Genomic DNA, 121,896 nt, shown 5'->3' with positions numbered 1-121,896 from the left:
GATTTCGAACTGCAATCCTCAGATATCACCCACCTGAGTAGCTAGGATTACAGATGTGAGCCACCAGCACTGGGTGTGCATGTGTTTTAGTGAGAACTTCACTAAATGATTAAATTGTATTTGGTATAATTTATTTAAGAAAACAAATCTTTTTGACATTTTAGATTGTCATTAAAAAGAATATCATCACAAAAATCTCTGACATTAAAGAATTATCCTTCTGCGATCTAAAATGTAGTTACTTAGCAACTCAGTTTTGTTCTTTGTAGGTTTCAAATTCTTTGTTTTGGACTTCAGCTTAACCTCATTTATCTTGATGCAACATCGACTGAAAATTCGGTATAATATTTCCTTTTCAGGGGAGCTACACTTGTATATATCTTACATCTCTATGGCTACTGGTTTCTGTCTCAATAGACGTGATAAGGCAGTGTTTTAGTTAATGTGTAGTGAAGTTCTGAGAGCCCTCTAACAGACTTCCTTGTCTAACTCCCCCTCAGACAATCCGTCTATTAATTTTAGCTTCGTTTGCTTTTTAATTTAAATAGATACATGATAGGGATAGGTGTGTGTGGTTTCACAGCATTCTATTTTTTTTCTGTTGCTTTGTTTCATATCATTCTAATTTTTCATAACTTGTTATTGTAATACTATGACTGATTGACCAAGTATGGACAGTCAGAACCCAATTTCCTGCATAATTGAGCCAATCTCAAAGAAGTACAGTGGTGGATGGTCTACCAAAGCACTTAAGTTTCAGACAGTACAAGTGTTACGCTTGCTGAAATACAATTTGCATTTTCACTGTTTACTTTCCATGTGAAGTGCTCTTCTAGCATCTAAGCTTTAGTCAGTGAGTGACTTTAGGGGAGAAGAAAGGAAGTTACATTATGAAATAGCTGTTATATGAACATTACAAGCTATCTAGGATTCAAAGGTCTACGGTAGACAGTCTTGATATTATTTCAATGAGCAGAGACATTCCAACAGTGCAAAACAACACCAACAAAATTCATTAGTTACTCTTCCGATTGAAATGATGAAGTCTAAGGAATTCATCTAGCAGAATGAAGAAAATCAGAAGAGCAGTCATCTGAAAATCGACCCTTGATGAAGTGATGAAGAACATTCACTGGTTTATCCTGAAAATTGTCAACTTTACAACTCTTGGCTTCATATGGATTTCTGTGGTACAGTCCACAGTTTTAAACAACTGCCTTAAGTCCTGTGTAACTAACCTGGTAAGTCTCACGGTCTCCTATTTGCCTTTGCAGGAAGTAGAACATGAATTTCATTTGTAGCATAGACCATTGAACATTTTTCTTTTTGTGAGAACTCTTCTTGTGAGAGGGGTTCTCAGGAAGGGTAGCATGTTTTTTTTTCAGAAGTAAGGTAGAAAAATGAATAGTTTCAGAAGACAATGCAAGTTAATTTCCTTTGTTATTAAGTCATAGATTTTCCGGGGATGAGGGATGGTGGTGGAGGATGGTGGTATTATGAGGATCAGATAAGGGAGGATTAAGTGGAATCTATTCTTACACACTTCAAAATATTCTATCTTCCATAATTTATTACAGAGCCATTAATATTTGACTTGAAATAGAAAATAGGTCTGGCCACATGGTAAGCCTTCTAGTTTTAGAGTAACAGTGATATTTAAATTAAGTGGATTACCATAGGGAACTAGAGAACCAAGGAAGCAATGCAGATGCCACAAAGGAAGAATTTGTATGCAACTTTTTATTTCTACCAGGACATTTGTAATTTTAACTAATAAGTTTTTTGATATGCAAATTCGTGTTTTCTTTCTCGTTTCTGGTTGTCATTCTTTCTCTGTATGTATGTGTGTGTGTACATATATATATATATATATTAGTATCATATCTTTTTATTGTCCTTAAAACAGTCATTAACTCAACTTTGAAAAGAAAATACCCTAACCTAGGGAGCAATGTACTCTTCCCATTTAAAGACAAAGGAAGCAGAAATATATACATGCTAGGCCATAGTCACACATTTTAAAGTATCAATGAGATATGCTCATTATTACGCTAATATGTTGAAGATAGAATTCTGTGATATATTAAACAGAAATTTATATAACACATTATTGGTTCCTAGTATCATTTAAGAAATAGTTTATATCTTTTTTTTTTGCCAAAGATCTCATTGCCTTTGACACACAATAGTTTGCTTTAGTTTTTTTTTTTTTTTTTTTTTTTACAGTTGTAATCCAAACTTAAAAAGAAAGCATGGGATTACTAGATGTTTCCTTTCCTAAAATGTCTTGTTTTCTTGATTAGATAGAAAAGGAAAATACCCTATAATTCCATCACTATTAACCTTCAATTATATTATTATTTAGTATTTTTCTTAATTATCTCTTCAAATACTTTATGTAAAGTTGTATATCCAGTCTTTTCATTTTATTAATTTTTTATTATTATAAAGTTGATATACAGAGGTGTTATACTTACATAAGTCAGGTAAAGAGTATATTTCTTTTTTTATTAATAAGTTTTTTTATTGTGAGAATACTATACAGAGGGGTTAGAACTACATGAGCAAGGTAATGAGTACATTTCTTTTTTTAAAAAATTTTTATTGTGAAAATACCATACAGAGGGGTTACAATTACATGGGCAAGATAATGAGTACATTTCTTATCAAGCATTGTTGCCTCCTCCTTTGTTTCCCCTTCCCATCCCTTCCCATCTCCCCCACCCCCAAAGTTGTAAAGTTCGTTTTTCGACATAAGGATTTATAACGATTTGTACAACTCATTGTTGCAATGGGTCCACCTGTACCCCTATTTAAACGATTTGCTTTTTCCCTTCCCCTCCACAAATTATACCAACATCAAATACAGTGAAAGCAGGGGTTATACCATGGGGGAGGGACATACAAAGCAACAAAGATTTCCCTTATTTGCAATAACTAGTATATGTCTGAGACAAGCAGAAAAGGTCAGATAAGTTGATATTAGGTGAAATGAACCCCAAGATAAGTATTCAAATGTTTTTGCTTTCATGCAATTGTTTCTAACATATTTATAAGATGATTTCTTTGTTGCTTTAATGAGTACATTTCTTTTATTTTTTTTGTGAACATACTGTACAGAGGGGTTACAATTACATGGGCAAGATAATGCGTACATTTCTTATCAAGCATTGCAGCCTCCTCCTTTGTTTACCCTTCACATCCCTTCCCAGCCTCCCCCCATCTCCCCACTCAATCCTCCCACCCCCACCAAAGTTGTAAAGTTCGTTTTCGACATGACAACTTGTACTTCTAATGAGTACATTTCTTATCATGACAACTTGTACTTCTAATGAGTACATTTCTTATCAAGCATTGTTGCCTCCTCCTTTGTTTCCCCTTGCAATCCCTGCCCTCCCATCTCCCCCCCCCCCCCACCAAAGAAAGAGTATATTTCTTTGTGGACAATGTCACTCCTTTCTTCACTCTCTCCAAGTTTTTCTCTCCCATCCTCACTCACAAATTATATAGTTTATTTTCAAATAGTGTCTGGTGAGTATCACTGCTGCATTTGTTCACCCTTTGTCCTCAATTTCTATGCCTTCCCTAACATTCCCAATTACCGATAAATGAAATCTTCATTTCACAACATGTTTTCCTGTATACTTTGACACTTTCTGGAAACAGAATCTTTAATATATTTACTGTTTTATTATATGAGTGCAGCACTATAATCTGTTAATTTTTCTTCTAGTGAAATGTATTTTCCTTGATTTTAATAATTCAGTCTCAGCTGGGCACTGGTGGCTCACACCTGTAATCGTAGCTACTCAGAAGGCTGAGATCTGAGGATTCTGGTTCGAAGCCAGCTCAGGCAGAAAAGTCCGTGAGACTCTTATCTCCAATTAACCACCAAAAAACTGGAAGTGGCACTGTGGCTCAAGTGGTTGGGCACTCACCTTGAGCTGAAGAGCATAAGGACAGTGCCCAGGCCCAGAGTTCAAGCCCCACAACCAACAAAACATAAATAAATAAAAAATAAAAAATAAAAAAAATTCAGTCTCCATTTTAGCTTTTTTTTTTTTTCATTGCTTTTAATAATTCAGTTTGCATGTTAGTTTAGTTTTTTTTTTTTTTTTTGGCCAGTCCTGGGGGGGTTGAACTCAGGGCCTGGGCACTGTCCTTGAGCTCCTTTTGCTCAAGGCTAGCATTTTACCACTTGAGCCACAGAGCCATTTCCTGCTTTTTCTGTTTGTGTGGCACTGAGGAACGGAACCCAGGGTTTCATGCATGGTAGGCAAGCATTCTACCATTAAGCCACATTCCCAGCCCCAGGTTTTTTATTATTACTTCTTTTTCTCTTTTTGTGTGGGTTCTTTGATTTCAGGACAAGCAGACAGTGTGTTCCTTTGTGGAATTGCCTTCCACTGACCACCTACGGAGAAAGGGACAACTGATAAAATGGCAACTGCCTGCCAATCTGGAGATCAAATGTAATGAAAGTCTGTAATCTGGGCCTCTTATACAGGTTCTAGAGGGACAAAAATGAGGTGAATGACCCACTGAATGTAGGCATGGATCAAGACAGAAGCTTCACAGCTTACTGTATTTCCTTTGCCTTTCTTTCTAACATGGACATCAGCTGTGAAGGCCATTTTTTACTTCCCTGAGTGGTTCTTGATAGTGAAGCATTGTTCTTCATCAACAAAAGAATGTGAGGCTTACCGAACAAAAGCCTACCAGAGTTCTGTGCTTAAGTTTGAGTATTTTACTCTGTGGCACCTGTATGTATTAGTTGTACATTAACTAACCTATTTTGTTTGAATTCTAAGTGTTCATGTATGTTCATGAGGTTGGATAACTATCATGTTTCTTAACTTTTAATATTTCTTCTTTATAAAGTGGCTTTAGAAAAAAGTTTGTCTCATTGAAAGTATTAGAAAAAATAAGGTGAATATTTCTGTAATCGTAGAGTTAAAATGCCTTGAAAAGCCTGCTTAAAAAAAGAATTCAAGAGGGCTGGGAAGGTGGCTCAGTGGTAGAGTGCTTTCCTTGCATACATGAGGCCCTGGGTTCGATTCCTCAGCACCACATAAGCAGAAAAAAAAAGCCGGAAGTGGTGCTGTGGCTCAAGTGGCAGAGCGCTATCCTTGAGCTAAAGAGCTGAGGGACAGCGCCCAGGCCCAGAGTTCAGGCCCCACGACTGACAAAAAAAAAAAAAAAAAAAAAAAAATTCAAGGGGAAGGGTGAGTGATAGGGGGGGGGGGATTGGAATACATTATATACGTGAGTGGAGATATCACAATGAAATTTCTCTTGCACAACTTAATATATGCTGATAAACAGCAGCAACAAAGAATCCAGACTACTTAAATGACATTAATAAATCTAGATTCAAGTTTGAAGCCAGCTCAAACAGGAAAGTCCATGAGACTCTTTTCTCCAATAAACTACAAATAAAACCCCAAAAGCCAGAAGCAGAGCTGTGGCTCAAGTGATGAGTGCTAGCCTGAAGCTAAAACATCTCAGGGATGGCACCCAGGCCCAGGTGTTCAAGTCCCAGGACAGGCAAACAAATAAAACCAAAACAATAACAACTAAAAAGATAATATTTTACAAACCCTGATATACATAAAATCATGTAGTTTTAGAACTTTAATAATCACTTAAAAAGTCACTATACAAGAAGAAATCTTAAGAGTTTAAAATATATGATAGATATCTAACTTTACAAGAACCACAGAATTATTACAAATGAATAAAATTTTATTTCTCAAATTGGCAAAATTAAAACATCTATGGATGGCAGACATCTAAGTTGTCATTTGCATTTATTGTTGGTTGGGCTTCCATAGAGTTTTAGAAAACAATGGGTTACTAAATCTCAAAATTGAAAGAGAAGATAGATCTATACCCTGCACCTATTCCTGAGCTGATTATTGCATAGTTAGTCAGATATGTATGTAAATGGTTACGGAAAATATTAAGAGTAGATTCCTAAGGGCCAGCATTGTATTATAATAATTAATAATTATTTAATTAAGTCTTCAGGGAACTTTATAAAGAGCACTCTACTTGTGTTTAAGGTGAGAACACTAAGTTTAACTTTCTACAGTGGGAACAATCATAACATATGTGGTTAAATATGCAGATCATTTTGCTTTGTTCCTCTATTGGGGTAGGAAGAAAAGAATGGATTAGTTCCGGCTGATGTGGGTAGGATAGAAAAACTTGTGCCAAGGAGCAGGGATTAGATTAAGAGGGTCAGAGATGTGGAATGGGTCTTTTTCTGGGAGGTTGTTAATCAGAACAAAAGGAACTAAGATAAACTGTAGGGAGCCCCTAAGGTCTAAAGTGAAAATGAGGAATCTGGTGCAGGTTAACAGAGGCATTGCAAATTCACAAGAGCATTGACTCCAGAGATAATCTCCTTGCCCCTGTTTGGTTGCAAAATTAATCTGAATTATATATTCTTTCTAAAAACAAAATATTACCATTTGTAGTTTTTATTCAAAGTAAAAGCATAAAATGTAAATATAAATGGGAATGGAATTAGAAAACCTCATTTGAAAAGTAAATGAAGGCTTATGCCTGTAATCCTATCTACTCAGGTGGCTGAGATTCTAGGATCACGGTTTGAAGCCAGCATGGGCAGAAAAGTCCCTGTGACACTCTGGTCTCAATTAGCTACTCAAAAACCGGAAGGGGCACTATGGCTCAAAGTGGTAGAGCTCTAGTCTTGAGCAAAAGAGGTCAGGGACAGTGCCCAAGCCCTGAGTTCAAACCCCACAACTAACAAAAAAGAAAATTAAATAAAGGGAAACACAAGACTATGTTTGGCAGCTGGCACCTGTGTCTAATTACCTTTCAAGTTAATCTAAACAATGGTAGGCCATTGGGTTATACCTCCAAGGAACTTCTAGAACACTCTGAAGTGGGGGATCACTTTGAATTCAGCAAACAATTATTGAACTGTTTCCAATAGATTCTATTCTGGGCACTGGCGACAGAGTGAAGAGGGAAATGGATGGAAAGGAAAGATATTGTTTGAGCTCAGTGGTGGAATGTTCTCCCATTTTCTTTTGAAAGCACAGGTAGTTAAGAGGCCACATCACATGTTTAAACTACTTCCATAGCTCTCCTTGTTTTGTCACTTTTATAACATATCTTGCTTGCAGTATTGACTCAGCCAAGGACAGATACCTTATCTTTTGCTGGATTGCCTTTCCAATCCAGTGGTTCCTATCAGCAAACCTTGAAGCTTTGATCAGCACTAGCTAGAAGTACTAGGAGCTGCTAGTACTAGCTAGACGTACTTGGGATTTCTAATTTCTGTTTTAATGAACAATCATTAAAAAAGGAGAGCAAACTTCAGAACAATTCAATTCTAATTTAAGAGATGCTTGAGCTGACTAGCTGGCAGTCCACAGGTTTATTTAATTCTGTCTGAGACTCCTTCCATCATTCTTCCGTAGCCACACTTTCACTGTACCTTTGCAGTTTTTGCTGAATTTTAAGTGTACATTTTAAATTTATACCAGCATTTTGTCTGATTACAAGACAGATTTAATATCTATTTATTTATTCATTTTTTATGTATATGCTGGTACTAGGGCTTCAACTCAAGACCTTGCATTCTTGCTTGATTTTTTGGCTCAAGGCTGAAGCTCTGTTACGTAAGCCACACTTCCACTTCTGGCTTTTTGCTGGCTAATTGGAGACAGACTTTCTGTGTGGGCTGCATGAACTGCAATCATCAGATATTAGCCTCTTGAGTATCTAGGATTAGAGTTGTGAGCCAGGAACACTTGGCAAATTTAATGAGTTAAAAACATCTAGCTTTTATTTGACAGTTAAAGAACAAAAAGAGGCAACACTATTCCAGAAAGCTTTCCTTCCCCACATATACATTATGTAAAAAATGAATTATGTAACTTGTGGGCAGGGACAGGAGGGGGAAACAAGGGGAAAATGAAGGAAGTGGTGACATTGTCGAAGAAGAATTGCATTCATTATGTGACTTATGGAATTAGAACTCCTCTGTACAATTCCTTAATAATAACTATTTTTAAAAAGCTGTGGTAGTTTCACGGAGCCTAATATTGATAGCGGATGATTACCACTCTTTCTTCATTTCAGGGCAGGCAATTTGATATTGGGTCACCATCGAATCTCAGTGTACCAGTAAGTAATTGCTTCCATTGTCAAGAATTTCACAATGTATGTTGTGTTGCTCAGAGACAATGCTCAGGTTTTCTTTCTTTGTTTGTTTCATTTTCTGTCAGTTGTGGGGCTTGAACTCAGCACCCAGGTGCTGTCCCTCAGCATCTTTGTGCTCAAGGCTAGCACTCTACCATTTGAACCACAGCAGCACTTCCGGCTTGTGAGTGGTTCTTTGGAGATGAGTCTCACGGGGACTTTTTCTGCCTGGGATGGCATTGAACTGTGCTCCTCAAATCTCAGCCTTCTGAGTAGCTAGGATTATAGCCAGGATGGACTGGCTCCCGGCCAATACTCAAATTTTTATGAGAATGAAAATTGGCAAGTAAAAATCTCACTTACTCATCCTTGATGAAGCAATGTCAACTGAAAATAGTGAGAGGTCTGAATTATGGAATTCATTAAAAAATAAAGTATGTTCAAAGCGGAAAAAACATAAGGTGAATTCAAGTCTAAGAATTTGACTACATAGCTGAGATATGGGTTTGACAAATTGCTTAGTTTTATTGTAGTTTTATTTTTGAGAGCATTATGCTGTATAGTCTCCAGTGGGCAGCAGACTTTTCACATGATGTCCCCATTAGGTAGACATACCACCTTCTAGTTGTACCCTGCTTTTAGTGTTCTTGTGTGAGAACTGCCTGAGGACCCAAAATATACCTGTGCCATGCTGTGCTAGACTTTATCTGCTGCCAGCTACCCAGTGGACGATGTGTCCTGTGCTGTCTGTTTTCCAGGCCCACTGAAGGTATGTTGCCTCTTAGCAACCCAGCTGCCTTGAGGGGAACCACACCGTGTCTTGGGTCTGTCTGTAGATATGGCAGCCCAAAGATCTTGATTTCTAAATCATCGGGTGATACTGTGGTTATTAAGCATTTTCAGGTGACAAGAGAAAGTCACATTTCTTTAGTCCTCATTGTTTGCTTGTTTCTCTAAAGAGTTTATTATTAAATAGTTGCAAAAGAGGTTACAATTTCAAAAGTCATCTTATGGAGTATACTATATTTTGAGCAATGTGTTATTGTTTTCCTTAATTTTTATTACAAAGGTGAGTTGCATAATTCAGGTAAAGAGTACATCTCTTTTTGAACAATGTCACCCTTGCCTTGCTTTCTCTGTTATTAATTTTGCAGTGTATCCAAGGATGTCATTTTTGGAACTCTGTAAACCAGGAAAACTGCACTTTAATGTGTGTAAGTATTAACTATGTTTTAATTTTCTTTCTTTCTTTCTTTCCTCCTCCTCCTCCTCCTCCTCCTCCTCCTCCTCCTCCTCCTCCTCCTCCTCCTCCTCCTCCTCCTCCTCCTCCTCTTCCTCCTCTTCCTCCTCCTCCTCTTCCTCCTCCTCCTGTTTCTTCTGTTGGTTGTGGGGCTTGAACTCTGGGCCTGGACACTGTCCCTCAGCTCTTCAGCTCAAGGCTAGCACTATACAATTTGAACCACTTCCAGTTTTCTGGTGGTTAATTGGAGATAAGAGTCTCACAGACTTTCCTACTTGGGCTAGCTTTGAACCGTGATCTTCAGATCTCAGCTTCCTGAGTTGCTAGGATTACAGGTGTGAGCCACTGGCTCCCAGCTTGTTTTAATTTTCATATTGATATTTCCATCCAGAGAAAATTTGTCTAAGCTGATTCCTATTTTCATTTCTATTAATTCTCAACTTGAAAACCAAGCAGCCTGAGTGATATATAATAATGAGAAAAAAGAACAGCATTACTTTTTTTGTAGTTGTAAACAATAAGCTAGAACACGTTTATTAACAATCAATGGACAACCACTTGAGATTAACATTATTAACACATTAAGAGGCAAAGAAATGTTTAAGCAAGCTGAAGATGCCCAAATTATTCCCAAAGTATAAAGTTATTATTTTTGATAGCTATAGGGCTTGAGCTCAGGGCCTGGCACTGTTCCTGAGCTTCATTTGCTCAAGGCTAGCACTCTACCACTTGAGCCACAGTGCCACTTCCAGCCTTTTCTGTTTATGTGGTACTGAGGAATGGAACCCAGGGCTTTCAGGCATGCTAGGCAAGCACTCTACCATTGGGCCATATTCCCAGCCCCAACTATAAAGTTTTTGTAGTAGAACTTATTAGACGCTTTCTTAAGTTTCCTAGTTCTGCACTTCTCATGTTTTTATGTATGATTATCTAGGGTCTTGTTAAAATGCAGATTTTGACCAGTAGGCCTGGATGGGTCTTGAGATTCTGTGCATATAGTAAGCTCCCAGTGATGAGAGAGATGCTGGTGATCCTTAGACCAAAATTTGGGAAGGAAGCTGCAGGTTATGTTCATGTTCAATGTTTCTTTGTGGGGAACATGGTAATAATATAACCCTGAGATCATAAACACCTGGTTTTCTCTACATCATGTAAAATATGCATTATGCATTCCAGATACTCTATTTCTCATTTTTAATTTAGTCTGGCTTGGCCGCTTAATGTGTAACATAGTTACGGCATATCACTCATTGCTTTTTTTTTCCTACTCACTGCTTTTATTGCTTTCCTCAATAGTAACTTAGGGGCTGGGAAGGTGGCTCAGTGGTAGAGCACTTGCCTTGCATGCCTGAGGCCCTGGGTTCGATTCCCTAGCACCACATAAGCAAAAAAAAAAAGCTGGAAGTGGTGCTGTGGCTCAAGTGGTAGAGCACTAGCCTTGAGCTGAAGAGCTGAGGGACAGCACCCAGGCCCAGAGTTCAGGCCCCACGACTGGACCCAAAAAAACCAACCAAACAAAAAATAGTAACTTAGTATAATAATGGAACCTCATTCCTAAGGATAATGCTGGAAATATTATAAGTATTTTGACCTAATGGATGAAAATTTTATAATATGAAAGTGGGTTCCTCTAAATATTTCATCACATGTATGAGATGTGATTTATTTTGGCAAAAGCAAAAAGGATTGAAAGAATTAGAACATAAGAGTTTTTGCACTTATTTTTTAAAAATGTCTTTCTTATAGAGAAGGATGAGGGTTGAAGGTATGGCTAACGTGATAGAACACCTGCCTAGCAAGGGAATGGTGTTCAAACCCTACTATTGCCAAAAATAAAAAAAAATCAAAATAAATGAAATTCACAAAGAGCACACAGTGAGTGCACTTACATATGGTTCACAGATAGAAAAAAACCAATACAACCAGACTGTGTGTGCTATGCGGCTCAGGATATGGTCACTTGGGACAAGATGGAGTGAAAATAATAAGGAAGTGGGGAAAAGGGAGGCTGGAAAGTTCTGTTGACTAGGACCGTTATATGAAAATTTGACATCTGAATTAATATGATATGTGCACTTCCGTATATCTGCTATGTTTATATGTGCTCTGTTTCAATTAAGGATAGATTAAAAAAGTGAGTTCTTTTGTTTAGCTTGTTCATTGGAGGTTACGGAGACTTGAATCATAGTAATCCTAAGATGCTTCCTAATTATGAGTCAAATTATGATAGTGAACTTTAAATAAGGATATTTAACCCTCCTGGACAGAGTCTTCATAGTTTTTCTCATCTAATGTGTTTTTTAGGAACATGTGTAAGAGGAGTTACTTATGCTCACAAATTGATGCTGGACTTACTATCTACTATATAATTGTCACAAACTGCCACTTAATTAGTTATTTGTCTAGTTATTTGTCTCTCCAGTCTTTTTTCAGACTATATCTCCTGTACTGACCACAGAGTGGGGCACACATATCTCTGAGTGCAGAGTGTAGAGTGCAGAATACCATTTGTTGCTAAGCAACAATACAGGAAGAAATGTGAATGACAGACAAATAATCTGGGCAGAGGAGCCTGCTGGATTTTACTAGACAGAGCTACTAATGGTTTTCATTTCAATTAGTCTCTTCTAAGTCCATTCCTTAGTCTGGTCTGTTACAGATAACTCTTCCTTAGCTGATCAAAAATTTCTAGTATAGCTAGGAGGTGGTGACTCATACCTGTAATCCTAGCTACTCAGGAGGTTGAGATCTGAGGATGTGGTTCAAAGTCAGCATGGGCAGGAAAGTCTGTGAGACTTTTATCTCCAATTAAGCACCAGAACACCAGAAATAGCACTGGGGCTCAAGGTAGTAGAGCACTAGCCTAGAGCAAAAATCTCAAGGACAGAACCCAGACTCCATGGCCAACAAAAAACAAAACCAAACACAAAATTTCTAGTAGAAGGGGGAAGTGGGGTGGGGGGGGTGGGGGGGGGGTGGAGAAGATGGGAAGGGATGGGAAGGGGAAACAAAGGAGGAGGCAACAATGTTTTATAAGAAATGTACTCATTACCTTGCCTGTATAATTGTAACCCCTCTGTACGGTATTTTCACAATAAAATATAATTTCTAATAGACTTTTTTTCAGTGACGTAAACAACAATTTTTAGAGTTATTTGTACAAAAGCCTGAACACAGGTCTATACAACTCTGAGTTCCTTTTTAATTGTTGTTGCTAGCTTTTTTTTTTTTTTTTGTAAAACTCAATGGTGGGGAAAGAAGTTAATTTGGAGGAAATGTACAGCTAAGTATCATTAAAAGTATAACATTCAGAATTTTAAGTAAGTTTTACTTTCTTTTTTCTATGCAGAATGATACCTATGTTGCCATTTGCGAGGTGAGTTGATACAAAAAAGATGTTATCAAAACCAATGTATTTGCCTGTAATCCTTAAAAAATTATTAAGTTAAGAAGGATTGAAGGTGTGACTTAACTTGATAGAGCACTAACCAATGAGCAAAAACATCACATACTGAGTTGGACTCGGTGTCAGACAAAAGAAAAACGCAAAGAAAAAATTAAAAATGAAGAAATGGAAGTCAATCTAAGTACACAAAGGCCTTCCCTAGGTAATGTTATACTACTTTGGGCATAAAAACTGCATCATCCATTGTAGGTACAAATATTTGTTGTTTTATATAACTTTGTACATTAAATAGGTATAAATATATAATGAATAAATATAAAAATATATCGGGACATGCATGTGTATGCACATATTTACATATAGAAATATACATTCATTCTTTAGCTCTAGGAACCTCTGTGGATACCAAAATCATTGGATATTCAAGACCCTTATATAAAAAGTGCAGTAATTAGAATGAACCTGAGTACAACTCACTGTAGGTCATCTCTAGATTACTTCTAATCTAATACAATATGAATACTGTATTGTTTTGGAAGCATACAGAAAAGAAAAAAGTATGTGTACATGTTTAATCAAGATACAATTAAAACTACTTTTGACCATCAATTGGTTGAATCTACCTATGTAAACCCTGCTGCTGCATAGATTGACTGTGTATTACTCTAATCTGAGTTTTCTTTTCCCAAACCAAGAGTTTTCTATCATGAAATCTACTGTGTTAAGAGAACTCTTTAACTCAATTTCTTCATTATTCAACAAAATACATTTTGAAACACAGGTCCCTGCTCACTCCCCCTGGCTGGTTTGATACTAAGTGACTTTCTGATAGCGCTGGCTCTCCTCCAAGGTCCTCTCTGCCCTCTTTTCCTACACTTAAATTTCTCCTCTTCAGAAAGGCCTTGTGTAGAGGGGAGGTTGTAGGTGTGGCTCAGTTGGTAGAGTGCTAGGCAATGAGCAAAAGCAGCAGGTACTGAATTCGAGTTCTGATCTTGGATCCTCCTTCCTCCCCCCACAAAAGGGAAGAAAAGAAAAGCCTTGGAGTCTTTGATCTTTTTCTACTCAGTCATTATCACTAAAATGATCTGTCCTGGATTTCATCTCCTCAGAATTAAGTTTATTTGATAGTAGTTGATACGAAGAAGCCGTATTATTTCTCACTGTAACACTTCAGTTCTGTTTAAATGCCCCTGAAATAAAAACACAGAACTATCTTATTCTGCATGGGACAGAATATAAATAGCATCCATTACTAAAGAAGAAGAATTTCCACTTCATAGAGAACAAAATTATTGCATTGGAATATTTTCAACAGTCAGAGCAACTTCCTCTGCAGAGTGGAGAGATTCAAACCGAGGGGAAAACACATCCCTTATGCCAATAGGCAATTAAGCATCTCTTCTGGTTGAGATAACTATTTTTTCTTTATCTCTGGTGGTATACTGCTTGGCACCTTAAAGTACTTAATAAATATTAGTGATGGATTAAATGAATGAATGGATGATCTTTAGGAAAAAAATAATATAATTTATATGGAAAGTGATAGATATGTCTTCTGTGTCATGCACACTAGGAAAAAAAGGCTGTCAGCATCTATGCCAGTCTAGGAAACCCAGGGTAGAGCAGGGATAACACACAGAGTGTAATTCCTGTGGGGAAATGAATGAGGATGGATACAGAAGCATAGGCTGGAAAAGCCCCTGGGCAGGGGAATGCAGCTCAGCATCTGGAAGGCGCTGCACAAATGTCCCTTCCAGGGGCTTCTGGCTCCAATTCTATTCTTTTTTAAGATCTAACCACTTTGAAATTCTGTCCAGGCAACTCAAATTTGAGAAATACTGGGTAACCTCATGTGAAGTCAGGTGAGCAGAGCTGTGAGGCAGCCTCATTGCTACCTTTACCTCCACTTGAGATAATATTTAAGTGTCCAGATATGGAAATTTTACTGTGTTTTCCCTGAAAAAAATCCAGGAAAAGCAGCCACAATTTCCTCCATTTGTCTGAACTAGCTACATTTGCAAACAATCTGTATTTCCCAGTGTGTCTCCTTTTTCCTTTCTCAGTTTTCTTTCCAGAGGGGGGAAATCATGTTATATCGTACTTTCTAATTACCACTTGGTTTGCTTCCATTTGCAGTTAATAGATGTGTTAAATATGTGTTTACTAAAATGTCCAAAGAGAGTGTGAAAAGTACATTAAACCTTTCAGTTAAAAAATCCTGAGGCTAAATGAATGTATTTCAATTAATCCTCAACTAAGCAAACCTGAGCTTATCAGGCTCCATTTCTTTTTAGTGCACAAACATCGAAGTTTGTATTTGCCAGCTATACCCTTTGTTTTAAGAGAATACATACATAGTGTGTTTTCCAAGTTATTGCAATTATAAATTGAAGGAAAGCAGGGAAGTTGATCATAGTTTACAATGTGTGCTTTTGCTTCAAGTCTTTTTTTCCTTCCTTCCTTGTTTTCCTATCTTCTTTCCTTCCTTCCTTCTACCTTTTTTAAAAAAAACAACTGTGAAACATGGTCAAAAATAGGGAAATACTTTTTCAAATCCCATTAACAAGTAGGAACTCTTAAGTTTTAAAATTGATGTTTAGATATGAAGATACACGTGCATAAGAGACGTTCAAATGTCAAATTGTAGTTGGAAGCCTATCAGCAATGTTAGCACTAAGGCTACGTTGACTCACATGCTGTCTTTTCTTTCATAGCGAGAGTCATGTGATGTTGGCTGTAGCATTGCAGAAGGTGCCCACGAAGATCAAGTACTAGGTAAGGAAACACACTCAACCAGTAATGAAGCCTCCTCTTCAAATATTCTGGCTTCTACATTTCAGTAGAATAAAAAAAAAATTAATAGAGAGCTGAGCACCAGCGGCTCATGCCTGTTATCATAGATACTCAGGAGGCTGAGATCTGAGGATCACAGTTTGAAGCCAGCCCATGCAGGAAAGTCCCTGAGACAATTAGAGATAAGCTGGAAGTAAAGTTGTAGCTCAAAGTGATAGGGTGCTAGCCTTGACTGAAAGTACTAAGGGACAGTGCCCAGGCCCTAAGTTCAAGCCCTGTGACTGACAAAGAAAAATCAACAACCCTTCCCAGTAACTATGCAATATTAGGTGGATAGTGTAAAATTGTTTTAATGACTTGTTTATATAATTCTTTTAGAGTATGAGTATAATCAATGCTTTATTTTAATTTCTCATCAGCTATGGAATAATGTCTATGTACCACTAGCAAATGAGATGTGCTAAGTCTAGATATGAAAGCATTGGAGACAGATGCAAATGGCTCATGCCTGTAATCCTAGCTACTCAGGAGGCTGAGATATGAAGATCATGGTTTGAAACCAGCTTGGTCATGAAAGTCCATGAGCCTTATACCCAATTGACTACAAAAAAGTTGGAAGTGGTGCTGTGTTTCAAGTGGTAGAGTACTAGCCTTGAGCATAAAAGTTCATTGAGTTCAAACTCTAGGACCAGCACATTGGAGCATACAGACCCTATCTTTAGGGTTTAAAATCTTTATTGTCATTATAAAGGTGGTGTACAGGGGTATTAGAGTTACATAGGTCAGGTAAAGAGTAGATTTCTTTTTATTTTTTGTCAGTCATGGGCCTGGGTGCTGTCTCTCAGTTTTTCAGCTCAAGGCAAGCGCTCTACCACTTGAGCACAGAGCCACTTCTGATTTTCTGAGTGGTTTATTGGAGATAAGAGTCTCACAGCCTTTCCTGCTTGGGCTGCCTTTGAACTGTGATTCTCAGATCTCAGCCTCCTGAGTAGCTAGAATTACATGCATGAGCACCTGGCGCCCAGCTAAGAGTACATTTCTTTTTGGACAATGTCACCTTATCTTTAGGTTTTTATTTTTTTATTTTTATTTATTTTTTTAGTTTTTTTTTTATTGTGAACATACTGTACAGAGGGGTTACAATTACATGGGCAAGATAATGAGTACATTTCTTATCAAGCATTGCAGCCTCCTCTTTTGTTTACCCTTCACATCCCTTCCCAGCCTCCCCCCCCACCCAATCCCCCCCCCCCCCCAAAGTTGTAAAGTTCGTTTTCGACATGACAACTTGTACTTCTCATTGTTGCAATGGGTCTTTAGGTTTTTATAATGAATCATTTTGCACACGAGCTAAGACTTCATTTGTCACTAATGCATCTGTTACCTCACCCACTTACTTATGGCTCTGTTGTCTTATTACATATTAGATTTTAGATTGTTCATGTCCTTTTCCACATGGTAAGAAATGATAATAGCCAATAACATACTAAAATAACAAGAGATATTTTTATTAGGAATTTTTGTCAGATACTGTTCCCATTAATTTATAAGAAGCAGCTTTTATCTTCAGAGATATAAATCCTATTCAACAGAGAAGAAAATTGAATTGGGAGAAAAGAGGGAAGTAATGACACTGTTCAAAAAGTAATGTACTCATTACTTGACCTATGTAACTGTAACCCCTCAGTACATCACCTTTGCAATAAAAATAAATTTAAAAAATTGAAGCATAAAGTTTACATGTTTTCTTGGGGTCCGATAGATGATAAGAGATTCAGCTGCTATTGCCACCCAGCTGTTTGACTGCAGAACCTTTCTTTGTGTGTGTATGCTCTTGTTCTGGGGCTTGAACTCAGGGCCTATGTGCTGTCCCTGAGCTTTTTTTTTCTTTTCCCCTCAAGGCTAATGCTTTGCCACTTGAGCCACTGCTCTTCTTTCAGGTTTTCAGTGGTTGACTGGAGATAAGAGTCTCATGGACTTTACTGTCTTAGTTGACTTTGAAACCAAATCCTCACATTTCATTTTCCTGAGTAGTTTCCTGAGCCACAAGCACCTGGCTACAGAACCTTTCCATAAACATGCTGCCATGCCCCAAAAGTACCTTGTCCCTTTCAACTCATTCCATTTGACTATCTTATTTTAGAATAAATATACTTTTATCTCTGATTTTCCATATGTATCACCATAGCTTTGAAATGTATCTATGTTCAGCTATGAAATTTACATTTACTTATGCTTATAAAACTGGTTTTCTATTCTGCCTTCAATGTGTCTCATGGCTAATGCCTACAAGTTTCTTTCCTTATCTGTTGTCAACCTTATATTGAACCTCTCTTCCAGGGGTCTGTAGCATGCATCATAAAAAATGGAAAAAAGTAGAGGTGCTTTGTTTTATATAGTGGTCAGGGCCCCAAATGAACTGCTAATACAGAACTCAAAGGAGAAGGATTGTGTCAGGCTTTTTTTTTGGCAGGTTGAGCTCTCAGATAACAATGACTTTAGTTTTCCTGGATTTTAGAGTATAGACTTTAATTCACTATATGTAATGATGAGAATTGCATTCATTTTCATGTAAAAGAATGAATTCCTAGGGATTTGTATTTCACCATTCATTTCAATCTCCCTAACAAATCAACCACATTTTTCTCAATCTGTATAGTATTTTTTTCCTGTTAAATCTAAAAAAAAAAGTAAGAATTACATTAATCACATCTTTGGAAAAATAGAAAAGCTGAAATAAGATAAACTTTATTCCAGTGTATTTAATTAATACTGTATCCAGCAAATAGCACCCAATAAACATATACCACAAATTATCATGTCTCTAACGTTTAGAAGTCATGACATATTTTGTAATACAAAAGAGCAGAGTACAGAGTCTTTTGCATGAAGACAATAATGGTGTTTCTTTGGCTTTTGATGTTTGGAATTTGAAGACATTTTCAGGATAATTGCAGTGCTACAATAATTATTGCAGTCACTCTAAGCCTCAGCTTTCTTCAGCTGTCATTGTAGATGTACTGAATTTGATAACGCAGTAATTTGATAACGCAGTAGTTTTGTACATATACCAAATAAATTGTTGAAAAGAAGAGCAGTGATAGTAGAATTATAGTATAAAATTTCAAAAATACTTTTGGGATGATGGATGGTTCTTCTATGCCACAGACATGCTTTTGGCACCTGCTTCCCTTGCATGTAAAAAAGTGATGCCCTGTCAGCCAGGCGCTGGTGACTCACGCCTGTAATACTAGCTACTCAGGATTCTGGCTGAGATCTGAGGATCACCATTCAAAGCCAGCCGGGGCAGGAAAGTCTGTGAAACTCTTATCTCCAATAAACCACCAGAAAACCAAAAGTGGTGCTGTAGCACCAAGTGGTATAGGTCAGGCCCAGAGTTCAAGCCCTATGACCGACCAAAAAAAAAAAGAGAAAGTGGTGCCCTAAGATAAAACCGAACGGTCTCAGCACCTTCCACACTACCTGCCTATAAAAAGAAAAGAAAAAGTCTGCCTCTAATATGTGCTTCTGTTTACTATGCAGGTGGGTTACTACAGTAGGAGAATGAATGTACAGGGCTGGGGCAAGAGGGCACACTCCATCCTGTTCTGTTCAACAGGAGTGTGTGGTAAGTGAGATATTGTTTCCTCTCCAGAAGGCACAGAACTTCCTTCAGCCCCGTTTGCATCTTCCATTGGAAGCCATAGTGTGGCACTGCGATGGAAACCTGCTAACATCTCTGGAGTAAAATATATCATTCAGTGGAAATATGCACAACTTCCAGGCAGCTGGACTTACACAGAGGTATGCAAAGTTGCCTGCTTTTCCTTCCTTCCTTCCTTCCTTCCTTCCTTCCTTCCTTCCTTCCTTCCTTCCTTCCTTCCTTCCTTCCTTCCTTCCTTCCTTCCTTCCTTCCTTTCTTTTGTCATGGGGCCTGAACTCTGGGCCCGAGCATTGTCCCTGAGCTCTTCAGCTCAAGGCGAGCTCTCTTCCACTTGAGCCACAGCACCACTTCTGGTTTTTGGTGATTAATTGGAGCTAAGAGTCTCACAGACTTTCCTGCCAAGGCTAGCTTTGAACTGTGATCTTCAGATCTCAGCCTCCTGAGTAGCTAGGAGTATAGGCATGAGCCACCAGTGTCCGGCTAACAAAGTTGCCTTTCTATTTTAACAAAGACTGAATTATTTATATTACATATAACAGCAGTGTCCTCCCTTATAGAAGATTTAGATTTCTGAAGTTTCAATTAGCTGTAGTCAATTGTCAAATATTATTGGGAAAATATATTATTAGCCGCACCTCAATTCTTTCAGTACAAAATCACATGATCATTCATCTCATTCACCATTACCTGTCCCCCTTCCCATAGTGACTTTATGTGGATGGAGGGCAGGAAGAAGATTCTCACAGGGTTTTATTCTAGTTTAGAAGTACTGTGTTAAGGTAGTTTTTCCAGATTACCAGTTTTAGGAAAATATGAGCAAGATTAGAATTTAAAATAGTTCTAAGACACCAAGTATATTAGTGTGTCAAATTTTAAGTGCCAAATAATTGAATCCTTAATTTCACTAATTTGAGGAAGGAGAATTTCTGGGTGAGTTCTGCAGACTGATTTCTGGATAGTTCTGTATTACCTTGTGTGGTGAGATCTTGGTGGCTCAATCTTCAAAAGTCCACCCATCTTTTGCAACTTAATCTGTGCTCTTCTGTTCCAATGAGTTGGAGTGATTCAGTAAAAGCTGATAATTAATTTCTCATGGATCTAGACTGTGTCCAAGCTCTCATACATGGTGGAATCCCTACATCCCTTCACTGAGTACATTTTCCGAGTGGTTTGGATCTTCACAGCCCAGCTTCAGCTTTATTCTCCCCCAAGTCCCAGCTACAGGACTCATCCCTATGGAGGTATGGCATGCATACATTGTTTATGAAATAAGAACATTATGTCTCAGCTCTGGTTTAGTTTGTTCTTGTTTTAAATAAGGAAATAAATCTGCTGTGAGCCTCTTGGTAAGTTACAGGGTCATTCTGGCTGCTGTATAGAGAACGAACTCTGGGGTGTGGGCAGAAACAGGGAAATCTGGGAGGAGGCCATTGTAGTGACTCAGGTGCGTGGTGCCAAGAGGTGATAATGGATGATTTTATATTCATTTGTTGAGGCAAATTTTAGACTTTTTCTTACCCAGGCTATGAACTTCTTTGGCTGTGTAGCAATGAAATCTGTGAAAATATTTGGCTCCTTTCTTACCTTTTTCTTGGCAACTTGGTTATTTTCCTCACTTAATCTACAAGTATTTCTTAAGCAGCTATTGTAGACCAGATATTGTTCTAGAAACTAAATTCCTGACATTCTCGGAGCTTTATTTTGAGGGAAGATAGGCAGGCCAAAGATTAAGTACAAGTATTTGTTTGGGGTTGTGAGAGGTCCAATAAATAACATTTTTACTAGTCCAAGTTCAAAACTAATGAAAGAAAAAATTGTGAGAGCCTATAGATAAATGCAGACTACCACCATTATCTCTGATGAAGATTATGTTGGATAATATGACTTAGCTTGAACAAAACTGAGATGAATTTGCTAACTCCCTAATCCCCATTTTTGTCTTGAGAACAAGCAATGTTCTTTAGAGAAAGCTTACTTTTTTTTTTTTTTTTTGGTTTGCTGTGGGGCTTGAACTCTGGGTCTGAGAGTTTTCCCTGAGCTCTTCAGCTCAAGGCGAGCGCTCTACCACTTGAGCCACAGCACCACTTCTGGTTTTCTGGTGGTTTATTGGAAATAAAAATCTCACAGACTTTCCTACCTGGGCTGGCTTTGAACTGTGATACTCAGATCTCAGCCAGGATCCTGAGTAGCTAGGATTACAGGTGTGAGCCACCAGCACCTGGCTAAGAGAAAGCTTAATTCTGCTGATCAGACAGTGCTGGCTTCTTGTGGATTGGGAACTAACCTTTCTTTTAAGACATCTGATTTACCATTTCCCTTAGTAGAGAATCATGGTGCAAAAGCTACTGACAGCATAGGTAGCTAGTTACCTTTCTCTATGGGGAAATCTAGGGCTGGGTAAGACACACAATAGATTCATGGGGAGATATGGCATGATGAATAAGGAAAGATGTCATTAACCAATGAGGTATAATTTCATGTAGGTGTTGGTGCTAAGCAGGAAAAGTGATAAAGAATGCTTGAGGAGGAGACCTATCTCATATGGCAGACTGGTGGGAAAGGCCTCTGTGTTCAGAAAAGATGATATGCAAATATCTTTGGAAGGAGGTTTCCAGGAAGAAGGAAGTGAGCTAGCTGAAGAGGAGGAGTTGAGATATGACAATAGCCAGAGGCCCCGTAATGTATAGCCACAATGTTTGTGATGTCAAGGTGAAGATTTTATTCTAGGCATCGCAGCAAGAATTTGGAGAGTTATAATCAGGAAAAGGTCTGGCTCACTTTATTTTTTATTTTTCATAATCAACAAAATTATCTATTTAGAAATTACTGGCATAGGCAGAAACTTTTTTTTTTTTTTTTTTTTTTGCCAGTCTTGGGGCTTGAACTCAGGGCCTGGGCACTGTCCTTGAGCTTCTTTTGCTCAAGGCTAGCACTCTACCACTTGAACCACAGTGCCACTTCCAGCTTCTGTGTATGTAGTATAGAGGAATCGAACCTGGGGCTTCATGCATGCTAGGCAAGCACTCTACCACTGAGCCACATTCCCAGCCATAGGCAGAAACTTTTTGAAGATACTCCCAGGGGCACAGCAAATAGGAGAGACCTGACAAATGTGATTGAATCAAAGTAAAAAGTTTCTGTGCAACAGGGGACATGGTCACCAACCTAAAAAGGCAGCCAACAGACTGGGAAAAGATCTTCACCAGCCATACCTGCAACAATGGCCTAACATCTTAAGTAACAAGGTGGCTCAGATATTTTGAATTTTAGTGTAGTTGTTGAGTAGAGAACAGATAGTCTAGAACAGGGCCCAAGGCAAACATGGGGGCAGTTTAGGAGTCCAAGCAAGTGATAGCAGTAGCTCTGGTTATGATGATCATGGTGGAGGAGGTATAAAGATTTGATATGTATTTTGAGGACATGGCTAATGGGATTGCAGAATGGATTTGGTGAAGAGGATAAAAGATCTACCTTGATAACTTAAATTTTCAGTCTGAATATCTGAATGTTGGCATTTATTGAGATGTAGGCAGAAATTTGCTAGGCAGAAATTTTTTTAAAAAAGATCTATTTTAGCCAAGTAAAATTTGAGATGCTTTTCAGATAACCAAAGGTGCCAAGGACACAGTTAATTTATGAATTTCAAACTTAGGATCGATTAGAGAGATCTAAAATATAAATGTAGAAGTTACATTAGAGACATTTGGACAATTGTTGCATCTTGCCATGTAGGTGACAAGTTGTTTGAAGTGGAGCAGATCTTGTCTGAGTGTAATCTTAATGTGTATAGTGTTTTGTTTTTGTTTGTTTGTTTGCTTGTAGGGCTTGAACTCTGGGCCTGGACACTGTTGCTGAGCTCTTTCACTCAAGGCTAGTGATCTACCACTTTGGGCCATAGTGCCACTTCAGGTTTTCTGGTGGTTAATTGGAAGTAAGAGTCTCATGGACTTTCCTGCCCAGGTTGATTTCAAACCATGATCCTCAAATCTCAGCCTCCTGAGTAGCTAGGATTACAGGCATGAGACTCCAGTATCTTGCTTCTAATGTGTTTTTGATGACTTTCTAATTCAGTGGAATGTGGCTTCTCCTCTCCTGTTCCCAAAAGTGACTCAGTACACAGAGCTGAGTTGTAATGAAAAGATGTTTATATTTGTCACACATGAGAGTTTGGGAAAGACTGTATCAGAGAAAAGGGAGAGACTGATTAGGAGGCCTTTCTGAGGGGCTGGGAATGTGGCTCAGTGGTAGAGTGCTTGCATCACATGCATAAGGACCTGGGTTCGATTCCTCAGCACCACATGAGCAGAAAAAGCTGGAAGTGGCTCTGTGGCTCAATTGGTAGAGTGCTAGCCTTGGGACAGTGTGCAGGCCCAGAGTTCAAGCCCCATGACTGACCCTCCCCCCCAAAAAAGGCCTTTCTGAGACATCCAGTGTGAGGGCTGAACTGTCTTATTTCTGCCAGCTCCATGGCCAGCAGCAATATAGAACATTTGCCACAAGTATTCACTAGGAGAAAAGGCTAGTCAAGGACAGAGTGACATGAATGCCTTTCTTTTTTCTATGAAGAGAGAATTCAAGCATATGGTTTTAGGTGGCTGAGGTATGGAAAGTAGGTAGACGACCGCATAGAAGCCCAGCTGTTAGATCATTTGTTTGCCTTTTTATTCTGTGCCACTTTGGTGGCACGTAGCACATAGAATGAGTCAGTAAATGCTTCATCATTTAATTCATGCTCCTTTCAAACTTTCTGAGGGTCAAGTGCCACTGAAGTTCAGTCAAGGCTAGATTCCCAGGGACTTTAGTGGTGGGGCTAGTAAGAAAGGTCATCAGAGCTGGTGGTAACAGGAGGGAAGGAGATCTGTCTAGTCGAATTCCAGCTTATCTGAGCCCACATCTCCAGCCGCAACCAGTCAGGCCACTGCACAGTGAGTGAAAAGGCCCCAGGTCCTGCCTTTCTCAATTCATGTTAATTATTGACTCATTGCTCAGCTTCTCTTCTTCTCTACCTGCTTCCATCCCACGATCGAATTCATTTAGGTTTCTAGAGATTTCTGACAAGTCTGGGTGTAGAATATTTATTCTATTTGTCTGCCTTAACATTTCATTTCAGAAATTAATTTCATGAACTAGAAATGAGGAAAATAACATTTCAAAAAGTCTTTTGGATAATGTTAGTACATAAATGGAATATTTTAAGACTGGGCATATGCATTTTTACCACCTTATTGTTATTATAAAGTGGTATAAGTGACAGGTGTACAAAGTGGTACAGTTACATAAGTCAGGTAATGAGTACATTTCTTTTTGGATAATGTCACCCCCTCCCTTACTCTTTTCCCATCCCCATCCACACGTTGTATAAGTTCATTTCAACGTGATGTCTGGTGGGTACCGCTGCTGCTTTTGTTCATCCTTTGTCCCACCATTTTTGTGTAACCTTTACCTTTCCAAAGACAGATAAACAAAGAAGACAAAAAGCAAAGTAAAGAAAAACAGCAACAAAGAAAAACCTATCTTGTTTCCATTTCCTAGAGTTCATTTTGATAAATATTATTTTATATGACCAGATGTACATAAGCATTGCACTTTTGTGTTCCACTTCTGTTTTGGTCTCACTGTATGTAAATGCCTAGAGTCCTGTATAATTTATTGTGCCCCAGTGTATTTTCATATGTTTTAAATATTAATAGAAGTATTGTTGCTGCAGTTAGCTCTTTAAAAATCAGGTCCTTTTTTTCTATTCTGTTCTTGGATTGTAAAACATGTACATTTTTATGCTCACTATATCATCCTTGTCTCTTCCAGTTCCTGAAACGGCTCCTTTCATTTACAACATAGAAAGTTCAAGTCCTGACACTGTGGAAGTCAGTTGGGCTCCACCTCAATTCCCAGGTGGACCTATTTTGGGTTATAATTTAAGGCTGATTAGCAAAAATCAAAAATTAGACTCAGGGACACAGAGAACTAGTTTCCAGTTTTATTCTACTCTCCCAAACACCACATACAGGTAAGAATTTAAAGTGGCACACAGAGAATTGCAGTTAGCATGACTGAAGGCAAGTTAAGTGTTGAAGAAATGTAGCTGAAAGGTAGATTAAATATATCTTGATCAATGTCACTGACTGTGCTGTTGAGTCAAAGTTGAAGTTTATTTCAAGCTTCTATGTTTATTAGATCACACATGGCCAAACAAAATTATTCTCAACTGTTTCTATTATATTCAAGGATCCTTATAAATATGAGTTAATGAAGTCATAAATACCACAAATACCATTCTTATTTTAACTCAACATGAAAAAAAATTAAGGTGGTAAAACTTGGTTAACGGTATCTTTATTAACCACTAGAGATTATTTTATTATCATTAGCTTCTCTGGCATTAACTAAGGGCCACCTAAATTAGGGGAGAAATGGGGGTCATGCAGATAGCAGAGTTCAGTTTTTTGACCTCAGCGACCCTGAACTGTTCTGTGGGGAATGTAAACAAGGATGTGATGGATGGTCATTTTAGTGCTGAGCGGTGACACTCAGTAACTAGATATATGCATTACCACATCTTCCTTTAAATAGAAATGTCATTGCTCCATCTGTTTGTATCTCATGTTCACACTATGCCATGTGAAACACATCTCTGCAAATTGTTTTTGGAACAGGTTTTCTATTGCAGCAGTCAATGGAGTTGGTGAGGGGCCAGAAGCAGAATCTAATATTACCACTTCATCTCCAGCAGGTACTGCTCAGGGTTGCTCCTTTTGTGACACAGGAACAAAGGATAGCCAGGATAGGGTCAGATTTCAGTGGTCACCAATCAACTGGTAGACCTCAGATCCTCTCTTTTCTGTATTTGCATGATATATTTTTTAATAACTTGATAAATTTTCAATGCATTTATCTGTGATGGTCTTGGGATTGAACTCAGGGATTGGGTGCTGAGCTTTTCTGCACAAGACCAGCACTCTACCACTTGAGCCACAGCTCCACTTCTAGCTTTTCTTTGGTAGTTAATTAGAGATAAGAGTCTCACAGATTTTCCTGCCCCAGCTGGCTTTGAACCATGGTCTTCATATCTCAGCCTCCTGAATAGTTGGATTACATGCATGAGCCACCAGCACCTTGCTTGAGTTTTCAATATAAATATAAATATTTTAAAAATAAAAAGGAGGGCTGGGAATGTGGCTTAGTGGTAGAGGGCTTGCCTAGCATGCATGAAGCCCTAGGTTCATTTCCTCAGTACCACATAAACACAAAAAGCCACAAGTGGCACTGTGGCTGAAGTGGTAGAGTGCTACCTTGAACAAAAGAAGCTCAGGGACAGTGCTCAGGCCCTGAGTCAAACCCCAGGACTACAAAAAATAAATAAGTAAATAAATAAAAGATTATATTGAAAAATTTCACATTAGGATTTAGGTATGTAAAAAAAAAAACAGAAAAAAATTAAGGATATTAAAAAAGTGGCTCCAGCCGGGTGCTGGTGGCTCATGCCTCTAATCCTAGCTACTCAGAAGGTTGAGATCTGAGGATCTCGGTTCAAACCCTGCACAGGGAGGGAAAATCAGACTCTTATCTCCAATAAACTACCAGAAAATTGGAAGTGGTGCTTGGCTCAAGTGGTAGAGTGCTAACTTGAGCTGAAGAGCTTAGGGACAGCTCCCAGGTCCAGAGTTCAAGCCCCATGACTGACCCCACCACCACCAAAAAAAAAGTGGCTCCAAACCAATCCTAGTTTTCAGTTGAAATCATTGGCCTGTGGTTTGTAGTTACCCAGGAGTTATATAATCACCTGTCCTAACCCTTAATTTACATGATCAATTTCCATTTAAGTCATATCATATATGTTTTAAGTCTTCTTAATGGCTTTATATCTGATGAACTTTAATATTATACACTGCCACTTTGTTATATTTAATCTGCCAAATTATATTTTGGTATTTTTCTAAATAGTTTTTTTAGGGGGAGTCGATGACTTTTATTTTTTTTTCCTTTTTTCAATTTTTATTATAAAGTGATGTACAGAGGGGTGACAGTTACATAAGTCAGGTAATGAGTACATTTCTTTTTGAACAGCATCACCCCTTTCCTTTTTTATTTAGCTTTAGAATTTTAAAAATTGCCTTGATTGTTTGAGTGCTTATTGTATTCATGAAAGAAGAAATGAAAGTGCTTTCTAAGACAATTAGCTTTTTTTAATTGGTAAAGAATGTTGAGTACCATTCAAGGACTCAGAGTTCCAGGAGTCTGTTTTCTATTTTCATCAGAACTTCATTTGCTGATCTGACCATCTTTTTCCACACCTCTGCCAGTGGATATTGAATGTCATCTGTCACCAGTCTTTAGATTTTTTTGGCTGTTCCCAGACTCCAGGGAAGAAGAGGCATGCTTATTATGCAAGAAGCATGTCCAAAGAGCAAGTTAAATATAGAGACGTGTTAAAATTGTTAGGTGATTATTGCATATCAATTATCAATTGTCCCCAAAGTGTTTATCACCTATGGATTCTACATCAGTCCAGTTGAAAAGAGCTTTATGTAAGCCAGGCACTGGTGGCTCATACCTGTAATCCTAGCGAGTCAGGAAGCTGAGATTTGAGGATCACGGTTCAAAGCCAGCCCGGGCAAGAAAGTCCATGAGACTCTTATCCACCAGAAAACTGGAAGTGGCGCTGTGGTTCAAGTGGTAGAACGCTAGCCTTGAGCTGAAGAGCTGAGGGACAGCGCCCAGGTCCAGAGTTCATGCCCCACGACCGACAAAAAAAAAAAAAAAAAAAAAGAACATCATGTAGATTTCTGCAGCCCTTAAATTTCATTCCTAAGGACTTTCCTCTTGCCTCAAAGAAGTATAGAGGGCAAGACAGAGACAATCATTGTCTGTGTATATGTGAGAGTCCAACAAGCTACTCTGGTAGAGTCTGGACCTTTTCCACCAAGTAAATTCTCACAGCTAGGGATAATGAACTGAGCTCCTACAGGGGCATAGATACTGAGAATTGTTATTTTGGGGGTTCTTAAAAGCAGGACACATGGGTCTTACTTGAATGCTATTGTATTTCTTACTCTTCATCATGGATTATTATTAATAGTTACTAATGTGGACTGTACAACAGATAAATGTCTTATTATCTTCAGAGAAAACTTGCTCAGCAGTCTCTTTTAAGTTCCATTTTCTTTGATTTGAAGAATTGTTATATTTTTGGTGTTAGTGTGCATTTAATATGCCTGTTTATAACTTACATCATTTTGCAGTTCAAGAAGAGGAGCAATGGCTCTTTTTATCCAGAAAAACTTCATTAAGGAAGAGATCTTTAAAACACTTAGTAGATGAAGCACACTGCCTTTGGTCTGATATTATATACCATAATATTACAGGTCAGTATAATAGAGAAAAATGTTCTTTATTGTTAAAAGAAAGATGAAAAAAATTCTGCAAGAAATATTTCTAGAGTAGAAGGATATTAAAAAAATGGTTTTGGATCTGAGAAGGGATGTAGTTCAGTGCTAGAACATAGTTTAGCGTGTATGAGTCCTTGGGTTTAATCTCCACTACACACACACACACACACAAACACACACACACACACACACACACACACACACACACACACACACACACACCAACAACTCCCAACCCCTTACAAAACAAAATCCAAATCTTTTTTTCCTGATATTTAAAGAATATGCTCTTAAGAACATTTGTACAAAATACCATTTAAAGTGAATTTGGGGAATTTGGAAGAATATTTTCTGCAAAAAATACCACCTTTCTTTCTTTTTTTTAAATTTAATTTTATTTTATTTGTGAACATACTGTACAGAGGGGTTACAATTACATGGGTAGGATAATGCGTACATTTCTTACCAAGCATTGCAGCCTCCTCCTTTGGTTTACCCTTCACATCCCTCCCCAGCCTCCCCCCTCCCCCCCAATCCCAATCCTTCTCCTTCCCCCCCTCCCCCCTCTCCCCCTCCCCCGCACCAGCGTTGTAAACCACCTTTATTTCTATCTCATTATTTAATATTACATAAATAAAATCTCTTTAATATTAAGTTTTCTTCTGTATTGGTTTTTATTTAATAATATGTGTGTATTTTTGTGGTCTTCTAGGAATATCAGTTAATGTCCAGCAGGAAACTGTTTATTTCTCTGAAGGATTTCTCATATGGGTGAAGGAGGTTGCTAATATGTCTGATATGTCTGACCTGAGAATTTTCTACAGAGGTTCAGGATTAATTTCTTCCATCTCCATAGACTGGCTTTACCAGAGAATGTATTTCATCATGGATGAACTGGTGAGACTGAGAATTAAAATTGAATAACTAGCTATTACTGATATTGTGTCTTGGTATATTAACAACTAAACACAATTCTCATATTCAATACATACATACCTACTGAGTACTTTAGCCAGTAGAATAGCACTGAGTCCTAGATCGAGTCCACAGGGGGCCAAGCATTTATTGATGCTAATCCTCACTTCCCATAGTCAGTTGTTTGTTCTTTGTTTGTTTGTTTTGGTCAGTTGTGGAGCTTGAGCTCAGGGCCTGGATGCTGTCCCTGAACTCTTTTGCTTAAGGCTAATGTGCTACCACTTTGAGCTACAGCTCCACTTCCATTTTTCTGGTTGTTAATTGGAGATAAGAGTCTTACAGACTTTTCTGCCTGGGCTGGCTTTGAGCCAAGATCCTCAGATCTCAGCCTCCTGAGTAGCTAGGCTTTGTTTTATATTTTTATTTGTGATAATTAGTTGCATAAGGGAGTTTGATTTTGATATGTCTAGATGTGCTGACAATGGCCCTTAATTAGATCCATCCCCTCCACTACCCTCCCTCCTCTCTACTTCTCCCCTTTCCCACACCAACTTCAAGAAGATCATTGTTCTATTTTCACAGGTATGAAAATAGTTCACAGGTGTGAAAACAGTCATAGTTTCTGTTTGTGATACTTCATCTGTGTTATCATTGCTTGTCATAGGAAAAGTTGATTTGAATTATTCAAAAAGCAGGGTTACTTTAGTAACCAGTCCTGAGATATGTTTTATGTTCTATGTCTTTGAAAGGCGTAACTATAGCTGGAGGCCCATAAGCTTACAATATAGAATATTAACCTTCTTCATTTTAACTTTTGTAATTTTTATTTTTTGCGATACTGGGATTTGAATTTAAGGCCTAGCACTTGCTAGAGCGGTGTCCTGTTACCTAAGCCACATTCCCACACTGTTTTGCTTTTACTTATTTTTTTGTGCATTTTTTTGCCCAGGCTAGCTTTAGATCATTGTCCTTCTATCTATGTCTCCCTATAGCTGAGACCTCAGATGTTTGCCACCATGACTGGTTTATTGGTTAAGATGAGGGTGTTGCTACTTTCTCCCCAGGCTGGTCCAGAATTGCAGTCTTCCCAATCTCTGCTTTCCAAGTACCTGTAATTATAGATATGAGCTATTGCTCCAATCCTCTTCCTTCCCTTTTTAAGACAGAGTCTTGCTATGTCACCTGGCCTTGAACTCAGAATCTTCCAGCCCCCTGATTGCTGGGATTGTAGGTATATACTGATTTAACTAACTTTTTTTTTTTTTTTTTTGGTCATGGGGCCTGAACTCTGGGCCTGGGTGCTGTCCCTCAGCTCTTCAGCTCAAAGCTAGCGCTCTACCACTAGAGCCACAGTGCCACTTCCGGCTTTTTCTGCTTATGTGGTGCTGAGGAATCAAACCCAGGGCCTCATGCATGCAAGGCAAGCACTTTGCCACTGAGCCACCTTCCCAGCCCATGATTTCACTGACTTTAAATATTGTCTTCTTTTGTTTGATCTGAAAAGTATGATTATCACAGTTCCATGCACAGGACAGAGGCTCAGGAAAGTGTTGGTGAACAGAGAATGGACTTTGATCTTATTTATGTGTTTTTGTTTTCCTAGGTGTGTGTCTGTGATTTAGAAAACTGCTCAAATTTTGAGGAAATTACTCTGCCCTCTGTTATGGCACCTCAAAAAGTCGTAGCAGATTCCTACAATGGGTAAGAATAGCCTAGTAAATATGGGCTCTCTTTGTGAAAAGTGCTTTCTAATGAAACATTGGAAAACAAGATGTGCCAGTATCTAATTTCAGGAGAATTCAATTTCCAGGCAAAGCATTTAGTCTCTTATAAAGCCTAGATAAAATTACTTTCAAACTGGATAGTCTACTTCAAAGCAAAAACAACTATATGACAAAGATACTTTGCAAGGGCTCAGTTTTGGATTCTAGTCCTGGTCTCAGGGCTTGAACTCAGGGCCTAGGCACTGCCCTTGAGCTGTTTTTGCTCTCTACCACTTGAGCCAGAGCATTCTAGCACTTTGGTGGTTAATTAGAGATAAGAATCTTGTGAATTTTCATGCCTTGGCTGGCTTTGAACTGTGATTCTCAGGACTCACCCCCCTGAACAGTGAGGTTTACAGAAGTGAGCCACTAACACATGACCGAACTATTTTATATCGAACCGTTTTATGGTTTTCTTTTAACATTTTTAGGTTTGTTGTTTGTTATCCTTAGTAGTTCTATTAAGGGGTTTCAATTCATCATGTTGTTTGTGAGTATAATACACCATAATCAATGTCACCCCCTTCATTATACTCTCCCAGCTCTCCCAACCCCACCTATCCCCTCAATTTACCTAGTTCCAATTTCACCTATATATATTGAATATTATGACTACATCTGCTCACCTTTCATCCTTCCTTGGAAATCTTCAAAGATCCTTTCAATTATGAAATTCTATGATTTGTTCAAGAGCCATTAGTAGCTAGGCGCTAGTAGCTCACATCTATTGTTCCAGCAAATCAGAAGGCTGAGATCTGAGGATTATGGTTTGAAACCAGCCCAGGCAGGAAAGTCCATGAGATTATTTTGAGTTCAACACCAAAAAGACAGAAGTGGAGCTGTGGCTCAAATGGTAGAGCTCTAGCCTTTAGCCAAAAAGCTCTGGGACAGTGCCCAGACCTTGAGTTCCAGCCTCAGGATCAGCCAAAAAAAAAAAAAAAGAAAAAGCTATTGATAATAATTAAGTGACTAAACATTGTCATGACAGCTGGAAGTTTCCAACTTTCCAATCAATAATTTAAATGAGCAGACTATATCTCTTCAGTTATGACCCTTATGTTTTTGTACCTGGGAAGTTCTAGACTTATAAGGAGAGAGAGAAGGGGGGAGGAGGGAGAGAGAGGAGGGAGGGAGAGGGAGAGAGAGAGCTGGTTGCATGGCAAGGGAAAGCAATGCTGAGGAGGTTGTGCAGCTACACTTGCACTGAATCACACCGGGCTTCTTTGTTCCTGCATCAGGTATGTCTTTTATCTCCTGAGAGACGGCATTTACAGAGTTGACCTCCCTGCGCCATCTGGCAGGCCTGCTCCCGCGGTGCGCATTGTGGAGAGTTGGACATTAAAGGACTTTGCAATAAAGCCACAGTCCAAGAGAATCATTTACTTCAATAACACCGCCCAAGCCTTCATGTCCACATTTCTGGATGGCTCAGCTTCCCATCTCATCCTTCCTCATGTCCCCTTCGCTGCTGTGAAGAGCTTTGCTTGTGAAAACAATGACTTCCTTGTCACAGATGGCAAAGCTGTGTTCCAACAGGATTCTCAGTCTTTTAATGAGTTCATTGTGGGATGTGACCTCAGTCGCATAGAAGAATTTGGGTTTGGTAACTTGGTCATTTTCAGCTCATCTGTCCAGCCACACCCGCTGCCAGGCCGCCCACAGGAGCTGTCCGTGCTCTTTGGCTCTCACCAGGCCCTCGTTCAATGGAAGCCTCCCGCCCTTGCCATAGGAGCCAGTGAGTGTGCTGTGCCCAGGGTGGCTGCTGGCCTGCTGGAAGGAGAGGAGGCTGGAGCTGCTTGGCTCTGGGATGCAATTTCTAGAATGCACATATAGTTGTCCACTAGCAGCAGCTACTTAGATATGAACGAGTGTTTATCCAGGTGCTTTGCCTTTATTAGCTTTTCGGTAGGAGGATCTTTATACTTCCCAGTTAGCTTGTAGAGTTGGACATTTATCAGGACTGTACACTCTGACTTTCTAGTTAGAGTGAGTATTAGCAAGGAGGGTATCATACCAGCATTGGGATCTTACATACATTTCAGAAATACCCTGAAGCTCTATGAACTTGACTCTACGTTTTTAGAGAGTCAGTGTGTGAGGAAGTGCTCCAGAACTAGCCTTCAAGGATTCACATGCTGGTTTTGCAGGCAAAATGTCCCTGAACAAGTTACTTAGTCACTCTGTTCCTTGGCTATCATGCTCAAAAAAAGAGATCACTGGTTACATCTTTTCTTTGTGTATGGTAGTTTACCAACTTTGGTCCATCAGGGAGTACTGTTTAACAAATGACCATGTGTGCCTTTAAGACAAAGTTAAATTATTCCTATCCAGGCATGGTGGCACATTCCTGCAACCTCAACTCTTTAGGATGTGGAAGAAGGAAGATTATGAGTTCTAGGTTAGTCCTGGGTAAGCTAGTGAGACTATATCTCAAAAACAAAATAAAAACAAATGGGTTTGTGGCATGGCTTAAGTGGTAGAGTACATTCCTGACAAAAGCAAGATCTTGCATTTAATTTACCATATCATAAAAGGTAATTACTATTGCTTGTTGCATATATCAAAACTGGCTGAGGATGAATAGGAAGCTTTTTCTTTCTTTTCTTTTCTTTTTTTTTTGGTTGTGGGGCTTAAGCTCTGAGCCTGGGCACTGTCCCTCTGCTCTTTAGCTCAAGGCAAGTGCTCTACCACTTGAGCCATAGCACCACTTCTGGTTTGCTGGTGATATATTGGAGATAAGAGTCTCACATTTTCCTGCCCAGCCTGGCTTTGAACTGCAATCCTCAAATCTCCGCCTCCTGAGTTTTGAGTCAGGTTTGAGTCACCAGCACCTGACAGCTTTTTCTTCACATATGGATTTTTTTGAAATTACTGTCTAAACACTGAACAGACATTCATCATTAAGCATTTTTCTTAAGAGCCTGGTTATACTAGTATTATAGAGATATAATATTACAGTATATTTCTAGTATACCTGGTTTAATTTAATATTAAAGAGAACCCCTCCAACAGTCAATTGATGCTGATCACATAGCTTTGACTGAAGGGCAATACTAACTTGTTGGACATGAAGTCTCAGAAAGGGCATGTGTTTGTTTAGGTCACACTGACCCCGATGATTAGTGTGGTAATAGGCCTTACTGAACAATGAATCTGCCATTTGAGATAAGGCTGTTGATGAGCTTACTGGCAGTTCTTGGCTTGCTCTTGTCTTGGCCAATGACATGTTGAATTCTTTAGGCCCGTCTGCCTGGCAGAACTGGACTTATGAAGTGAAAGTGTCAACCCAAGATCATCCCGAAATCACTCAAGTTTTCTCCAATATAAGTGGGACTATGCTTAATGTACCTGAGCTGCAGAGTGCTACGAAGTACAAGGTGTCTGTGAGAGCAAGTTCTCCCAAGGGCCCAGGACCGTGGTCAGAGCCCTCTGTGGGGACTACCTTGGTGCCAGGTGAGACAATGTTTTGGATTTAAAGGAGTAATTCTGAGAAGAAGAAGATCAGCCAGTAAAATTCCTTCCTATGAGCGGTGGAGTGGTTCAAGCAGTAGAGCATCTGTCTAGCAAGTGCAAGGCTCTGAATTTAATCCTTAGAACTGTAAAACAAAACAAAACAAAACAAAAAAAATCCTTGCCTCAAATGTGATAAATAAATGAGAATGCAGTCCCTCCTTCCCTCCCTCCCTCCCTCCCTCCCTCCCTCCCTCCCTTTCTCCCTCCCTCCCTCCCTCCCTCCTTCCTTCCTTCCTTCCTTCTTTCCTTCCTTCCTTCCTTCCTTCTTTCCTTCTTTCCCTCCCTTTCTCCCCCCAGCCCCACCCCCCGTCAGTTGTGGTGCTTGAGCCTCAGTTGTGGTGCTTGAGCCATAGCTCCACTTCCAGTGTTTGAATGGTTAATTGGAGATAGGAGTCTCACAGGGACTTTTCTGCATGGACTGGCTTCAACCCACAATCCCTAGATCTCAGCCTCTGGAGTAGCTAGGATTAGCTACTGTAGCTAGCCATTGGCACCTGGCCCAAGAATGAGGTTCCTTAAGGATGTGTTTTGTAATTGAATTTGTAGAGCAAATAAACACTGCAACATCTATGTTTTTAACTTGCTCTTTAAAAAAACTTTCCAAGATATATTTGAAGTAACCAGATGACTTTCTTCCTCTTCATGGGCTTCCTGTTTTTTAGTTTATTAAGCTAAAGGCTTTCTGAACTCTGATGGTTTTGGAGACAGAAGTAGAGGTGCTCTTAATTCTGCTAAATTCCACCCTTCTCTGAAAGAAAAATGAAAGAATAACTCTGTTATTCATATGGCTGTTATAATTTATTCTGGAGGTGTCCAAAGGAACCATGGCAAGTAGTGATCACAAGAGTGGAGGTGTCTGCCATGACCAGGACATTGTGACAGTCATGTATAGTCATGAAACAAACAGTTATCTTCACCTTTTTTTTTTTTTGCTGGTCGTGGGGCCTGAACTCTGGGCCTAGGCGCTGTCCCTCAGCTCTTCAGCTCAATGCCAGTGCCCTACCACTTGAGCCACAGCACCACTTCCAGCTTTTTCTACTTATGTGGTGCTAAGGAATCAAACCCAGGGCCTCATGCATGCAAGACAAGCACTCTACCACTGAGCCACCTTCCCAGCCCCAGTTATCTTCACCTTCCACTTCAGATATTTATGCAAAAATCCGGAAATATGTTAAGTATGATAGATAATTCTCCTAAGGAGATACAATTATTCATATCCTTCCATGGTACTTTTCAAAATGCTGATATTCTTTTACGAAAAGAAAAGATATTCTAGAGCATAAGATATATGCTTAAAATGAGCTTTCTGTGATACTTTTTAAAATTTTATTTTCTTTTTACCAAATAGCTATTGAACCACCATTTATCATGGCTGTAAAGGAAGATGGACTTTGGAGCAAACCATTAAATAGCTTTGGCCCAGGAGAGTTCTTGTCCTCTGACATAGGGAATGTGTCAGGTAAGCACTATCATGTACTAAGATGACAGGTTTCTATTCCTGACTTTCAAGTTATTTAATAAATAGAAAACAAATTGGGTACTAGCTCTGAGATCTTTGCTTTTACTAGTGAAAGGAAAAAATGCTGACCGGACAATACTCGTAGTGCTATTGCTTGAAAATGTCAGTTCTCAAGTAGGGATGCTATTTATGAAGTCACACACTGTGAAGTTATTTATTGATTGATGTCCACTTTGGGAAGGCTTTGATATAATGTTCTGGTGTTGTAATTTATCAATGTCATGTTGGCAGCAAAGACAGATATTTTTTAAGTAATCCTTTTACCATGAGTTTTATTTATAAAACTGGAGTGAAAAATACATGATGGAGTTTTCAATAAAATGTAGGGAAAAAAACATGTTGATAAAGAGGATTATTAAATTTTTCTAGAAGAAGAAAAGTATTCTAAGGTGGCATGTGCATGACTTTGCCTGAAGATGACATCTTCCACAGTTATTTATCTTATTTACAAACTTAGCTATTAAAAGTGTGAAAGCAAAAAAGGCATTAGTGACTCATGTCTGTAATCCTAGCTACTCAGGAGGCTGAGATTTGAGGATCACAGTTCAAAGCCAGCCCAGGCAAGAAAGTTTGTAAAAATCTTATCTCCAACTAACTACTTAAATGCCAGAAATGACCCTGTATCTCAAAGTGGCAGAGCACTAGCCTTAAGCACAAAAGCTTAGGGACATACCAGGCCCTGAGTTCAAGCCCCTGGACAGGCACACACACACACAAAAGTAGCAAACCATTTCTAGTAAATAAAGGAGTTGGAATTAGCAAGTAACATGATACTGATAAGAAGAACATCATTTGGAGTAAGCCAGAATCTGGGCTTCCCTGCTTTTTGTTGGTAAGATTTCTGATAGAATGGACAATCTCACCAAATCTTAGGCTGTTATCTTAAAAATGATGATAATTACATATAGCTTTGTTTTAGGGGTTAAATTAGGCAAGTAAAGTTACTTGAGACAATGTTTGGCAGAGAGGAAATATTCAGTGTGCTCAGTTAGTTCCTCCAGTTTAAAGTTGCAACAATGAGAAGTACAAGTTGTCATGTCGAAAAACGAGCTTTACAACATTGGTGCGTGGGGGTGGGGGGGGAGGCTGGGAAGGGATGTGAAGGGTAAACAAAGGAGGAGGCTGCAATGCTTGATAAGAAATGTACACACTATCCTGCCCATGTAATTGTAACCCCTCTGTACAGTATGTTTACAAAATAAAATAAAATAAAATAAGAAAAAATTTTATATTTACATTAGTGTCATATTCTAGAGCAATCACTGGAGTTCTTATATATCAGAGGAGGCCTTAAAGTTATCTATGACTGTTTATCATTGGCTGGTACCTTTAATCCTAGTTCCTCAGGAGGCTGAGTTTCAGTACCATCCCTGGGAGGAAAGTCTATGAGACTCTTATCTGCAATTAACTACAAAAAGCCAGAAATGGAGCCTGTTGATCAAGTTGGTAGAGAGCTAGCCTTGAGCAAAAAGGCTAAGAGACAGGCCCAAGCCCTGAGTTTAAACCCCAGTACTGGCAAACACACACACACACACACACACACACACACACACACACACACACACCTCCCCACCATGATAGCTATATTGCTACTGATATATGTCTATATTATTCAGGCACTGTGATATATATATATATATGTGTGTGTGTACGTATATCAATTGATTTATTGATCTGTTGATAGATGTATCACAGTGCCTAAATGCTTTAAGTCATGATGTTTTTGTTGGCATACATGAAAAATAACTGCTAATTGGGTTTTGTGTTTGTTTTGAGACATGGATTGGTACAACAACAGCCTCTACTACAGTGACATGAACGGTGATGTTTATGTGTGGCCGCTAAATGGGACAGATACTTCAGAATATTATCACATCCCCAGCATCACAGGAGCAGGGGCGTTAGCTTTTGAGTGGCTGGGTCACTTCCTCTACTGGGCTGGGAAGACATATGTGGTAAGTCAAGCCCAGCACTCAGTGATCTAAAGCAATCCAGCTTCAGTGACTTGTACTACACTTTAGTTCATGAATACTTGTATACCACCTGAGATAAAATGGATAAAATATTGGTGGTATATACTACTCTCTACTAAAGTGAATTTATGTATACCACTATTGTTTTTATTCTTTATAGACTTTCATCACTATCTTAAAATAAATACATTAAAATGCTCAACTGAGAGTCAGAGGGTAAGTATGTGCTTGCAATCCCACAATATGGTCCAAGGCTAGCCTGGACAAAAAGCATGAGACCCTATCTGAGAAATAACTAAAGCAAAAAAATGGCTGAAGTGTCGCCCAAGTGCCTAGCTTGAGTTCAAATCCTGGCACCATACAAAACATGGTTTAGTTTAAAAATACTTTAAAGAAGTGGAAGGATAGCTGGGCGCTGGTGGCTCACGCTTGTAATCCTATCTACTCAGGAGGCTTAGATCTGAGGATCACAGTTCAAAGGCAGCCTGGGCAGGAAAGGCTGTGAGACTCTTATCTCCAAGTAACCACCAGAAAACCAGAAGTGGCTCTGTGGCTCAAGTGGTAGAGCGCTCGCCTTGAGCTGAAGAGCTGAGGGACAGTGCCCAGGTCCAAAGACCGCCAAAAAAAAAAAAAAAAAAAAAAAAAGTGGAAGGGTAAATATAAAGATGAGTTAAATATTTAACTTTAATTCCAGGACAAATTTGTTTAACACAGTTTACATGTGATGAAGAAAAAATACAACGAACAGAAATTATTTATACATTTACTATGAGGGTTGCAGGAGCTAATATTTTAAAGAATGGAAAACATACTATATTTGTCATATAATAGGTAGTATGGAACGGTAAAACTAGTATTGGGGAGATATATGATAGAGAGGAATAAATAGAGGAGTTTTTCTTTTTTGCCAGTTGTAGAGCTTGAACTCGGGGCCTGAGCACTGTTCCTGAGCTTCTTTTGCTCCAGGCTAGCACTCTACCAGTTGAGCCACAGCACCACTTCTGGCTTTTTCTGTGTATGTGGTACTGCGGAACTGAACCCAGAGCTTTATGCATGCCAGGCAAGCACTCTACCACTGAACCACATTCCCAGCCCAGTAGTCATCTTCTATGAGGACATGTGTGTATCTTTTAAGAATTCATTAAAACATTGTCATTAATGATGATTTTGATTGTCTGGATGTATTACTGGGAATTTTAAATGTTTTATCTCTAAATTAATTTATTTCCTTTCTGTTTGAAGATATGAAAAGAGGTAAGTTCCACAAAGGCAAGTGCCATGTTTGTTTGCTGTTATGTTTTCAAGGCTTAGCAAGTACTCAGCATATAGGGTTGATAAATAATTGTGATTGAAAGTAAATGAATGAATGGGTGCATGGATGGATGGATTGATGAATGGATGGATGGATGGAAGAATGCAACAGCTTACTAATAATTGCAACAAATTGTTGTGATAATGATGCCATTTGAGACTCATTAACTGACTACACTATTATGTTTTTCTAGATACAAAGGCAGTCTGTGTTGACTGGACACACTGACATTGTGACCCATGTGAAGCTACTGGTGAACGACATGGTGGTAGATTCAGTCGGTGGCTATCTCTATTGGACCACATTCTACTCAGTTGAAAGCACTAGGCTAAATGGGGAAAGTTCCCTTATACTACAGGCACAGCCCTGGTTTTCTGGGAAAAAGGTGACAAATTAAAAATAAGAGTTAAAAATAAGATCTGGTCATTCAATAATACCAAATAGTGATAGTCTATAGTTATGATTGTATCATATCTTCATATGGTGAGTAGTTGAGGTATAATCCTATAGGAAGTGTTATTACAGTGAAACCTTGTTATAACCTAAAAATTTCTAAGCATTATTTGATGGTCATAATTGATTATGCAGTTCAAATATGTAACATGGATATTTTAGTAGTTTGCTTTTATCTTGAGTAGACTCCTATTTGGCAGCTTTAAATTTTTCTGTTTTTATAGTCTTAAAAGCACTTCAGAACCTCTTAGTGGGTGTTGTTTATGTGTCTTATTATTTTTAATAAACTTTGGATGCTGACTTTTCTAAAAAGCATACAGCTTAGGTAACTTGTTCGACTTCTCTGTTTCATTACTGGAAAATGGACTGCTATGAAGACTGAGTAAGCTAATTCATGTGAAGTCCTGAGAATGTTTTCAGAAGTCTGACAAGTAGTCTGCATTAAACTATTAGTATGCAAAGGAACATTTGCTATAGGAATATTCCACAAATATTATTTTTCCTTCTTCAACTTCGTACCTTTTAAACTATCCTTTAGATATCTACATTTCTGGTTCTTATTTTTTTCTGACTGAAATAGTGATATATGCCCACTGTAGACAATTTGCAAATTACAGAAAAAATGCCATAAAGAACATAAAGAGGGAAGATATCATTTACTTTCTTTGTAACTAACATATTTTAAACATTTTCTTCTTCTTGAGTGTTTTTCTTTAGAGATAAAAGTATACAATACAAATAAACAATATCATATATATATATATATATATATATATATACTTAGGTCTCTCTATATGTGTGTATACATGTATGCATGTATATATATGCATCTAAAAATCATATGGTTTTCTCAATAGCAGGCTAACGTGTCAAAAGGTATTTTTAGTTCTATGACATTTTTAATTCTTATTGTACACTTTTTACATTTTCACTGACTCATCACTTTTGTTTAAATGCTCACAATATAGTCATCAGCTACTCCTTTCTGATACCTCTCAGGCTCCAGGTTGGTTACAGGAGGGACTCTCAGCTATGTGAAATATATTCATGAAGCCAAATAAGTTTCTTTGATAGTAGTTTTTATCTAATGTACTCCCTAGAAGCACTCTTTCTTTAGCCCTTTTAAATGAAAAGTTAATTTATTATTTAGATAACTTTAGCTAATCTCATTATAAATAATCAATCATTATTAACCCAACTTCACTTCAGGGTGATTTTACCTAGGCAACTTGAAGACAAAGAAAGAGTAGTATGAAGTGTTTTTTCACACGTCATCTGGAAATAGGACATCATATACACATAATTATCTGATGAAAATACATACACACGTTGAGTGTCAGGAATTTTTTGGTTGGGTTAATAAAAAAGTATAATTTAAAAGAGTTCAAATCATTGGCTTTCAAATTTGGTGGCACATGAAATACCTGAGGATTTTTTTAAGCATTCTGGAAACATGATTTCTTTCTTAGGGATAATAATTAAATATTATGTAGCCTGGTCATTGAAATGGAAAAAAAAACTGTTTGACAATCACTGGCTTGAACAGGAACAAGCATCATTGCCTCGTGTGTCTGAGGAACCCAAAGTTATGACTAACTTTAGGGAAGGCTTGATGCAGACTTAAAATTTCCCATGGGTCTGGAATTTGATCTAGAATTTGTATCTGTACTAAATTGCCAGGTGATGTTTTTTGTTGCTGATCTGAGAATTGCACATTGATAACCACTGGAGCTAAATATATAAAAGTGAGAAATGGGTATATTTCTACCTTTTAGGAAACTCGTAGTTATATACAAATGACATAATAAAGGCATCATCATATAATGTCGATATTCAGAAAAAAGGTTAAACTGACTAAGTTTATTATTTCACAAAAGATGTGAAGTGGGGGTTTGTAGTTGAAGTGTGACCTAATCAGAACATTTGATTAATTTTCTCACTTTATTCTCTGTTTAGGTTATTGCTCTAACTTTGGACCTCAGTGATCAGCTCCTCTATTGGTTGGTTCAGGACAATCAGTGTATTCACCTATACACATCTATTCTTCGAGGACAGAGGTAACAAATGTCTCTTAAAGGCAATTGGTTAAAAAGGGAATAACTTGCTCCACAGTGTGGATGATTTGTGTAGGGAGATGTAAGAGTAATGTGCTTCCACACTGGGATGGAATAGAGACCCTCCAAAGTGATTCAAAAAAATGAAGCTTGATGAGTAAATGAACTTATAAGGGATTTCCTCCAGAACCGTGAGTGACTACAGAGGGCTGCATCCACCTGATTGTGCCCAAGTGGCTAAAGTTGCCACTGCCCTGCCTATTTTATGTGATGCTAATCTGTAACAGAAAACTAGATGTAGAGCACCATCTAATGGTAGAACAGCGCAGAGGACTAATAAGTTTAAATACAAAGACACACACTTGGGGGAAGTTATTGTTGTTTTTAAATTTTATTTTATTGTAAAGATGCTGTACAGAGGGGTTGCAGTTACATGAGTAAGGTAATGAGTACATTTCTTGTCGAGCATTGTTATCCTCTTCCTTGTTGTTTTCCCACTAATCCTTCCCTCCCCCACCTCCCTCATGCCTCTTCCCACCCCCTAAGTTGTAAACTTCATTTCCAATATACTGTCTTGTGGGTGCCACTGTTGCAATGGGTCATCCTGTGTCCTTGTTTCAGCGTTTTTGTTATTCCCCTTCCCCTCCACAAATTAGACAAATGTATATACAAGATGCTGGCACCAAAATCAAGTAGAGTGACAACAGGGATTATCCCATAGGGGGAAGAACATACAAAGGAAATTTTAAAAAAATCACATAGTACATTAAAAACAACAACAAAGAAAGATCTCTTGTGTCCATATCTTGGGGTTCATTTCACTTAGCATCACCTTATATGGTAACCATCTGATATATTATCCTAGACGTAGTTATTTGTTTATGTATACTCTAGCCTAGCTCTTATCAAGAATTCTTTGGTCTTGGCAAACATGGTCTAATAGAAGGAAGTATGGTTTGTTTTGCTTCCTTTTTGTTTTTGCTTCCCTTTCTGCCTCTCTTCTCCATTTCTCCTCTACTCTCCCCTCCTCTTCCCTTCTTTCCCTTCCCCTTCCCTTCCTGTCCCTTCCTTCCTTCCTTCCTTCCTTCCTTTCTTCCTTCCTTCCTTCCTTCCTTCCTTCCTTCCTTCCTTCCTTCCTTCCTTCCTTCCTTCCTTCTTTCCTTCCTCCCTCCCTCCCTTCCTCCCTCCCTCCCTTCTTCCCTCCCTCCCTTCCTTCCTTCCAACAGGATGGCTCACTATGTATGCTGAGCTGCCCTTAAACACACAGGCCTCTAGTCTCTGTCTCCTGATTAGAATGAAAAGTCTGCACCACTATCCTCCAGTCCACATTTATTTATTTATTTATTTATATTTTGTGATACAAACACACATACGTGAGCACAAGCGTGTGTGTGTGTGTGATAGCTTGGGCACTATCTCTGAGCTTTTTTGCACAAGTCTAGTGCTCTACCACTTGAGTCACAGCTCCATTTCTGGTTTCTTGAAGTTAGTTGGAGATAGAGATTCAAGGACTTTTCTATCCAGGCTAGCTTTAAATTGTGATCCTTAGATCTCAGCCTCATGAGTAGCTAAGATTACAAGTGTGAGCCCCTGACACCAGGCCCAGCTCATGTTTTTATTTCTTGAGAAAGTCATGAGGAATTGAGATCAGCTTCATCCATATGTAGAATATCTGGCATTATGTCCACATTTTATAGATGGTTAAATAAGAAGTAAAGGGCTGGGAAGGTGGCTCAGTGGTAGAGTGCTTGCCTTGCGTGTATGAGGCCCTGGGTTCGATTCCTCAGCACCACATAAACTAAAAACGCTGGAAGTGGAGCTGTGGCTCAAGTGGTAGAGCACTAGCCTTGAGCTGAAGAGCTGAGGGACAGTGTCCAGGCCCAGAGTTCAAGCCCCATGATTGACAAAAAAAAAAAAAAAACGAGGTAAAATTACTTGCCTAAAGTTCCATGTTTATAAATTGGCTAGGTAGGAATTCCATGCAATTCTGTTTACTTTTTTTGTTGTTGTTGGTTGTGGGTCTTGAATTCTAGGCCTGGGCACTGTCCCTGTGCTCTTCAGGTCAAAGCTAGTGCTCTACCACCTGAGTCACAACGCCACTGCTGGCTTTTTCTGTTTATGTGGTGCTGAGGAATCGAACCCAGGGCCTCATGCATGCAAGGCAAGCACTCTACCACTGAGCCACCTTCCTAGTCCAATTCTGTTTACTTCAATACTGAAAATTCACATTAGTCTCCCATGAGCTATGGTCTTGTTTAGTAGCTGGCATGATCATGTATGCATGTAGGCCACGCTCCCTGGTATCATGTGAACTGGGTTAGGTATGAGGTAATCATTTGAGAGAAGTTGGATAGTCTAGACGAGTGCTTACCCAGGGTAGTGTATAATTTATGACAAATTCTATTAATAACACAGCTACTCTGTGTCTCAGCGGATGGGAGCTCTCACGGCATGGCCACATGTTTGGGAAAAGTTGTCTCTGCCAATTTAGATAAATGCTTACAAATTCTTGATCTTCTCTCTTTCAAACATGTAGCTTTTCCTTTTTTCTCTTAAAAAAGGTTATAATTATATCAGAATCTTAATTCCTGATATCCACAGTGTTGGATTACTGCATTACTTTTGGTTGGTCTCCAAACACATCTGATCACTTTAAGCCTTTAGACAGATGGCATGTTACTTGGACACTTTTTGTTTGGTTATTTTCTGGTTCTATCTCTGGATAGTAACTTTTTTCCTCTAGATCCTGTACATACTTTTTGTTATGTTGTTTTTCTGCTAATTCAAGTGTTGCAGACACATGTGGAATAAACTCTAAATACGACGAGTATTAACCAGGTGTTTGAGTCTTACCCAAATATCAGCGGATTGTTAAAAGCTGCACCCTGTCTACACTCTGGCTAATGCCATATCACACTGATAAGGAAAACCCATAGAACATTTGATCAAGATTTGTTACTCTAAAAAGAATATTTTAAAACACAATTTAATGTGGAAATAAAATGTTTATAATTGTTGAAAATATTTTCTCTCTTTTCATTCACACACACACACACACACACAGAAACACACACAACTTATGAATGCACAACCTCACTGGCCCATGCACATACCAGCTCTTTCCTTGCTGCAGATGCATGCACTAATTGATGTCATGTTTCAACAGCACTGAGGATGTCCACATCACAGAATTTGCAGCCTGGAGCACTTCTGAGATTTCCCAGAATGCACTGATGTACTACAGTGGCCGACTCTTCTGGATTGATGGTTTTAGCATTATCACTGCACAGGAAATAAGTCAGAGAACCAGTGTGTCCGTTTCAGAAGTGGCCAAATTTAATCAGTTCACCATTATTCAGACATCCCTCAAGCCTCTGCCAGGTTCAGCATCTTATTGTTGCCTATCTTCTTCCCCAATACTTTCTGTGAGATAAACATTTACTTTGAGAGTTTTTTCTTTAAGAATTATGCTGAAAGAGGAAAAATATACTGTTGACTTGTTTGCACTCAGTTATTTTTTTTCCTTTCTTATTTGTGTGTGTCAATTCCTAAAAATTTCCCACTTTTCTTGTCTTTCTCTCTTTCTCTCTTTCTCTTTCTCTCTTTCTCTTTCTCTCTTTCTTTCTCCCTTTCTTCTTTCTCCCTTTCTCTCTCTCTCTCTCTCTCTCTTTCTCTTTCTCTCTTTCTCTCTTTCTTTCTCTTTTTTCTCTCTTTCTTTCTCTCTCTCTTTCTCTTTCTTTCTCTCTCTCTTTCTTCTTTCTTTCTTTCTTTCTTTCTTTCTTTCTTTCTTTCTTTCTTCTTTCTTTTCTTTCTTTCTTTTCTTTCTTGTCTGTCAGTGGTGGACTTGAATTCAGAGTCTGAGTGCTGTCCTTTTTTTGCTCAAGGCTAACGCTCTACCACTTTGAGCCACAGTGCCACTTCAGGTTTTCTGGTGGTTAGTTGGAGACTTTCTTACTTGGGCTGGCTTCGAATCACAATTCACAGAGCTCAGCTTCCTGAGTAGCTAAGAAATACAGGTATCAACCAAGGGCACCTGGACCCCACTTTTAAAAAATTAGAATCCATTAATGCTAATTTATTCATCAATGAAACTAGGAAGTTTCCTTATGACACATACTCAGTTTAACCTAAATTTATAGCCTGAAATAGCCAGGATAGGATGATTTTATTGTTTTTGAGACAAGATTTCTATATGGACCAGGCTGGCACTTAAAAAAATCTTTGAGTTTAAGCTGATCTCAAACTTATAATCTTCTTATTTTCATGGCACTAGGATTCTAGGCATGGCCACTAATCATGACTTGGATCATTTTGATTTAGTTCTAATTACCAATAATATCTACTGATTTCCCCTGATTCTGTCCTGGGTGATAATCCTAAATCCTCTTTACCTCTGGTTTTATCTTTCTCCTATTTTGTAGGGAACTTTTCCTCAACTCCCAAGGTGATCCCAGATTCTATTCAAGAGTCTTCATTCAGAGTTGAGGGAAATGGTTCAAGCTTCCAAGTCTTGTGGAATCCTCCCCCTGTGGTGGATTGGGGTACAGTTTTCTACAGTATAGAATTTAGTGCTCATTCCAAGGTAAGGTGTTGGCTCAAGTACTATTTCCCAAACACATGTAACAGCACTGAACACACTGATTTGTACTTTGCTCATGTTCTTTGTTTTTTTTTTCCAATGGTGTTTGATTATTAAGATTACTCCAGAGCACTTGATGGCGAATCTCTGATTGGCTTGTGATAACTGCTATGTTGCATACACTTTAATTGGTCTATCTAGTAACTCACAGGAATTAGCAAAATTGTACGTGGTGATGACATGTGAGCCAAAGCTTGGTGATTTTTAGCTCTTTAGTAATGAAAAAAATTTTAATTCTATTTCTAAGAAGATGATATTTTATGTTCATATTTCAGTTCCTGGCTACTGAGCAGTCTTTGCCAATGTTTACTGTGGAAGACCTGCAGCCCTATGCTTTATTTAACCTTTCAGTCACTCCTTATACCTACTGGGGAAAGGGCCCCAAAACATCTCTGTCATTTCGAGCACCTGAAACAGGTACAAGGGTACTGAAAAAAAGTCTTATTTTCCATGACCTGGAAATATTTTAAAATATTAGAAAATAGTTTTCAGTCTTAGAGATGTGTTTAAATTCAATAGTCTTTCAATGATTCTTTAAAAATTAGATTAGCATCATTGCAATAAATCTTCATGACAAGAACATATCCAGAATTTTCATTCTATTTTTTTTCCATCTTCATTTGGTCAACTGACAAATCCTAGCAAATAGTAGCTCCCTATTCATTTAATTTGCATAGATTTCTTAACACAGGACCTGGAAGGTGATATAAACCTCCACTTGCCATTGCATTTTTACTGTTATGATGCACTCAATGGCATTTATCCTTGAGTCTCACAGCAGGAGCAGAGTGGAGCCTCGGCATGTTCTGAAGCATTTAGCATTGGAAGCCAGGATTGTTCTGTTTGTATCTTAAGCTATCAGCTTTGGTAGCACTCTTGCATGGAGATGAAATCTTTCTGGAGATCCAGAATAGGTTAACATCTTCTGGATGATAGGAGAAATAAGGAAGACTGGAAGAATTTGACCCTTACCTTCATGATATTTATGGTCTAGCAAGAGAGTTTTCAAAGTGAGGAATATCTATTAAGCACTCACTGTGTGCTGTTCTTCTATTAGAGGTTAGGGGATTGAAGTTCATAAAACTCACCTCCCACATAATAGAAATGAGACTGTAACAATTGAGCAGCAGCTGTGAGTAGACAACACTTCGAAATCATTAACCATATCCAGTTGCCTCGTGTATACTTAGGAGAGGAATATGTGCGTGAACAAGACTTCAGCGAGGATGGAGCAAAAGCGCCTCCCATGTTAAAAAAGCCTGTAGCGTGATGGTGGGAGTGACGAACAGTAGGAAACAATGTGACTGGAACGAGGGGTGGTAGAGAGCCCTGTAGGGGAATCCCAAGATAGGGTTGAGTGATGTGGAAATCAGGTAGAGGAATTTATCTCAAGCAATAGATGAACAGATGGTGCTTTGCAGGTTGGCTATAGCTTGATTAGGTAGCTTCAAACCATACCTTCCCCACAACTTCCTGCCTCCTTTTAGAGTGAGAAGGCCTGAGTCCCTAACGTCTTGTATTTTATACCTGGATCTAGCTGAAGCTCCCTCCTGATGACTGAGATTTTGACCTGGAGCTAAATCACTTCGATTAAGATGAGAGTGAATGCTACATTTTATAAGGAGAACCAGCCACCTTCCATCTGCACGGAGCACAGTGGAAAGAGTTGTCCTTACCTAATAACAGTAGGGATTTGGTTTGAACCTAAGGCAGCCGACATCTGTTAAAATATCAGAATACCCAGAATAATGTAGGGGTTGTTGCCTCATGAAGAACTTTTAAGAATGCAGAGATCTCAGAGAGCTCTCTGCTTGGAACAAGGCCTGGCTCTTGGTTCTGGAGTGGCGCTGTTAACTGTCACCAGGCCACCAGCCACCAGAGATTGATGCCTCTGGAATGTGAGGACCTCAGTCATGGTGGAGTTGCTGTTAGTCTTAGACATGTTGCTTATTATCTCATGGTATTTGGGTGTATGAAACAGCTGATTAGTCACAAATGAAGGTCTGCTTCTATTGCATGTACTATGAAAGAGAATAGGAAGCAATATAAAAACAATTTATAGCATAGAAATAAAAAAAACCTGGTGGCGTAACTCTAAAGACAAAAGCAAGATGAACCAAAACAATGAGTGAGAGAGATATGCTTCAACTGAGAAATATTTTTGTTGCTGTTGAGATGTCCCTACCTTGATTAGAAGTGGTAGAAGTCAGCCTTGTATTCCTTTCTGTGCTATCTGTGCCTCTGCTTTTCAGTTCCGTCAGCACCAGAAAATCCCAGAATATTTATATTACCAAGTGGTCACAAGCTCAACCACAGTAAAGTTGTGGTGGAATTCAGGTGGAATAAGCCCAAGCATGAAAATGGTGTGTTAAGAATATTTGAAATTTTCTATCATATATCCAACCAAAGTGACACAAAGAAAATCTTCCAAGACTGGACAGCTGTTAATGTCACTCCCTGGGACATGTCTTTTCAACTTGCAAGCATGGATCCTGGGTACATTGTTGCCTTCCAGGTATGAGAGAGAAAAAAGTATTGGAGTCTTAATAGTGCGAAAGAAGAGTACTTAAAGGACCAGGTTAAGAATTTCTAGATGTAGCCAGGCATTTGGAGCTCATGCCAATAATCCTAGCTATTCAGGCTGAGAGATAATTGAAGCCAGCCTAGGCAAAAAAGCCTATGAGGTTCTTATTGTCAATTAACTACCAAAAAGCTGCAAGTGGAGGCTTGGCTCAAGTGGTAGAATGCCAGTCTTAGAGCCAAGGAAGAGTACAAAGCCCTGAATTCTTGGGAAAGTTTGGTAAAGGATGACTTGTCAACTTTCCTGCACATAAAGGTTACTTTTGGGATTCAAAGCAAAGCATTGTTTTGTGTGTGAGAGATAGAGTTTTACTATGTACCTCAGGCTGACCTCAGAATCATGATCCTTCTGCCTTACCTCAGATGTACAACCATGCCCAGTAGCTCATTTTGATATTTTAAATTTCAAAATTTCAAATTTTATGATTATCTGGATAATTCATTAGGACTACATAAAACAATCAATATATACATGCTTTTCAATGATACATATATATTTATGTATATATACATACACACAGAAGCTGGTCCTTGTAGCACTTATAACCTCAGAACTTTGGAGGTGATGCAGGAGAATCACATGTTCAAGGTCAGACTGTGTTACATGACAAAACCCCGTCTCCAACAAAACAAATAAACAAAAGTACACAAAGACTGTATATAGAAGATATGGTAAAAATGTACTTAAGGTTAAGACCATAATAACAATAACTGGATGTTTTGTTGGTTGAGAGCGCACAGGTAACTATGTTTACATGACATTGCCATGAGTCTTTGTAGGCTTTTACACATATACAATATTGGGAAAAGAAATGATTTAATACACAATAAAAGTTATCTTAAAACCAAAATACAGTATTTACTGTTAGGATAGTTATGGCAACGTGTTTCAATTGTTTGAAAATATAATGTATGGTAGGAATGTGACTTAAGTATTCAATAATTGATCATTCTCAGAACTTATTTATTGTCACTAAGATGAGTCTTCAATGCATTTGTGTTTGTGTGTGTGTGTGTGTGTGTGTGTGTGTGTGTGTGTGCCAATCTTGGAGCTTGAACTTAGGGCCTGGGCATTGTCCCTGAAGGCTAGCCTACTACCACTTAAACCACAGCTTCACTTTAGACTTTTTAGTAGTTAATTGGAGATAAGAGGTTCATGGACCTTCCTGCTTGGGCTGGCTTTGAACTGTGATCCTCAACAGATTCCAGCCTCTGGAGTAGCTAGGATTCCAGGTGAGAGCCACCAATACCCAGCTAATACATGTTTATTGTTGCTGTTTCTTTTCTGTCTTTAGGTTCGTGTCTTCACATCTAAAGGACCAGGACCATTTTCTGACATAGTGAAAACTAAAACCTCAGGTATTTATCATCTACAAATTGTATAAATAACCTTCTGAAATTGTTTTTTTCCCCATTGGTATCTTTAAGGATATAAACAGGGTCTCTAAGTTGAAGTTAAGATAAAAAAATCATTTTTTCCTCATCATGTTTAAAGAGGCCTATGATTAGAAAGGCTAAAAGCCTCTGTGGATATTCTTGTACTGTATGAACCCAAAGGCAGGACAGGGATTTCAAGATTGCCTGATTACTGATTCAAAAGACTGTTAAAGGTATTCCCATACATATTATCTACTTGTTTTTTGTTTGCAGACATCAACCCATTACCTTACCTCATAACCCTTGCTGACAACAAGGTAGAGTTTTTAGATATGGATCAAAACCAAGTCATGTGGACATTTTCAGTAGAGGGAGACCTCAGTGCCTTGGGATACACCGCTGACAATCACATGGGGTATTATGCTCAAGGAGACACCATCTTCCTTCTGAATTTGCATAATCGTTCCAGCTCTGAGGTACTTCACTTTGCAATTCCTTTGAAATGAAAGATGGAATATTTACATATCATACTATCTGGTAATGAAAATGGGTGTCTTATGGTTGAATCATTTAGAGTAGAATAATTGACATGGTAGCTGCCAAAATCATTTAGCTACAACAAATAGAAGTTATAAATGGGATGAGTGATTTTCAGGATTCACTTGCATATGGTTACTGACCTTAAGGCACCATGTTAGATCCTAGAGATATAGAGGTATATTAGATCCTAACTAGAGATCATCTACTAGCTGATCTTACTAGAATTTGTCTGAGTTAATCCAGCTATAAAGAGAAAGGCAGCTGGACACCGGTGGCTCATATCTGTAATCCTAGCAACTTAGGAGGCTGAGCTCTGAGCATAGGTGTTCAAAGCCAACCTGGGCATGAAAGTACTCGAGACTCTTAATTCCAATTAACTACCAGAAAAGTCAAAAGGGGTGCTGTGGCTCAAGTGGTAAAGTGCTAGCCTTGAGCTGAAGAGCTCAGGGACAGTGCCCAGGCCCAGAGTTCAAGCACCACAACTGACAAAGAAAAAAAAAAGAGGTTTATTTTGGCTCACAGTTTCGGAGGTTTCTGTCCATGATCATTTGGCCCTGTTGCTTTTGAGCCAGTGATAGCCATTATGATGGGGGAGCATGTGGCAGATCAAAACTTTCCAATTCATAGTCAAGAAGGGAAAGAGAGAAAGAAAAAGAGATCAAGGTCTCATAATTCCTTTTGAGGACCTGTCTCCAGTATCCCAGAGACTGCTTACTGGGCACCTAAAAGTTCATCCACTTCCTAACAGTGCCACAGGCTAGGATGGAGTGATTGACAAACTATTGTGCCTTTCAGGTCCAAAAAATAAAAAAACCAACCAACCAATAACAACAAAAACCCCAAATGGAGGTTTAATAAAGTGTAAGACTATTATTATTATTATTATTATTTTTTTTTTTTTTGGGTCTGGTCATGGGCCTGAACTCTGGGCCTGGGCGCTGTCCCTTAGCTCTTCAGCTCAAGGCTAGCACTCTACCACTTGAGCCACAGCGCCACTTCCGGCTTTTTTTTCCCCTGATTATGTGGAGCTGAGGAATTGAACCCAGGGCCTCATGCATGCAAGGCAAGCGCTCTACCTCTGAGCCACCTTCTCAGCCCCTAGACTAGTATTATTGTAACACTAGAAAAGCAGTGTTACATAGTGATTGAGAATGAGTTTTGGAATTTATCTCTTTGCTCTCCAATTAGAGCTGTAACAAAGAGCAAGTTATTTAACCTCTATGGGTAAGCAATAGCTTATCATAAGATGATTACAAAGATTAGACAAGGCAGTGTTAGAGCACATAGCACAATGCCTGTCATGGTGTAGACATTCACTAAGTCTAGGCTCATACCGAAGACAGACCAGTATGACTGCTATGCTGAGAAGAGGATGAACACTAGCCCAGATGGAGTAGTGGTGCTAGTACAATGGAAAAGCTTCTTACACAGAAAAATGCATAGGTAACACTAGTGGAAAAGCAGTGGGATTAACAAGTGCAAAGGGATCCATAAAAAGGGATCCATAGCATGTTCAGGAGCTGTAAACAAAGTGAATGGAGGTGGAGGAGAAGGAGGAATGACAGGTGGCAGATGGTAAAGCCATGGAGGGAGGCAGAATCTTGAATATTATAGACTTCCTTTACCACACTAAGGAGTCAGATGTCCTTCAAGCCCCACGACAGACAAAAAAAAGGAGTCAGTTATCGACCTGAACGCTACCAGTAAGCCATTAAATTCAGTGAGTCATTAATATGGTCAAGTTGTGTTTTAGAAAGATTTCTCACATGGTGCCAGTGACTTATGCAAGTTATCCTGGCTACTTCTGAAGGCTGAGATCTGAGGATTACAGTTCAAAGCCAGCTTGGGCAGGAGAGTCTGTGAGACCCTTATCTCCAATTAACTACTAAAAAGCTGGAAGTGGAGCTGTGCCTCAACTGGTAGAGCACTAGCCTTGAGTACAACAGTTTAAGGACAGAGCCTAGGCTTGGAGTTCAAGTGCCAGGACTGGTGCCAAATACATAAATAAATAATAAATAAATAAATATGTCTCCAACAGTAATGGTAACAATGATTTAGGATTAAGTCTGAGACATTTAGGAGATGGTTGCAGAAATCCAGATAGAGAATATTAAGGACCTGAGTTAGGTAATAGGCAATGTGTCATGAAAAGAGAGGACAAACTAAGAGGATATTTTTTTTAATTTAATTTAATTTTATTTGTGAACATACTGTACAGAGGAGTTACAATTACATGGGCAGGATAATGCGTACATTTCTTACCAAGCATTGCAGCCTCCTCCTTTGTTTACCCTTCACATCCCTTCCCAGCCTCCCCCCTCCCCCCCAATCCCAATCCCAATCCTTCTCCTTTCCCCCCCTCCCCCCCCCCCACCGACGTTGTAACTAAGAGGATATTTAAAGTGAGACTAGTTCACTATTTATGGTAACATGAGGAGCAAGTCAAGGGGAACCACCATTGCCAGGTTCGGTTCATTGGATGAATGTTGGAAATCCATAAAAGTAGCAAATACAAGCAAAAAGGAGGTTTAGAGGTAAGATGATGAATTCTCTTTTCTGGGGTGATTCATATGGAGTTCTTCAGTAGGTAGACTGACATTTAAAATAAGTAACCAGTGCTCCTTGATTATCCTTATCTTGTCTGAAGATGTGGATGATTAACAGTGGTCTGTGAATTATAATTAAAGTAATAGAAGAAGGCTTATTATACAATGACAATCCTGAGTTATTGAAAAGCTTTGGATTACCAAAGAGAGAAATGCAGTAAATAACTAATACTTGTGATTACAGAGAAGTCTTCCAGTTAAAAAGACAATTAATACTATCTTCCTGGTGTGTTCTCTATCTAATGTTAAGCTTTTCCAAGACACACTGGTTTCTGACATCACAGTTATTGCAGCAGACTGGATTGCAAGGCACCTCTACTTTGTGCTGAAAGGATCACAAAATGGAACACAAATATTTGCTGTTGATCTTGAACACAACGTGAAATGCCCCATGGAAGTGAAGATTTGTAATACAGCTTCAACAATAATCTCTTTTTCTATCTATCCATTTTTAAGGTATGTGTGAATGTCTTTTCCTATAGTAATGAAATAGAAATCAACCTAAATAATATTTTCTTTCTGGCTTAAAAATAGAAGCCAGATGCTTAGGGTTCTTGAGTCTAATTCTACATATAGATTTTGAGACCACCACAACAAATACATAATCTTAATCTATACTAGTGTGACTAATGTAAAGTTAGGCTAATTATGATGGGAAACAACAGCAGATTTTTATACTAGTGAATTTAATAGTATCATCAGATGATAAGGACAAGAAAACTGAGCAGTGACAGGAGAACCAAACAGACAACAGATCTTACATAGAAATCACTGTGTTGGGTTGAGGCATCTTGTCTTAACCAATGGACCCATAAGATGAACTTAAAAACCTCCATTCAGCGATTGAGTAGCAATTTCACAGGCTGGAAAGATGCATTTTTCCTTGTGCCATAAGCATGGGTATAGAGTATTGAAACTAGAGTCTTAATTCATATTAAGAAATAGAGGTAACCAAACATGAAACTGTAACCCCTCTGGACAGTACTTTCATAATAATAATAACTATAATAATGAAAGAGACAAAGAAGAGGACTAGAGATGGTCATAATTAAAATTATGAGTATACATTATAAATTTACAGCTATCCATGTCTTACATAGGCCAATATGCTTGGCCCACAAGTACCTAAGGTCATTATAGTCTGAGGCTTAAGTTGCAAGTGCATTCATTAAAATAAATCATTGAAGATACTCCAAGTTAGACTGGTTGTGATCTCCTTAACATCAGATTATTGGACAGTTGGTTATGTTCTTTCCTCTTACTGATTTTGTTCCACTTACTAAAATATGGCTGATCTTCACTAGAAACTAATAATATATTTTCTTACTAAGTTGCAGTGACATTTTCCCCCTTTCAGTCGCTTATATTGGACAGAAATTTCCGATTTGGGCTATCAGATGTTCTACTGCAGTGTTATCAATCACACCTTGCACCGAATTCTGAAACGCACAGCAACAATCCCACAGAATGCAAGGAGCCAATGCTCTTGCAATGTGACGGAAGTTGAGTTAGGTTCAGCAATGACTGTTGATGCCTCCAACCTAGCGGAACCACGGATATACTTTACGAAAGGACAAGAGATCTGGGCTACGGATCTAGAAGGATGCCGGTGCTGGAGCATTGTCATGGTGCCTGACATTCTCGGTAATAAACATATCAACAATCTCTTCTGCCTGCACTCCACATACACTCAAAAGAATGTACAAATGGTAGCTGCTTGGCAGCATGTTTGGTGGTTGGCCAAGTGTGGTTACAGAATGCAAAACAAGTTGGTATCAGGTAGACTGATGCATAAAATTTCCAGGATTTGTGCTTTTGAAGTTGCAAATGTGTGTGAGTAATAATTACACATTTGGTTTTTCTGACATGACTCAAATCAAGTTGTATCTCTTCTTAATCGGCTTAAAGGGTAGAGATAACTTTTTGAACTTCTTAGGAAATTTATTTGTTTCTGTTAAATTTGTGACAAAGACTCTTTGGCTATACTTTGATCACACATTTTTGAATTATAGTGTCGACTAGTCCTAGCCTTGGCCTCTCAGGTCAGTACTTGCTAAGTCCAGTTTTTGCAAGAATCCTGTCACTTAAGTTTCAAGAAATCTCATCCTTGATGCCCGCACTTTTGGCTTGCCTTAGCAAGAATTCTATTAGGCTAGTTTAACAAGAATCCACTACCCTTGATGCCCCATGCTTGTTAAATAAAATTTCTGACTATCTTTTTCGTATTGTAGCATCTATTTTCTTTGCTGCAATGTAGTTCTAGTCTAGATCAAAAGTCTTTATTAGCCAGGCAGCAGTGGCTTACTCCTATAATCCTAGCTACTCAGGAGGCTGAGATCCGAGGACTGTGGTTCAATGCCAGCCTGGGCAGAGTCCCCATGAGACTCTTATCTCCAATTAACCACCAGAAAACCAGAAGTAACGCTGTGGCTCAAGTGGTAGAGTGTTCACCTTGAGCTGAAGAGCTGAGGGACAGTGCCTAGGTCCAGAGTTCAAGCCCCACAAACAACAACAACAACAACAAAAGTCTTTACTACCATTTTAACACATATCAGAATAATCTTTTCTTTAAAATAAGAAAAGAATTATCCAGTGAACCTTTACCAGTCTTTCATAAGTTCACAGCTGCAATCCAGAATTCTAAAATAAGAAAACGATGATGATTTTAGAGGTCATTTAGTGTTTCTGTTATTGGAAGAAACTATCTCTCTAAAAAGTCGTTCTTGAACACCAATTTATTACTGTATTAAATATATTTACTGTAAATTAATTACAAATCATTGATGAAAATATTGTGCAACTACCCTCTGCTGTTGATGATTGCCTCTGTTTCACTTGGAATCATCTAGGTAGAGTTTACAACCTGGCTCTGCCTTTTACTAAATTTGTGGCCTCAAGCAGATTAACTCCTCAGACCTCAGTTTTCACACTCATAAAACAGGGCTAGTAACAATAGCATTTATTTATTTTATTAACTTGATGTAGTGCTAAAGTGAGAAAATATATTATTGAGCCAAATAGAATAAAATAACTATTCTTTTCATATTGGAAACCAGGAAGATTAGACCTTAGAAGCTGTAATGTAGGAAAAAGGATTTCCCATATTGCTTAAACTAGAAAAAATTAAGATTACTCTAAAAAAGTTATTCTAAAAGGTTATTCTAAGAAAATTCTAAAAAAATTTAAGCTTATTTTTTAAATTCAAAAAATTATTCTTTGTATGTTCTTTGCATTTTTGATCAGTAGGAAAACCACTTGATAGCTTAACGGTGGATGGGGAGTTTATATACTGGACCACCAAAGCCAAAGACAGCACACAGATTTACCAAGCAAAGAAAAGAAATGGGGCCATCCTCTCCCAAGTGAAGACCCAGAGGAGCAAGAATATCTTGGCTTACAGCTTAGTGATGCAACCTTTCCCAGGTAAAGTCACATTTATAATCTGCTTGTGCACTTCATTGCTGGCCTGTCAATCCCTGGGCTATGATCCCAGCAATACTCCTCAGTCATTAGTGTACCTTAATTGCTATTTATCCTTTGTCACACATTGCTTCCATGTGTATACATAGCTTGGATTGCTGAGGGCAACTTGAGATGCCAGAAACCTGTGACCTGTCATTCTCTTTGCCAATTGCTTCTTAGTTCCATAATTCTCTTCTTTCTGTCTTTCTCTTTTTTAAAGGTATTTTGGGATTCTCATGTTCTCAAAGGGCATTGCATAAACCCTCAAGTAAAATATTTCTTCAAGTAAAGTGCTGTATTATTTTTACCACATTATGCATTATATTCTGTATGTAAATGTTATTCATCAATATATATAGGAGTATTGTAGTGATTTGTAGTATCCCCTTAATGTTCAAATTTATGCTGCCATTTTTCTTTCCCTTCCTTCCCCTTCCCTTCTTTTTTCTTGTTCTGTAGATCAGACCCAGAGCTTTGTACATGTTTGGCAATTGCTCTACAATTAAACTAATGTTTGGCAATTGCTCTACAATTAAGCTAATATGTTACTGGTAAAAAGTATTTTTTTTGTGTGTATGTGGGGGGGTATGTAATGGTGAAACTGGAGATTGAACCCGGGACATTATACATGCTATGTGAGTTCTTTACCTCAGCCTAATCATAAAGTTGTTTAGTATTTTGCTTCTAATTCTACTGCCTCCATAAGCTGGTGCCTCATACCTGTAATTATAGCTACTCAGGAGGCTGGGATCCGATGACTATGGTTTGAAGCCAGCCCTGGCAGAAAATTCCATGAGACTCTTATCTCCAATAAATTACTCAGAAAAAGCTGAAAATAGCTCTGTAGCTCAAGTGATAGATCGCTAGCCTTGAGTACAAAGAGGCTCAGGGGCAGTGCCCAGACCCTGAGTTCAAGCCCCAGGACTGGGAAAAAATAAAATTAGGAGAAAGAATGTTGATCTGATTAGTTATTACAAATATAAATTCCAAACTGCAGAGAGGAATTTTTTAAAAGAAAGGTTAAAGTTAGGCCCTCATCATATATTTCCAGAAACAGAAAATGTACAAGGAACTTGTAAATGTTAAGAAACTTAGAAGGTAGGGATTTGAAGGATAATTCCACTAAAGTTACAAAATTGCCCATGCTCCAATTTATCTAATATTTATATAATAGTATTCATTTATAGTCTAAACTGGAAATGGATGCTCATATTAGCAATTAGAACAGTAATGTTGATCAAAGGATATTAGTATATTTGCAAGTTTTATTATTTATTTAACTAGTATGGTAGGATACAGCTGTGTATTGGAAATGTCAATAAAGACAGAAAAACACATTTCCCCTCCCTCCCTCCCTCCCTCTCTTCCTTCCTCCTTTCCTTCCGTCCTTTCTTACTTCTCTCCCTCTTGTCCTCCTCTCTTCCCCTCCTCTCTCCTGACCTCCTCTTTCCTCCCATGTTTTCTCTTCTCTTCAAAGGGAAAATCATTTTGAAAGTAATTTTGTATGTTTCCTTCCCAGAAAGAGTTAAGTATGTGCTACAAATTTCTTTCCAAGCTTTGATATGCTACTGAGGTTGAAGGAATATTTGTTCCTCTTATGCTTTATCTAATCCTCGTTGTTTTATTATTTTAGACAATGCATATCTGACTCTAACTTCAGATGTTGGAGAACCAATTATACTTAATGCCACCAACACCAGCCTTACAATCAGATTACCTCCAGTCAAGACAAAGCTCACGCTGCATGGCATCATCAGCCCTACACCAACCTTCTTGGTTTATTATAGGGAAGTTAATGACATTACAACCAGCTCTGAACTGAACTATAGAATGCTGGTAAGATGGGAGTTAGTGGTTTTGACTTTTCACAAGATGCGTTTTTATGATATAAAAGTATCAATCATAACTAGAGACTTCCCCAATGCTCTGTAGGGTAACTTCTTACAGCCAATGGCTCATCAAAAGATGTTAGGTTTTAGCTTTCTTGTCTAACTTAAACCTACTTTCAGGTTAGTATATTAACTTGGGCCTATTGTTAGAGTTCCTGAGAGAACTGAGTTGTTTTCCCCTGATTTTCTATTTATCCTGAGAGAATTGTTTTTTTGGGGGGTCTTTGTAGCACTTTGGAGTATATTTTTTGTCTGCTATTTTCTATATGTTATAAAATGCAAGGATGGCCTGTTTTTACATTGTCTTAGTGTGTCTAGCAGTTTTATAATAGTTGAAATAGCAGCAATTCACTAGATAATTCTTCAATGGGCAAATTAATTAGCACCATTTATCTCAACATTGGAACTGGTAATTCAGTTTTTTCAGTGATGGAATTATATATAGGTATATATACATATATACCTATATATTCAAAAGGTGGGATTCATCATTGACTATTGGACATTAAACATTACATTCTCTGTCATAAAATATACAGGATTCTTTGTTATTTCCTTTACTTTGTGTGTTTTAGTTTTCCCTTGCACATTTCTAAAAGGAGTTGTTTTAGAGACAAATTGCTTGACCTAGTCTGTGCTTATAGCATTGGACATTTCTGTTATGAGAACTAATCTATCATACTGTGTTCACATTTATAGGGATTGGTCTAAGACAGTGGTTCTCAGCCTTGGCTTCACCCTAAACAATTCACTTATAATCTACAGAAGTGAAAGTGAAGCATAATAATTTTTGAAGCGTACTAGATAATTCTGAACCACCAAGTTGAGAAACATCCTTTTACTCTCATAAACTTAATTTAAACAGATAATATCACTTATCTTTTATTGTACCCACTTAGATATCACTATTTTATGATAGGATCTTACTGAAGGTCTACTAATCCTAGTGAAATAATGCCTTTCTCTGCAAATTTAACTTCCTACCTGAAATGACTTATTTTACAAAGTTGGCTCATGGATGTCAATCGTTGGTGATTATTCATGAAGATACTAAACCATTTAAGTCTGGATAGATTAAGATGCTGGTGTTTTATTAATAATCTAGAATTTTAAAATATACTAAGTATTTTTGAGTCTGTGAAAATTTTCTCTTTGGTTAAATAAATTATAACTTATTTATATAAAGCAAGACTCAGATGTTGATTTGTAAAAATTAAAATTATAGGAATCTCAGGAAGATATAGTCCTTATTGGAGGATTACAACCATTTTCCACATATATGATTCAAATAGCAGTAAAGAATTATTATTCTGATCCTTTGGAAAGCTTACCTCTAGGAAAAGAGGTTTTTGGAAAAACTAAAAGTGGAGGTAAGTGTGGATTTCTAGGGTGGGTTTTTGTGAAACATGGGATATATTTGTCTGCATTTTTAAAAAATTATGAGTCTTTTATTTTTGCCAGTTCTAGGGCATGAACTCAGTGTCTAGGCTCTGTCCCTGAGCCTCTCTGTGCTTAAGGCTAGTTCTCTACCAACTGAGTCACAGCACCACTTGCAACTTTTTCTGTTTATGTGGTACTGAGGAATCAAACCCAAGGATTCATGGATGCTAGGCAAGCACTCTACCACTAAGCCACATCCCAAACCAGTATGAGTCTTTTCAAACTTAACAAGAAAGATAAATTTGTGGAAAAGTATTTTGATGACTAGACTCCTATCCTCTAAGGCCTGAAGGCGGTGAATAACGTTTCTTCAAAGTGAAAAAAAACATCAAAATCAGTAGTTTGCCTAAGTTTTGGTCTTGCCACACAGCATTACTCTTTTCCCATTTGATTTTTTATTGGTCTTTTTTATTGGTCTCTCTTCATATGAGGAGACAGGAAAACCATCCTGTTTCTGTGAACTGTGTGGAGCCCATTGAGACTTTAATATAACATCACCGTTTAAAAAAAGAACAGGTCTGGAGTCTACAAAGGTGTTTTAAGAGATAGTGATTGAATTTAAGATGTTTCTGAGCATGTTCATCACAGCCTGCATCCTACAGCTGGAGTCAGATAATCATTTAGTCATCAGGCATAAGTAGGCAAGGCCATTAGGCAAACTGCTCATTTGCCATTTTGGTAGAGGCCGACTTTGCTTCTGGATGTGTGGTAGTCCTTGTGCTCACATGATAGGCCTGTTCCCCCGTGATTTCCTCTCTTCCTCTCACCTTCAGTGCTATTGCACTGTTCCTTGTCCTGAATTGCTCTTTATTTCAGTACCAGGGGCGGTGTGTGTCATTAATGCAACTGTGCTGTCAGACACCAGGCTCCTTATATCCTGGAGAGAATCTCAAAAGCCAAATGGACCAAAAGATTCTGTCCGCTATCAGCTGACAATCTCACATCTGGCCCCAATTCCTGAGACTCCTCTAAGACAAAGCGAATTTCCAAATGCACAGCTTAGCCTCCTTGTTACTAAACTGTCTGGTGGACAACTCTACGTGTTAAAGGTACAGAGCATATTGGATATTTTCCATTGCCATTCTCAAGTACAGGTTCTGAAAAGGTTAAACAAACTGTTCTTTTTTACAAAAAGGTTCTGGCCTGCCACCCCGAGGAAATGTGGTGTGCTGAGAGTCATGCTGTCACTGTGAAAATGTTCAATACACCGGAGAAACCTTATGGCTTGATCCCAGATAACACTAGTTTGCAATTCGATTGGATGGCACCACCTAATACTAACCTCATAAGATTTTGGTTTGAACTCCAGCAGGTAGATTTTTTCTAACACAACTCTTTATTTTAAGATACAGAATAGGTTGAGAAGCTTTTTCCTATGTCTATAATATTCTATTGCATAAACCAACAATGTATTTGATAACAGTTATTAATTTAGGTTTGGTGTATAGAAGTGATAGGCCATCCAGACTAATTTCTGATAAAAAGAACTGCCAGAAAGATTGATTTGCTCTCAAGAGGCTCTGAGCAAAAAGTATATGCTCTCGTGTACTAATTTCATAGTATTATCTTAGTTATATGCTTTCAGCATGGTTTTCTGGTTTAAAGTCTATAACAATTTGATATAATGAAACTCTAAACTTTGTTTGGAAAAACCCTTTCTGGGATGGAAGCCAGCTGTGAGCCCAAAGTTGAGTGAGCACACAAGGCATTGAGCTCAAGCCCTGGTAACAGCACAAGAAAAGAAGAAAAACAACTCTTACCGTTTGAGGGCAGAGCAGTGATAGATCTAGATTATGAATTGTATAATTTTTAAATCACCAAAGTGTACAAGAATGGCATATTCAATTTAATGTTGGTAAATCTATTCATAGGAGTTCATTAACATTTTGTGTGTTTTTTCATCTGTCCAGAGAACCAAATGTCTTTCTTTTTTTGGGGGGGGGAGGTCCGGTTGTGGGCCTGAACTCTGGGCCTGGGCGCTGTCCCTCAGCTCTTCAGCTCAAGGCTAGCGCTCTACCACTTGAGCCACAGCGCCACTTCTGGCTTTTTTCCCCTGCTTATGTGGTGCTGAGGAATGGAACCCAGGGCCTCATGCATGCAAGGCAAGCGCTCTACCACTGAGCCACCTTCCCAGCCTGAACCGAATGTCTTGAACTCAGCATTTCTTACTCTGTTTTCTTTCTCATGGTTAGTGCTCTATCACTTGAACTATGTTGCCAAGTCTAGATTTTTGCTCTTTTTTTTTTTTATTCCCAGGCTAACTTCTAACTGCACTTCTCTGATCTCAGCATTTTGAATATAGGATTACAGATGTGTGCCATGCAATGAAAAGGGGGATGTGAAGTGTTTATTGATGAAAACTTACCTTTTTAGGAAAATGACTGAGGAAAATACTCCAAGAACCCATGACAAAATTCTATACTTTTCACCTTTTCCTATTTGGATAAGTAAAATATCATTTTAAGGTTAAAAAATACAGATAAAAAACAATATCACAGAGAAAGAATTCTCTGATATCTAGTGGTAGATATGAATGAAAACAAACTTCCTGGTATTGTACTTCTAATGCGGTTACTTAGCTTCCGTCTTTTAGTGATATGGAAGTGCAGTGCAGTGGCTGAGGTGGATGTTAAGAAGAAAAACTGAATGTTTTAGTTTGTAAGTCACTATGAGCATCTTCATAGACTCCAACTCTGTAAGGTCATTATTGTGAAATGAACAAATGTCTGGAATTGATGTTACCATTGTTAAGCTCCACCATTGTTCCTTAGCTGTGAATTTTATGCTCTTAGCTTCCTGATTCAATGAGGATATCTACTCAAGGGATAACAAAAAGTTGCAGCTTTGAACCTTCCCCTGGTGAAAAGTTGGTGAACATCTACCTCGGGTTTGTCCCTAAGGGCTTTATTCATGTGAGCTTACAACAAATAAAATGGCTGTTAGTATTAGGCTAAAGTTACAGATAATGTCAAGTCATTGATAGAAAGTAAATGTTGTTTAACTTTTAATCAATTTGTCACAGGCTTACAAATTTTCTAGGTCTAAGAAGACTTTCTTCAAGAAACACAAGTGTTAGTTGACACTTTTTTTATTCCTAGTGGAAACACAATGAGTTTTACCACGCCAAAGCTTCCTGCAGCCAAGGCCCAGCTTATGTCTGTAACATCACGGACCTACAACCTTACACCTTCTATCATGTCCGAGTAGTTGTGGTTTATACGACGGGAGAAAATAGCACCTCACTTTCAGAAGGCTTTAAGACAAAAGGTGAGGGTTAAAAAAATTCATCATGGAGCTGGGAATGTGGCTTAGTGGTAGAGTGCTCCCCTAGCATGCATGAAGCCCTGGGTTCCATTCCTCAGTAACACATACACAGAAAAAGCCAGAAGTGGGGCTGTGGCTCAAGTGATAGAGTGCTAGCCTTGAGCAAAAGAAGTTCAGGGACAGCGCCCAGCCCCTGAGTTCAAGCCCCAGGCCTGGCAACCAAACAGCAAGAACAACAACTCATCATGTTGTGTGGAGCTAGGAGAAACTGGGGGAGAGATACTGAACCGGTGACATTGATTAGATTCATTGTACTCATAAAACAACGTTGAATTTAAGCCCCTTTGTACAACTAAAACAACAACAACAACTACTACTACTACTACTAAATCTCATCATGTAGGAAGACTACAAGCTTCTCAAATCCTTTTTTATCTCTTCATCAATCATGGAGGATGAAATTTTTTCTTAAATAGGAATGATTCCTGTTTCTAGAGTTTAAGTGAAGAAATGGAAGAGTTAGGAGTGTCATTACAGGAAATGATGAAGTAATATGGTCCTGAAGTATCCTGAGCTGGGAAAAGTCACTTCTTTCAGCATTCTGATTTTTCTGACTAGCTATGATATTTTGCAGTAAGAATTGAATAAAAAAGACAAGGAGTGTTAAAGAAATACTTATGACTTCTGTATTTTAAATGTCAAATGAAAAACCTAACAATTCAATCAGTATTCGAGATATAGTTTAAGTCTAAGCTGATCCCTATTAGAGTAAAGGGAAATGTCTAGGGCATGGCTCAAGTGGTAGAGCAAGTACAAAGTTCTAAGTTTAAGCCTAGTATTGCTAAAATAACAATAACAAAGAGCAGAGAGGAATGCTCCAAAATTTATGATAAATTTATTTGCATTTATAATTTATTTAATGCCAATCCCATCAGTAATCAATTGTCTATTACTGATCAAACTTCAGACACTCATTTAAAATATACACTTGTATCAGAATATTTTATGATTATTTTTAATGTACTTACCTTTCTATAAAAGACATTGCATATTTTTCATTGTATACTCAATCAATATTTTCTCTTTTCCCCAAAGCTGGAGTCCCAAGTAAACCAGGCATTCCCAAACTATTAGAAGGGAGTAAAAATTCAATACAGTGGGAAAAGGCTGAAGACAATGGAAACAGAATTCTTTACTACATCCTTGAGATCAGGTATGTTTGTTTGCAAAACTGCTTTAACATACTATAAAGAGCTAGGCAACAAAGTATAAGACAATTAAAAGTAATATTTATGCAGGTGCATTTGTATGGAAACACAAAGCATCTTTAGTGCAAGGAAGGATCTTGAAAGCATCAATATGTTCTTTGCTCAACCCCTAGAGGTCAGCCTTGGTATTCATAATTAGAAATCTAAAATTGCTTATTAAAACTTTTCAGAGAAATCATTCAATTGAAGATCCATGCAACCATAATTTGCTTTATATCTGTTCCATTTAAGAAGCTGTGCTGTTGTTTGACATTAGATGATGGCATGCACATACATTTCTGATCATTTGTTTTAGCAAGGTTAAGTACTCTCTAGTGGGAAACAGCAATGAGTTAGATATTTTTCAGAATGTAAACATAGGGGAGGAGCTGAAATGCTCCCATGTTATAGGTGTGCAACTTCCCTACCTGTTGTGAAGCATACAGTTTGCAGTGGGTTCTCAGGGATTGCATATGTGCTGTCAATGAAAGCTAGCAGCGGATCAACACATGCAACCTCAAACTTGGCCAGCATGGGGAGCTCAGTGAACTACAACTGGCTCAAAAGGTCTGATTTCAGGCCAACAAGAGGGACAATTTCCAAATTCCAAAAACACTCCCCTCACGGGACTATGAAACCATCTTTTAAGAAGCTCCAAGGACAAAAGTCACTTCTATAATTATAGTCCTGGCAACGTGAGCTTTGGATCTATTTTTGCTTCGTCTTTCTCTGGCATCCCCATAACCTTAAAAATTTGTTCCTGCTCATGCTAGAGAAATCTCTTGGCCATATCTCCAATAGGAACTATTATGAAATAAATTTTGTTACTTCTTTTCATGCATAATAAAATATATTCTGACTTGCAGGACTATCTTGGTGGCATGTGATCCTAATTGTATTCAATGGCCATGCCATGCCCTACGTCTTTCTAGGACCCTTTAGTGTCTATGCCTCCCTCTAGGAAGACTTTAATTTCAGGACTCCATCTAAATAGTTTGCATATCTTTTGCCCCATGCATTCCCTGTTGATACACAGTTCACAGGAATGACAAAAGGAATTTATAGCTTCAGTGACTCTGTGTCGCTATGTCAAAATGCTATGCAATTATGAATCACATAAAAGAACAGAAAGCTAAGAAACTATGGTCAGGTACTGGTTGTTCACACCTATAATCCTAACTATTCAGAAGGTTGAGATCTCAGGATTGCAGTTCAAAGCTAGCCTGGGCAGGAAAGTCTATAATATTTTATCTCCAATTAACCCTTAAGAAGCTGGAAATGGCTCAAATGGTAGAGAGTCAGCCTTGAGTAAAAAAAGCTAAGAGACACAGTGCCCAGCCATGAGTTCAGGATTCAGTACTGACACAAAAGAATAAAAAAAAGAGAAACTTATGAACTTCCCAGCTGAAAATTATCATTCTGCTTACAACAGATGAGGGGAGCCAAGCAACCTATGCTTCTTTGGGTCTGGCTTACTTTGCTTATGTAAATTTTCCAAGTCTTTTCATTTCCTTATGGATTGTACAATATCATTCTTTCTGATGGAAGCATAGAATTCCAGTGGATGAATATATATACACCATATTTATTATACATAATATATTATACATATATTATGCAGTACTTTAGATATTCATACAGTAAGACCAAAGTAGGATATCTTTGGAAAAGGATCACAAAGGCTCAATAGCTATATGTATATGGTAATCTTTTATTGAAATGAGCTACAAGAAACAAAAAAGAGGTTGTTTGTTTGTTTTCTCCTTTGTTATTTTTGATTTCTGTACCTTTTGTCATGTATGTAAGTTTATCTATTTTGGGGAGGTAAGGGAGCACAGAAATAGTGGGACAAAGGGTGAACAAATGCAGCAGTGATACTCACTAGACACTATGTTGAAAATGAACTATACAACTTGTGGGGGAGAAGAGGCCTGAAGGGAATAATTGGGAGAAAATGAGGGAAGAGGTGACACTGTTCAAAAAGAAATAAACTCATTATCTGACTTATGTAACTGTAATCCCTCTGTACATCACCTTTATAATAACAATGATAATAGCAATAACAGTAATAATAATAAAATTTATGAAATAGTTGCCCGCTGTGTTTGGAATATATTCTAAATAGTAGAAAAGGGATAATCAGCTTTGACTTGGCTATTGATTATTCATAACTTACTTGATGGGCTGAGTTTGATGGCTCATGCATCACTCAGATGGTTTTATAAAACCATGTTTTGGGAGAAATTAGGTCAAGGAAAATGGATGCAACCAGAATCTTTAGAGGTCTCTCATTGAAATGATACAGGAGCAACTAGACATGACATGTATATTGTCACGTTTATCTTCTGTATTTACCATTTTGCTGTTTCTCTTACAGAAAGGGCATTTCAAACGACGCACAGAACCACAACTTAAGGTGGAAGATGGCATTTAATGGGTCCTGCAATAGCATTTGCACATGGAAGTCCAAAAACTTAAAAGGAACATTTCAGTTTAGAGTAGTAGCTGCAAATAATCTTGGGTTTGGTGAACATAGTGAAGTGAGTGAGGATATTATATTAGCTGAAGGTATGTTACCATATCAATCTGCCTACTAGCTTATTGTATGACGGTTTAGTGATTAAGATAGGTAAATCCTAAATACTAGCAATAGATTCAGGGACTGTATAACTATCATCTGAACTATTGAACAATTCATTTCACATGATCTTCCTATAACATTATTATCATCATTTTGTTTCTGTCTTCAATAATAAGATACTTATAACATCTATCACATAAATTCTACGATCCTAAAAAGGTTCCAGGACTGTCTTTAATCTGGTTTTTATCTGTCTAGCTTTATTATCCTGTGGCCTGGTGCACTAATTTTCTCTCTTTCTTTCCATATCCATGTGTTTCTCTCTGCCTGTCTCTCTCTGTTTTTCTCATCTCTCTTAGTTCTTTGGTAAATGTTTCATTATGTTGCCTAGACTGACCTAGAATTCATTAGGTAGTACAGTATGACCTTAAACTTACAATCCTCCGGCCTCTGTCCTCCAACTGCTGGTGTTATAAACTATCATACCCACCACGGTACTCGAAATTTCTATGCACAGCATGCTCACGACTGCTCTTTGTCTCTTTCTTAGCATGTATGTCTTTTGTTCTATCCTATTTTATGTGACGCCATATCTTTCTAATCACATAGGTACCATATTTTTCTCTCTACACAGGCACCAGGTTGTATTGATTTTGCCATCTCTATTTCTCTCTGCTGAGTTCTGATCTTCCTATTTCTACATTGGCCTACCAAATGTAAGGTGTCTTTTCATGTTGGTGCTTCTGCCTTAATCAAACTGTTGATATTTCAGTTTGCTGAACTACAAACTGAACCCCTTGACCACTCTTTAAAAACCCCACATGGTTATTTATTCACTATTTTCAGAATAATAAACCTCGGTATGTCATGTAAGGCTTTCCATGACTTGTCCTCCAGTTGTAGTTTATCTTTACCAATATTTATCCATGTACAGTTACTCCCACTAGTTCGGTAAGAAACTTTTTATCACTAGGCTTTTCAATTTGCATTTCCTTAAGCCTAACAGGAAGGCCCACACCCAACTACCATGTATTCCCTTTTTCTTTTCTTTCTTTCTTTCTTTCTTTTTTTTTTTTTTTGCCAGTCCTGGGGCTTGAACTCAGGGCCTGGGAGGTATCCCTCAGCTCTTCAGCTCAAGGCTAGCATTCTACCACTTGAGCCACAGTGCCACTTCTGGCCTTTTCTGCTTCTGTGGTAGGGAGGAATCGAACCAAGGGCCTCATGCATGCAAGGCAAGCACTCTACCACTGAGCCACCTTCCCAGCCCTCCCCAGCCCCCCAGCATATTCTTTATCTTGTTTTTTTAAAGATGCAAAAACAATTCTTAACTCATAGGAAATATATAACCAGGGTGCCCCAGATCTGGCTCATAGTTTGCCAACCTATGTGTCTTTCTTTACCTTAAACTGAAATTAAGAAAATATTCCCTTTTTTCATATTTATATATTCCTCAGTTTAATATCCATGGAATAAGTGGGAATGAAGCTATTATAGAACAGAATAATCCTAACTATGTTTATGAAGATTCACACTTTTTGGTTTTATTTAAAAGATTATGCATGTTTCTCTAGTTACTTTAAAATACAAATTAGCTGCACATATTCCAGTGAGGTGTTGATGGTATCTCTCTAGAAAAAAGGGGGTGGAAGAGAGAGAACTTGTATTTTGCTTTCTTGTGGTACATATAGTCACACTACAAATGCTTTTAAACATTTTAAAAGTGTTTAAAATTTTAAAAATTTTAAATTTAAATTAAAAATTTAAATTTTAAGAATTAATTTTAAATTAAAAAGATTAAAATATTGCAAAAATCCAGGAGAAGCTAGCTCTAGCTAATCACCATATAGGCATATCTAGACAATTCAGTTTTACTTTATGAATTAATTTTCTTTTCCATTTATATGATTAGATGGTTTTTGGACAGCAGAAACAAGTTTCATACTTTCTATCATACTTGGAATATTTCTGATTGTTACAGTCCCATTAACTTTTGGTAAGTATATAGATTTTTAGAACTAGATGCTAAGATATTCATTTGATCATCCAGTTTGACTTATCTTTTCATTTTATGTAATCTCCTACATAAAACTTGAATTACTTAGATAAGATAACAAAATCCACAATGATTATTTTATTGCCATTGGATGTTAAAGCTACTCATTTCTGTGAGGAAATTTATTTATTTATTTATTTAATTTGTATGCTGGTCCTGGGGGTTGAATTCAAGTTTTTATGTTCTTGTTTGGCCTTTTACCTTGAGAGCTGGTGCTCTACCACTTGAGTCATACCTCTACTTCTAACCTCTTACTAGTTAATTGGAGATACAAGTATCACGGTCATTTCTGCTTTGGCTGGTTTTGAATTTCAGTCCTCAGATTTTAGCCTCTGAGCATCTGAATGTTTCTACCACCTCCCAGTATCTGGGAACCAAGGCTTTAACAAAAATGGGAATTGGAGGAATATTCTGGTTCTAAACCATGGGGGTTACTACCTTATGAAAAGTATATCTGTATTTGCATCTTACTGTATACTTTAGATAAAGCAATTTATGTTGGCACCATCTGAAACATCTTAACAATAACCCATAGCCTTTGGACCAACTATTGGCACCATCTTTTAGCTTTCTTTAAAATAGTATTTGTTTCTGGTTGGCCATAGCAAGTGTTGTGACATACAGATTGAAATACAATAACTCTGGGTACAAAAATAAGAGGATTAATAAGGGGCCAGTGATAACCATTGGTTGGTACTTTTGGTCTCCAGGCAGACAGTCTGGTTTGAAATGAGCAGAGGTTCATTCACAGGAGATCCATTCATAGCATGTAAGATGCATTCTTGCTTTTGATATCTGACTGGCTTATTTTAAATATTTTGTCATTTATAAAAATATATAACAAAAATAAAAAATACAACCAATCAAACCATCCAACAAACAAAAAAAATGCAGAAGAATTAGATTAGATAGACAGCTAGCTATTTCCCATTATTTATTTTACATTACTGCAATAGTCCTAAAAATCTAACCCTTCCCTTCTTGTTTTAAAAATTCAGTTTAAAAATGAGAAAATCATAAATGGAATGATTAGATGTTGGTCCTGTAGGTAATTATAGTGGCACATGGTTTGCTTTATTTCTATTGTTTTGGTATAAATATGAATAGCATTTTCTTTCAATTTCCTGAATGTCTTGATTTGGGTTATAAAATATATGGTCCTGTCTGACATGCTGAAAAATTCTAGGAAGGGAAGACTACCAACAAAGAAACTCAGGCTCATGTTTGAGAAGCCATGACTTACTTTGTAAGTAACAGAAAGTGACAAGGGGAAATTGAAGAAAATGTTGCAAATATAAAGTTGAGACTCTCTGGTGGTAAAGAAAACCAATATTCATTAAGTATGTCAAATCTTTATTTTGTCTTCAAATTGTTCAGAGTCATGAAGTGTCCGGGATCACATAGGACTTGAATTGAGCTTTAATTTCAAAGATCCTATCCAGAGAATATGTGGAACACTCCTTTAATTAATGGAGAAAGCTAAAAATTTCAGCCGACAGTGCTAGGACTTTAACCTGTGGTTCCAGGGAGTCTAAGTCTTGCACAGCTGATGTTTGTGCCACTAAGCCAGTCCCTCCAGAATTACACATGATGCCTGTAGTATATTTGGCATTTGGCATATGGGCTTGACTGCTTGTCTGCTTTCTTACTGAGAAGGGAAGTTACATGAAGAGTCTGTCAACTGTCTTTTGCTTGCCTACTTGTACATCACCACTGTTCAAACCCATGACACTAGTGGAGGAAAGAGATAATTTCAGACCACCTATTGTGTGTTTTCAAGACATCCTAAGGATATCTGACTTTCTCAAGAGTTAAAGGTTTTTTTATTCTGTTTTGAACTCATGGGCTTTTCATTATATCTAAACTAAGTCAGATTTGCTTTTATTAGCATTGCATGTGGTTTTATAAGTAGCAGTATGTATGTATGTGTGTGTGTATGTGTGCATGAGAAAAGATAGAGTTATTAAAATAAAGTAGTAATTGTTCTAAAATTTATATTGTGGTGAAGGCTCTCACCAGCTATACTTACAACATTGAAACAAAGTTTTAAAAATAAGCACAGACAGACTTTGGGTTGGTGACTAGACATATCTAATATTCCATACGATTGCTAATTGAAGGAACTTGCCCTTTAGTGATGGAGTAAGACAAACCAGTGTGAAAAGATAAAACTAGGAATGTATGTTTGAATAATGTGAAATATAGAAGACACTTGCATAGGAGAATCACAGAGCCACATTGGTCTTGAAGTTCATAGATAAGCTGTCAATAGCTCAGAGAGGTATAAGGAGGAATCACCAAGGGAGGAGGAGTAAGGACATTTTAAGGTTGAAAATTTTCCTTGGTACTTTCCCTATTTGTCATTAACTCTAACTTCTTTAAAAAATCTTAAAACAAAGTTCAATCTTTCTTGTGTTTTTCCTCCATATTTTAATTAGCATCAGTTGGACATGGGAACTTTATTTAGAGGTGTCCTTATATGCATGCAATGGACCTTACTCAGACAAGCTCTTTTCCTCACTCGAACTCATTTTCCTTTCCCCCATTCCCAGACCAATTTCAACAGTTTTTGTTATTGTTCCATCTTAACATGTGTACATAGAGTGAAGGAGGGTGAATATGGTTAAAAGTATCTATTTATCTGTCTGTCTGTCCATTTACTGACAGAATCTTGCGATGTAGTTCAAGCTGGCCTTTTAATTCACTTTCTTCCAGCCTCAATCTCTCAAATGCTGAGATTTTGAGCAAGTAGCAACTATGCGTGCTAAAGTTTAAAATTTAACAATAATCCCCCCAAACAGATTTTGACCGACAAGCAAATATTTTAGATCACTTAGATATATTTTATTCAAAAATCATTTTTATCCTGATGAAAAAATGATCTGCTTATGATATTAAAAGTACAATACGAATCACTCATGATGAACTAACTACTGCTAAAGTTTGATGAGCTTCATTCTCATAATTTTCTATGTATTTGAGGGAGTATATTGTATAATACATATACAACAGTAGATATATATATATATATATACTCATGTATTTTAATATACAAGATGTATCATTATATTGAAAGCATTTTCTCAGGTCAACTCAGTATTGGATATGTCTGGACTTAAGAGTGAATTTGTTTTATGAATAGCTTATTATATAATTGTTTCCCCTTATTTTAGTTCTTATATGTGAATAATTTTGAGAAATTTATTACAAAATTAAAATACACTTACTTATAATAGTATTAAAAATTGAAGACTGTGAACTGAGATGAAAAGTGATATGCAATAAATTGTGTACATTTTTGTCAGGCGTGGGGCTTGAATTGAAGGTCTCTGGGTGCTGTCTCTGAGCTTTTTTTTTTTTTTCTCAAGGCTAGTGCTCTACCACTTTGAACCACAGTGCTCCTTCCAGTTTTCTGATGGTTAATTGGAGATAAGAGTCTCATGGGCTTTCCTGCCTAGGCTGGCTTCCAATCATGATTCTCAGATCTCAGTCTACTGAGTAGCTAAGATTACAGACGTGAGCCATGGGTGCCTGGCTAAATTGTATATGATTTAATTACTATTTTCTGTGATGAGTATTTTTTCTATAAAGTTCTATTACGATCTGTGCTTGTATACATAAAAGCTTGTAAAATACATTAATATTTCCTAAAGGAAAACTGAAGAAATATTTTATTTTCTCAATTGCCTCTTTTCTTTCTAGTCTGGCTTAGAAGAGCAAAGAATCAAAAACCTTCCAAGGAAGCGCTGACAGTTCTCATAAACGAAGACAAAGAGCTAAGTGAGCTTCGCGGTGTGGCAGCAGGAGTGGGGCTGGCGAATGCCTGCTATGCAATACAGTACGTAGCCCGGGTCCTCTTCATGGCTCCATATGGCAGAGAGTGTGTGTGGCAACAGCAAGCCTACCCTTGCTTCCCACCTTGAAGACAGGAGATGGTAACAGCAGACTCATCTAGAGATAGTGCTTGGGCAGAACTTCCAAAGGTCTCATGTATGTCCCATGAAGCCAACTCCATTCTATTTTAGAAGCTGTACAATGGTTGCCTATAAGATACCTGTAAGGCAGATGAGTTTGAAACATTTGTTGCCATTATAATTAAGGAAAATAAGTACACCATTGCATGAGACTGTTAATTATGCTTCGGTGGAATTATGCTTCTAGAATTATTTGTTATTATGCCTGTAGAAATTTGTAATGAAATGAAGGATTTGAGATAGATACCCCCATGTCCTATATCAGCTATTCAGCTATACCAGATTATTTATTATTTGATATTCAAAATTATTTATTAAAAGCTCAAAGCATTTAATCTCCTAGAGGATGCTTTTACTTTCCATGATATTCCAAATGAGAGGTCTAAAAGTAAATCTGATGGTGATGGAGTTTCATTTCTGTGGTCACAGTGAATAACATTTTATCTGAGGTCAGTTATGTGAGTGAAAACTCATAAACCTAGATGCAATTTTAAGTAGCTTTTTACATACATTTGCAATCTGAAGAAGTACATGACTATTAGTCCAACAGAGCTAGCCATAATAAAAATCTCAGGGCAGCACATACAATTTCATGTTCCTATTGAAATAGGTGTGAAATGTCAGGTTCTGTCTGTATAAGCCTGAGGAATAGGGACATATTAGAAACACAAAATTCCATGTCTATCAAGTAGAATGTGCAATGTTGCTAAGTCCTGATACTACTCTTCCTTTTTCAAACACAAACACCAGCAAACTTGTTTGGAAAGAACAAATATGATTGTTTTCTAGTACTCTTCCAACCCAAGAGGAGATTGAAAGACTTCCTACCTTCCCGCGGGAAAAACTGACTCTGCGTGTCTTGTTGGGAAGTGGAGCCTTTGGAGAAGTATATGAAGGAACAGCTGTAGACATCTTAGGAGCCGGAAGTGGAGAAATCAAAGTAGCTGTGAAGGTAACATGAATATCTGGGCGCTTGGCCATGTTCTGCTATGCTGATTTCTGACTTATTTTTATGTCATGCAGACTTTGAAGAAGGCCTCCACAGACCAGGAGAAGATTGAATTCCTGAAGGAAGCACATCTGATGAGGTATCAGGGTAGCATAGAGGCATTTTTCTATTCTTGATGTGGGTAGGAAGCTTTAATAATTGTGGATATGTGTGTGTGTGTGTGTGTGTGTGTGTGTGTGTGTGTGTGTGTGTGTGTGTGTGAGAGCTAATCCTGGGGCTTGAACTCAGGGCCTGAGCACTGTGCTTTAACTTTCTTACTCAAAGCTGGCACTCTAACACTTGAGCCACAGCTCCCCTTTCAGCTTTTTGTTGGTAAATCGCAGTCTTACAGACATTCCTATCTGGGATAGCTTTGGACCATGATTCTCATATCTCAGCCTCCTGACTAGCCTCTTCATACATAGCTGGGTATTGGGTTTTTAACATGGTACTTTACCTACCAGATCTTCCTCAAAGCAAATATGGGCTATAATGTAAAGGGAAATATACCAGTAGTCACAATTTCTATAAAAGTTAATCCTCTGAGCCTAAATACAGGCAATCCCAGACAAAAGGCTCCCCCTTTTATTATTACTTAGGAATGTGCTTTGCAATATAATTCTGAAGGTATTTAGCTTTAGAAATACTGTGTTCTTCTAAATGTGTGATAATGAGCCAAGTAGACCTGGTGATAAAGGGTTATTTTTAATCATTCTAATGTCAGTGACAGGGATATTGAATGAAAGATACCTTTCCCACAAGGTCAGTCCATTTTAATCATGAAAACTTCTCAAGGATATCTGAAAGAAAATACCTAAGGCAGAAGATCATGGGATGCCAAGCTGTGGTCCCCAACCACTAAGTTGGGGCTTACGTTGATATTGTAAACCATTGTAGTTAAAATCTACAGATCTGATTGGTTTTTTTAAAAAGGAAAAGGTGTATTTCATACTTGTGATGACTGAAAACATGTCTTCAAATGTGCTTTGAACAAAGACATTAGCCAAAATTGCTTTATTTCCCCAAACATAAAATTCCCATAATAACCAGACACCAGTGGCTCACATCTGTAATCCTAGCTACGCAGGAGGCTGAGATCTGAGCAGTGTTGTTCAAAATGATCTGGGGGACAGAAAGTTCATAAGACTCTTGCCTTAATTAACTACCAAAAAGCCAGAAGTAGAGCTGTGGCTCAAGTGATATTGTGCTAGCCTTGATCAAAAAAAAGCTCAGGGACAGTGCTCAGGCCCTGAGTTCAAATCCCAGGACTGGCACACACACACACACTCACACACACACACACACACACACACACACACACACACACACACACACACACACACACACACATCCCTTAATAGAAATATTTGTTCTACAACCCAATCCTGTTTGTCCATATACATTAGCCACTAGGGGTTGCCACTGTTACCTACTTAAGTCAAGGCCACAGAGAAAGCTTGGAGAAAGAAGCCTTCACCTGTTAGAGAAAATAGGTCAGGAGTTTTGAAGGAAGGTATGGGTAAAGAATTGTTGTACTCCTCAAAGACTCTCTGCTGGGACTGCTGTCACTGTCATGTCATGCAGCTTTGTCTTTCTGCCTTGTAGCAAGTTTAATCATCCCAACATTTTGAAGCAGCTGGGGGTCTGCCTGTTGAATGAACCCCAGTACATCATCTTGGAACTGATGGAAGGAGGAGACCTTCTAACTTATCTGCGCAAAGCCCGAAAGTCAAAGGTAGGCACTAGCTCCCGAGTATTGCTTCCTAGTGTGCATGCCCTGCCATTTCCTATGATAGTTCTTTAAATTTAGGTTTGAGCCTTGACTGGTGAGATTTTTAGATGGCTTCTGCGGAAAAGTTATATCATATTCCCTTCCTTTAGAATCTTGGGCTAATATTTGAACTTATTTTTACTATTTAATAAAGAAATAGAAATGTTGTGGACATAATCCTATTTGTTTCTTTGTTTCTGGAGCACAGAGATTGTGTAGAGTTAAAAAGACACATACTTCATATAGATGTTTCTCTGTCCCAAGGTGTTTTCTTTTTTCTTTTTTTCTTTTTTCTGTGTGTGTGTGTGTGTGTGTGTGTGTGTGTGCGCGCGCGCTTGTCCTGGGGCTTGAATTCAGGGCCTGGGCACTGTCTCTGAGCCTCTTTGTGCTCAAGGCTATCACTGTACCACTTGAGCCACAGCACCACTTCTGGCTTTTTATGAGTAGTGTATTGGACATAAGAGTCTCACAGACTGCTGCTGGGGCTGACTTTGAACTGTGATCTTCAGATCTCAGCCTCTTGAGTAACTAGGATTACAGGAATGAGCCTCCAGTGCCCGGCTTGTCCCAAGTTTTATTTCTAGTCTTGAAGTCTACTAAATTCTAGACTTGTGAGTTAAATCTGTTGATCTAACCAGTTTTGTTTATTATTCGAGATAACATATTTGGATTATAGTAGGTGTCTAAAACTTATTTAGGCCAAAACAAAACTATGGATTTTATTTTACATATGCTCTCCCACTTTATCCAGTTGATGCCCTGCTTTATTTCCCATACTCACAAGTCCTGTCAGCTCTGTAGTTTTGCCCTGATAATGCAGCCTCATTCACCTCTCCTTCACGCCCAGTGCCCAGCACAGTGTGGACCCTGGTAATACTGTGGAAAACTGAACAAGGCCACCAATGCAAACCAACTTTATACCTCAGATGAGAAGGCATGAGACAAGTCACTAAAGTTTAAATGTATAGATCTGAAACCCTGTGGTTTTCTCCTATCAAGTTAGACACTATTTTTTTTCAATTAAAATATATTACAAGGTGAATATTATAAAAACAGGAGCCTGGGGTTCTATCTTCACTTCCTAGTGTTGCATGTTATCTTTTTGGTGTTTACCTCTGTAAACTCCAAACACAGCTAAACACTGATTTTTCAATGTGGGGGTCAGGAGTGAGGGGGCATCTATTCATTTTCCACTGTGAAAGATGAGACTTTATCTTGGAATTCCTCATTTATCCATCCAATTCTCCTGCCCCAGCATAACACACAGGAAAACTCTGCTTCTCTTCATTCCTTCTGGAGGGTGGCAAGAAACATCAATGATAAGAAATGGTAGCATCTGAAGTCAAGTGGTCCCAAGATGGAGTGGAGTGTTCCAACAAATTGTCACAAGGGTAGAGAGGAAGAGGCAATGCTCAGAGACCCATACAGGCAAGCAGCACTATGGAAACTTTGTCAACAGCAAATAGGATACCAGCCACAAAACTGAAGTTCAGAAGCAGGATTCTACATCAAGAGAAAGTCTTTACAAGTAGAGTAGATTTTATTCAAAGCAAAGCAGCATTCCAGTCAAAAGGAGCCCGTCAAGCAGTCATAGCCGCAACCATATGCAATGAGCCACATTAGAGGGGAACTAATTCTTGGGTGTAAGGTCAGCGCCTAGTCAATCAGTTCTGGATATAGTTGTATGAGGCCGTGGCACTATTCAATAGCTGTCATTTTAAGGCACAGCATGAGCTTGTCATAGAAGGCAGGGGGTACAGCACTTTAAAAGGGGGATCTGCCAAGGGGCTGTGCTTAGTAATTTAATAGACTCTACAGGAAGCAAGGCACAAGTGAGCTAATGAAAGAATAGGAGCCTGGAGACAGAGGAAGTTTTTGGATGTCTCAGATTAGAGATGATAAAGGCCTGAACCAGAGTAATTGCAGGGCAATTCAAAGGCCCACACAATGTATGACTCTGGCTTCTAGGAAGGAAGTCAGGATTACCCCCCCCCATATGCTACTAATAAAAATATTGACTGGTGTTTTTCACCTAGAAATAGCAGTCAGTGCAAGCTTAAGTATATATTTGTGCTGACTCGTTTGGATGAGAGTAGTAATCTGTGACTTGAAAACAAAATATTGCTGCCAATGATATGGGATTCATCTGAAGAACAAGCCCATTGTCCTAACTGACATGATAAAGGGCCAATAATTCAATTATTTCTACTTATAAAATCAGCAACTGTTTATTATGTGCTTGTCATGTAATATAGCATATTAAATATTCTATATATTTTTAAGAGATCTGGCTGTCTCTTTAGTTCTTACCACACTGGGAGGCTCGAGTCAAGAGAGGGCAGTTAATTAGGAAGGTCTCTAGATTCCCACCAATCATATCCCTGCCCGACCAACTCCCTTACATATTTTATTTTGCATCTTGCAAAAGCAGTATTCCTACATCCATTTTACATATGAGAAAGTTATTTACTTAACCAAACAAATCGAGCAAGTTCACACAACTTGTGAATAGAAACAGGTAAGTTTGACATCACTGAGTGATTTTCCAATAAAAATTCTGTGTCATCTCTGCTTACTATAGATATAGCTTATCATGTATATGTGTGTGTTTTCATATATGTATGGATAGAAAGCAAATAATTGTTATTTTTTCTTTTCTGAATTCTTGTAATCATAACTAAGATTTCCTTTAGATATTCTATGCAAAGGTGTATATACATATTTAGGTATCAGTATATACTGACATATATAGGTATATATCTGTGCAAGTTGGATAAGTGTTTGTAATTCTCCTTTTATTTCTTCTAGTTTCATGGTCCTTTACTCAACTTGGTTGACCTTGTAGACTTGTGTGTAGATATTTCAAAAGGCTGTGTATACTTGGAGCAGTTGCATTTCATTCACAGGTACAATGACAATTTGGTTGCAAGGTTATTATGGTGATTGCTTCCGTATAGTTTGGGTAGATCAGATAAGATACTTAAACATTGTTAAAACAGCAATATCCTCTTTGATTGTATGTATGTGTGTGAAATTAAGGTTTGTATTGGGATTTCACAATAGTTAGGCAAGGTACTCTGTACTGAGCTAAGCCTCCAGTCCTAGTTTAGTGCCAGTCATTTTTTTTGTCAGTCATTGGGCTTGAATTCTGGGCCTGGGCACTGTCCCTCAACTCTCCAGCTCAAGGCTAGTGCTCTACCACTTGAGCCACAGCACCACTTCCGCCAGTCATTTTTGAGAAAGTCTTGCTTCTGGCTCTGGTGACCATCTGGGCTGTGATACTCCTATTTTTCACCTCTACCCCTCCCTCCATAGCTGAGATGACAGGTGCACATCATCATGTCCAGCTTGTGCCATAGAGACAGAGTTTCATTGACTTTTCTGCCTGGGCTGGCCTGGAAGTGCAGTCCTCATGATTTTAGCCTTCCATGTGACAAGGATGCTAGGTGTGTACCACCATGCTCTGCTATGAGTTGAGAAGGAGATCTCCCAAACTTTTCTGTCTAAACTGTTGATTATCCTAGTCTCAACCTTCCAAGTAGCTACAATCATAAGCATGAACCACCTGCATCTGGCTCAGTCTATTGTCTTTACAGGGCCACTAGTGTTATTCACTTAATATCTGGAACTTTATCATTTTCATTAAATGTAACTTTTTCAATAGGGATCTAGCAGCTCGGAATTGCCTTGTCTCTGTGAAAGATTACACCCGTCCTTCACGGGTAGTGAAAATTGGGGACTTTGGACTTGCGAGGGACATCTATAAAAATGACTATTATAGAAAAAGAGGGGAAGGCCTGCTTCCTGTCCGCTGGATGGCTCCAGAAAGCTTGATGGATGGAATCTTCACGACTCAATCTGATGTATGGTGAGCTGAATGGGACACAAAGACACGCAGTCTGATTGTCACATGTCAGAGACACGGGGATCTTCAAACGATACCTTGTTTTTCATTTTTGCTCTTAGTATGAGAGAATAGAAGACAAGAGAGGTTAGGTGATTGGTTTCAAGCTTGTAGTCAGGGAGGAACTATTCTGAATCTCAGCCATTTGTGCTCCTCCCTCAGTCAGTTTGACCCTTTACACATCCATATGAAATAGATACTTTTACGTCAAGTATTTTGGCTTATATTCCAGTGATGTGTAAGCTTGTGACTACTAGAAATTGGTTATCTACAGATTAAAGTGGAAGTATGTGCCCAAATACTTACTATTTTGATATTCCTGGTAATTAATTTTTAAGTCTTGCATAGAGATGAGAATAGAACATTGGGGAAGGTTAGGCATCTCTTTGTTATTTGAATAAGAACCCCCACTTTTTTGCTTGTTAACAACCAAGTTTTGATTGGAGCTGCTTAAAATAAATACAAAGATTTGTTTAGTGACTTTTAAGTGGGCCTGGTCCTAGGCAAAAATATAAAGGAAATAAAAATTGGTCCTTAGTACTGGCAGTTTAAAATTATCTTTAAGTAGTTGTACAAAGGAATTGCCATTTATCAAAGCAATATTTATAACCTCCTCTGTTTATCATTTTATCCTCCTCAACTTGGAGGGAAATGGTGAAACATGCTATTGTTCATCCCTATCTATGTCTGCATATCAATGCTGTGAAAATCCTAGGCACTGGAGCACTGTGGGGGAAGGGTATGTTTCACCATGGGCAGGAACTCATGTGCACATGTATGTATTCTAAATGTCTGTGTAAGCATGCAAGAGTGTGCACATATATATACGCATGCCAGTCAATGTGTGTGCTTATGTCTCTGTGTGTATGTGTGTCTATATATTTGTTTGTATGTGTGTTTGTGCATTTGTTTGCCTGTGTGTCTCTGCATTTGTTTTCATGTATTTGTATCCTCCCCTCACCCTCCAAACCTTCCTATCACCTTTGAAATGTGGCTCATTCTCAATGTCTTGTTCTTTTTATTCATTTATGTGTTTAATTTTTTGGTAATACCAGAGTTTGAACACAAGGCCTGCTAGAAAGCATTCTAGAAAGCATTCTAGAACACTTGAGTTATGCCTCTATCTCCCTTTTTGCATTAATTATTTTTTAGGTAGGATCTCATGCTTTTTTGATCCTTCTATTCACACTTCTCACATGGTTTGGAATGGCAGTATGTATCACCATGCCCAGCTTGTTGGTTGAGATGGGGCTCAGACTGGCCTCATGGTTCTTTTTTCCTTCATGTTATTCTGCTTCTAAATTACCCATACCTTTTATAAGACCAGTGATGTCAGTCTCAAAATAGACCACATATTTCCAACAGTAATGTTTTAGAGAAGCTGTTGTGAACCTGATCTTTGTAATAAGTACAATTAAAGAATAACCTTTAATATCCTAGGTCTTTTGGAATTCTGATTTGGGAGATTTTAACTCTTGGTCATCAACCTTATCCAGCACATTCCAACCTTGATGTTTTAAACTATGTACAAACAGGCGGAAGATTGGAGCCACCAAGAAATTGTCCTGATGATCTGTAAGTTAATTATGTTCACATAACCACCCTAGAACAAAAACACATTCACTTGCAATTATAGTCTTAGTGGTGTGACATTTTTACAAAAATAGAATTTACATGTTTGTACATCTCACATAAAAAGTAAATTAATTGTGGGACTTAATTTACTAATTATATTAGGGTTTCTTCTTACTTAGATACACACATGTTATTTCATTCAGAAATAAAAATTTTTAGGAGTACATACTTATACTCTTAATAAGTTCTTGTAAGTAAATGCAAGCTTCATATGTGTGTGATCACAGTAATTTTATTTGAGAGATTTTATTTGAATGCTATCTTGATCACAATATTTTATTTTAATTTATTTTATTTTATGTGGTACTGAGGAATTGAACCCAGGGCCCCATGCATGCTAGGCAAGCACTCTACACTAAGCCACATTCCCAGCCAATCACAATATTTTAATATTGTTTTTCTGTGTGTATGTGTGTCAGTCCTGGGGCTTGAATTTAGGGTCAGGTTTGGGTGCTGTCCCTAAGTTATTTTGCTCAAGGCCAGGGCTTTGCCACTTGAGCCACAGCCACACTTCTGTGGTTAATTTGGAGATAAGAGTCTTACAGATTTTCTTGCCTCTGCTGACTTCAAACTACAATCTCCAGATTTCAGCTTCCCGAGTAGCTAGGAAACGGGTATAAACTACCAGTTCCCAGCTATTCTGCATACTTTTAAGACTCTGCCCAAAAGAAACATACAGTTTAAAAATTTGGTTGCTGGGCTGGGAAGGTGGATCAATGGTAGAGTGCTTGCCTAGCATGCATGAGGCCTTCTATTCCTCAGCACCACATAAGCAAAAAAAGCTGGATGTGGCACTGTGGTAGAGCACTAGGCTTGAGCTGAAGAGCTGAGGGACAGTGCCCAGGCCCAGAGTTCAGGCCCCACGACCAACACCACCCCCCCAAAAAAAAATTAGGTTGCCTTTGCTGATATACTTGACATTGATTGATAGGGTATACATATTTGATCAAGTTATGATCTTAGCACAAAATGAGTGAATGTGATTCTATCAAATGATGACTAGCCCTTGTTGTTTTCAGAAAAGTGAGTGACTTCAGTCTAGTTGTAAAAGAAAAAATTATTTACAGAGTCTTATGCTAGATACTAATTCACCTCCTATGGACAACTCCAGCAGAAACATAAAAATTTTAAACATTTCCAACAGGTGTTTTAACCAAGAGGTTTCTAAAAGAATAACCAGAAAGTATACACACCAGGACACACACAGTCATGCCGAGGGTTGTATGAATTACAGAAGTCTTCATATCAAAAGCACAGCTCTTCAGCATCTCAGAATATATTTTGAATGAAACGATGCACACGAAGCAGTTGGATGGCTAGCCAAAATGTAATAAAGTGCTAAACTGTGTGGTACAGGCAAATGCAAAAGGAATTAGCAGTATGCGAATGCATACCACAGCTGTACTGCCTTGACGATGCTGTGTTATTTACAGGAATAGTTAGGCTTGAGCCAAAAGATGATTAAGAGCTGGGCACCTTGGTTGGGTGTTCTCCTGGTGAATCTTCTGCATTATTTAAATCTTCCATCTAGAAGAGGATAAGAATTATTAGGAGCTTCTTATTTCGCTGTTATAGCCTCTGGCATATTTGCAGGGAGATCATCAAATACATGCACACTTGAGTAAGTTCAGTAGAAGTGAATAAAAAAAATTAATGAGTCTTTTGTGAGCGAGGGGAAAATCTGTAATTTAGAATTGAGAAATTAAACAAAATTTGAAAACCTTTGACATAAGATTTGAGAAAGAAATCCTAGTAATTATTTTGCATCTTTTACCCATCTCCTAAACACTCAGACATTTCCCCTAGAATTTCAATAGCACACAATTTTCTTTATGCTCTTGGATTTTAGCTGGCCTTTTGGATCCCTTTGGGGTGAATAATGTACCTCATCATAATTATACAATATTTTCTGCATAGACTCCTTAAGCATAGATTACTGAATTACATGTTTTGTATGATGTGTGTAATTATTTTGTGTTTTGGGAAGATGGAAATGAATAATAAATTGCTCTGTTGTAAAGCAAAAAATGTAGCTATGTTTAATGCAGCTAGAGGAAAGAAGGAGGGCTAGAAAAGAGCTAGAAAAGTATGCCTGCTGATGAGTGGGGAAAGATAATATTCTGTCTAGTTTTGTCTTGAGTAATCCACTAGGTTGAATAACTTAACCTAGTGTTTATAACATATGCAGTTTCCTTGTAATTAAGATTCGTGCTTGAAAGTTAATGTGAATATCATTAATAAAAAGTGAGCAATGCTCCCAGTCCTCTACATGGGCTGCAGGACTCTATGGAGCCCCGGGAAGGGTTAACATTCACTGCCAACAGGAAAACAAGCTCTGTGCGGAAGTAGGGCTCTCACAGATGCCATTCAATCTGACCTAGGCCTTAAGTTGTCATGATAAAGATTAACTACTCCCCTTAGAGTACAGAGGGAACTGATTTTTATTTGAAGCAGTTCTCTAAGATCACAGGCCCAGCTTAGAGGGTTGAAAGTCTACCCTGAGCCATGGTACACCTTCTATTCACTGATGAAATACTCAGCACCTGGATGCACTTTGGGTTAGATGAGCTCCTGGATGGCTCTGCTATTCACAGCTATTATTGGAATGTAGGGTTCAGAGCATTCCTGCCCTTCCCTCCTTAGGTTCGCACCTGTACAAGGGACAGCCCAGCCATCAATATTCTCTTCAGGTTTTAGTTTGCATGCCGGCCACACCACTCATGAGAAGAAACAGGATCAAAGGGCAAGCTACATCAAGAGGGAGCTCTTTGGGTCCTATGCTAGCCAGATCACATTGGCAACTGGAATTCCAGAGGGTCTCTCAGATGTAGGAGGCAACACCGCCTGATTATGGAGGCTTGACATTATATTTATACTCTTAAAAATGTGTATATCCAGATGCTAAGAGGTCTCTGAGATTGATAGCAAGTAAGGGCAACTCTTGAAATCTGCATTTTATATGCTTTGTCTATAAAGAGTCTATAAAGACTCAATAATAAAAGATGCTGTGATGTTTTCATGAGTTGAACTTTAATAGCTTCATGAATCCAAGGACTTGGAGACTAATGTTAAATGCAGCTAATGAGTTTTATGCTATTTTGAAGACTAATTGAGGTAAAAGAGGACTAAAGTGTTTTCGTAGTAAGTGGAGGTATTTTCAAGCTGAATACTTGGCCAAATGAGATACTTAAGTATAATGAGTGTTTTTCTAGAACAGCCAAGGCCAGATAAAGTTTAACAAACTGGAGGACCAGCAAATTTATTTCAAGCAATATACTTGATTATTTATAGCTATAATTTTGTACAAGTATATCATTTATGATATTGAATAATGAACAGTGAATACTGTAAGGAAAGATGCCCCTGATATGCCACTGGTCACGGAGGTTGTTAATTAATTTGAAAGACAAAAGTAATAGTTTTTAAAGGACCATTGAGTCCTAAAAAGTTTCTCCATTTTATTCCATTGCCAGTTTATTTGAGACCACAAGTTGCATTCTCTATTTTTAGATGAAGTAGCTTTATATAGCTCTTCTTTGTTTGTCTTTATTTTCTCTGCATGCTGATATAAAATGGACTTGCTTGCATACTAACAGGTCATATTTTTGCCATCTAGAAAATTAAATGAAATTGCAATTAGATTCAATAGAAATTAAAACCTCCATAGAAGAAAATTTCAAGACTAACTGCTTACATAAATTACATAAATTAAACAAGAGGCTGAATTTTAGAGGCTGAGTAAGTAGGCAGATGAGGGGCAGGTGGCTGTCAGCCCGTTTCTCAACTTCCTCTTTTTCCTTATTTCCCTCATCTTAAGTAATCTCTGTTAATTATGTTGAATCCTTTGTAGAATTATCTAGATTATTAACAAATAAGTTATACTTTCTGGTCAAAATGACTGTCTTGCCAGAGTTTATTAATACCTTAACATTATATTTGATTTATGACATTATTTTCAGAAATGCTTCCTGTGATGAATTATGTAGTACTTCACTTTCTGCATGTAACTCTTAGGACAACTCCCATCCTAGTCATCAAGATCATATTTGAACTGTTAGTTTAAACTTATGATCTTATATCGGTTATAAATGTATCCCCAAATCTAATGATCCCACATAGAGATCTGTGTATTGTCCTTGTTTCTTGTTGGCACAAGTTCTAAAGACATACATAATAGATTGTCTTTCAGTTCTTTCCCAAATGTGATTCCTATTAAAAAAACAAACCAAGTTTGACATTGTGTAATGGGATGGAGTTTTCTTATACTACATATAAAAAGGAATCAGATCAATACACAGGGCAGATTCCAATTGTTAAATTTCTCTATAATACCTGTTATGTAGTATTAACTCTGACTTGAGTGCTTGTCAAAAAATGAAGTAAATGGAAGTTTGTGTGCTATTCTGTAATGTATTAGAAATGGCATTATAGTTTCTAAAATAGATACTAGCTTTAAAAAAAAAGTTTGTGTAATAATTCCTGCATCAATGTTACCTAGTGACTGATATAATCTTGTTCTAGCTCCCTTACCATTACCTTAATCCAAAGCACCACTAGTGCTCACTCTAGTTTTCTTTAACACCTTCCACTTGGCTCTTATATAATCCATTATCCATCTATTAGCTAGAATAGGCCTTTAAGATGCAAATATTACATCTGCTCTAAGACTTCCATAAATTTCCAATTCCTTGCCTGGTCTATAGGACCTGCAGGATCTTACCTTCCTCTTCTGTTTTTTTTTTTTTTTTTTTTTTTTTTTTTTTTTATCTCATTCTCTCCCCTTAGTGACTGTACTTCAGTCACACTGGCTTGCTTCCAGATTCTAAAATGTGCCCAGCTTTTCCAAATTTAGGCCTTTACACATGCTTTTCCCGCTCCTAACATGCTCTTGACTTCTATCCACACCCTATTCCCATGACTAGCGTTTTATTTCCCTACAAAGTTCGTGGGCTTAAATGTCATCTATGGTAGAAGGGCCTGCTGTGAATTACTTACCAAAAATGTGCCATGTCCATTAGAATGAATGTTTCTTTTCTCTTCTACTTGTAAAAGAATTTAACACAATTTAAATTATTTTTTCCTGTTGATATGGTGGTATTAATACTCTGAAACACTTTCTCAGTTTGTTTTTACATATCTGTTCTTCTTTTTGCCCCCAATTTTCTTCCTATGCCCAGAAGGTCAAAAAAGATCAAATACTTGACAAGTGTTATAGTTAGCAACTTGAAAATCAAATTTGGAGGAGTTATGCGAGTCCTTTAGCTCCTTGTTAGTACCAGGATTGAGTGATGGTAATACTATAACTTTAAGGATAGTCTAATAAATATGTTCTGGGGCTTGAACTCAGGGCTTGAGAACTGTCCCTGAACTTCTTTTGCTTAAGGTTAGCTCTCTACCACTTGAGCCACTTCTGGCGTTTTCTGTGTATGTGGTACTGAGGAGTTGAACCAGAGCTTCATGAATAGTAGGCAAGCACTCTACCACTAAGCCGCATTCCCAGCAGGGTAGTCTCATCTAAACAGCAATGAGTGGCTACTTATTCCTTTTTAAAGCTCTGGGAAACTGTAGGGAAAAAGACAACTCTATAGATGGCGATAGGAAGGTGAGGGTCCTGAGACTTCAGTTAGGTTAGAGAGGCCACACCAAAGGCAGAGCCCCAACACCTTCCAATTTGAATTACAAGATGATTGAGTAGGGGACCCCACGTTAATATGGAGGAAGAAGGGAGCATATGTCAGAAGGGAGAATGGTATATCTGGACAAAAGGAGGTCTGGTTTCTTCTTCAAGTTTCTTTTGTTTTCCCTATTGTGTAATGTTTCTGTTGATAGCTAGAGATTCTGCCAAGAAACACCCGGTGGGCTTGTGAGGGAAACAGGCATGGGTTTCCCGGGCCTTGTCAGCAGATACAGGCTTTGAAAGAGTCACACAGAAGCCTGTAACCAGAGAAACAAGGAGAACTTGTTCAATGGCAAAGTGTCTGAAGAATAGGTGAAGAATTCAGGGTGTTCATAGTGGAAGGATGTCTACAGGATAGACCAGACCAGTAACTCCTCGGTGAATTCCAGAACAGGCACTGAGATTAGTGAAGATTTGGAAAGCAATATGGGGTTCAAAGAATCCACAAGTGTATTCCTACGCATCACAATAAAGCCTCTTTCACACCTGGTATGTTTCACGCCATCACACTGGAAAGCTGAGTTGGAAATAAGATAGTCTGTGATAGTTTATGGAAAAGTTGGAACATTTCCTAAATGGATTATCTCAAGTGGTCATCTATACTAGGTAATAAACTGCGTTGTGCTAAATGAAATAATTTTTTTCTCCTGTTAGTTGGAGACTCCAGACAAGACCTGATCAGTTCTAGACAATATGAAAGAGTTACTTTTCTTTCCAGCTCATATGAATCTCGATGTGGTAAATCCTGTCACTGCCTTCCACTTCCTGCACCTGTCACCTGTGAGGAGAGGAGTCGCCCGGCTGCACTCCCAGCTCTTCATATTTTAGCAATAGCTGGTGTGAAATAAGTACCTGACAATTCTATGCTGAGTGAATGAATGAAAACTAGTTAAGAGGGCTGAACAGATATTTATTTAAAATTTTTACTGACTCTATTATTAATCTATGTATATCCATTTGAAGTGGAAAGATCACAGCTAGAAAATAGGTCACCCTGGAACAAATCCATGTACAAATCCATCATAAAAGCTTTTTTTTTTACATTACAGATTTCCTTTTTTTGGTATTTTTTAAACTAGCATACAACACAAAGCTAAACTGATTAGGGGTTTCCTATTCCCAATCTTGGGGAAAATACTTTCTTTTTACAAAATCATTTAACTCATAGGAAATTTAAGAAATCCCCACATCTGACAATTGTCACTTTACTTACTCTGAAAGACATCTTTCTTTTTCCTTTTTTCCTGTCTGAGACTGGGACTTGAACTTAGTATCTGATGCTTTCGTTCATTGGTTGAGTCATATCTCCAACACTTAAGTGTTGGTTCTTTCATTTACTGTTTTTCCAGGTATTTCTTAGATAATGTTTAATTAGCCAGCAACTAATGTCCGAGGAACTGATACTACAATGGCAAACTAAAGTTCTGGAATCAAATCTGGCCTTTATGTGTGATTTTTGCCTCTAAATGGTGGTGTAGACAAATATTAGATTCTGTTTTACATAGAGTATATATGAAGTCTTTTTATTTTATTTTATTTATTTATTTTTAATTAATTATTATTTTGTTGTTGTTGTCAGTTGTAGAGCTTGAACTCTGGGCCTGGGTGCTCTCCCTGAGCTCTTCATCTCAAGGCAAGCGCTCTACTATTTGAGCCACAGCACCACTTCTGGTTTTCTGGTGGTTTATTGGAGATAAGAGTCCCACGGACTTCCCTGCTCAGGCTGGCTTTGAACCATGACCCTCAGATCTCAGCCTCCTGAACAGTTAGGATTACAGGCGTGAGCCACTGGCACCTAGCTTATGAAGTCTTTTAAATCTTAGCTTCAGTAATTTTCATAGCTCTTAGCTCCATTGAGGAGACATTTCCAGACATCCATTTATCTATCTATTCACTCAGATTAATAACTAGAAATAATGGTAACTTTTCAAGCTTCTGTTAAATGAGAAACCAAAGTGTGTACTCTCATCATGGAGCACTGGAAATAACTCACTCTTTCACTAATAAAATAACTATACTTTGGTTATCAGTAATAATGTGTTGTCAGCATTTACTTACCTTCATTTACTTTTTTTCATCTACATATCCAGGTGGAATTTAATGACTCAATGCTGGGCTCAAGAACCTGAACAAAGGCCTACGTTTGATAAGATTCAAGAGCAGCTTCAGTTGTTCAGAAACTTTTCCTTAAGAAGTATTCCTCAGTGCCCAAATGAAGCCATCAATGGTGGAGTCATAAACGAAGGCTTTCTAGGTAAGTTTGATTCTTCAAAGGTTTCTAGTTTTTTTCCCCCAATACAAATGGAACATGCCAGAATATAATATACAGAGAAACACTTTAGGGTAGATAAGAAATATATATATATATATATATATATATATATATATATATATATTCTGATACCTTCATCATAATAGTTCATTATGTTTCTTCTTGAAAATTACTTGGCATTGTGTACTTTTTTTAAATGTTGAGCTATGGCCCATGCATTTATAATGTGAGAGTAATAAGGAGAATTGACCTCCTAGGCTGTATTTTCATGAAGCCTGTTCCTCTCCTCCCTGACTTACACCAGTTGAACATCAAGCTCAGATTTGAGTGATTATTCTCTCTATTTATGGTACAATATCATCACTGGCCTATGCAGGGCTTCTCTCTTGTTTATTTGTTTAGTCCTTTTGTCTCCATATTCCTCTCCTGGTCTACTTCTTTCCTTCCTCAGAGGCAAACATTCTCATTATTTTATTTTATTTATTTATTTATTTGGTCAGTCGTGGGGCTTGAACTCTGGGCTTGGTCGCTGTCCCTCAGCTCTTCAGCTCAAGGCAAGCGCTCTACCACTTGAGCTACAGCGCCACTTCCGGTTTTCTGGTTGTTTTATTGGAGATAGGAGTCTCACGGTCTCTCCTGCCCGGGCTGGCTTTGAACCGCGATCCTCAGATCTCAGCCTCCTGAGTAGCTAGGATTACAGGCGTGAGCCACCAGCGCCCGGCCTCTCATTATTTTAATGTGTCTTTTTATTTGTATGCTTTCCTGCAAAATATATTGTTTGGTATGCATGAATATGAGAGAATAACAAAGGAAGATGATGGGACTAGTGAGGGGAAGCCAGAAGGGTAGAGGACAGCCATGGTGGGAAGCATTGTCATGGAGACCCAAAGGAGAGAGGCTCCTGAAAAAGCTTGTAGACAGTGCTGAAGAGATACACAGCCTCCAGAGGATGCATGGATTTTACCGTTGTCTTGTGTTATAATTTAAAAACCAGCTCTTTGCTTATGAAATCTATTCTTCCCAAGGTATGAAAGACAAATGATTAAAACCACAGAGGCTTTCTTGATGGGCCTAAGAGCTTAGCTTTCCCTGAGGGCCTTTACAGAAAAAGTCTCTACTAGAGCCTTGCTGGAGGCTGTATCAGACTCTCCAAGGTCTATGGGATGATCTTTTTGCCATGTGGCATTGCTTCATTCATCTAATAGGCTGAGACAGGTAACAAATTATAGCTATACAAAATATACGGAATAAAATTCTTTTGTGAAAGGTTATAATAACAGTTCTAGCTAGGTGTTTGTTTGTTTATTTACTCACAGTTCTGGGGCTTGAACTCAGGGTCTGGGCACTGTCTCTGAGCCTCTCTGTGCTCAAAGCTAGCACTCTTCCACTTGAGCCACAGCACCACTTCTGGCTTTTTCTGTGTATGTGGTATTGAGGAAATCGAACCCAGGGCTTCATGCATGCTAGGCAAGCACTCTACCACTAAGCCACATTCCCAGCCCTAGATTTTTATTTTCGTACTTTTTATATGCACTCACTATGCACATTAACTCAAAGAATCCTCCCAACAGCCTTATGGCAATGCAGTCTTAGTTTCCCACATTAAATGACATTTATTTCAGATTTTGTAACAATCACATATTTGGCTGAGAAAAATGATGGATTGAAAAATTTTTTTTAATTAATTAAGAATTAAGACCTAGGACTGAGAAGGTGGCTCAGGGGTGGAGTGCTTGCTTTGCATGCATGAGGCCCTGGGTTCGATTCCTCAGCACCACATAAGCAAAAAGAAAAAAGCTGGAAGTGGCGCTGTGGCTCAAGTGGTAGAGTGCTAGCCTTGAGCAAAAGAGCTCAGGGACAGTGCCCAGGCCCAGAGTTCAGGCCCCAAGACAAACAGACAAAAAAAAAAAAAAAAAAAAAAGAATTAAGAACTAGCCAGGCACTGGTGCCTCATACCTGTAATGCTACCTCCTCAGGAGGCTGAGATCTGAGGGCCACAGTTTGAAGGCATCCAGGGAAGGAGCATGTGAGATTTTTATCTCCACTTAACTACCCAAAAGCCAGAATTACTCTGTGGTTCAAGTGGTAGAATGCTAGCCTGGAGCACAAAAGCTTTGGGACAGTGTCCAAACACTTACTTTAAGCCTCAGAACTGGCATGCACACACGCACGCACGCACATACACACACACACACACACACACACACACACACACACACACAAATTAAGAACTATTTTTGAGAAAACATCAAGAATGGGAAGTCAACTATAATGATTTTTCTGCACCTAGAAAAATGACTATCATCTTCCTGCTGAGCTGGGGGATGAGAGTTTGGCTCTGTTCTTGAGTCTTCACCATCTTCCTTCTCAGAGCCAGTACTGCAGTAAGGAAGCTGGACACACACTTTCCCCAGTTATGTTATCAATAGTGTGCTGCACAAGTAGGTACAGTGAAAGAACATTGCTTCTGGTTGCTGGAAAAGATGCATCACTTTTTTCCCGGTTATATAAATTCATTTAGGTGCCACACCTTAAGAAGAAGAAACTATAATTTGAAGTATTATTAATAAGGATAGAGAAGCATGCATAATTATTCAGAATAATGATGTAGGGCAGGCTTAATAGGAGAAATTTTATAGTTGAACTATGATCATTGAAGCAGAAGCAAGCAATCCTGGGCCATGACAACAGTATAACTTAAGTTAAAGAGAAATGATCATCCTATTATTCACAATGAAGGTAAATCTTGCAGATAAAAATGGAAGGAAATACAGAAAGTAAGAAAAATTTTTGGTAATTGTGATTGTGACCAAACAAGAGAGTCAAGGAAGTGGGAAGGATGAAATAGAATGAAAGATAGAGTTTGCATGTTTGCAAAATATACAAATAGTGGAACAGTTCCTGCAAGGCAAACCTGAACTTAATTACTAAGAGAACTACACTTAATGACAGTTTGCTGCCTTGCAGACTGGTGATTGTACTTAGCAAAGCAATAAGGTGTCTGTCTTTGTTGATATTGTGGTAGATAAAGAAGAAAAGAAAGCCACTGGAGGGATTTTGTTGTTGTTGCTTAAATAAAGCACCTTAGGATTATAGCTATAATGCTATGTCTATCCTATGGTCCTACTGACCTAATGGGGTAGGGAAGGGATAGAGAGAGAGAAGATTAGTAACATATCTGGACATCTAGTAAAAATATCCCAATGACCTCATCCAAACATTTGTGTAAACATCACCTCATCGGTCCGAGAGAGTTCTACAGGAAACAAATCTAAATGCTCCTCTGCTGTTCTAAACATAGCCACTCAGCCAGCATATGTCTCGCCCATAAATGCCCTGTCTTACTTGGAAGCCTTTATTTTAATATTTTCCTCTTAAAGAGGTTGTGGAATGAATGTTGTCTTTGTTCAGGATATCTGCCTTAAGATCTGACTCATAGGCATTGTATTAAATACTTTTTGCTTTATTTTTAAATACTTTTTAAAGCAAAAACAAAAGGCAAAAGAAACTTCTACATCACCCCTGTCTCTCATTAGCTCTTTATGCAACAAGATGTATTAATTGCTGAGAGCTTACCAGGGTCAAGTTACTAAATAGTGCCTTAAGTACTAAGAAGTCGTTAGCTAATGATTTTTTTTCTGATACATGGCAACAGAATTTGCAAAAACTATTTATTTGCTTCCTTAAAAAAAAGATTCTTTTAAGCCGGGTATCTGTGGCTCACACCTGTAATCCTAGCTATTCAGGAGGCTAATCTGAGGATTGAGGTTCAAAGCCAGCCTGGGCAAGAAAGAGTCTCTAAGACTCTTATCTGCAATTAACTACCAAAAAGCCAAAACTGGAGCCTTGATCACAAAACCGCAAGGACATTGTCCAAACCCTGAGTTCAAGCCCCAGGACTGGCACAAAAGAAAGGAAAAGTTTCTTTATACAGAAGTTCAACAAATCATGTTTGGTAGGGATTTTCAGTAAAAATTAAGGCTGGCAATGAAGCAGCTGAGAAGGTGGATGCATGGAAATTTTGTATATTGTACATCGAAGTTTTTGTTGAAATTCTAAACTTTCCTTTAGCTTAATTTCTTTCCTTAAAATTACATTTAAGTAGTTGTACAAAGGGTTTTCTTTTTACATTTTAGCTTATTCTTTTTTCTTTCTCTTTCTTTCTTTCTTTTCTTTTCTTTTCTTTTCTTGTTGTGGGGCTTGAACTCAGGGCTTGGGCACTGTCCCTGAGCTCTTCTGCTCAAGGCTAGTACTCTACCACTTTGAACCACAGCTCCACTTCCAATTTTTGGGTGCTTAACTGGAGAAAAGAGTCTCACAGACTTTGCTGCCTGAGCTGGCTTCAAATTGTGATTCTCAGATCTCAGCCTCCTGAGTAGCTAGGATTACAGGCATGAGCCACTGGCACCCAGCTCTTAATTTCTTTAAGCTCTTTAGAAGCATTTTAATTTCTCCAACCATTGGAGCCACTGAGCTGGTTAAACATTTTATTTCTTTCCAGCTTGTTTATGTCTTCTCTTGTTATAATCACATATAGCAAGTTATTCTAATGAGTTTCTCAGTGGTATTAGTAACTACTGGCAATATGCATCAGCATTTGCATCCTTTCTAGGGCATTAGTCAAGCTTTGTGTTAATGAAGTTTGTTTGTATGAATGAGGAAGTTTACAACACTGATATTTCTATGGTTTGAAATATGCCATAATGATTGGGGGACAATGGAGAGGAAATCATGAGATAATGCCAAAGAGCCTATGAGCTTGTGGCGTAGCCATCTTCAGTAATGTAAAAGATGTGAAAAATAAAAACACGATGGGAAGGGCTGGGAAGGGGAAACAAAGGAGGAGGCAACAATGCTTGATAAGAAATGTACTCATTACCTTGCCCACGTAATTGGAACCCCTCTGTACGGTATTTTCACAATAAAAACAAATAAAAACACGTGTCTTAAACAATGCAGGGATGAAGATCATGTGCTCTTAGGATAAAATATGATTTTCAGTTCAGGTATGATACCTAGTATATATAGGTAAATCCATTAGGAAAAACAAGTGCAATGTATTGCTTTCCTCAGACCCTTGAAATTATTTCATTTTCCTCCTGTTTCAACTTAAGTCTATTCCTAGTAAATGAAACCTAGGTGTCCACAATGGCGAAGTTCATCAGGTTCATCATAGGCCCTACCGTTAGTGCCACACATTCATATGCCATCATGCTGGAGAGGAAAGGAAGGCCCAGCATCTATCTACTGAAGTGCTTCTGATATTTGAAGTATGGTAATTCATGAAAAGATAGTATACCTCTGGTCAGAAGTTTTCATCTAGATAAGACCACCCAGAGATTGGAAGGTACTAGTAAAAAAACAATTCCCACAATTTCTACTTCTATTTTTATTTTTATATAGATATTATAAATATTGTGTACCTATCTTTTTGGTTGCTTAGATTATGTGAAATGTTTCAGAACTTTGTTATAGGACTTTTTGTTTTCCCATGTAAGAAGATCAAAACAAAGACAAACTGTCATTTGTATAATTGGAAAGAAGGCCAATTACTTGTTGGCTGCCTGTTTTCCTGCTGCTATCCTCATCACATACACCTGGCTTTCTAGACCTTGCAATTCCCAGGGACTCCAGCGGGTGCAGAGCACAACACAGAGCACTACCCAGACCACAGGAAGACAAAATGGACAGAGACTCATTCCATCTGGGTGATCCTGAGAAAATTATTTAACTCCTCCATTCCTCATTTTTTTTTCTTACTATTAAGAGGGAACAATACTGGTATGTAATTAGTAGAAGAATGAGTTCATGTGTGACTACAGTTTCATACAATGGGATAGAGTAAATGTTCTGTAAGACTTAATACCACCAGAAAACATTGCAATGATTGATAATATATTTCCTTTCCTTTTCCTTTTCCTTCAACCCTGCTGTTAAAATGTTCTAGGTTTGCATCCATTCCATTCTGTGGTCATAAGCATGTGCCTTTTACTTGCCATTTGGTGTTAATGGTCTCATATGACCTTTGACCCATGGGGAGAATTGAGGGTGACCAGCTTTATTGGCTGCTGGGCTGTTCCTTAATCCACACCCAGCATTGTCCTGCCTGTAGACTCTTCATCTTACTCTTTCTCTTCAATGTTCTTTAGCCACAAGGTGAATTCTCTCAGCTAATTTGGGTCTCTGCTAGAATTTCACCTGATTAAGGAGAAACTTGCTGACACACTGTCTAAAACAGTGGCCCTTTCCCAGCACCAATTATTCTCTTGCCCTTTACTCTGCCAAGTTGGCCTTCATGAGGGCTAGCACCATCTGACATAATTAGCTGGCTACTGGTTTATTGTTTCTCTGTTAGGATGCAAATTGCAAAGAGCAGCAACCTTTTATCATCAATACTTAGAATACAGCCTGACTTGTAGTAGGTACCCAATAAATATCGACGAAAGGATATTTTAGACAGAAAAGAACTCTCTAGGGGGCTGCGTAATTTCTTTCATGAGGATAATGATCTAGTCTACATGTTAATTGACAGCCCTGTGGTCTTGCTACATTTTAAGTCCCTTACATAACTGCACATTACCTTTTATGGTTCTATTTCTGCTTCCCCACTAGACTATAGTAGCTGCCAGAATAGGGAACACCTCTTGTTTACTTTTGTTTTCCCAGCATTTAATGGTCCTAATAACTATTTGCCGGCCATATATATGCATCTATATATGTATGTATATATATATATATATATATATATAATAACAACGATATAACCTATACAGTCTTAACAGCAAAGGAAATTAAATAGATGCTAGAATAACTGTCCCATTTTTCCCCACCACAGGTGAGGATGACAATATGGTTAGCTTAAATTCAGATGACACTATGCCAGTTGCTTTGGTGGAAACCAAGAATCAAGAAGGGTTAAACTATATGGTGCTTGCCACAGAATGCAACCAAGTTGAAGAGCGTTCTGAGGGTCCTCTAGGCGCCAAGGAATCTGAATCCTGTGGTCTGAGGAAAGAAGAGAAGGAACCACATGCAGACGAAGATTTCTGCCAAGAGAAACAAGTGGCTTGCTGCCCTCCTGGCAAGCCTGGAGGTCTGAACTATGCTTGTCTCTCTCACAGTGGATATAGAGATGGATCTGATTAATAGCTGCTTGGGAAATACAGAGTTGAGATAAACATTCCCCATTCGGTATTACTGAAAGGGGGAAAAAGAGAATAATAGATGTAGTAGTAGTCTGTCTCTGATTTTACTTTATAAAGTTCCTAAGTTTTCATCTCAGATTTGAGAAACCTATGGTTTAATCCCCCATATCAGTAGTCTAATTTCAGTAGAATTACGTGGCAAGCTTTTATGCATGTAGAAAGCCCAGGGAGACTCAGAAATGTGGAAAGAAACCATGACTCTCCTTCTTTCCCCTTTCTCCTGGGTAGGGCTGCAGACCCTTCAGTTTCCACAAAAACATCTTGACCAGATGCTTAGAGACAGAAATGGGTCTGTCCAAAGAGCTGAAGGAGGGGAATATGAAGCAACCTGTGGGCCAAGCAAACTACAGATTGCAGACACTGGCTTTGACCAGTCCCCAGGTGGCACAAGTTTGATAGAGCAGCACGTTAGTGCTGTGTAAAGTAGAAAGATAAGACAAAGTCCCTGGAATGCTGGGCACCCATGGCTCACACCTGTAATCCTAGCTATTCAGGAGGCTTGAGATCTGAGGATCATGGTGCAAAGCCAGCCCAGGCAGGAAAGTCTGTGAAACTCTAATCTCCAAGTAACCCCCAGAAAACTGGAAGTGGTACTGTGGCTCAAAGTGGCTGAACACTAGCCTTGGTCAGGAAAAACTCAGAGACAGCACCCAAGCCCTGAGTTTAAGCCCCACAACTGACCAAGAAGAAGAAAAAAAGTCCCTGGAATAAAAGTAATTTCAGCAGCTTCAGGGAACAACTCTCATCTTTCTTTTGAAAGATTCACCACCACTAGCTATTAGTGGTGAATATCTAAAGGGTATATTTTCTCCCAGTGAGGCTTGCCAAAGCTAAAACCACAGTTTTTGTCCGCAGATCTAAACTCCAGGAGTTCCACATGTCATGTCTGAATACTCACTTCTATTCACCAAATGAAAAGATATGGTAAAGAGCAAAGAAAGGAGATTTCATTTCATGATATGGGCAGCACTTCAGTGCATCTTCAACAGTTTTTGAACTACAGACATCTGCCTTAGGTTAAAAATGGAAAATTGAGAGCAGGAGGTAAGAAAGTATGCCTAGTTAATCCAGAGCCATCAAGCATCTGCACAGCAAGTGTAAGACCTTGAGTTCAAAGTCCAGTACTCAGAAATGCGTACAAGGTTAGTAGAGTATTTTACAGGAAAATAGTTAACAAGACTGGTTCAAAAATACTCTTCTGCTCTTAGTAATGTTTGCAAAACAGCTGGTTTAAAGGAAAGACCGTGTATTTTATTAGGATAATTGCTTGTATTTTAAACTGAAACAACTGAATCCGAATATATATGTATATGTATATATATGAAGATATTTATACATCTTACAACCTTACAACCATGGTGAAAAGAACAGCTATTGTTTTATGTAATGGTAACCCAGTGCCCTGCATGTCTGTGACTAAAGATGAAGTGAACTATATGTCTGAACTTCATATAATGTTGTGCAAACATTTACCGAGTTAAAAGTGTGTACCTTTATACACATAAAATGACCAGGTAATGTTCACTTTTATCCAAATGCATTGTATTTATCCTTCTATATGTAAATAAAATGTCTGGCATTTCTGTTGTTTGTAATTGGTACTATGAAGATGGGGAAAAAAACCAAACCTTATCATTGGACAGGCTTTATACTTATAACCTGGCCTAATGTGTATTTGTCTGAACTATATGAACATTACTGTATATATGAGATGCACTTGAAAAATAGAAAATAAGTCTATTTGGGGTCCTCGGCATTGTCCCTTAACTTGTTAGAGATCTAAAGTTAAGTGCTGAATATCTATTAGTAGCTTGCCTAATGCACAAGAGGACAAATGGCTAAAATATATGTCACAAGTACTTATTGTTTAAGCCTGAAATTAGAAACACCATGATAGAGCAGAATACAAAAAGAATGCAAAATCAGAGAGCATCCAATTCAATACATTGTGTAGGGGATCCACCTTCAAACAACTTTGCAAAGGGATTTCTTTCAATAAGCACCGACTACTAAAAACATGTTTGACCTGGTGCCAGAGCCTCATGTCTGTAACCCTAGCTACTCGGGAGGTTGAGATCAGAGGATCACGATTCTAAGCCAGCCTGAGCTGGAAAAGTCCATGAAAGTCCATCTCCAATGAACCAACAAAATGCTGGCTCAAGTGGTAGTGTCAGATGTGAGCAAGCAAGTGAATCCAGGGAGAGCACGAGGCACTGAATTCAAGCCTTGTTAACAGATAAACAGGTATGTTTGCCTTCTTACAGGGGTTCCAATTATGGCTTTAATCTAGATAAACATGAACGTATAGGAATTGCTTCTAAAATCTCTCAGCTTTTGTTACTTTTTTGAAAGGGACTCCATTTGAATAAAAGGGAAAATTTAAGAGGTACTTAAAAACTGACTTTTTATTTTTTATTCAAGTAGTTGCCATTTAATAAAGCAGTTTATAAGTACAATATATCTTGACCAATGTAACCTCTTTCAACATTCTCACCCATCAACTCCCACACAACCTGTCCTTCACTTTTTTAAATTTTGCATGATATACCTTGAATTCTTTTTCTGTTTTCTTTTTTTGTTGGTTGTGGGGCTTGAACTCTGGGCCTGGGCGCTGTCCCTCAGCTCTTCAGCTCAAGGCTAGTGCTCTACCACTTGAGCCACAACACCACTTCTGGCTTTTTCTGCTTGTGTGGTGCTAAGGAATCAAACCCAGGGCCTCATGCATGCAAGGCAAGCACTCTACCACTGAGCCACCTTCCCAGCCCCTACATTGAATTCTTGACTACATTTTCCCCTGACACTTTAACCACTTGTAAGTACCCACTTGTTGGCGTTTATTTTGTTGAACTTTGATTTTGAACTTTCTAAGGAATGATACTGTTTGAGTTCTCCCTTGAATCTACCATATTTCAGATATTTCAGTTAATACCTTTGTAATCATTTGCATACCACCCAACATATTATAGTTGATAAGCTAATTCTAGCGTCCACACATGAGGGAAAACATGTAACCTTTGTCTCACTGGGCCTGACCTTACTTCACTTAATATTTTTTCCAGGTCTTTCTATTTCTTTACAAATGGTAAAATATCATTCTTTCTAATGGATGAGTAAAATTCCGTTGTTTATATATACCACATTTTCTTGATCCATTTGTTCATTGAGGGGGCATTGGGCTGATTCCACACCTGGGCCTTGGTGAATAGTGCTGCAGTGAACATGGTTGTGCTGGTAGGTTTACTATATCCTGGTGTGTAATCTTTTGATGAGAAACATTGACTCCTTACTTGAGCATATGCATTCACTAGGAGTAGGATAAAGGCTCAGTATTACAGCATCTTCCATTTTGGATCTATGTCTCTTGTTCTGAGCCATTTTGTCCTGCAGTAATCTTGGAAGATTGATGCTTGCCAGGTGTCAATGACTCTTATTGTAATACGTGACCATCTGACACAACGCTCTGTCAACCCATCTCTTAGTCATCTCTGGCCACATCTGATTGCCTGTAAACACGCTTGTTACTTGGGATATTTTAATTATGCACACCCTCTCACTCTGCTCCTATTTCTCTCTATTTAACCTAAGTCAAGTATCTATACTCTGAAGGTGGCTGAGATGTACTAAAGTGCTGTCTTTACAGCATGACATGGTATGTGATAAAGCTCCTTCATATACTTTTTTCATGTCTTTCTATTTGGCCTGTAAGAGTGAGTGGTTGGACCTGACATGTGGAACAATTGGAGTTTGGGCCAAATTTTAAAGCCCCAACTGCTGTAACTATCCTGTATGTTGTTAATTTGCTTCATACAGAATGCCCTTAGACATAGAGAAGACCATTCTGATGACAACATTTACTGAAAACCATGAATCTGCTTTGACCTTGGCTAACAAACCTTTTTAACATGTGTACGGCTTGAGAGTTTATGCTGATGATGGGCTGCGAATACCGAGAAGTGAATGCATTAGTTCTGGGATGGACAGCTTCCAAGGGAAGGCCCAAGATTTTCTATTACTCTTTCTCTTCCCCATATGATCTTGTCCTTAAGAAGGCAGGATATTATCTCACTGCTCTTGGGACAATGGGAATTTGTCATTCTTTTTGGCCAGCCCAGACACAAAGACTTTTCTTGTGTTGAGAAATTTCTTCACCTTTACTGTCTGGGTGGGAGGTAGGATCTGTGTTCTATTTGCAAGCCCAGCATTTTCTACCACAGGAAAACACACCCAAACCCACCTGCTCAGGCTTCTCATCAAGAACTAGGGCTTCAACAAAGTATCAGGCCATGGAGAGTCTTCCCAGAAATTGTGGCAATTAGCTGTTCTGGCTCCTGGCAAAGAGAAGCAGTAGTGCTGGAAGTGGCATCATTGTCCAGGGTCATCAGAGTCGGCAGAGTCTGCTCTGGTAGTCAGGCTAGCCAGACTGGACCAGTTCCTCTGTTTGCTCTCTGCCATTGCTTCTTGCTCTATTCCCCACACATCTTCCCTAGGATTCTGTGAGCTACCTCCATATCCTTTCAACAAATTCTTTTCTTTTATTCAGCCAGAGTCAGTTTCTGCTGCTTAAGCCTAAGATTTTACTCCACCAGTACCATGAACCTTTATTTTAGAAATTTTAAGAGATGAGAAGTATTCAGAAGAATTAGATTTGCAGTGTAATATACTTGCATTATAATTTATATTACATAGGTATCCGAGGGAAATAGGCAAAAACCTCTCACATTTTAGCTAAGAAGTACAGATTAGTCCTTTCAAAATAATGCATAATGAATAAACTGATAGACATGCTTTCTATGAAATAAAAGTTGCTTGAAATTTGGAAAATATGTTTTGTAAATAAAAATTATTGCTAAAATGGAACTGGTTGGATAATTCTGTCATTGTAGTAATCAGAAGTTAATTCTGGAGACATTACACTTAAAAGAGGTTAAAGTTGGCAATGGCTAAAGATGGGTAAAAACATGTTGTTCACTAAAATTTAACAGAAAAACACAGTTTTCTTGATAACATTTTATCTGTAAAATATGACCTGGGTATATTAGAGTTATGAGATCTAATGGCTTACAAACATATAAGCTGTAGCTGGCAAATGTTTATATAAAATAGCTAATTGAAAAGTTGAATTTTCATTTAAAATTGTTAACAAAAAGGAGTAACACAAAGGAAAAACTTAAGTTGAAAATAAAACTGTCGTTTGTGGTTTTAAACACTGTCAAATGAAAATTCTAACTATTTCAACCTACTAATGAAGCTGATATGTTAGTGTAATTCTTATGAAAATGCTTTATTTGAAAAAAAAAAAGCCCTTTTTTCCTATCTCATACATTCTGTCTGGCTCATTCATCTATGTGTTCTTCGCTTATCTGTTGAGATCTCCTTACCTGTTCTCTGTTAATCTATCCCAGTCTTCAGACCCAACTCATATTACAATTTTAAGAAAGGTCTGTCCTGAACTCTCTCACCTCTCCTTTCTCAGAAATCAAAGAACGCTTTGCATATTTTCTAGGGAAAAGTAGCTCACGTTTAATAGATTGTTTGAATGAGTTCTCATTATATTCCTACATTTCAGAATAATTCCTAGTCTGTAGCTTAATTTTCCAGGGCACCAAAATATTGGTCTAATGCCAAGGTGACTCAAGAGGAGTCTTTAAATACTGACTAATCTTCTGACAACTGAAGAGACAGTGTGTGTGAGTTGGGAGACTGCTTTATATTTCACATATCAATGTAGGTAAGGCCTGATATTCTGGCAGCCCTGACATTAATGAACATATACTGAAAGAGGTAAAAATAATTTTATTATTCTTAATTTCTTACCTGTCTCAGATCCACTTTCTTTTTTGCTAGAATGATCTTATGAGATTCCAGATGATAAGAGGACTCACATCTATGAGCATGGGAACCAAAGAATTGGGGGACTTGGTTCTGTCTAAGTCCAAAGATCTATGAACTAAAAGAGTCAAGAAAGCAGCTCCAATCCCAAAGCCAAAGGCTTAAGAAACAAGGGACCTTTCAATACAAATGCCAGAGTCTGAAAGTCAGAGAAGCTGAAGTTCTCATGTCCAAAGGCAGGTAAAGATGATGTCTAGCTGCAGAAGAGAAAGAGGGACTTCACCTTTTTCTGTCTTATTCTATTAGGCTCTCAGCTTATCGGATGATGCCAACTCACACTGAGTAAGGGCAGATCTTTGTCACTTAGGTCATTGATTGAAACACCAATCTGTTTTGGAACTACCCACACAAATGTACTGGGAACTATTATAGTGCTTCATTAGCTATTTGAATACTCGTAGATTGACATCTAGTGTTAATGGTCACCAAGGCAAAAATGGAGGAGCACTCCAGTAACTGAGCGTGGATCTTACTCAGTTCTCAGGTATGAGGCATTTTTCCAGTCTGTGACTCACTGACTACAGAAGTAAATGGGTCTTCTGTACAAGGACCCTGAAACACTATGACAGGTGTAGGCTATAATGATCCCTTCCCAAGGAGCTATGATAATTTATTCTGATGACTGCACCAGAAGAATTTCCAGACATTTTAGAATACTGGATGCAGGCCAAGCGATAACATTGGTACTCAGAGGCCTGAAGCATCACCAGAGCCATTTCTTAGAAGAGCTTATGGGCCAAGTAGTGAATTGCATCCAGACTAATATCTAACAACCTACCATGCATCTACTGGGTCCACAGCCCCACCAAGTGGCCATTTCCCCACTCTTCAAATGTACTCGGATCTGCATTCTTTGTGGTTGGAGTAGCCCCTCACTGGGTCCTTGGCCTATGGATGAGGTAAAGGATGCCTTGGTGGGGTTGGCCAGGTGGATACCTCTGACATTTCCCCTCTTTTCCTTCTCTTTCGTCACCTCAAATAGTAAATCAAAGTCAACATTGAATTTAAGGAGAATATCAGCCATGAATGTCACCAGTAATCTTGGTCTCCACTTATTTTACTAGGACCCTTTCAGAATTTGGATGCTTTCTTCAGGGTATCTGCTGAGTTCCACAGCTAAATTAAATACTAGTTCCAACTACAGTTGATATACCAGGTGTAGCATATATGCTAAAACATATGAGTAGGACTTAAAAGTGTTTGGTGTTGAGTCTTGTCATCTTTTCCTCATAAGAGCATACTGATTTTGTATATCACCCTATTAATGAGACATTAAAAAAAACGAATGAAAATAAATCTTCAGATTTAGCTATGTGGAACTAACTGATGGCTGTGACAAATGTCTGAGTGGAGAAGCCAAGTGAGGGCTGTAGGAAAAATGCAAACATAATTGAAAAAGCAAGAGCATGGCCCCTGTAAAGTGGTTTGCCTCTCAAAAGTTAGGGAGAAAGTGAGCTAGCAAGTGGAAGGAGAGGCCAAGAAGGTTTTCTTACTTTTCTGTTTTGTTTTTAAGACTGGAAAACACTACAGCTTGTTTTATAGTAATGACAATGATCCAGGAAAAGAAAGAAGAGCAGAAAGAGATATTTTTGTACATAGATACAACACATCTTGATATTCACCTCCATTCTTCTCAGAAAGGTAATTTCTGAAGCGATGTCCTTGGGCAGAAGGCAGAGACTGAGACAGAGGATTCCTGTGTGCGAAAAGGATATTTGACACTAATTGGCTCCTTCTAAATGTGACAGTCTCTCCCGACTCCTCTTAATGAGAGGATTTTCCTTCCTGAAGCCGCCTTCCAGAAGATTTTCTTTTTTTAACTTGTACTCCAAACCTTGGATCAACCAACATTTAAAATTTTGTTATTTAGTTATGCAACTAAATAAAATATTTTTAATGTGATAACTTTTATTTTCTTTCACAATAGTTGTGATGCTTGCTCAAAGTAGTTAATTCCCAGTTTAAAGTGAGCTGGAGATATTTAGGGCTACTGTAAACTTTTAAATCCTGCAATACAGACCTTATCATTACATGGGTGCCAAATAAGCACATAGATATGAAGTGGTAAGAGGGCACACAAAGCTGACATCATTCTGTGTGGAGACCAGGCTTCATGGAAGAGGCAGAACTTAATCTTAGACTTTGACTAATAGATAGCATTTGGATTAGACAGCAGAGAGGAAGAAGTTTTTTTCTGCCTTTTAACATGGTAGGAAGCAGAAACATACGAGAATCTTCTGTGGGGTCTAAGAGAAAAACATTGTGGACTGCTCTAAGACAAAGTAGCAATCATCAGAACCATTATTTGTAGGCATTCTGGTAATTTCTACCTTGTGTATCATTGAGCTGAGTTCTTATAGGATGGTCAATTTATGGGTTCCTAAAAAGTAGGAAAATATTATGGCTTGTTTTATATTCATAAAATAGTTTAACTTCATTCCGAGCATTGGTATGGACAAGAAAATCCAAGAAATAAGAAAACAAAAGACAACGTGAGGAGCATTCTTTTCCTGTCATTTATAGAATTTTCCATTTTCCTGTAAAAGACATAATTTTGGGCTAGAAGTTGGCTCAGTGGTAGAGTGTTTGCCTCACATGTATGAGGCCCTGGGTTCGATTCTTCAGCATCACATAAGCAGAAAAAACTGGAAGTGGCGCTGTGGCTCAAGTGGTAGAGCACTAGCCTTGAGCTGAAGAGCTAAGGTATAGTGCCCAGGCCCAGAGTTCAGCCCCCACCACTGACAAAAAAGAAAAAGACATAATCTCATTCTTTCTTATATCTGGATAGTACTTTAGAAGGTTTTTGGTTTTTTGGTCAGTCATGGGGCTTGAACTCTGGGCCTGGGCGTTGTCCCTGAACGTCTTCAGATCAAGACGAGCGCTCTACCACTTGATAAGAGTTCATGAGCTTTCCTGCCTGGGCTAGCACCTGTCCAGAAGGGTTTGTTTTTAAATTATTTATTTTTATTTTTATTTGGTGCCCATCCTGGAACTTGAACTCAGGGCCTGGGTGCTGTCCTTGACATTCTTTTGCTCAAGGTTAGCACTCTACCATTTTAGCCACAACTCTACTTCCAGATATTTGTTGATTATTTGGAGATAATTATTTCAAGGCCTTTTCTGCCCAGGAGAGCTTTGAACCTCAACCCTCAGATTTCAGCCTTCTGATTAACAGGATGAGAGATGTGAGCCACTGGTGCCCAGCTGAAAGGTTTTTGAACTAAAAGATATATATTACAAAATTCTATAATATTTTAGAAAATACAATGCTTTGCCTCTGTTGCTATCCTAAAACACAAGAGGATTACATTTTCTTTTAAGATTCTACATTAATTAGCAGTGTGGGTATATATCATGGTGGGAGAGTATGTTTAGTTTTCTTCTTTACTTCAGTATATTTTATATTGAGAGAGCGAGAGCAAGTGAGTGAGAGAGAACAGTATCTCATTGTGGATTTTTTTCAATCCTATTTATAGTAGTATCATTCTTTAAACAGCAAATGACCAACCACCCCAAGTTTCAATGCAAGGTGATGACATCTAGGATTATAATCTTTGTTTATTAACTAGTTTGGAATTGTTAAGTATAAAATCGTGAATAATTTGTTTAATTCCAATTGAATACAACTGTCTACTTATATCCCTCAGGGTGTGGGCCTATTTTCCTAGAACCTTTTCTTATTCCTTTAAAAAAGCATGAATGAAGAATGTGTTATTTTAAAATCCTTTGAGCATGGAAGAGGAAACAAACATCATAAGCTCTGTTCCTTATGTTTTTTACCCAGATATATCTGTCAACACCTTTCTTTCAGTTTCTGGGTTGTAGAAAGGCCTGAGGTAAAAAAATAAAAGGAGACACACAGTCTCCAAAGCAAGGTAAATAATACTAATAATACAACACTTCATTTAGGTAGTGTTTATAGTCTTATCAAGAAATTCTATTACATTGCAGGTAGAGTGAGGGAGTAATATGATACTAGAGAAAAAAATTTTCTGGGGTGGATTGTGCATTGGGTAAAATGCACTGGGGGAAGAAAAAAAAATGGGATTGTTCCTAGTAAAAACAAACAGCAGTAACAAAAAAAAGTTTTCCACCCCATTTCACAATAAGTAAGTCACTAGTAAGTGACACAGAAAATAGAGCTGCCAACAAAATAAAGGCCAGGCTACTATTTGAGAATTAGCAGGGAAAGAAATGACATTCCCATTAAGAATTTCAATCAAAATTTTAGTTTGTACCAGTGTGTGTTGAGAATTTTAAGATCCTTGTTCTTTTTAGCTCTTCTGTGGAGACTATGTTAGTCTGAAGAATTCTAAAAGGACTTCCAAATTCTAAGTTAGGGAAGAAATATTTTCCCATTTGTAAATGTAGACAGAGATTCAAATATGACTTCCAAAAATGAATGATAACAACTTCTAATCAATAACTAGCTTGTTAGAATGGTACAAATATTGATTAGGAATAAAAATTTGCCTGGCTTTGTTTTTTTTAAAGTTTAGTGTAGCTTTCATTTAAATTTTCCCTTGTGCTTATACTTACTCATGCATGTATTTTACAGGATATAATGATGAGAGAGGATGGTCGAAGCAAAAGCACTTTCTGAAACACTGAAACTTAAGCAGAACTGAAGTTTACTGGGAGATCATAAGACCAAAACAAAGAATAGGAAACAGACTGCTATCATTTATTTAGGTGAAATCACCAAATCCGAGGAAGCCAAAGTGAATCTGGACTTCTTTGTTAGAGGTTGGCTTTGTATGAGTCCGCTCAACACATCCCAGTTTGTGGTAGTACACTATAGAGCTTCTTAGTTTTCTTTCCATTTGAGTTAACTTTATTTTAAAATACGATGAAAAATAAGATAAAAATTCCAAATGAAGGGTAGTATGTTTTACAAAAGTAATGGTTTTTTTCTAAGTTAGTTCAATGTGTTAAACATTGATTCTTCAGCAGAGTATTTTATTCTTTTTCCCTTTTTTTTTTTTTTTTTTGGTATGGTTGATCTTAAGGTAAACTTGGCTTAACAGTCTACCTCTGCTTCAGATGCCACTCTGCCTGGATGATGCTCAGAGGTCATGGCTAGAAGCAACTGGAAGCTGTTCTTGGAAGCTGCCTTGCCTTTTTAGGTGATGAGGGTCTCTCTGTGATTAGGGTAACATGATTGACAGCTCCACTCCAGCTCCAATTAGCATCCTATTATTTATTAGCTTCTGCTTTCAGATTATGCGGTAACTTCACAAATATTTCAACCAGGAAAACAGCAGCTATCAAGTGTCTCTTTCCTGATCCAGCCCTCTGGGGCTTGAGTGAAATTCAAGGAAAGAACAGTACAGTTGGTCTGTCAGGAGAGAATAATCATTTGTGTCTGTCTGTCTGAAGCCATGATATCTCTGGTTTCTCTTTTGGCTTGAAAACTCTCTCTCTTGCTCACTTGCTCTCTCGCTCTCTGTATATTTGGGGGTAAATAGATTCTGTTGTGTGGCTACAACTTTTGTATTACTAGAGTTACATTTATTTGTTGGTGATGAAGAAGAGTCAGCCTTCAGAAATTATATGTTTGCCTAATCCTATTACTTTTGTAAATATCACAACTTCAGTCACATACAAATGGCAACTGTAATAATGATACTGTTATGAGGGTATTTTGCCTTTACTCCAGAATATATAATAAGTTCTAAAACTCTAGCAGAAAGGAAAGGAACAAGCGCAGCAAAGATTTGGACAAATGCAACCAAAATGTAAATTGCTTTAGCTATGAATAGTCAACCATTTTAAAAGAAATTCCATAAAGAAATCTTATGTTTTCCAATTCCTCTTTATTTTAAAGGCTTTCAAATATCTATCTTTTCTTCCATGTCGTAATATAATTTTATGAATGACATAAAAACATATATCATGGAAGTGGCATTGATGTGGAAAGCAGTTTGTCTCATTTTTATTACATTTTTCATCTTTTCCAACTCACTAAGTGCTTTAAAAAACCAAACAAAACAGAAACGATGACTAGGTGACTGCACAGAGATCCAGGCTCTGATTCTGAGCAAAATGGAAGCTACAGTATATTGAGTTATTTCATATGCAAAGGGGCATAGCAATTATTGTATTGACCCCAGAACAAGTGGCTAGAGTAGCTTTTACTCAGGAGTCTGCATCCCAGTCCCCCCCCCCACTGCCCTTCCCCTTACTTCTCTACCTTCTTTCCTATCCAGGCATGAATCAATCAAGACAGAATTGCCACACATTGAAATAGAACTTCAAAGGGGAAATGAGATGGGATGGCAACTAAAGGAGTAAAACAGATAGAGTTCCCTGTAGTTGGGCGACTGAGTTCTCAACCAGAGGGCAATGAGCAAGAGGATTACTTGGTGGTGGAGAGCTGTCTCTCCCCTTTTCATCACCTTTTCCTTGGCTTTGGCCAAGTGCAAAGGGAAAACCACGGGTGACCTGCGAATAGTGCCAAGGGATGTGACTGCAGGAGAATCTAACCTTTCTCTCAGACCCTTAACCAGGTATAATACAGAGATATGTGGAGAAACATACTCTTTTTATTTTTCATGGTATCCTTTAGGTCCTTGACGGTCATTTTCTGTTACTAGAATGTTTTGGTCTACACAGCTTGACTAATATTAGCAGGATAAGGATGGGAATTCTTATTTTGCATTAGTTGGTAGGCCAAGAGCATGTCAGTCAGGAAAATTCACTCTGAAGTTCTCCTCAATGCTCTTGTTATGCAGAATCAAATCATAGTTTGAGAGCGCCTTGCATTTCTACTTTAGGAAGATATAACACAGAGTGAAATGCTCTGCTTCGTGTGTCATCCCAGCCAGATCACTGGAGCCTGGCTGGCTCAGCAGTCTGGACAGTCTGTTCAAGACTGCCCCAAAGGCCAATTCCAGTGAATGAGTCTCCTCACCAGCAACCTGATATTCAGGTCAGATGCAGCTTAGTTTTGGTAATCAGAACCTTGGGGCAGAGAAAATGCTCCCTGTGGGTTGTGACCACAGACTTTTTGAGTGCTAACGCAGGTGGAACACAGGTAAAATGTTCCTTCCAGTCCAGGATATGGTGCGAAGATGCCTAGCAGAGAATAGATTGCTATGTATTTTTCTTCCATGGCATAGTTAGTGGCAAATTTTGAAAAGCACACTGGAACTTAATGCATCTCATTTATGCTTGTATATAGCAGTGATCCGTGCCAATGGAACATGGATTAAAAAAATCCACAGAGAAGTCCAAAGTTAATTTTAGTTATTACTTCAGTGCCCAAACCTCTTACAGGGCTTGTTTAAGTTGGGTGTGAAGAACTTGGAAGCAGTGAAGGCTATTAAATATTAAATTTAATTAATAAGAGAAGCAATGATTTCCTCCTGGAGAAGAATAAAGGCCTGCATCCAGCTGAACTGTGTAAAGGAAGGGCATTTGTTTAAAGGGCGAAGACAATGACTCTGACAGCTCCAGAGAGACCAGAGGTCCTGTCTGCATGTTCTCCAAAGTGTCAGAGTTTATTTTTCTGCTCCTTTGCCTTCTTTTATACATCTATTGTGGAGGAAGAAGCTCAAAGCTGAACAGCAAAGAGACATCAGAACAGAACAAACAGTCATCACTATAGTAACAGTATAGCCTCTGCCTTTGGTTATCTGTCACTTACTTACAAGCTTTATGGTTAGGTAAATTATCTTCCATCCATGTGCCTCAATTTTCTTAGAGTGAGAAGAGACCATAATAATAAACTGCCATGCAGCTTAACAAACAACCCATTTAGATTAGTGCCTGAGACATGACAATATTAGTTATTTTGCTTTCATATCTGCAGCAACATAATCATATAGAACCCTCTAAGTAAAAGCAGTGACATCATTTTTTGGGGGGGTGTCTGGTTGTGGGGCCTGAACTCTGGGCCTGGGCGCTGTCCCTCAGCTCTTCAGCTCAAGGTTAGCTCTCTACCACTTGAGTCACAGCGCCACTTCCGGCTTTTTTCTTTTTGCTTATGTGGTGCTGAGGAATCGAACCCAGGGCTTCAGGCATGCAAGGCAAGCGCTCTACCACTGAGCCACCTTCCCAGCCCCAATGACATCATTTTTATAATGGTCACATATAGTTCATAGTTTCCCAAAAGCTAGAAATTGAGGATAAATCTGCTATGCTCATGCTCTGAGGAAGGTCCCTTAACTGCTTCCAACTCTCCAAGAGATGCCATATTTGCTTCTCACATTACTATGAAGGTCAAAATTTGTGCTAATATTAAGCTTCAACAGTGTGAAAGGGTGATTTGAGTGTAACACAAGTATCTTGTGCCTGGGTACTTTAGTGAAAGAACATAAATAATTTTGTCATTAATAAGAAGAGAGAGAGAGAGAGACTATAATTTAATAATCTACCTCTTTGCTTAAGAGAAACTCTGGTTTCATGGTGTAGCTCATTACAAGATAAAACAAACCATATTTTAAAAAAAACTTTTAACTTATGACTCCTATCTGAAGAGTGTAGCATTTAAGAACAGCAATTTCCTTCTGGCACATGGTGACTCTGTATCTGTCTGAATCATCTACAGTTACTGCTCTGCATTCTAACTCCTCAAAGGCTGACAGGTGAGATCTTGCCTTAGACAGGCCCTGGTTTCCTCCTCTGAGAAAGAGAAGGGGGAACGCCAGAACTTCTCATCTCTAGGTTAGATGGAAGGGAGAGAGGGGTTAACAGATTTCATAAGACATTTGGACAAAAACCAACCATGTGCGTACATGTGTTTCTCATAATATGGCTAACATTGGATCACACTTTATTGTATTAAAATGGAGATATTTCTTTTTTATGAAACACAATGAGCTTATAGTAAATAGACATCTTTAATGTTCATTTCTTCTTCCTCATCACCTTCAGTGTTGTGCTCATATGGCCCCTGTCCCCTTTCCCAACACAAAAGTGACCACCATCACACCACAGAAGAAAAAACATTATCAGTACTGTTGACTGCAAGAGCTCTTCCTTTTGTGATGAGTTCCTAGTTCCTCTCCTTGGTGATGGGAGGTGGGGGGTGTCTCTTCTTGTATTTTCCATCCAAAGCATAGAAGGAGTGATGGGCTCTGTGAGGAGGCCTAGCAGGATTTCTTCTTTCATCATAAATTGTTCCTTTATAAAATGATGATTTATATACATCTCTCTATATATAATATCCAATGCAATTGCAATTTTTCTTCCCAACACTGAAAGCGCCACCTTGGTCAATATATTTCTGGAGTTTTAAACAGTTGTCCTCCAACAGCTGTTTTCAGTAAGATTTGGGCAGGTGGCTCCAGATCAACCACTTGCCACTCACATTCAGGCTGAGGTTTCCATGTTCACCATCCCAGGAAAGTGTCTGTCTTTGTGTCTGGAGTGGGTGTTGTAGAAGGAGATGGGCAGGGAGGGAGCTGGAGGCCGAGGAAGAAGGAACCAGCTCCTTTGCTGGTTCTCCCTTGCAGATACAAATCCATCTTAAAGTCGGAGGACACTGACACCAGTAGTGCCATAATCACACTACATAGTGAAATAATTCACATTAATGTAAAAGAGTCACACTGAAAGGTCGTCTTTTTTTTTTTTTTTTGCTTTCCCAATTCCAAGAAAGCTTATGGTTTCATATCACTCGATTAAGCAATCTCACCACAGTTATTTCCAGTGATTTAGCCAAAAGTCATTAAATAGAAGTCAGTCTCTGGATCTGCTCTGGCAGAAGAGAGTTATTTTAGATGACATTTCTGTAAATGTGGTTTCTGGTTTTCCCAAGACATGGAGTTGAAGTCTCTGCCTTCCCCTATGTCCTCATCCATGAAGTGGGAGGCACAGATGCTGAGCCTTCCAGACTGGTCAGAAGGGAAGGGGGAAGGGAAACCCTGGACTGCAGATCAGCTCAGAAGGGTTGCACCACAGAGGGAGTAGCGTCGAGCTGCAAACCAAGATCAGAAGCTGTTACAAACCCACTCCACGTCTGCTCTGTGTGCCACCAATTGTACCAGGCAGGAACCTACAGGGAAGAAGGCGGACTGTCTAAAACCAGTACAGATCCTTGCTTTTGTTCTGAGGCTGCAAACCTGAAAATAGAGAGAAAATGAGAGAGGGGGGAGGGAGAGAAACAGAGAGAGAGAGAGAAACAGAGACAGAGACAGACAGAGAGAGGAGAGGGTGGAAGGGAAAGAGAAGGAAAAAGAGGGAGAAGAGGTGGGGAAGGAAGACAGATGTTTAAGGAAAGAAAAAGACAAACACCATTGTTTTATTGTGAAAAGTCACAGGCTTCATCTAAGCAAGAGCAGTGAATGATAAATAAGAGCAAAACCAAAGCAAGCAGAAACTTCAGATCTATACTGGAGGAAAGCGGAAGTAGGCACGACTACTAGCCAATAACTGCACTTGCTATGTGACTTAAAAAATTATACTAAAAGTGACACTAAATATACTAAAGAAACCTAAACTGTATTCAAATATACCCTTCAAATTCAACTCTAAGCCAGCATTGTAGCATTATCATTCATTTTTAAGTTTTACATTTGTAGGAGATGCATTTAATTTGGTAATTAAGCTGATTGGAAGAATTCGGTCTCTGGAAGCCAGGGAGGACTGAAAAGCTATAGTCTCAACTCCGTGGCTACTTCACATCCGCGCTGTCAAACGGGAATACAAGCACACAGACCCCACAAGCACTATTTTTAAGTTTTCTACCGACCACCATGGGGGGGGGGAGTGAAAAGAAACAAATGACAGATAATCTTTCATATTTTATTTCACCCAGTATGCTCAGTAGGCGACTGCCCAATGTATTTGAACACGCAAAGATCCATATAAAAATATTAAGGAGCTGATGTTTACATGGGTGGGGTTTTGTTTTTACAGTTTTCAAAATCCAGTGTGTACTTTGTCTTGAAAAGCACGTCTTAATCCGTCCTAGGCAAGCAGCAAGTACTCGTGAGTGGCTAGTGGTTACAATACTGATCTTTCTTATTTTTGTAAGTCTTCTGCGATAGTCACAGACTCGGATCTAGATGGCAGAGTCAGCGAACAACGGCAGTAACAATGTCACGCAGGCTCCGTGCCATATGGCCCCCCACCTCCCCAGGACAACTAAGGGGGGGATCTAGGCTCAATCCAGGGTTGGGTACAGAGCCGGAGGGCCCGCGGGGAGACCACACTCTCTCCTGCGCTTACCTGAGTCCACGCTGAGGCCCAGCCCCTGGGCCATGTCCCCCGTGGGGCTCACGAAGGGTCCCCCAGGTGTTGCCCACGAGCCGCCGGCCGGCTCGCCCTTGGCGGGCAGCTCGCAGGGTGGACTGCCCGGGGCGGTTGCCGCGGCGGGTGCGAGGCGGGCCGGGCGCCCGGAGGCGGCGGGCATCAGCAGCGGCCCGTAGCGGGGGTCGAAGTGCGGCGCGTAGACCTCGTGCACGGCGGCGGGTCGCGGGTAAGCGGCGGCCTGGGCGCCCAGGGCGCCGCCCAGCGTGTAAGGATGGTGCGGGTGCGGGTGCGGGTGCGCGTGGTGCGGGTGCGCGTGGTGCCAGGCGTCGGCGGCGCCCTGGTGCAGGTGGCTGTGCAGCGCGGCGGGCGAGTAGGGGTCGGCGGCGGCGAAGGGCAGCTCGGAGTGCGCGGCGGCCAGCGGGCTGCCCAGCGGTGCGGGCACCGGCGCCTGGTACGCGCTGTTCCAGAAGGAGGCGGGGAAGCTGCGCTGGCTCATCGGGTAGGTGCTGTCTGCTGGCCGGGGGTGGCCGAGGGGAGGAAAAGGAGAGAGGAACCGGTCACTGCGGTGTCACCGGTGTGCTAACCGGACCCGCAGGGCGACCCAGGGCGGGAAAGCGTGGTGCGGGGGACGGGGGGGGGGAAATGCGAGGATGCGGGGCGGGGAGGGGGGAGCGGACCTCCTCCGGGAAGCGGCCCAGGGTGGGTGAAGGCCAGTTCTGGGAACCCAGAAACCGGGCAAGGGAAACCCCTGGGAAGGAAGTGTGATTCCTCTGCCTTGGCAGACAGCTTCCTGCAGAAACCCGGGTTGGGGGTGGGGTGCTGTTTGCGGGGGGGGCGGGGGAGGACCAGGAAGAGGGGAGAGGTCCTCTCCCTCCTGAGAAAGTTTTGAGGAGCAGAGAGTGTTCCCTGCCTTTCAAGGTAATCTGCTTGAAACCTCTCCTCAAGCTAAAGCTGACTTTCCCTAGTCAGGCCGCTACCCATCTCTCTGTTCCTATCGCATTTCAGCCTTCCTTGCGTCGGTCCTATGTCACTAACAGACTGGAAGTCGGTCCATTGACGTATCTCAAAGTATTACTATTATTAGTTTTCTTTCTAGAAACTTTCTTTCAAATACTTTCCCCAAGGCCCGAAGAAGAAAGCATAAACTAAGCATATTAAGAGAGCAACTGTATTATTTGCACAGGACATGAAGGGACAGGCTTGGGATCCTAAGTTTTAATTAACAAACTTTCTGCATCAAAGTAAGAATGCTGGGAATAATAATACTAATTATTATTGTCACTATCACTGTTAACCCCTAGTGAATGGCAGCATTTTAAGAGAACAGCATTTTCTATCTATTGTGTTGCCACTGAATTCAATGCTCTTTAGGGTGGCTTTCATCTGCAGAAAACATCTGTGTTATACCAGAGAGTTTACAATGATTTGAACATGTACTCTCAGTGCACTTAGGCAACTGGAGAAGAAAGCACATTTCTGTATTTAAAATTAATGTTTTGGAAACTTGTCTAAGGGCAAGGTTATTATATTTTTTTGCAAACTTCCATTCTTAAGAAAGAACAAAAAGGATTGGGGTTGTCATCCCCCCCAAGCACAATGGCTAATGAAAGTTTGATTTCTATTTTACAACAAAATTCTCCTTGTTTAGCATAGGGTACACTGAAAACTTCGCTGGTGAAAAGAATTTACTAAATGGTTTTGCCACCTTTATGTTGAAGGGAGGTTGACTTTGCAAACTAGAAGAAAACTTTAGTTGAGTAGTGCAGGAAGTCATTGTTTTTGGCTAGACTAAAGCCGCTTTTGCAGGGAGGGTAGCAAAAGAAGGGAAGTGTTCTATGAAAACCACCATAGGTGTTTTGGTTGTACCTAAACGCTTGCTTCTTTGCTTACTGTAAAGACTGTTTTTGTTTGTTTGTTTGTTTAGATGGAAGACTTCTTAAGTAATTGGAACCTAGAAAGAGGTATAGGTTAGTTACCAAAGGCATTATTCCCCACCAGATCTTTTCATTGTAAGGGACTCTAGGATTTCTTGTTTCTGGACAAATTTTTAAGAAACTGGGGAAGTACCCTGTAAGTTGTTGGTGAAGATCGCACGCAGGGTTGGGGCAGAATTGGAAACTCCACATTTCTCACATTTCTCACATCTCACATTTGCATACATTTTAATACTTGAGTCCCAAAGCCTACCAAGGTGATGGTTAGGAAGGCAAGTGTTCTTCTGATTTTAGAGAAGACTTCAAAGAGGTTAAGAGACCTGTCCAAGGTCATATTGCTGGGAAGTGGTAGAGCCAATACTGAGACTTAGAAACCCAGGCCTTCTGATCCCAAAGCATTCCCGGTACTCCCCCACCAGGAACAGTTTTTGCTCTACTCTCCACATTACCTTCCCCTCACTTCCTCTCTGATGTTTAATGTTCTTTCAGTGTTTTTGAGTTCCTGCAGGGGAACCCCAGGCTGAGAGAGGAAGAGATCCCCTCCCATTTACCCTTTCCCTTAGGGCCCCATATTCATACCTCGCCAGGGCCCAGAGCTCCGTGAGGCTTTGCTGCTGGTACAACTGGGAGAGTAGCTACTAGGCTGGCTTAGGGCCCTACTGAAATGTTCATCCACTACAGAGCTGATGTCCCCCTGGAAATAGGTGAAGAGAACGCAGCGGGAGTTGATATACTCTGCCTCTGGTGGGCGCTCTTTCTCTGGGCTGCCTTCCTCCTCTTTTATACTGGCTGGCGTTTGGCTGGAAAACGAGGAGCTTCCGCTGCCACTGCTGCTGGGGCTGGCGCTGCAATCCTGGGCTTCCTGCATTTTGGAGTAATAGGCTAGTTTCTGGTGAGAGAGAGAGAGAGAGAGAGAGAGAGATCAAATTCAAAAGAGCTGACAAGAGTTCAGACTGAACTCCTTCATCCTGATCCCCACGGATGGAGAAACTGGCATCTGTGCCTAAGCCTTGCACCCTTCACATAAGATCAGCAATGGAGAGAAACATCTCTGCTTGCAGGCTTTCTTAGAAGAAGATTCAAGTTCTTGGTACCTCTGTGCCTCACCGTTGCTGCTGAGCCATAGGGAAATAGCTCCTAAAATGTCTTGGTGAAAATCTCAGCATACAGGCAAAAAACCAGTTTGACCTCAGAGTAGAACTTACAGCTGACATATTTTAAAAATGAAACTCCACAGATAAAGGACACCTAAGTTCAGTAAGCACTTGACTATTTCCTGTCTAAGAATCCAGAGCAAGATACAAGATTAAGATCCCCATGATGAAGCAGAAACAAAAAAGATCTGTGTCTACATAGCCAGGAATGTAAAGGATCAATTCCCACAGGAAGTGTGAAATAGTTCTATCTGCTAATGAATGGGGGTCAACATGTGGGAGAGCATCCTACGTGGTTGTCATCATCATTTTAATACATTGATATTGGTTCATTCATAAAAGTTCCATCTAAAAGTCGGTCCCAGTTTTTAAATGGATCATTTCAGCAAGGAAAAACAAAGAAACCAACAGTGGTCTTTGAGCATTTTAGTACTCAGTATCTGCACACATGTGAGGGGAAGAAAAGGGAGCAGAAGGAAGCAAGTGAGAATCCTGGGAGGTAAATTGCAGTATTTAATAGTAGGAGATTAAACAGCAAGTGCATCCACTTGTTTGGGAATGAGGAATGGACTGTATATTAAAGCATGCTTCAGGCAGAAATGGCCTTGCAAGAGCCCCTGAGTCCTACAAAAATGAACAGGAATCCCAATGCAGTAAATCGGCTCAGGGCTGGGTGCAGAAAGAACCAGAAAGACGGCTTAACTGATCTCTCTCTCTCTCTCTCTCTCTCTCTCTCTCTCTCTCTCTCTCTCTCTCTCTCTCTCTCTCTCTCTCTCTCTCTCTCTCTCTCTCTCTCTTTCTCTCTCCTCCCTGCAGTACCTTGAGAAGGAGCTCCTGATCAATTTCAGAGTTTACAGTCAAAAGATGCTAGTTATTGAGGAACAGATACTATGCCCTCACCTGGCTTACAATTAGGCACTTTGAGGATTCTTAAAATTAACCTTGAGACAAGTTTCAAGCTGGAAAGTTTAACAGAGGGGAGAAAAACCAACAGCAATCCAATCCACCAGAAAATTTGTGAATCGTCATTCTGAATTTACGAACAAAATTGGTAGAAACCATTCACTCAAACACTGAGGCGTGAGCTCAGTAAGTTCAGGCTCCCACTTCTCAGATTCCTATACCCATAAGTGTCTGTTTTTTTGTTTTTGTTTTGTTTTGTTATCCTTGGAATACTGGCCTTCACACAGGGCAGTGAAGAACTAAATTGGCAGGATTAAACCAAACTAAAAAGAGTTTGCAGGACCGGGGTTAAATGGTGTTTAAAGTGCATATGTTGAAATCCGGGCTGCCCAATTCAGATACTCCGGCTTGAGAAAGACGAAGCTTTAGAATCCGGCAGAGCCAAGATCGCAAAGCAATGGCCTTTTGGGCGGTATTTCTTGTAACGAATTCGCAGGCTCTAGAATTAACTTCCCTCAGTAGCTGACCATGGAAGATCAGACAGGAAAGCACTCATCGGTGAGACAACTGTATAGGAATGAGAACGCGCGGCGGTGTGCATCTCGGGCAGCCGGGCAGAACTCAGCTTCTGAGTAGGTTCTGAGGTCAGTTTTACCTTTCGGCGCAAAGTTTGTTTGTTTTCTCAGTGACTTTGATGGAAGCTTCCCTGGCATGCTCCAGACTGGGAATTTAACAAACTCCAAGGTGGAAAAAAAAAAAAAAGACAAAACCAAACAAACCCCATTCGGCCCTCGGCATCCCAGTCTGATGGTGATTTCCGAGAAGAACTGGGTGTGCTAGAAACACTTGCTGAGCTACTTTGCCGGGAAAGCAAATGGGCGAGTTCAGCAGGTTAGCTAAGTTCGCACAACCAACCGGGTGGCAGCGCGGGCAATTCTCGCATCCCGGCGAGCGCGTCGGGAGCGCGCCCGGTAACCAGCCGCGCGGTCGTCGGAGAGCGAGGCTAGCCCGGGGCCCGGGGCCGGGGAAGCGTCCCCGAGGGCGGGGTGGGGGTGGGGGAGACTCCTACCTGGTGGTAGGGGGCGTAGGCGGCTGCGAAGTAAGGCTGCGGAGGACCGTAGACTTGGTACATCACATCCAGACAGCTCATGGCTCTCCGCCGCCGCCGCCGCGAAGTGGTGTCTCATCCACTCCGGGGCCTCGGAGCCCAGGGATGCGCTGCTCCGACCCGTGCTCCGGAGTCATCGGCGGCGGCCGGGCGGCTCGGGATCCCGCTGGCTCGCCCGCGGCCCACGCCCGCAATTCTAGCCGGAGCAGCGTTCAGGGACCCGTGCGCCGGGGCTCCCGCTGGTGGGCATTTAAACACCACGCCCCCCGCGGGCGGGCGCGCCGACGCCACGCCCCGGCCGCGAGGGGGAGGGACGGAGGCCGGGGGGGGGGGAGGGAGGGAGGGAGGGGGGCCCTGGGGGACGTCAGCCCCAAGGCCGCGGGTGTGATCCCCGGGACTCCCTAGCCTGCGAGCCTGTGACCCACAGGTGCCAGTCACACTGCGGTCGCCTCGCCGAACGCGGGGACGGCCTTGGACTTCGCTCTCCGAGGAGGGATCTCCCAGCGACGGCGGGGCGGGGTGTGACCAGAGGGGACCCGGGAAAGACCTGGGGCTCCAGATCGTAAGTCGGGGAGAGTATCTGGTGTGGGGGGACCCCACCTCACAGTGGGAGACTTGAGTGGGTGCGACAGACGCTCGGCTGTCGGTGCCGCCGCCCCCCCCATTAGTATTAGTATTATTTTGCGGGAGGCCAGTGATGTCCACTGGAGGATCCGGACGACTCGGACGGGACTTCGGAGTCCCAGGACTCGTTCTGGGCGCGTGGGAGCACCCTCTGCGGGGAAGCTGCAGGGACCCAGAAGTCCGCGATGGCCTGCCCGGCTCCGTCTCCGCAGCGCCTCACGGTTCTCTCCAATCCCCCCCGCCCCGCCCCGACTGCTTCCTCCGGTCCCTCGGAAGTCTCACCACCGCCGGTCAGCTCGCCAGGATCCCACCCGCCCCCGGCTGCGGGTCCAGGTGCGGCCTTCTTCCTAGGAGTCCGGGGATCTCCCCCCTCCATCCCCACCCCCGCCCCGCACCAGCTCTGCAGGCTGTGGGGTGTGGGGAGGGGTCTCCTCCACTGGGTGCACCTTCCACGTTTCGGGACAAGGTAACTTTTCCTCGACTCCTCGAGGCGGGTAGGACCTGCAGACAGCTAGCGGCGGGCGCTCGCTGCCTCTTTATTGGGGGTCAGGGGGGGGGGATGACCAAATTGGAGAAGCGACGTTTCATTTTTGGAGAGGCGAAAGAGCGTGCGCCCCGGCGGCCGCGCGCCGCAGGGGCTGACCCTCCCTGCGTCCCGCGGGGTCCCACACCCCCAGGTGGGGAGGGAGCCCTGGAAAGTTCTGTCCTGGAGTTTAGGGGTGATCCAGACAAGCCTTCCCCCCTCCTCCGCCGAGGACAAGTTTGGGTGGCGGGAGAGGCTTTTCCTGGACCGGGCCCGGCCAAATTTAGAGGCCGGCACCGAGAATGGGAGTGTGGAACGCTCAGCAGCAAGGAGGAGGCTGCGGGGAGAGACGGACGCGAACCCCGGGAACTCCCCCGCACCCCCGTTTAAATCCCACAGGAAATATCACACAACCCGGTTCTCAGGCTGGGAAAAGGTGAATAAACGCACTCTTGGATGCATTTATGTTCAAAAAGTAAATTTGATTTCATACCAAATACTTTCAAGCCTGAAAATTTGGCTTACTTTATTAATAAATGGCAACGGTTCTGTTCTCCAACTCTGTTTGTTAAGGCTGAGATGTCCTTAGTGACCGGTGGGTTTCCTTAATTAACTACAATATAATCTGATTTTCCATCTGTCCCTCCCTCCCTCCCTCCGTCCCTCTCTCCCTCCCTCCCTCCCTCCCTCCCTTCCTTCCTTCCTTCCTTCCTTCCTTCCTTCCTTCCTTCCTTCCTTCCTTCCTTTTTCTTTCTCTTTGTCCCCCTTCTTTTCTCTTTCGTTCTCTCTCCTTTCTCCCTTTTATTTCTCTGTTATTTATTTCTCTATTTTCTCTCTCTTCCTTCCTCCCTCCCTCCCTTCTGTTTTGTCTGAGACTGGGACATAAACTTGATATCTGTCGCTTTTGATCATTAGCTGGTGCTTTACCACACGAGTCAGGCCTCCAACCCCAAGTATCATTTGCGTTCAAAAGAAAAACGCAGTTTTCCTTCAAATCTCTTTTTAGAGGGGTTGAGCTGCCAGGTGGTTCCGAGGTCTTCCCAAAGTTTACCTGTCTCTGGCGAAACAGACCAACCTTCCCATCTCCTAGGGGAGGGCACGTAGAGGAGGGGCACAACAGCCCTCTGCTTTCACTCTGTTGCCCACACAGTCAAGATTGGCGCCGCTGGATGAAGGAGTGTGTGTGTGTGTGTGTGTGTGTGTGTGTGTGTGTGTGTGTGTGTGTGTGTGTGTGTGTGTATGTGCAGATCCCAGTCTCTGAATACTGCTGTGCACCCTTGCTTTTGAGC

At 39.3% G+C, this 121,896-nt stretch overlaps 2 protein-coding genes across 5 annotated transcripts; one reads left to right on the top strand and one right to left on the bottom strand.

The window, feature by feature from the left end:
- Positions 1-857: 857 nt before the first annotated feature.
- Positions 858-98,856, top strand: Ros1 (ROS proto-oncogene 1, receptor tyrosine kinase). 3 transcript variants are annotated; one of them, XM_070015311.1, is made up of 45 exons: positions 858-1,241; positions 8,119-8,163; positions 9,333-9,392; positions 12,768-12,794; positions 15,539-15,599; positions 19,273-19,421; positions 20,384-20,522; positions 25,087-25,288; positions 25,935-26,011; positions 28,521-28,643; positions 29,380-29,564; positions 31,186-31,283; positions 32,584-33,080; positions 34,586-34,798; positions 36,207-36,317; positions 38,154-38,332; positions 39,856-40,047; positions 42,072-42,172; positions 45,336-45,550; positions 46,591-46,751; positions 47,084-47,225; positions 49,061-49,323; positions 50,684-50,747; positions 51,039-51,241; positions 54,162-54,367; positions 55,269-55,555; positions 57,155-57,334; positions 59,007-59,209; positions 60,488-60,632; positions 61,519-61,751; positions 61,838-62,014; positions 63,801-63,969; positions 65,062-65,179; positions 67,591-67,781; positions 69,704-69,787; positions 73,550-73,685; positions 74,611-74,773; positions 74,845-74,909; positions 76,415-76,544; positions 79,389-79,486; positions 80,245-80,448; positions 81,925-82,059; positions 89,887-90,050; positions 96,904-97,161; positions 98,129-98,856. In XM_070015311.1, the coding sequence occupies exons 1-45, from the start codon at positions 1,119-1,121 to the stop codon at positions 98,161-98,163; spliced, it is 7,011 nt and encodes a 2,336-aa protein (XP_069871412.1). In that variant the 5' UTR covers positions 858-1,118; the 3' UTR covers positions 98,164-98,856. The 3 variants fall into 3 exon arrangements, with proteins under 3 accessions (XP_069871412.1, XP_069871411.1, XP_069871410.1); XM_070015310.1 differs by having other exon boundaries at positions 57,158-57,334; positions 96,904-98,856; XM_070015309.1 differs by having other exon boundaries at positions 96,904-98,856.
- On the bottom strand, positions 83,564-119,581 carry Vgll2 (vestigial like family member 2). Of its 2 annotated transcripts, XM_070015312.1 has the most exons (5): positions 119,422-119,581; positions 116,875-117,184; positions 114,338-114,874; positions 104,785-104,858; positions 83,564-83,646 (listed from the first exon to the last, which is right to left on the bottom strand). In XM_070015312.1, the coding sequence occupies exons 1-5, from the start codon at positions 119,500-119,502 to the stop codon at positions 83,581-83,583; spliced, it is 1,068 nt and encodes a 355-aa protein (XP_069871413.1). In that variant the 5' UTR covers positions 119,503-119,581; the 3' UTR covers positions 83,564-83,580. The 2 variants fall into 2 exon arrangements, with proteins under 2 accessions (XP_069871413.1, XP_069871414.1); XM_070015313.1 differs by lacking the exons at positions 83,564-83,646; positions 104,785-104,858 and adding an exon at positions 111,926-113,084 and having other exon boundaries at positions 114,338-114,871.
- Positions 119,582-121,896: the final 2,315 nt, after the last annotated feature.

The sequence above is a fragment of the Dipodomys merriami genome, unplaced genomic scaffold, assembly GCF_024711535.1.
Source record: "Dipodomys merriami isolate MVZ:Mamm:240054 unplaced genomic scaffold, mDipMer1.0.p SCAF_112, whole genome shotgun sequence".
NCBI lineage: Eukaryota > Metazoa > Chordata > Mammalia > Rodentia > Heteromyidae > Dipodomys > Dipodomys merriami.
This window is presented reverse-complemented; position numbering and strand designations above follow the sequence as displayed.

What these genes read in the sequence shown, in the direction of transcription:
- Ros1 (XM_070015309.1), top strand. Translation starts at nt 1,119, where the DNA reads ATGAAGAACATTCACTGGTTTATCCTGAAAATTGTCAACTTTACAACT. An exon ending in TACTACATCCTTGAGATCAG is followed by an intron (nt 65,180 to 67,590) that starts GTATGTTTGTTT and finishes TTTCTCTTACAG; the next exon opens with AAAGGGCATTTCAAACGACG. An exon ending in AAGGAAGCACATCTGATGAG is followed by an intron (nt 74,910 to 76,414) that starts GTATCAGGGTAG and finishes TCTGCCTTGTAG; the next exon opens with CAAGTTTAATCATCCCAACA.
- Vgll2 (XM_070015312.1), bottom strand. Translation starts at nt 119,502, where the DNA reads ATGAGCTGTCTGGATGTGATGTACCAAGTCTACGGTCCTCCGCAGCCT. An exon ending in GAGCTCTGGGCCCTGGCGAG is followed by an intron (nt 114,875 to 116,874) that starts GTATGAATATGG and finishes ACCCCCGGCCAG; the next exon opens with CAGACAGCACCTACCCGATG. An exon ending in GGGCCTCAGCGTGGACTCAG is followed by an intron (nt 104,859 to 114,337) that starts GTAAGCGCAGGA and finishes TTTCGCACACAG; the next exon opens with GAATCCTCTGTCTCAGTCTC.